This window comes from Manacus vitellinus, unplaced genomic scaffold (assembly GCF_001715985.3).
Source record: "Manacus vitellinus isolate BGI_N305 unplaced genomic scaffold, ASM171598v3 scaffold_7_pilon, whole genome shotgun sequence".
In the NCBI taxonomy this organism is placed as follows: Eukaryota; Metazoa; Chordata; class Aves; order Passeriformes; family Pipridae; genus Manacus; species Manacus vitellinus.
This window is the reverse complement of record NW_021940813.1, coordinates 10,688,282-10,809,572: the sequence shown is the minus strand read 5'-3', so window position 1 is coordinate 10,809,572 and position 121,291 is coordinate 10,688,282. Positions and strand designations below refer to the sequence as shown.

Sequence of the window (121,291 nt, the reverse complement as noted above, 5' to 3'; positions counted from 1 at the left end):
TAGCCCTAATTCTGTAGTTCTGTACATGTTGGAGAAACCAAGATGGGTTGCTGACTACAGCCAGGCTCTACAGCCAGAGGGAAGGACACTTATGCTAGACATTCATGCTATGCCCCAGTGTAAATAAGCCAAACACAAGAAAAGTGTTGCTGACAGCTGCTTTGTGATTTTTCTTGTCACAAAGATCTTGTGCTGCATGGGGCTGACTCTCCAGAGGAGTCCTGTCATTGGAGCTTCCTGGTTTTTGTTGGTATAGCTCCATGTTCCCATAGTCCTCACCTTCTCATTTTGGTATTTGGGAGAGGGGACTGAATTGTCCAGCCTCTCCCTCTTATCTGCTTCCCTATCTCTTCTTTCCCTCTTCCCCCAAACTGTATTTCCGAAGAGAAATAACTGGATGCTGCTTTGTGCTGTTGAAAACTGGTTTTGGTTTCTGGCCTGATGTCGTCCTAGAAAGAGATCATGCCTTGAAAGCAAAATCATGTTAGTGAAACACTGATAGAACATCATAGTCAGTACAAGGGGGCAAAACTTGAAAGTTATAAAGTATGGGGGAATTGAGTAGGGATGTGATAATGCAATGTTGGTTGGGGGGATATCAAGCTGATGGTCAGTATGCACAGATCTAATAACTGTTCAGCATTTGTACTGTCAGGGGTTCAGAACTGACACAAAAGGAAAACCATCAGGCAGACAATAGCAAATTCTTGTCAAAGGGTCCTTTTGAGTTGTACTCAACATTCAGATTGTGGGCACTGTGGATTAAGTGTTGAGATCACACCATGTCCCCGCATTTTCTCCGTCAACACCCTGCCCTTTTGGCAGCCCCTTTGAGACTCATAGTGACTTCTGATACGAAGACTCAGTTGCACCAACATTGCTTAAATACCTTCTCAAACCTGTGCTGGTAACAGTCTTGTACTGGGTATTGTCTATAATCAGAGATCTACTCATATCCAGGGAGTCATTCATGTGTAAGTGGGAACTTTTGTACTGGGAGGTATGTGGTCCTCCTGGTTCCATGGCATCATTTCCCTCTCCTTCCTCTGCTGATGGATGTCAAAAACTATGGATTATATGTGGGACAAGTGGGCAAGTGAAAAGAAACAAATACTTCTTTCCTGTTTTGCACCAAGCAGAGATGAGAATGTCCTCCTGGAGCTTCCTGGTAAAGAGGGACAGGAATAAGAGCTCAGGGAGTTTTGTTTGCAGGACACCAGCCAGGCCGTAGAGGGGATTGAGGAGTGCGGATTTCAGGATCTTCAGACTCTGTGTCTTCTAGATAGAGTGGGCTTTCCCTTTGTATCCATGTGACATCTAGGACAACTTCTGTACAGATACTCACGTGGAAAAAACATTCAGTCTGCAAACTGATAACTGCCATCACGCACATTTTGTGACGTACATATGTCTTTCTTCTCTCTGCTTGTGCAGCATTTTATCAGGATGGTTGGGGGCTGAGATAAGAACTTGTAAGTCCACAAAAAAGTAACTCAGACACATAAATTGTTATTGAGAGCATGAGCATAATGCTGCCTCTCCCTGGATCCTTATACTTTTCATAATAGTCCAGCTCTGGAGAAAGCAAGAGCTCCTCAGAGCTCCTCTGTCACACTCAGCTCAGAGAATTCACCCTGAAATGACTACTTGATTGAACTGGGAAAATTTGCCACATGGAGAAAGGATTATCAAGAGTACATCAGACACTGAGAAACCCATATAAATCAATAAATGTTATTTTTATTCCCCACTAACCTAAAGTGCCAAAGAGATACGTTTCCACTAAGCTTATAGTAGTACTTGACTTGGAAGCGTAGGATCGTCTCTTAAAATGTATTGTGCATCAGCAAAGACTGAAATATCTTGCCTGGAAAAAACATATCTAGCTTTTAGAGCAGGACTGTTCTGTAGGTTGTGCTGATTATTGCTTTGTGCTGCATGACTGTGATTTTTGGCACACAGTGTCACATACCAAATTCCCAAAATAAAATGCTACATGATATTCTAAGAGTTCTTAGGAAACTTTAAAGAGGGATTTGTCTGCTGAGTGGGTACCTCTTCTGGTGAAGCCAAATCATGCAGTGGGAATGGTATAAAAGGAGAAAACTTTAGTCAGCAGATAATTAGTCTTCTCTAAATAAGTGCAAGGAGGAAAAAAAAAGAAAACCTTCCATCAGTCTTGTGTTGGTAGAAGTTGTCAGCAGTCCTGCTTTGATTGTAAAGGGTTTACAGCTTTATGTTTCAATAGCTAAAACATCTGTTCAGCGACATTGTGAAATCCTCATGTTCAGAACCCCTGATAAGGGGGACTGCTGAGCAATTGGCTCAGAGGCTCTCCAGGCAGCGAGGGCTGTACGTACAGTGGTCACCGCTTGCCTTCCCTTCTCCTGGTGAGAGGAAAACATAGGAGACAGCTACAATTTTACACGTGATTTTCCTTTGAGAAGGAGAGAGCAGGAAGTGCCTAGGAAATGGTTCATGACAGAAACATGGAGTTTTAAATAGGAGAGAGGAGGAGGAGGAGGAGGAGAGCTCATGGGCACATTTTGCGAACAGTTGAAACACTGACACCACAGCAGCAGGGGAAAACCAGACTTCTGCGACAGCAAACACACCCCAAGCTATCCTGATGGAAGGAGAGACGGCACCAGAGGCCAGAAGAGGAGCCAGCAAAGCCACACGGATCGCCCTCGGTGTCTTTGTGAGTAGCACTGTCGTGCTTGGCACCGCGCTTTTCTTGGGTAAGTGAAAATGTTGGAACTAACCTGAACCCAACCCTCCCCAGCTTGTCTGCCTGGTGCCAGTGTCTGTGCTTCACAACATGTTTTGGGGAAAATCTTGATCTCCTCTTCCCCCATTTTTTATTGTCTATCCTGAAGGGGATATGTGTCAGGAAAGGAGTTCTTCTTGTGGGAATGCCAGAGCTGGAAGATGCGATGTGAGCTCATGTAACTTTCTGAATGCTGAATTTGTATTCTAGCCAGAATTGGGTTCTTTGACAGAATGACCAGAAATGGGTAAGATTATGCATATCAGTAATGCTGATTATGAATTCACAGGTTGTGGCCAATGTGGAGCAATATTCTCTGTTTCCTGAAATTTAATCTGTAGTGCACACATTTTATGGAATCTTTTGGGTTTTCCTACATTTGGTTTTCATTTAGGGCTTGACTAAAATTCCTGTAGAAAGCTTCAAATAGTACATATGTGTGCACATTTTTTAGATCTTTCTGTTCTTCTATGATGAATTGCAAAGCTGCCTTTGCAAAAATCATAAAGAGTGCATCTGGGATGAAATTAAAATGTTTTGATCAGATTTATAAGCTGTAACTAGAGGCTATAGAGAAGGAATTAGTTTTTCCTCTCCTGGATTTGGAAAATGTAGATTGGTTTTGTTGCAATATCAAATGAAAGCATATGCCTACACTTCTGAAATGATATGAAGAAGTATAAATGTACCCAGAAACTCCAAGCAAAGAAGAAGAAGTGTTTTATCCTGTAAGAACTTGCAGAGATGGATCTTCTTTTGGACTAATTCAGCCCAACATGTCATTTCTTTAGACCAACACAGATTCCCCTAGGCTGGAGGAAACCTTGCCTCTAAGTGTATCTTTTGCTTCCCTCCATTCCTTTATGATCTTGTTTGAACGGTCTCCTTCGTTTATAATCACAACACAGAGGATGAAGCCAAATTTTCCATAGAATACTTAATGCTCCAGGCTCACACTTGGTTGATGTTTGTCTGCTCTAGAGCAAATTCTGCAACATTTGCATGCAAGTGACTTCTGTGTGAGTGATCCCAGTCAATTAACTAAACTCTTTATAAATGTGAGCAGGATTGAATCTTCAACTTAGTGCAAAATACTTTTTCTAGATGGAAAAAAAAAACCCCAAAATATTTTCCACTTTGAGACTGCAACATAAACACCAGGGAGTAATAATGGAGAGACCTTATTTCTTTTTCTTTGCACTAGATTGTTCTTTTATTGCTTTTAAAAAGCAATAGACATTTACCACCATAGCTTCTCAGATAAGTGCTTTATCCACAGACTAAGTGTGAAAATCCAAGCAAATATATTAATTCTTACAATCAGCTTTCCAAGTGAGCTGTGGTGTGTTCCATAGCCAGGGATTCAGTGTCAAAATTTTCATTGGCATATCTGCTAAGAAAATAAAAATGCTGGCCTTGGGTCAACCAAAATGTTTTTAGTACTTTTTTGGAAATTGTCTGAAATTTTCAACCAAAAAGAATAAAGGAAAAAAAGTTAAATTGTTTTGGTCTAACATTTTATCAATTAGGTGTTCCCATGTTTCATTGTGACACTGTGTTTTGTTTGTAAGTTTAACTCTTTTTTAGTTTTATTAGATTGAAGAAAAGGAGATCATTATTTCTTGTCATTTCAGGCACCTCAAGATGTTCTTTTTTCTTCAGTTCTCACTTAGTCTTCAAAACTTGCTGTTTCTGGTACACCTGAAATCAATTTTCCAACCTGAGGAGTGAAACATAGCATTCTCCTGCTTCTCTTGTTTCTTCTTCTCAGAGTTCCTACATCTCTAAGAAGAATATGGGAGAATCATTATTTTTATTTACTGTTCCTTGCTCATATGGGCTGTGACTTCACTGTGATTTCAGTGGGGAGCTACCAGGGGAATCACTTGGCATCCCGAGGGTCCTGCCTGCTGTGCTCTTGTCAGTGGTGTGGGCTATGGCAGGGAGGAGCCACCTCCTTGGAAACTGGGGCCAGAGCAAAGGGAAGACAATCACTCTTTAGTTCCCTTGGGTGAGAAGTCAGGCAGCTTTGGAGTTCAATTTGATAGCCTCTCTTCCTGACTCGGTAGCCCTTTGGGCTTCTCAGATTATGGGATTATTCACTTTATTTGTGTCTGCACGTTTGTATGCCTTTTCCTCTTTTAGATTTTTTTTGAAACTAAATACTGTTGTATTTGCTTAAGAATCTGGAAACAGGCTTATAAAGCAAGAAGATGGCTCACTGAGAGTTATAACCAAAACTATAGGTAATAATGTAATGTTTAATTCTCTTAGCAATAAAAAGACAAGAGAATAAAACCAGGCAAAGTTTTTTCAATCAAAATTAGCTGATAATTAAAAGGGAAATGTTACTGCCAAAGATTTTTTTTTAAATTTGTTCTAGTGGTAAAGTTGTAAGTGGAACAAAATCAGCTGAAATGGTATTTTGCTTTTGTTTATAAGTATCGAATCCATAAGGGCTGCTTCAGATTAAGAATGAAACGAGGTCTGGGATTTCCCCTCCTTTCTCTGCTTTGTTAAGACAAAATGTCTAGCAAACTTTCAAGACCTGGATGGATTCTAGAAGGCTAAATTCAGAGTGAGGAAAACAGTGAGTTGAGTGGAGTGCAACACTTAGCTAATAGGGACATTATTTGTAGTTCATTATTTGTAATGTCTCAAAATCATGTTCTGGAGATCTCAATTTCTCTATTTTTTACTGTTCTTCGATATTCCATCTACAATGTTTGTATGCCTCAAAATCTTGTGTATTTCTTGGCTAATTTACAAAGGTGGTTAAGGTATTGTGTTTCACTGAGCCAGTGCAAGCTTTGGTAAAGCTGTCCAGAATAGTTTTACTTTCTAAGCTTCTAAGAAAGTTTGATTGAAATCCAACCATTTCTGTCATTAAAGCTGTGAGGTTGGAAGAGGTGAAACAGCTTTATATTCAATTCTAGCTTTAGGGTTTTTTATAATAAAATTTTTCTGGGCTGAAATACCATTTCACATTTTCCTGTCACTTTTGAACAATATATAACTACAGCAGAAATTGCTCTATAACTGTCAGCACTGCTAAAGTTACAGAACCATAATATATTCCACTGTTGTTTTTTTTTTTGTTTGGCGTTTTTTGCTTTTTTGTTTTTGCCATGGACTGTTATCAAGATAATGGATATAATGAGACATTTCTTTGTGTCTACTGAGCACACCTAGTGAGTCCTATTTCACCTACCCCTTGAGATTCTCCCTTCCTAATCCCAAGTATCAATTATCTGCATATTTGCTGCCTGACAGCAGTGTCTGAGATTAGCAATTCCTGTGCTTAAGTTTCAGTGGCAGTTGTAACACACATTTTTAAAAGATGAGCAAAATTAACTGACAATTTCACAGTTCTTCTCGGCAAGGTTTTTGGAAGCAAATGCTATTACAGTACTTTTGGGAGACTGTTCAGACAGAAACTGGGCTGTGCTTTACAAACCATGACTATCCTTGTGCCCATTACTATCTGCTTTATTCCAGGCTGGAATAAGGAGACCCTGAACACCTCCCATCGGTGCTGGGTTGTGCTGGGCAGTGCAGAGCTGCTGCAGGGCAGTGTGAGCCCCACAGCTTGGAGGAGCTGTGGAAGCCCTGCAGAGGGTGGCCAGTGAGCTCTGTGTTGCATAGCCAGCTGCAAAAGGTGCAACTTTGTCTAGTGGAAGGTGGCTCTGCCCCATGGCAGGGGGGTTGGAACTACAGGACCTTTAAGGTCCCTTCCAACCCAAACCATTCAATGACTCTTGTGTTTCTAGGGTCTCTGGAGGAGGATAACAACAATGATTGTTGTATTGTGTGGTGTTCACTCTCAGTGAGTAGGGCTGAAGTGATGCTGCTCCAGGCACTATGCAAACTTTGGGATACACACTTGTTCTGTGCTGCCTGTGAGCAAAGAGAGAGGAAGGAGAAAGTAGGCCCAGGAAGGGAAAATTATTAATATTACTTAATATACATTCTAAGTGCTCTAAATCAATGTAGACACAGATGCATTGGGACCAGAGGTTGCGTTGCCATTTGAATGACTGAGTACACAACATTTGGCTGCAATCGTCAAAATTCATTGCAAATGATCTCATTATGGTTTTCCATTTTGCAGTTAGCCAAGGTCTTATAAAGTTTCATCCGAAGCAACAGTACTGTTTGACTGCAGAATGCATTGAAGCTGGTAAGCAGCAATTTTATCCTCTCAATTATATCATGATTATAGTATGTTAATGAGATATTTATGCCATTTAATTTTTTCACCCATTATACATTTTACTCAGAAAGCTTAATTAATGAGAGGGAAAGAACAACAACCTCAAACTTTTTTAAAAGCCACTGTCAAAGTTGCTTCATTTCTGTTTATTTTGTACAATTAAAATTCATACTTTAATTTGGTCTAATGCTAGTCTCACCAGGTTGACTCAAAGTTTCCCATAGGGTTTACATTTCTTTCTTTTAATAGGAAACAAAATGTTGAGTGACTGGACCTTCAGGTGTATTTTTTTGCTTCCTTTCTGGTAGTCAGAAAACTAGTGAGTTGTTAAGCACAGACATGCTTTTGGGCCAGATCTGGCACGCACTTTGTATGGTTTTAAATGAAAACAGGGTAGATTCAAATTAGTTACACAGAAGAAATTTTTATGATGAGGGTGATGAAACACTGGCACAGGTTGCCCAGAGAAGTTGTGGCCACCCCATTCCTAGAAGTGTTCAAGGACAGGTGGGATGGGGCTCTGAGTAGCCTGATCTAATTGAAGATGTCCCTGATCATTGCAAGGGGTTGGACTAGGTGACCTTTAAGTGTTCCTTCCAACTGAACTATTCTATGATTTGATGATTAGGTACTCAAAAGCTACTGTCTCTGGCTTGTCAGACTGATTTCTCTCTTACCAGTTTGGCCTGCAAGAGAAACTGGTGGGGATGCAGTCACAGAATGGAGCTAAAAATACCACAATTGTCTTTTCCAATGTATGGTAGATTAGAACTGTATTTGTTTTCTTGTACAGTTATTCAGCTAAAGGTAAACAGTGCATAATTTCTGGAATGCTAATCACAATCTACTTAATATGTTTTGCTACTAAATTCCTCAGGCAATTAATTCTATCATGGCAACAATGAGGAAAGCCTGTCTTCAGGTGTCTGGCTACAGCAGTTCATGTTCCTGTAGTGCTAAATTCAGTCATCATTGCTGTACGGCACTCAAGAAGTTTCATTGTAGATATTTTTTCTTTTGTTGTTGTTGTTGTTGTTGTTGTTATTGTCTGTTTCTCATTAATCATAATTTCTGGACTGTAGCCCTTTGTAATTTTCTACTTAGGAAAAAGTGTTCCACAAAATCTGTGGTGTCTTTTTTTACAGCTGCTGCCATCCTGAGCAAGATAAATCAATCCGTAGATCCGTGTGAGAACTTCTATAGATTTGCATGTGATGGTTGGATATATAATAACCCTATTCCTGAAGATATGACAAACTATGGTGTTTACCCTTGGCTGCGACACAATGTGGACCTCAAACTAAAGGGTAAATATGTCGTTTCTGAAAGTATCTGATTGGCTTGTCATTGTAGCTTGTTAATTGGCTGTTTTTGAAATGACCAAAAGTCTGCACACTTCTGATCATTGGATCACATCCAACAGCCCAACTTGATGTTCTCTTTTAAGTGTATTTTTGTCGTTTTTATTGAAAATCATGTTGAGAGATAGTGAATCATAACAAATGGAAGTTGGGAGGAAGAATAGAATTGCTGGAAACTTTACCAGTGAAGAATGGAGAGGTAAAGGATACTCATTATACCAAAAGGAAAGATAACAGCATTTAACTCTTTCCCTCTTGCAGTAAATGGTTAGACCAGAGAGCAGAAGCACAGCACACACGTTTAAGAATGTCCCAGAATCAGACAGTTGCCAGTCTGGTACAGCAGTCTAACAGTGGCCAACAGCAGGAAATAATATAATAAGGCAAAACCAGAGTGATATTTTCCAGTATACTCACCTAGCTCTTGGCAGAGGCAATTCACAGACTTCCGGAGATGGAGGTTAGCTGAGTGTTGGGTTTCCTTCAGGTTGCCATTCAGGCTGCCATTGGAGTACCTGAGCTATCATCAGTGAAACAAAAGGCTGCTTAAGAATGTGTTTCTGGAGGAAAAAATAGCCCCAAGGTGGAAACGTGTAGGAAGAGAGGTATTTTAATCTTCGTGTGACTTGAGTTTGTGCTGTACTCTGTGCTCCAGCCACCTCATCAGGAAGCCCCGCAGACCAACTGGGAAGAAAGGATGGTGATTATTCTTAGGTAGGAAAACCCAGCCAGATTCTTACAGTCTTTGCTAAAAGTGAATCATACGAAGGAAGGGAGATGTGCAAGATTTAATATTGTTGTTGGTGTGCGTGAGCATTGTGCACCTAGGGAACATTATTGACCTCTTAGTTGGCATCAGAGCCTGCCCTGAGCTCACCACAGAACAGAGGTCAGTTTTAGGATGTTATGCTTAAATATAGGATTTCTTTTTCTTTAGATTTTATACATGTGTGTAAGCATCAAAGCCCTTCTCCACTTGCTTTCTTCAGTCATATCATATTCAATTTTCACATTGTTAAATATTTTAAAAGCTGCATTTGATTTCAGAATATGGGTTTGGGTTGTTAGGGTAGGATATGATCTCAAGATTTCTGTTTAAAGTCTGCTGAAGATGTCACAACCAAAGGGAAAGAAATATTGCCAGAGCCTGTTTTAAGTTATGCTTTGCATTCTAATTGTTCTACTGCCAGAATTGGGCTGTATTAGATAACTGCACATCCTGCATGAACCACAGCCACAAAAAGCCCGTCCTAATTGAATATAGAGTAGCAAACTGTGACTGTCATCCTTAATTTCCTCTTTTACAGAACCTAATCAAGGACATCATGCTAAGCCACATTTTTATTTGATTTTTTTTCTGCAGTCCCTTTAGAAGTTGTTAATCCATAGGTAGAAAAACACAAGACCAAGAAAGAAACATCCAAATGCCAAGTATTTGCTTAATGGAAACTTTATATCAAAAAAAGAGTGTATAACTATTTTAATAGGAGGCCTAAACTGCTCCTTAGCATGAAACAGAGACAAAGATATTGAAATGTTGGTTGGTGTGCAGCAGGTTTTTTTAATACAACATTTGCCATCTTCTCCTTAACTTAATAAACTTTTCAAAACATATTCCTTGTAATTAAAAAAGGAAAAGGGAAAAAAAGTGTTGGATATCAGTGTTGGCAGCTGAAATTACAAGGCATAATTTCAGCCTCTAGGTATATTTGTGTTTTCACTTGAGTTATTTCAATAAATTAGCTCAACACTGAGTTATTAATTTGTGTATGACCACAGTCTTGCTAGAAAAAGTTCTAGCAAGAGGAATAACTCTTGCATAGAGAAACAGTTATATGGCTGACCAGACCCTGGAAGCCAATTTAATCTTTCCTTCTTTGAGAACTCTTAGTGGAACTTTGTACTTCATCGTAAATGTCCCTGTTTGACACTCAGTACATTAAAAAAACCCCAGTCTTTAAAGAGCTGATTATTACGCAAGTTCTATGTTGTGAAATATTTATCATATTAAAGAAAACAATTAATCTTGAAGTGATAACATGGCTCTACCAGAAAGCCACATTTTTCATATTTGATATTCTTTGATGGTGTGATATAGATGGAAGCATTTATTCAGGCTATATATTAAAAAATGATGTTACTTATAATAAATTATTTGAACATCTAATCTGTTTTCTGGTCCCCGAATGTTCCTAAGCCTGTTCCTGTTCCTGAGAAAGGGAGTTTGGGCAAAGACCTGTGGCCTTGGTTACACAAGCATATCTTAAATATTCTTGAAGCTTAATATTTTTTTGGTACAGAAGATCTTCCAGTTGATAATGGGTATCATGTGTAAGAATTAATTTTGTCTTACCAAAAAAAGGTAGGTGTAGCTGTATAACATCCTGAACCTTGCATTAGGTATTACTGGGTTTGAGAACAAAGAATTTTTTTTTCTATTCCTTTTGGGGTTTTGGGTTTTTTTTTTTTTTTGAGGTTACAGACACAGAAGAGCATATGACTTTGCAGATGTCAGCTTCAAAAAAGTGTAGAACATTTTCTGCATCGGTGTAGCGGGTTTGTGTAGTTAAATAAGGTCTGTGGTGCTCTAATAGGGAATTCCAAAGAGTGGAATGGCAATGGGTCAATGGAAAATAGCTAAGAACTACTGGGTTGTAGATTTTTTGCCTGCATAACTTTAGCTGATTGAAGGAACAGGATTAGAAACATTTGTTTCAGGGTTTCTCTAGATCTGTAAAACTTAATATGATAGTTAAAAATATTTTTTTAAAGATTTGGATTTATAATGGGCTAAGAATATATATATATATAGTGCTCCCATGACTTTCTCTAGCTTAGAATGGATTCAAACTAAAACCATATCATCATTTCCCCTTTAATTTCTTTTCCATGCTTTGTTTGAGGGTCACTTGGATTTCTTTTTCTGCTCTCAGAGGAATCCACAAACCACATGTGTAACTTACTTTGATCTCCTGGCTATACAAAATGAATAAAATCCTATCCTGGCAAATATTAGCAAAAAACAAAGTGTTAGATCTTTCCTTGGACATGACCTATAGGAGGATTTCATGTTTTGTGGAGGAAGGTAGAGAAGATAATTTTAGATAGATAGAAATATGTCTAAAGCAGAGAGTTATGGTTATGGTTATGACCCAAATCCAGGTCATGGATATGTAATATTTGGGTTAGAATTTCTTGGTTCCTTGTAGAACTGTCCTGGAGAGGACTGGGGTACTCTTGGAGTCCTTCAAAATGGAAAAAATGGTTTGTCTGTGGCATGTGCTGTATGAATGAGAGTGATCTCAAACTGCAACAGTTTCAGTGAGGTCAAGATTACAGTGTCTCTGTGAGTTAATAAATGTTTCTTCACTTACCATAATATTTTCTGCAAAGCTATTTGTGTTCTTGATGAATTTTTCTGTTTTGATTTGCTGATCTCAATTAAGATTTTCGAGAGTGCTGTTGTCTTACTGTTGAAATGGGGGTGGCTTTCTGTGGATAACTCAGAGCTGGAAATCTGAGGCAAGTAAATAAGTACCTATTACCTATGGTGAATGTTGGTTATGAAGCAAATGCTTTCTTTTCCTTTCTCTGAAGTCTGCAGAACAGCTGGATTATTTTTTTTTTCTACAAGTGACCATGCAGGAAGCAATAAATTAAAAAAAACACAACAACAGTACATAACAACACAAACATTCCTAAATCTCAACGATGCAAAGAAGCTGATTTAAATTAGGTGAATCGTTTATTAACATGTCTTATGTTAATAAGACCTTTTATATTTAGTTTATGTCTGTGGAAACCAGTTTACAAATTAAGTCTCCATACTGTTCCTGGCCCAATGACACACCTACCTCAGACTGATTTGCTGTGCTAAGTTTTGTAGCGTGATTGTTTTCTGAAAGTCTGTTTAAAATGAGGAATTACTATCATGACAAAGAGAAAGAAATGGAAGCCTTTTAGCAGGACATGATGTGTGGGTTTTTTAAAAAAGTGAGACAGACAGAAAACAAAATAACTTGGCAGTGTAGACAACTTTTCCCAATAAAATCTGCAATGGTTTTCTTTGGAAAATGAATTCTTTATAAGTAAAACCATTAAGGTAAGAATATCTCAGTTTGGAAATTTATACTGTTTATCTGTAGGGTGGTCCTTTCAGACTAATCCCAGAAGTTGGTGTTGAGAAGTTGCTGTTGAGTGGATGCTGTCCTACACAGAGGACCTTGTGCCACAGGGCTCTTTTAGGGCTGTTTTCTCTTCTCCCACAGTCCAACTGGTGCTCAGTTGGACCCACTGGGATAACTCGGATGTGTCCCATGGAATCTGTAATGTAGCTGCTGGCACTCATCCTCAGATTTCTGTATTAGCTGACCCATCTTTTGTGATTTGTTTACTTCAAAGGTAGCTAGTTGAAAGGTGTCCTGAGTAAGGCAGAATACCAGCAGTAATTAAAATAAAAGCTTCAGAGGATATTTATGGCTTTGTCTCCAGTATCTTGTTGGATAGCTGCTCCTGGATAACAAGATAGCAGCAAACAGCAACAGCATTTAATGCTGTTTTACTTGGATTTTTCTGCTATAAATGCATCTCTTTTCAATCGCACAGACATTTTTTTTTCAGTGGTTCAGATCTTTCCTACAATGGCCTATTCATCTGAATGTGAGAAAAAACATAAGTGGCACAAGTGGCACAAGTCAGGTAAATCTCTCTGGGCAAGAAGTTATAGCTGTTTGGTAAAATGAAGTACCTAAATCAAAGGTGGAGGAGCCAGGACTTTTCCAGGCTTTGTGGTTGCTCAAGATGAAAGTTGTATTTGTAATGGGTGATTTTGGGAAACCATGAATACAGAAAGGAGATAATTTTGGTTCCTGAATGAGGTTTTAAGGCAGCATAGTAACTGAGCCACAGGATTCCCACAGCACCTCCCTGACTGGGACGCTAGAATGGCATCCTCCTCTGAGCCCCGGCCTACAACCAGAGTGGGGCACACTGCTCACTGCTGTTCCAAGTGTGGCACAATATTTCCCCTTTATTTACAGTGAACTTCTGTTTTGGATGATATGTTCATATCTGTAGATACTGAATTTCAAAATTGTTTGATGACTGTATTAGGACTGGTAATTTTACAGAATGAGGATTCATACTTTGGAAGACACAGCAGTCCGTGACATGCGATTCCCTTTTTCTGACAAAAAAAAAAAGTACGTTTCTGACAAAAAGCAAGTACATGTTGAAAGTATTACTATAATGAAGTAAATGTAACGCTGCCATTTAGTATGGAGCTCCACCTATATTGTAACAACTGGGAAACTTGCTATCTTCTGGTTTAAATGTGGTTTAAACTCTTCTACCTAATATTATAATGACATGTATTATCCCCTACAGCATAACACTGGGGGGCTAGAGGGGCATGGCAGGGAAAAGGGCAATACTACTCAAAAGAGTAAGATCTATTATTGAAATCAGATTTATGAACAGAGGCTCTTGAATCCCCATAAGATGATTTTTGGTTTAGTTAGTTTGTGTGCAGCTATGTTGACTTTTGGAGGAACTCACATGATGGGCTTATCTTTTGATATACAAAACTCAGAGAATTTACAAAATGCTGAAACTGTAAACAAACAACATTTCCGTTTAGGAAATGTGCTGTATATTAGGGCACTGAACAGCATTAGGAAACATTTATGCAAGCACAGCTGTGTCAATGCCATTTCTGTGAGAACTTCCATATTGCTAAAATGGATATTCAAGAAGAGAACTGGGGAATTTCTTTTCAAGGGTGAACCCTAAAATGTCAGTATATTGATTGGGTTTATTTGTGTAAATACAGCATCTTTTCATGAAATTGGTATTTGGGAACAGTTGTTTGATTTACTTTATTTATGTTCCTTGGAAATTAGAACCTATATGTATTGATTAATTACTAGATCTTCATGAATTCTTGTGGAAATGCATATTAATTATGTCCTCATTAATGCAAAATTAATTCATAATGATTAAATATTCCATCCGAATGTCGGAAGAATTAATAATGATGGGCTGGTTGTTTTCAAGAGTCTCTGCTCTATCCATGGTGAGACAGACGCTGCCATCAAGAAATAGGCTGAGGAACATTAATTGTATCAAATACAAAACATATTGCCCTGAATTGATAAGGGAAATGTGTTGATGATTATTAAAGGCTTTTAAACCCCCCCCCCTCAAAACAAACAAACATAAAACCCCCCGAAACAAACCAACCAAACAACCCTCTCCCTCCAGATCATGAAGTGGGTGGGGGAGATGCAGTTTATCAAAACAAGGCAGGCCTAGATTAAGGCATCAGCTCCACAAAGACCATTCTGATGAATAAGCTCATGGAACTGCAGAATACATTGTGAGTTTTATTAAAGAAAAAAAATTAATGGTTGGAAAAATATGGAAACTATTATATTTTAGGTATATCTCGGGCTATGTAAGCCAACACAAGGCCTTCCAAAAGGGACTATTAGCCCCATTCATTGACATCCTGGATGCTTCTGCCGTGGCAAGAGGTGGGAACATACAATACAGCAGGTGGTAGGGCAATCTAAGTGGTGTCTAGTACTCTGCATTATTTCATATTCCTGTGTGAACAGGGAGGTTGCCATTACAAAAGTTGCTTTGAGTGATTATTTCAAGTCCTTATGTACTCCAGTAAGATAATTCTGGTGACTAGTATTTGCAATGGGGAACTGAGATAAAAAAGGTAAGAAAGTAATAGAAAGCTGGTTAAGAAGAGAATGGAAAAGACATGAAAGTGAAAATAATACATGCTTTGGTAAAATGTAAAAGCTACATTATAAGCACCAGAAAGGTGTATTGACTTGCTATTTTATTTATTTTAGACTCAAAGTGAAAAGCTTTAATTAGGCAAGGATGATTTTAAGCATATGGAGAAAGACTTTTGCAAGTCTTTAATGCGAGTTTGGTTTTCCATATAGATATATATATTTAGCAAACAGTAGAGAAATCTGGACTATAATGCATCAGAAACTCAAAAAAGGTATTTATAACATGCAGTGAAATAATTTTTTACTGCATTAGACTTGGACTGCTTCCCTTCCTGTCCTCTGAAACTGAGGATTGTTTACACCCAGCAAGGAAAAAAAGGGAAGAAGAACCTTAATGTCAGTAAGGTGTCAGTACTTTTAACAATTATTTAACTACAGTCATGAGAAAATTTTTCATTGCTTATTTTTTTGGTTGCGAGAGAGTGAAAATTGTATCTTTAAAAAGTGTGTTTTCATATTTTGGAATTCTGGAAACAAACTTTTGTTTGAAAACCAATCATTTGCAGCTCACTTCTTGTAAAGGGTCAGGCAGGGAAGAGGACTTGTCAGACTTTGGATAAGACACCTGAAATAACAAGAAGCACTACAGACCAATTAGTAGAACTAGTAGTTTACAAAAGTTAATAAATTTAAATTAGCTCATATTTTAGGGAAGCCTCAAAATCCAAATATTGCTATCAATTGTTAATAGAGGAAATGAATTGTTTTGTACACTAAAGTTGCATATCAGGACAAATTCTCAGAAGAACTTTTGTTTTAAAGGTATAAAGGAATTTATTGAGGCTTTGAAATTATGCATTTGAAGTTGGGTTACACCAGTGTCAGAAGAGAACTGTAAGTAGGCTTCTGCACGTCCACTGGGGTTTGTCTCTGTGGTATTTTCCAGCAGATGAGATCTTGCTTTGCTCTTCTTCCAAGGCTTCCAGATGCAAAGCAGCTCTGAAATGGAAGCTGGACAGGTGCATTTGTGTGGGAGTTTGATCTGTGCTAATAAACCTGCCAGGAGGGGTAAAGTTGTACAGAAACATTGTGTTGCATCTTACAGCAGGAGATGTGCATGTCTTTTTCAGGAGAGTGCTCTGTGAGAACAGATTTAACTCTGAAGATAATCTTGGCTTGACAATACTTGTTTTGTTCACAAAAAGTATGTACAGCTTGGAAATGTCAGTGAAGTCTGTCACTTCCTTTTAGAATATATATATGTGTATGTGTATATATATGCATGTATGTATATATATATAAAATACATTATATATATATATATTCTTCACTCTCCCTTCTATACTCCTCTTCAGCTATCAGGTTTCCAAACTGATGAGAATAAAAATACATGTATCAGATTCTCTTCTTTGACTATTTTGTGACCTGAACTGTTGCAGTCTTTAAAATTCATATTTTCATGTAGCAAAACAGGAATGTTACCATTGGTTGAGTGATCTCAACAGTCTTGTGTATAATTTTGGATGCTGTGGCCAGTGCTTTTATTTTGGGGTTGAACATTGTGTCCCTTGTAGACACTATGAAACTTACCACTGCCAGCTCTCCTTCACTTCATTTTGGGTTCTGAAAAAAGGAATTGGAAACCAGATACTCTAAATGAACGTCAGCTGACCCCAAACCATTCTGAAATCATCACTCTTGGAACGTGTAAGATCATGTTACTTAATTAAGACTATACGTTTATCTAACTGTGATTTCCGTAACAGCAGCGTGGTTCTAAAGTTTTTGTGTGTGCCCTTTGGCATCCTAGCCAAATCTTTGCTCTGTGAACTGTACTGAACTTGACTTTTTAAATCTAGTGTGCTGAGAGTTTGAAGAAAGGGCGATACCTCCACGACACTGTTGGAATCCTTAGATAACCCTTGTGGCGCAGTGCAGTTGGCTGCTTGGGTTTCAGGCATTGCAGTTGCTTACCAGGAACTCTTTTGCCATAGCTCTTAAGTGTGAAGAAAATATGGGAATTAAAGGTTAGACATTCTTAATGAGGACTAGATTAATCATAATTATGTTATAGTTCAGGGACATCACGGAATTACATTCTGCACACAGGTGGTGTGCATTTGATTTGATTGCCAAACTCAAACCAAGGTTCGAGTAGGTTTTTCTTGACTTTTAGGTGGTAACTCCTCACAGAATACCCTTAAAACAACCTGTTGCTGGCATCAGAGGATCTTCTGCAAATTTCCAAATGATAACTTGGGTTTAGTTTCTTCACAGAGGTAGCATGTGATAGTGCTAACGTAGGGAGCAAACAAAGCTTCTCAGTGATAGCTGGAGATGGTTGAACAGCTCTTTCTTCACATCAGTTTAGAAGCCCAATCCCTATAGCTGTAGAGCTGCATAGGGGGGAAGGTGAAGAACAGAATCTTTATTGCTCAAGAATTGAAAGATAAATTCATTGTCATCAGGTATTTGCAAATAAACTCCCTTTCCACAAGCAGAGTTCCTGCATTTTGGTCTGAGAAACTGAAGCTCATAAATATCCAATATGGAACAAATATCTGGCTACTAGTTACTGCTACCAAAGGGAGAGCATGCTGTTGTGTGAGGCTGTGATAGAGCCTTACTGGGGATGCAGCTCATGAAAGCATCTTCTGACTGTGGCACACTGAATGAATAGGTCCTTGGGCTGCTTTCTGAGTCTGATCCCGAAAAGAATGCGTTATGTTTCAGTTTTAGTACTGAGCATCATCTGGGCAATACTGAGCAACTCCCACTGTCACTGACATTAAAGGGAGTGAAGGGCATTCACCATCTCCAAAAGATCAAGCTCCTTGACTGTCTGGATCAAGTTCAGCAAGTTTTATACTCATAAAGGAGCACCATTGCTATCAGTAGGAGTCTGGCATGAATTAGATAAAGAGGAATCTGGCTCACTTTATCTGCAGCAATGGATAGTGGCTGTGTCTCCTTGATTCCTCATGTCTAAGAGTGCTTTGAGATCTGTATCCTAAATATGTAGAGTGCAATTCCAGGAGCAACTATTAGATTATTTCCCATGACCTTTCTTGTGTCACAGACAATTACATTACCCATGTAATGCAGCTCAATAGCTTGCAGTGGGATAAAACATAATTCACTTTGGAATAAATTTTATCTTCCAAAAAAGGTTCAAGTCTTGAAAATGTTAGGGGGCAGAGAAGCCACTGTCTCCTCTGCTTGCTGGTTCCAGTGGTTAGTCACTGTTACTGCTGAATTTGTCCTCATCTTCCAACAGCCGGTGCTTTCACACTGTGATTCCATCACCCTTTCACATCTTTTGTGAGAAAAATCATGTTTCCTCATTGCATGTTTGTGGTTTTTTTTTAAATCCCTCTCTTCTATTTCTCGAGCCAAAGAAAAAAACCAATTGTTTTGATATTTTTCTGCCCTCTGTCCAGTTGTTCAACATTGTTTTTAAATACAGGCAGCTGAAGGGCAGAGAGTGTTCCAGTCTGTCTCACCAGCCTGTACAACAATAAGATCATCTCCTCACTTTGGTACTTCTCTGGTTTTGCAGTCCAAGACTGCTGTCTGTTCTAGAATTACCCTGGGAGTTCATGCTGAATTATTTGTCTGCTTCTAGCTTTTCACTCTTCCAGGGTTACAACCTTCCAGGAAATGGGATGTCCCCTGGGGGTTCTTGTATAATTTTTGTTTTATAAAGTCCAAGCATATTCCCAGTGGGATGTTTGCACATGCAGTTGTTTTTCTTCAAGATACAAAGCATTATAATATATTTCAGACCATTGTCAGATCCACTGTGCAAACACTTCAGTTTGCATTTTCCACATAGAGTAAATGTTTGTAAAAGGATAAGGACAGAAATTAGTGGAAAAAAATGCTACTATCTTTACTAGCATGACGTATTCTCCATATCTTGGGTTGGAAAGTGCAGAGAAAACTTGTACTTTCTCTCTAGAATAGGAAGTAAGCTTCATGAATCCCATAGTGCAGGGGATTGCAACTCAACTATATATGCAGAAAACTACTCAGGATTGCAACTCAACTATATGTGTAGAAAACTATCTGATAGCACAAAGAATATATACAATCTGCTGATCAGGACACTGATAAATTGAATCAATATTTCTAATTGGAATAAATGGCATGCACATTTCTTTTCTCTGCAAATCTGGCTTTACAATCCCTTTTTTGTGCACTCCATGTCAGAAGAGAGAAAGGTACAGGATTTCTTGGTGCCATAAATAAAATACGATGGTTGAAAAGTGAAGCTATGCAAGACAGTGGGCTGGAAAATCAACGAGGGCTGGAAATGGAAAGTAAGATTAAAGGTAACACTTGGCCACAAGATTATCCTTAGCAGCTTCAGAATAGTATGCAGTTAAATAAACACTCACGCAAAGCTTACTTTGTAATGTGCCTTGCTCTCACTTTTAACAGCAGATGATTGCTGTTTACTGGAGGGTAGTGAACCACAGGAAGTTGGCCTTTTTTAGCCCTCTTGCCCTGGAAAAGAACTATGTGAAGGCAACTCAATATAAACTCTCTTCCTTCCCTTCTCAGCTCCCCACCCCCAGCTGTGGCTTTTTTCCTTGACTATGTATCTGAGCATCTCCAGTTCAGACAAGTGAGGATCACTCCCAGCTATGGAGTGGGTTTGTTTGCTGGTGGTGCTGAGCCTTTGTGTTTTGTAGAATAGCCAGGGAGCACAATGATTCAAACCTGCCTGACCTGGGGTGCCAGAAGTACCACAACTTTGATTGCAATGGGAACATCCCCACCCTCAGCCCCTTGGTAGAAGAAACCAAATGATGAAGCGATTTGCAGTCTCAGAAAGTTTAGGATATCATGAACACCTTTAAACAGTTTCTAACTGTTCAAGTGGTACTTGCTTAATGAGATGAGTTATGTTGTTACAGTGCTGTGGAGTGGAATTGCCAATAGGTTTTGACACTTGCCATAACTAAGTTTTATGTGAAGGGAAATATAAATCTTGCATCTGGGCATCCTGTGCATATGGAAACGTGGACAATGAGGTGCTGAGATCAGTGCCACAGGCCAAGATCTTTTTTTATTGCCAAGAGAATGACTTTGGAAATAATTTAAAAGTGAAGAGAGTAAAAGATGTGAGTGAAGAAGAGCTGCTTTGTTAGAAAAGCCACTGAAACATGTACTTGATGTTTGGCCAAAGAAACATGATCCAAACTTTATGTTTGGTGGCCTAAGCTATGCTGGTTCACTTTGCTTTTTCTGGTGATTTTTGGTTATGATATTCTGCTTTGCAGTTGTGACAGGCTAGTTTTGTAATTCAGTAGCAGCAATAAATTGTTAAATTTTAGTTGACGTTAATAACAATTCTATGCCTTTTCAGGTGGTTGCAAATCAGCTTGGATGGTGGGGGTTTTTTAACCTCTGCAGCCAAATTGCCTAGCACTGTAACATTTAATAGGGAACTGACAGATGGGCTCTTATATAAGGGTGGTTTTTGATATTGTTGGAGTGATGTGTATTTCCTAGTCTGATCAAAACCATTTATTCCTAAAAATTCTTATCTAAAGATAAATGTTTGATATCCTAAAATGGAAGGTTGCTTTAGGGAATTAGAACTTTTAATTAGAAACAAGAAAACTGAGTTTAAAAAAATTGAAAGAAAGAAAGCTGCAAGAAGAACAAACTCAATGTCCTTCTCAGTGTTAAGTGAGCTGCTTTGGTCAAAATGTTAGTAGCACCCATCTCCTTAACTAGGCCAAAGTTTAAGAAAACTGTGCTTTAAGAAAAGCCTAGTAGACTGAACTTCTCAGTGGATTCATATGAATACACACAATTCCTTAGTGAGGGGTGAGAGTAGCAGTTTGGAAAGGCAAAGTAGGGAACTAAGCAGCAGGTCTGTGGGTAACTTATGTAACTGAACATTTGATCTCTTGTGGTCTTTCTCTTCCTATACCTTGAAAGATCTTATAGGTTTTGCTTACGTTTTGGTGTCCAAACAGAAAATATCTGAAGCTATTACTGTCTTTCAAGGTGATAAAATCCTCCCAGACAGCTACAGTTCAGTTGATTTTTTTCAGAGGGCCCGAATTTGCTGTCTCTGTGTCCCCGACTGGCATTTCCCTTAGTATAGCCAGAAATCTATGTCATGTGCCAAGAGATGGAACACTGTTCAGAGAGTGCCTTTCCACGCTGGGGAGACTGAGGGATGGCTCTGAGGCAGGTTTGATCAACCTGTGGAGGTCCTCGGAGAGCAGAAGCTCTGAGCTGCAGCCTCCAAAACGCTGCCCTGTAGAAGCACAGAGTGCATCGACCCACACGATCAGATTTGCTCAGTGCAGGAGTGGGTTTGTCAGAGCCTGCAGCTATGGCCAGGCTACTCACATACCCAATATTACCAATATAAAGAGAGCCTGATGTGTCTACATTGATTTCAATCACAGTAGTGACTTTCTTTCCATGAATAAGCAACCTGGAGACAGACTAATTGATTACACATATTTTTGATCAATATGTTTTGCTTCTTACCTTTTCTTGCTATTCATGTCTAAGAGTTTAAATACTCAAGGACACATAAAATCCATATGTATTTGTGAGCTAAATAAGAAGCAAATTTCTAAATCTTGTATTTGGATTTTATACTAGCTAATGTAGAAATCACGTGGATGTGAGCAGTGCTCCATGTTTGAGCTTCTAAACCTTTCCGAAAACTTGAGATTAGGGCTGAGAAACCTTTATAGCCTAAAGAGCGCTCATGGATCACATCCCCTATTTCAGTATCCACAGGATTCAGCCATCTTATTAAGTCTTTCATGTTTGATAACTGGATTTTTTGTTATTGGAACCAAGAATTGTCTTCATAAAAGAACTCTGAGCAATTGGCAACATCTACCCCACCTCACTCTCTGCAATAGTACAGTGAGTGTTACTGCTTCATTCTGTCACATAATGAGATGATGGGAAAACACCAGGTCTGATTTTAACACAATTTGATGCAGGTGTATTTCTAGAGTTGATTTTATTTTATTGACTCTCATCCTCTTTATCTCTCCTGATCTTTACCTGGGCTTTAGCCATTGGATTTTGTTAGCTTCAAAATTTCATGTTTGTACAGCTCACTGGCAAGGATAGAAATTATTGTAATGGCTTTAATAGGAGGGTATTTTTTCATTCTTAGTTTTATCTAGGCTTCATGTATCATTTCTTTTAAAATGCCATTTTTAAAACATCTGATTATTCTACTAAGAATTGTGCACGCTGAAGATATGTGTCAGTGATTGGCATTATATTGTATTTAACAAGCTGAAAAATATTAGCAATTTGAGGATTTGAAATCAAAAGTATTGGGGATCCTGTCCAGAAGTATTTTTAGGGAAAATCTTATCCATAACTAAAAGGGAATTATCTCATTAAATCTCTTAAGGGTTCAAGAAAATGAGTTGGGCATTGTTTGTTTTGGCTCGATTCTTTTTTTCTTTTTTAATGCCTCTGCATTTAGCCATAGTTATGTGTATCTGCAGCTGCATCATGGCTGATGTACAACTTGGATGAAACAGTTTGATGCAGCTAAGAGGGGACTGCTGAGATTCAGATGGACTTTTCATGCTCTTTTCCTTTCATTACATAATGTGAGGAATGTGAAGAATGTAAGGAGATGACAGCTTAAAAAAAGCTGAACACCAAGGATGTTTACACCTATAGTGTGATATGAGTGTGTATATGGTGCAGCTTTACAAGCAATGGTTGGACACTTGGTCTTCTGTGTCATTACCAAGACTGTGCGTTTGACAGACAACGAGGCAGTTCTCTGCTGCTTTCTTTCAGCAGCAGCAGAGCCGGCAAAAGTGAACACCAGTGGTCTTGCTCCTGGGATTCTTTAACTTTCTCTGTTAGATCCTGATTTCATAATGTACCAGCACCAGAAACCGAGCCACTTGAAAGAATTCCTGACTCCCTACCTTGTGTGATTGTTCCCACTTACCTCATGATTCCCTGTCCCCTCAGTTTGCTGAGGGTGGCTGGTTGTGAGGACAGATAATAAGCAGCATCTGTTGCCTGGCTTTAAATCAGTCCTCTTAAAAGTAAATAAATTAAAAAATCCTTCTCTGTTGGGGTTTGAAAAAGTTGTAATTATGTCTGTGCTACTGCTTAAAAAATATATGAGGAACCTCATCCTTAATTAAACAAATGCCATGATTAAAGCAAATGCTGAAACAAGCAAACAGTTTATACATTTTCCAATGTATTGAAAAACATATTTATTTGTTTTTTCAGCATTGCTTGAGAAACCCATCAGCAAAAGACGAGACAGTGAAGCTGTACAGAAGGCCAAGGTCCTTTACGCATCCTGCATGAATGAGAGTAAGTGGCTTGATTTGAGAGGGACATGTGTCCCTTCCAGTGCAGCATATTCAATGATTCTAAGATATATGACTTCCCTATGTTTATAAAGGCAGGGGTTTTATCTCTCTGCTGAGCTCTGTGCAGATGCATGGATTTTGCTGATATGGATTCAACTGAATGCAGAGGGTCTTTTACACATTTCTGAAGCTGAGGTACACCCAGGCACAAGAAATCAGTTTTAGAGAGACCTCTAACTGTCAGGGAACTGTGAATAGATATTTATCTGTGCAAAAGAATGCTAAAATTGTGTCCTAGGGTTGTGGGGTTAGTGCCTGGGGTCAGTAAATCAGAGGAGCTTCTGAGGAAATTCTCATACTGATATTTTCAACAGCCTGTGGCTCAGCACCTTCTATATTTCTCTAAATCTGTTTAATCAAAACACTTTCCCAAGACTGGATATAGACAGCCCTGGACTCTTTGAGTTATCTGCTTTAAGTCAAGCAAGTTAGGATGGGAAGCCCTATAGCCCTGTTTGCAGTGCTTTTCCTCAGCTTGTAAATGCTGCTGTCAGATGATGTACACTAGTCTGGGACACATCACTGCCCTTATGTAGCTACACAGGTGGAAGATGAATTAGAAGTGCCCTTTGTCCTTCTGGACAAAGGTTCCTTCTGAACCTTCTGTGTGCAGTTTTGCTCACTGCAATATGAGAAAGATATTAAGCTCTAAGAGAGTGTCCAAAGGAGGACAGCCAAGATGGTGAAGGGCCTTGAGTGGAAGCTGAACAAGGAGTGGCTGAGGACACTTGGTCCATTCAGCCTGGAGGAGACTGAGGGGAGACTGCACTGCAGTTACAACTTCCTCGTGAGGGGAAGAGGAGGGGCAGGCACTAATCTCTCCTTTGTGGTGACCACTGGTAGGACCCAAGGGAATGGCCTGAATTTGTGACAAGGGAGGTTTAGACTGGATATTTAAAAAAGGTTCTTCACCCAGAGGGTGGCTGGGCGGTGGAACAGACTCCCCAGGGAAGTGGTCACAGCACCAAGGGTAACAGAATTCAAGAAGCGTTTGGAGGATACTCTCAGGCACATGGTGTGACTCTTGGGGGTGGTCCTGTGTAGGGCTAGGAGCTGGACTCAGTGACCCTTCTAGGTCCCTTCCAACTCGGCATATTCTGTGATTCTGTTATTCCCTGGACAGTTTTCTTCCAGCACGGCCCAAGACTGGCTGCCAGCAATTGAGACAGCCTGCCCTGCAGCCTTGGTGCCAAGATACTGCCCCTCTAGCTTTGATTATGTACAATAACCAGCCTCTCCTTGGCCCCACAGAAACAGCGAAGTTTCTGTGCTAGTTTCTAAATCAGGGGGGGTTTTTTACATTTACTTAATTCCAGCCTTTGCCTTTTTTGAAAGGTACTGATTTGCCCCTATTATTCTTAATATACATAAACTGGGTTGGACTCCTGTGCTGCTGTGCTCACAGGCAGAGCAGAGGCTTTGGGTTTCAGCTATTGTGTTTTGTCTTGCCTAGAAATCAATTGATGCCATTAAATCTTTGTCTTGTGTGGCTGCTGCTGCTTTTGAATTATCTGGAATGTAATTGTTGTCACACTTTGGCATTTCAGATAAAATCGAAAAAGCTGATGTGAAGCCCCTCTTAAGTATCCTGAGGCACTCACCTTTCCGCTGGCCTGTGTTGGAATCCAATATTGGACCTGAAGGACTGTGGTCAGAAAGGAGATTTAGTTTACTCCAAGCCTTGGCGACTCTTCGTGGCCAATACAGTAACTCTGTCTTCATCCGTTTGTATGTGGCTGCTGATGACAAAATCTCCAATCGGTATATCCTGAAGGTACTATATAGCATATCTAATAGGTTTCTTTGCATGGTATTTTATGGTCTTCTTTTTTAAAACATGTTTACATGCCAAATGTTTACACTTGATTATTATTGTTATCTGCTGATGCACAGATGTTCATAGGTGCCAATTTATGGGAATGTAGAAGCCACTAGCAACCACATGCTACTGAAAAATATCTCCTACATATTGCTTTCTTCTTTCCAATGCCAGGAAAAAAATACAAATAATGTTCCCAGTAGACCAGTGTCCAGGGTCTATGTGCATGAGAATAAGAGGTCAATATCTAGTTCTGGGTGCTGCTTATGACTCATTAGTTGCATGAAGAATGGGAGCTTTTTGTCTGTGAAGATGAAGAATGGTGCATCAATAGCAGACATTCTGAACTTGAGCTATTTTTCTTAAGATGGAAACACATAATCTGTATCTTATATAGCAGCTTGTGACACAGATGTATCCGAAGCACTTTTAGACCTGAAATACAGAATTTACCTTTTTTCCTGAAATGCTATTACATTTAGACCAAAGCATTACCATTTTATTAACAGTGTGTAGCATTGCCCAACAGTTTAGTGAGAAAAAGATCCAAGAAATGTTGCCTCCCTGTAGTCTGACAAAACTCCAGAGAAAATTGTATTACTGTGAGATGTCACCATGGCAAGTCTGAGTACCTGGCCAAATGCATTGCTGTTTAGGAGTTACAGATGAGTAGCCAGAGTAGACCAGCCCTCCACTGCTATAAGAAAATAGGTTATGAAGGCAAGAGAGAAGGAGCAAATAAGAAAGTTATGATGCCATTCATCACAGCAAAGTAGGATCTATGGCCTTTTATTTTGCTGGCATGTGGGCTGGCTGTAGGAATGTAGCCAAGAATACATTGTATCTAGAGATCAAACAACAGTTAATTGTGTTGGTGCTGGAGTGGATGTCAATTCTGAGTCAGTTCTTCAAAATGTCTTCTGACTGAGGCATTTAACCGGTATAAAGTAGAAGGGTAACTTTTCCCCATCTCTGGGATATTTTCCTGGATAGTCAACAGCAGACCAACAGTTTGCTGTAAATAAGATGTCATTCTGCTAAGATACTTTTAAGATCCTGTCAGGTTTTCTTTGGCTTGAGACTTGTTTAAATGAACTGAAGCAGTAGAATCAGAGAGATGTTTAGTTGGGTATCTCCTGTCATAATATTTCAGTCCAAGTCACCTGTTAGCAAAGGGCTGGGCAGGGATATCCTTACTGCTGGTCTCTTGAAAATGAATTATAACTATCAGTACCTTTCCTTGGTATGCTTAGTGGTACCTAAGAATTAGGTATCTGAATAACTGAAGCACTACATGCTATGAATAACGTACTATCCCATAGGGTATTGTTGTTAATTTTATTAAGATCTTGATCTACAGATTGCATCGGCCAGTATTCTTCCTTGTCTGTGTTTTAACAAATTCCCAGGGGTGTAGATGTACCATGGAGTATTTCAATCTGCTTGTGAGAATAACTTCATTGCAAAATTCTTTTTGTTCAGTATTGCAAAATCATCAATGGATCATAAAAAATTAAAAACTCCAAATAAAACTTTGTTCAGCATTCAACATGATTTTTTTTGAGGGCTACAGAAATTGGTTAACTTTTCTGTTTCTTTCTCATATTTCTGCTCTCTTGGTTTTTATGTGTTGTCAGGTCTAAGTCTTAAGCCTAGGAAATTTGGATAGGAATTTATTGTACCAGTCACATAACTGAAACAGACCAAATAGTCTGAAGTTAACTATTGCCAAGACACACGTACAAAAAGCATATTATTTTTGCTCCAATATGCTGAGAAAAGAAGGTGATACTGTTTTTCAAAAAGAACCAGATTTGCACTGAGCATCACAGTTACTCTCCTTTTTGAGGAAGATTTGTTTTATTTGTTTATGATGTATTTTAAAGATTGTGAACATCAGCTAGTAGAGGAAAAGATTACATTTATTCATCCATTTTAGATTCTAAGATTTTATAAATGTGCAAAATGTGAAATATAAGTGGTTTAACCTAAATAATTTAGATTTAAAAAGACACATGAAATTGTATGAATCAATGCAATCTCTCTTTACTAGACTTATCTTTTAAAAACAATTACAGCATCAAACCAATAATTTTAGAACATCAAAACTGTTGTTTCTGCTCCAATCAGTATCTTATTCAGAGTTTGGAAGCTGGTTGAATGAAGTTTTCAGCTTTGGCTTCCACACTCTAGCCTAACTTCACTGCACTGAAAAGTTCTGGGAAATCTCAGTTCCTAGTATCAATTCTAAAATATGTGCTGTATTGTGAGTTTTGCCTGGTTAGGAATTTGAAACCATATGTATATATTCTCATGTAGATATTTCACTCAACACTAAGTGCAGATCTCAAACTTTGAGGTCTGGTTTAGAAATTACCTTGAGACCCTAATTCCAATATTAGGGTGACTGTAGACTATCAAATTTGATCCATGTTTAGATCAAAAAGGTAAGTGAAAGTCAAAGATCCACCTGGACCTACCAGACACCTTTAGGTAATGTACTGGAGAGATAACAATATCCTGGGCATGCATGCAATCCTGGCTGGTATCCAGTTGTTTCATATCTGTTCAAAAAGCTAAATACAGCACCCAGTGCTGGTCTGGGGTGAAGCTCAAAAGTGTAATCTCAGTTTCAGTCAAGAAAGGCTAACAGTGCCTTCTGGATACACAACAACTAACATGCTCCAGCACCTCATGGACATTTGGTCCATACACTAGGCTAGTGTGTCCCAAAGCTGACTCTTGTGCCCCTGAAATGTGCACAAGATGAATGGTCATCAGCACCAACTGTTTGATTCTGTAGGCCCAGTCCTATTGCATTACCTAATACTAATGGAGCCATAAACACCTACATCACATAGGTAATTCTTTTCTGGAGGTGGCTTAGGTATTGCAGGGGGCATCTGAGGCTCCCCAGATCACAGTAATCTGATTTAGTTAATATCTGTCAGCACAGCATAAGATTTTTCTGTTGTTTAGAGATCCTGTGGAGCTCAGTCTGCTGCAGTGCGTTGTGTATGTATATTTGCACACATCTACCATAACTGTCAGAGAAACTCTTCCAAGGTTGCTTATTAGTCTACCTTTGATTTCTGATGAATTTAGCTATTAAATGTTGATTCTTGTTATTTTTAACAGCTTGACCAAGCAAGCCTCTCTCTGGCATCTAGAGAGGATTACCTAGAAAACACCACAGAAGCCAAATCTGTAAGTACTATCAAATGGAAATTAGAGTGACCCTTTTTCCCCTCAGCTTTTTTCATTGTTGCTTTTGTTTTGTTGAGCTCCAAACTGAGAAAGGGCCATGCATTGTATGGATTTGGATTTTTCAGGGTATCTTCTGTCAGAAAACACCACCGCTACCACAAACACATCTGCAAAGTTTCCTAAACGAAGATTTTTGTAAGATTTGGGGTCCCCCTACTTTTCTTCCCGCTTGGAAGGGGCCTCTGGAGTTCATCTTGTCCAACTCCTCTGCTGAAGCAGAATTTACCTCTGGAATATACTACTAGTGACTGGCCTCCAACTAGGCTTTGTGCTCCTGATCCCAACCCTCTGGACCTGGTCACTCAGCTCATTTTCAATCCACCTCACTGTGCACTCCCCTACCCTGTACTTTTTAACCTTGGTGATCAACCACAACTGCTGTCCCCTCATCCACCAGGATATTAATGTAATTGTAGAAAATTATCAGCCTGGTTAAGTTTGATTTCCCCTTCATAAATCCATGCTCACTACCTGTGATCACCTTATCTTTCATGTGTTTGGAAATAGTTTCCAGGAGGGTTTTCTACATTACCTTCCCAGTAATTGATATGAGGCTGACCAGTCTGTAGTTCCATGGGTCTTCTGGTTTGCATTCCTTGGAGATAGGGGTGATGCTTGGTCTCTTCCACCCTTTTGGAACCTCTCCCAATAGTTGTGACCTTCCAAATACTGTCCAGAGTGAAGTTGCAGTGGTATCAACCAGCTTCCTCAGGACTCATGAGTACAATCTTTCAGATCCCCTGGATCTACTTATGTCCACTTTGTTCCCTAATCTGGTCCTCTTCCACTGAGTATAGGTCCTCCTTGCTCCAGACTTCCCCTCTGGACTCAGGGGCCTGGGATTCCTGAAAGTCAGTCTTATCAGTAAAGACTAGAGCAAAGTTGGCATTGAGTATCTTGGCCTTTTCAGTGTAATTTGTTACCCTGCTTCATTTAGTAGTAGATCCACATTCTCCCTCCTCTTCTTTTTCCTGTTATAGGGTTTTTTCCTATTGGTCTTCACATTCCTTACCAGATTGAACTGCAGGTTGGCCTTGGCTTTCCTAGCCGTATCCCTGCAAGATTTGTCAGCAACTCCTGGGTATACAGCTTAGTTTCTTGCAGCATTTCTGTGGACAGCAGTTGTGAAATAATGATGTTTATCAAAGGCTTTAATGTATCAGTACTTGGCTATGACAACAACACCTTTTTCTGCTCATTCAGTGAAGACATGTGGGCAAGTATCTGTCATGTGCAGCCCAAAACTCAAAGAGAACAACCTCTGGGGTTATCTGGGGGACAAGTCATTGCTGCTGATTTTTTACAGCTTTACTTCCCTTTTGAGTTCCCTGAGAGGTTAGTAAGTTTTTTAGTTACCTCTATCAGACTAGATGATGCCATGATACAAAGAATGGTAACTGCTAAAAGATTAAAGGTGGAAATGTGTTGGGATATATTTTTGCTGATGTTGGACTGTGAACTGCTAGGAGTTGATGAGGAGCAATCTGATCTCTCCAAAATCTCTGAAAGATTATACTGTGGGGGAGGCAGCACAGAAATCACTACAGTATCATTACATCCAGTGTATTTTGCTAACATCTGTGTACACAGAGATTAAAATGTGGTTTGTTAGGATATCCTGGGGAGAGCAAAGAAAAACACTGTAGCAGACACATGTGTTGTAGTGTGTGGCAGGAACAGAGGAGAGAGCTCATTGGAGCATCCCTTTATCTTCCTGTCTTCTCAGGCACTAAGCTTGCACTTGTATACAAGTGCTTCTACTGTCCTGTAGTGATTACTGTATGAGTTGGCCTAAAATACTGGTGTACAGTCATACACATTGTCTAATCCATTTGTAATAGCTGAAAGTGTTAGTCTAATCCAGAAGTGTCATTTGCATTTCCTGAGATTTGTACTCCCTGAACCACAGCAGGTATCTCTGTCTGTCATACAAAGTATTTTTACAGTGTTATTTCTCCTTTTTAACTTGCTGACAGCAGACATTCAAGGTAAAGAAAGCACAACCTTGGTTGCTAAAGCATGAAAGTATTATACTCCTTGCTATAGCTGGGCATTTCTGGTTTACTGCTACAGCTCTGCTCAAGAGTAAATCCAGTAGTCACATCATTCTTTTTGTTTCTTTACAGTACCGAGATGCCTTTTTGCAGTTCATGGTTGATACAGCAGTGCTTCTGGGTGCAAATGCTTCACGAGCTGAATCTGATATGAAATCAGTTCTAAAACTGGAAGTTAAAATAGCAGAGGTTGGTAATCTAATGCAATCCTTTTTCAAAATGAAATTCATTATATCAACAGAGGTAGCAATAGTGCCTTTTAGAAGCTGAAAGAAAGGAGCAGATCCTGATGAAGAAAGGATTAATAATATTTCTCCCTTAATTGATTGTTAAATTCATTGTTTTATTCTCCGGGGGAAAAACCTTAGTCAAATACCTTTGGTCTCTTAAATTGTAATGTGAACCAGGCTCACTAGAGATAAGCCTGGGGGTGGCATGGCAATGTTTAAGGAACAGTTTGCTAGCGAGGTCCTTCGGTCTGCCATCTCAGTGGAAGTAGGGGATGGAGATCCATGTGGCAACAAAGATGCAGGGATTGTTGATGTGTTAGAAACTCTGGAAGCTCAGCTGGTCCCATAGGAATCAGGGCTTCTTCCCCTGAAAAGGTGATGGGATCAATATCCCGGCTGAAGTGCATCTACAGCAATGCACTGGTACCCATTGTGCAGCTGGAAAACTGTGATATAGCTGTCATGGAAATGAGGTGGGTTGACTGGAAGTTAGCTAATGTGATGCCCATCTACAAGAAGGGCCACAAGGAGGATCTGAGAAACTACAAGCCTGTGAGTCTGGCCTCGGTGCTCTAAAATGTTATTGCACAGATCATCACTGTTGCCATCATGCAGCACATACAGGATAACCAGATGACCAGGCCCAGTCACCATGGGTTTATGAAAGACAGGTCCTGCTTGACTAACCTGATCTCCTATGACAAAGTGACCCACCTAGATGTTGTGGGAAAGGCTGTGGATGTTGTCTACCTAAAGTTTAGTAAAACCTCTGACACTGTTTCCCGCAGCATTCTCCAGGAGGAACTGGCTGCTCAGGCACACTCTTCGCTGGGTTATAAAACTGGCTGGATGACTGGGCCCAGAGAGTGGTGGGGAATGGAGTTACATCCAGCTGGTGGCCAGTCACAGGCGATGTTCCCCAGAACTCAGTATTTGGGCCAGTCGTGTTTAATATCTTTATTAATGATCTGGATGAGGGAATTGAGTCAGTTTGCAGAGTGCACCAAGTCAGGCAGCTCTGTTGGTCTACTGGAGGGTAGTAAGGCTCCACAGAGGGATCTTGACAGACCTGATTGATGGGCCAAGGCCTATTGTACGAGGTTTAACAAGGCCAAGTGCCAGGTCCTGCACTTGGGTCACAACAACCCCACACAACACTCCAGGCTTGGAGAAGAGTGGCTTGGAAGCTGCCTGGTGGAAAAGGACCTTGGGGTGCTGGATGAACATGACCCAGATGGTCAAGAAGGCCAATGGCATCCTGACTTGTATCAGAAATAGTGTGGCCAGCAGGACTAGTGCAGTGATGGTCCCCCTTTACCTGGCACTGGTGAGGCTGCACCTCAAATCCTGTGTTCAGGTTTGGGCTCCTCACTACAAGAAAAACATTGAGATGCTCTGGAGCACAAGTCTTATGAGGAGCAGCTGAGGGATCTGGGGTTGTTTAGCATGGAGAAAAGGAGGCTCAGGGGTGACCTTATCATTCTCTATAACTATCTGGAAGGAGGTTGTAGTGAGGTGGGGGTCTGTATCTTCTTCCAAGTAACAAGCAACAGGACAAGTGGAAATTGCCTCAAGTTGTGTCAGGGTCAATTTAGATTGGGTATTAGGAAAAATTTCTTCACCAAAAGGATTGTCAAGCACTGGAATAGCCTGCCTAGGTAAGTGATTGAGTCTCGATCCTTGGAGGTATTTAAAAGACATGTAGATGTGGCACTTGAGGATGTGGTTTAGTGGTGGACTTGGCAGTGATGGATTTAATGGTTGGACTCAATGACCTTACATGTCTTTTCCAACCTAAGAGATTCTATGATACTGTAATTGTGAAGCTGGGTAGAATTTGAATCCCTGCTGTGCATCCATGTTGCGAATATATTACCCTGTTGTTCAAGAAGCAGATTGGGCTGATTCTCTGTAGAACAGTCTAAAAGCAGTGCAAGACTGAGGTGGGATATTGGAGGTGGTAGTGAGAGGGTAGTGTTTACAGTAGCACCACCCTTAGCTCCTGAGGTGCTTTCATGGAGTACTCAGGGAGAGTAGATGAGAAACTCCATGAGTTTTAATTTAAGGGGACCAACTGAATTTGGTAAAGCTAAGTGTATTTAAATCTAGTACTTGGTTCTGGCATTTACTTGGAGACATTTTTGCCCCCTTGTGGAGTTTAATTTATGCATTAGGCTTGTTACTGTTTGAAGGTGCATTTTTATTTCTGTGTATCCCTCCTTCAGTATGGCTACTACAGGAATCCCGTCCCTGGAAGCTGCAACTCCACGATCATTTCAACTTCTAAAGCTAGAGAGAAGAGTTAGCCTCAGTGCTGGGAAAACACCAAAGTTTAGGGCTACAAACTGGTTTGCATAACTGCCAGCTGAGCTGAGAGGCTATTCCCTTTGAAATGGTGGTCTCTCATTAACAGAGAAGCCTATTGCACAGGACAGGTGATGCAACAGATGACTTTTATCTGGGTTCTGCCGTTGCAGTCTACAGGAGGAAAGGCAGTGATGCTTCTTAATGGTGTGTTTGTACAGAAGTGAGGGCCATCCGCAACAGTAGTAAGTCAGTGTTTCCATTTTTTCTGCTGAAAGGGATGAAATTTGCCAAACCTCTAAATAAAGCCCAATATTCAGCTTCAGTTACTTAGCGTGGATGGACTAATGAGCAAATACTTCATTGTGACCCAGTAGACTTGAAAAACAGTAAACATTTCTTCCTTTTATCATTGATGTGATTAGAAGATGCATTGCTAGCTCTGGTAGCTCTAATGCTTTACTTAACGAATGTCTTACAGAGAGTACAAAGTATGTAGGTGAAGTTGCCATATAAGATGACACAGATCATGTAAAAATCCTCAGGATTGTTAATGCACATTGTTATGTGACAAACCATGCTTGCTCATGGTTTCCTTTAGTATGAATAATCCTCCTCGTGTCTGTCCAGATATTAGGTGTGAGTCCAGGGATACGAGTTATTACATAATCCCTAATGAGCACAATGATTGTATATATGTAAACATTTTACTGATTCAAAGGAGGTCGTCCTGTTTGTCACTTAAGGTTTTACTGTATCCTGTATTCCCCTGCGTTTGTTCTAAGTAAACATATATAATGGAGAACTTGTATGCAGCAAGAATACTTTGAATATAAGAAAGTGGCATGCTTTAAGAGAACTTGTTATGTACAAGGATGATTTTTATTAGGATTGAATGACTGGAGAAGGAGAGAAAGTTCTGAGAGGAAGAGAGTAAATGGGTTCAAGAAGAGTTTAAAGATTTTTCAGATAAATCAAATTTGCAGAAAGGGACAAGAAAGTAGTTTTTTATTTTCCTGTGTGGCTTGAGCAATAGTAAAACCGCAGACACTTACTGGAGAATTTTGGTTGGAGAACTGCCAGCTGTCTGGTTAGTCTGGCGTCAATCTCTGTCCTCTTTAAACTGCACAGCATACAGCTTGTTGCATAGGATTTACCTTAGAGTGGGGCTGGAATTGCCATCAGGAAGTTTTATTTCTCTTTAGCACTGAGAAAAATTAGACCCATGTCTTGTACTTGATTTGTTTTTCTATTATGTACCATAGGGCCACGTTGGAGTCTGAATGTCCCTCTTGTTAGTTATAAAAGGACTTGCTTTATATTTAGGATTTCCTTTGCTGTGACACTACAGAGGAACTTGAGGTCTGGCTCCTCTGGTCACCCAGATGGAAGGCCTGGTTGGGGAATGCTTTAATTTGTGTCTGGCCTATGTACCTGGGTTCCTGCTATGGAAATCAGGATGGTGGGGTGAAATGAGGAGAAACTTGTATGCATCTGGCTCTTCCCTCAGGTAGAGTAAGGCTACAGCAAGATCATGTTCAAATCCAAGACATGAGCTGTACTTCCAGTATGCCTATCTCAGGTTCAGCCTTTTAAAGAAGACATGTACCTCACTAAATTCCCCAGTAATGAGTTAAACTTAAAATGAACTAAGTTCCATTTCTTCCAGTTAAATTTCATTCCCAGAAAGGGAAGTTAATGCCCTAAATTCTTGGGAAACAAGTGGTGAGATATTTCTGCACTGGGGTTATGATGGATAGTAATGACATAAGAGCAGGTCCCTGTAAGATAATCCTTGTTTTGATGGTTTTGTGTTTTTTTTCTCTTTCCCAGATCATGATTCCATATGAAAATCGAACAAGTGAGGTGATGTACAATAAAATGAACATATCGGAGCTTAGTGCCATGATTCCACAGGTTGGTTGGGGATAATTGCAAAATTATTCTTTTAATATCTGACCTACGTAATTAAAATTGCCTTTAGTGTGCAGAGAAGCATGTTAAAGGAATATCATTAGGAATGTGTGTGCTCATTTACAATATATGTTCTTTTAAATACAGTTATGACTTTACTGAGATTGAAAACACATGTAATAACAAAGTGCAATACTTTCTACATTTTTAATAAGTAAAGCTTTGAAACAATTAGTTTTAAAGGTGCAACTTAGTTAATAAATCATCTCTCTTCATAATCTGATTTAACTAGCCTTCTCTTTGTCATTGCAGTTTGACTGGCTGGGATACATCAAGAAGGTGATTGACACCAAACTCTATCCTGAGCTTAAAGATATAGGTCCTTCAGAAAATGTGATTGTCCGTGTTCCCCAGTACTTCAAAGATTTATTCAGGATACTAGAAAATGAAAGGAAAAAGTAAGGATCCTATGATGATTTCACCCACACTTGTAAGGTTACATGAAATGCTGGGCTTTTCCTGTATTTTTCAGGAGTTTCAGATATACTTGGAATCAAGTCTCTAGTAAAATGGTCTGTTTGGTTTTGTCTGAACAAGGATATAGATACTACCTTGTGTGTAGCAGGAGAATTTGTAGTTTCAACACCTTTCATCTTCTATGGAAAACTCAGGTTGCAGTAAAGCTGCATTTTCCAGATGCGTTCAGCATCTCCTACTTTTATAGGGTCTTTTATCTTGTGAAATGATTTACATCTGTAGAACATGGTTGTAGAATGCAGGTATCTCAGATTAAACATATTAGATGTACTTTGCACGGGGAAGCAAGACAGCTTTGAGCAGTGATGAAAAAGCAACACCCCATTTGAAACATCATTACTGATGACATCTAAGGGATTTCTGTGATAATTTGTTCTCTGCTGAGGTGTGTTGCTGAACTTTTAAAAAAATATTGTTAAACTGCTGTCTCCAAATATCAATCTTTGCTGATTGTACAATATCACAACTAAAAGTATGCTTCAGAAAAAAAAAAACAAACACCAAAAAACATAATTCAGAAGAGTTATTCTTATATTGTTGCTCTATGTCTCTAGTGATGGAATGCTTACACCAATTCATGGTACCTGTAAAAATAGCACACACATCAAACAATAAGAAAAATAAAAATTACTGACCTGCCTACAGATCATCAAATATCCTTTCTTTATAAAATTCAGACAAATACCGTTAGTGTGCCACCAATCTTAATCTACTGAAGAAAGTCTTTTAAATTATTTGGGCTGTCCATGCTTTCTGTCTCAAAGTTAGTTACACCAGTGGGGATAAAGCAGTGATTTAGAGGATGCACATCTAGCAAGACAGCAGAGAATTAGTTATTCCCAGTATACAGATAGAGTTACATGCAAATATATTCTGTAACTACGGAGTAAATACTTGGAGACTTTTTTCCAGTAATTTCTTATTCGGGGAAAATCTGAGTATTCAAGAGAAGTTAAGCCATCCTGTGTGTCATGGCAGAAGGAAGCTGTAGTAATGGCTAGAAATAATGGCAACATCTGTCTTCAGCAAAGCTGGAGACCAGCTTTCTGGCCCCACAGGTTGGGAGAAGGGGATTGGGCAAAAGTAATCTCTCATTCCAGTATATTCTCACTGCATATGTTGTAGCTGATAATGGCTCAGGCATTTTCTGTCCACTCTTACCTTAAGCAATTTGCATCCTAAAGTGTTAGAAATGGCAAATAGTGCTTAAACTCAACCCAAGCAGGCTTCAAATTCTTGTGTGTAAAATAATGCATCCCAACAACCCTTGCATGATAACAAAGATCATATTTATCTATTAGGTGATAATGTTCATTACTTCAAATGTCAGAATGTGCTCCAGAAGTAACCTTGTTATCTGGCCTGAGAAAATTAGGAAGTTATCTTAATGTGAACTCCTAACAATGAGGTCAGGGTGAACTCTGAAAGCTTAACAAGGATATTTTCTTTTAGGTAATCTCATTTGTCATTCTCCATATGATATTTTAAAGGTTAAGTAAATGTAAACACCTATGAATTTTATTTGTTATTGCAAATATCTATACCAATCAAATTCCTAGTAAATCCTCAGATTTGCTTCAGTGTTTAGAATGTGAATTCAATTCTCATCATTTCAGGAGATGCAGTGTCATTATGAAACACAGGTACTTTCACAAAGTTCATATTCTTTTCAGTTACAAATCTATCCCTAAACTATACTTTTATTCCAATGCCTTGTGTGTCCTATTCCCAGATGAGCATCCTGCTAGCATGGGTACAATTCAAAATGTCACAAAAAGATGGGTCATGCCCCAGTGATCTGGTAAAGTACTCCATGAAGTTTGTTTCAAGTGGAGGGAAGAATGAGTGAAAATTGTCTGATTACAGAGGCAATTATCTGTGTTGGAGGTGGCAAGTCATATGGACTCAAAATCATTGTATTAAAAATTTGTCCCTCAGAGAACCTGCTGAGCAATCTTGAATCATGAAATCATTCATATGGCAATATTATTAGAAGGTAGTACATTGGCACGGTGTAGAGTGAATTTAGCAGAATTTTACTTGACTGCATATAACCAAATTACTGTGTGGAGCTTGAAATTGGTGCAGCAGTGTGGTTCAGGGGTCTGTGTGAAGTTCCCAAGCCAGGGCACTGCTGCAACTCCAGTCAAGGAGCACAGCTCTCCATAACAAGCTGCCCAAGAAGCTGAGCAACTAGCCTGCAGGAGTTTCCATCAGCTCTGGGATAGCTATCCTAAGTCATGTCACGTGTTCAGTGCTGAAGTAAGTCACACTTTCCTCATAAGAAGTCTTCAGGGATTCCTTCAATTTTTTGGGGTACTGACTAATTTTTAGTGGGGTTTATCTCTGTTACAGGAGGAAGAGGTGTATGTATGTGGCTGTGATATAAATGAGCCACAGCAGAGCTCTGGTACAGCTGTGCCGTGTGAGGGGGGAGATAGAACTGTGCTGGCACCAGTTAGGAGCCCCTTATATCCCTCCCCTGTTATCTGTGTGCTGGTGCTTTATGTGAGCCATAAATAGGACACTGTAAATTGCATCCTTTTTGGAGATGTTTGCAGCTGCTGAAAGAAACAGCTTTATCATTCTTACAGATATCGGAATGGATAACTAGTTTCATAGGATCATAGAGTGGTTTGGGTTGGAAGGGACCTTACAGATCATCTGGTATCAACCCTCTTGCTGAGGACAGGGACATCTTGCACTAGACCAGGTTGCTCAAAACCCCATTGTTATGACCCACCCTTAAGGGGAAGGCCAGCCTGGCCTTGAACACATCCAGGAATGGGGTACCCACAACTTCTCTGGACAACTTGTTCAGTGCCTCATCCCCCTCACAGTCAAGAATTTCCTCCTATTATCAGATAAATCTATTCTTTTTCAGTTTTAAGCCTTGTCCCATCACTACATGCCCTTGTGAAAAGTCCCTTTCCCGCTTGCTTGTAGCCCCTTTTTCCTTTGTCTTAACTTACCCTATCTTTGCAGCCTGATACTGTTAATTGACAAGTACTTCAATTCCTTTAACATATGAGGAATTTTCTTTAGAGAGGGATGGAGGCACTAGATCTCCTTTCTGGTCCAGCCTCTGAATAAAATTAGAGAGAGAAGTTAAAATAATTTAACTTGAACTAGTGCCTCTAGCAATAAGGCAGAAGTTTTTCAGTACTTATAATTTGATTAGTGACTCAATTCTAAATACAATTTTCAAACAGATCTAAAATTTGTGAAAGGAATCTTTTTCTTAAAATGTCAATTAATTTGCCCATCTATCTCATATTAAATCTGTCCTCTTTAATTGCTACCATGGCTGTTGATTAAAATATTGCAAACTCACAGAATTTTACATGAGTAACCTACTTTATTCCCAGACAGGACAGAGAGTACTTTAGTAAATATTCATAAGCACTGTTACAAATTTAACTGTCCCAACAAACAAGTTCCCTACCACTTCCTTTGGGAGTGTATGTCACAATAATGGTCATATTGGTTAAGAGTGAGCCTACACTTTCTGTAACAGCCATTTGGAAGTTAAAATAGAGGGCTATGTACTGTACTCTTCTGAAAGGTTATAACAACAAATGCTCTGGTCTCATTGAAAAATCAGAGAGGATTTTTATGTTTTATTTTTGTGTCGGATTTTGCTCCATGTGTAGAGGTTAACTTATCTGAGCCTCAGTGAACTTATTTGTGTAACTGGGATGGAAATCACCCTAAGATAAGCACAGAAAGCATTTCATAAACAAAAAGTGTCAGTTTTTAAACCAACTGGAGATTAACATGATTTGAAGTTTTTATAGTCAGCCTAAAAGGTAAAATAATCATCCCCAAAACTGATAAACAAATTCAGATAAATTACTCTTTTATATAGTTCTAAAAAAACAAACTAAAGAACGCTACCCCTCACACATGTAACAACAACAAACCCCATCAACCTTTCCCCCTGTTGCCCACACAGCAAATAAACATAACTCTGCACTTTGAAGTGAAACCTTCCTGTTTTATGCGTTGTATTCATCAGTGGATCCTAGTGTGATTACATTCAGGAATTATTAGTCTCATCAGACAGCTTGGCTTTAGGATGTGTCAGCCTTTTCCTTCTCAAGTTAAAACAAACCTCAATTAATTGTGAGATATTTACTGCAACTGTCAGCTGCTTTCATTACTTATGTCTGGTACAAACATTTCTGAATTCTTGTTGATATTTTTGTCTTTCAATAAGTCACCTTTTTGAGACCCATCCTTTACAAATTTCAGTCTTTTATTCACTACCAATCTGGGAGAGGTTCCCCAACTCAAATGTAAGGACAAACAGCACTGTATGAGAACAAGAAGCACACAGAAGAGAGAATTGATTTTTTGGTTGCAATTAAGTACCAAACTGTAATACATAATTGGTTTATGATAGTGATCTGTTTAGATGAGTTTTTTTACCTAAGACTTTTGATCAAAATTAAATCTTTAAACCTTTTAATCTATAGGACTTGCATATATCCTGTTTCAGATACACACAGCAGTTGATGCAGGAGAATGGATGCTCTTCAGCTCTGTTGAAATATCTGAGGCAGATAGTTGTGAGGTTTACAGAGTTTAAGTAATTTACAAAAACAATGAGATCTGAGTGTTTTTAAGGTGCTTCACTTGCCATTGAGTGAGAAAATTCCACACTGTCACAAATTTGTTAAGGGGAAATTCTGTACTTTCTGGTATTTCACAGTTTGAAATGAATTTTTAATGACCCAAAGCATTATCTCAAAATGGTTTGATCGTCTAAGCAGAGCTAACTATTTTGCCTTTTGCAACACATACTGTCTTATAAATGTACATTATTCATGCTAAAAAGCTTTTTCAGATCTGTTTTATGATTATTGTGGGCATTTAGGTGCACTATATGATATATCTGTATACTAAAAGAGGGAATATGCCCATAGTGAGAAATGCAATAATGCATCTTGAGCTGAAGGCTTTGTGTGGGTGGACTGGAGCTTGGTTAGAGGGAGAACTGAAGTTATGTCTCAGGAAAATACAACATGCCCACGAAGTGTGTTTATTATGTCATGTTATGATTCAGAGGAGGGAAACGTATGGGATGTGTCTGTCAATGAAGCTAATGGAGTGACAATGTAGCAACAGCTACATTGCCCCACACCTGTGGCAATGAGAGATTGCAGAAATGGGATTTTTAGAGGTGGGGGTGTTGTTCAGACAGTCCATAACAGCATCTTTGGTTGCAAAGAAGCAATTTTCCTACCTATGGAAAAGTCTATGGCCTGCCCAAAATGTTATGTATATCCCAGTGTAGAGTAAATGATGTTTGGATATCCATAGCTTTAAAGCAATGACTATCCTTGAAAAAAACATGTTATGTAAAAGAGAAGATGAGAATAATATGTGTAGGCCATTACTGGATTTGTTTTGAGACTGTTTAGAGTTGAATTGCATATTTCAGAATGCACCTTTACCTCATACAGCCACTGCTGAACAGGGGAAGAGATAAGTCTAGACTAGATAAATCCTCCAGTCAGGTGCTTGAAGTTTTAGAGAAGGGGCACGGATGTCAGATCTCCTGGGAATTTTAAACAAGCTCTTCGTGGCTCTCTCAGCCTCAATTCAGGAGATTTTTGTTACTGAGACTTCTCCCTTTTGGTATTTCAATTATCCATCTGACAAAATAAGAATGGTAATACTTTAATAACTCTGAGAGGAGTGGAAATTTTAAAGCATATTGATAACTTCTAATGAAAGATACAAATATGAGATAATGATAGTGTATATGGGATGGACTGTTATCTACTCTGTTACCACTTATGTGCCCTACTAATGAGGAGAGATAACATTCACTTTGATCTACAAAAGAAAAATCGGTTATCTCTGGATAGAACTTTTATGCAACTATTATTATAACACAGTTCTTGTCACTTCTAAGGAAAATGAAAGCTGCCTTTTTTGGAAAAGACATTACCTGAAAATGACATAAAAGGTGATAGACTTGTTATAAATAACCCCTAGAACATGGTTATCATGGTGCAATTACATAATAACTGGTTGCAATCATACAGATTCTCCTGTGTAATTGGGCTTTATCGATTTGGTCATTAATCACTAACTTCCAAGGTGAAATTTCCACCAATGAGGTGAAATGTTTGTAGAGGTATTTCTCTGAGTGCTATGTGGTACATCATATGTGTTTAGATGCCTGATAAAAATATTTCTGATTTAACAGGACTCTTGCCAACTACGTGGTGTGGAGGATGGTTTATTCAAGGTTATTTAATCTCAGCAGACGTTTCCTGTATCGGTGGCTAGAATTTTCTCGGGTAAGTTAATGCTTTCATAGCATTTAAAATGGTATTAGTGTTGACACTATTGGTTACCCTTATACTTGCTTATATTTTTGTAAAACACAAAATGTTTTCTGTGCTGGATGAATTTCTTGAATTTACTTTTTTTTGTTGAAGACTAACTCTGAAACAATTGACATACATATTTTTGTATATGGCACTAAAAGAAATGTCTTTTAGAGTAAGTTAAACAATTTTTGGGACCTACTCTTTAAAAATCTTAGTCTTCTTTTGCAGAAACTTGAAAGCTGGAACATTTTTGACTTAGGTCATGTGGGCTGTGACCTATGCTATTCCTGCAGGCCAAAACCATTTGGCCAAAACCTAAACTTTTTGAAAAACTTACTGTTTGTCCATGTGTGAATATAGCTGTCGTAAAACAGAAATCTTAAGATTTCAGGTTTTTTAAGCTTGCTCAAACCTCTCTCATACTCTAATACCAACTTTACATGAGCTCTAGCACATCCATATATGAGCCATTTCCACAAAGAAGGTGATCAGGTGTCTTCCAGCTTGGGGATGAGGAAGAACCAGAAGACTGCCACAAGCTATGAGAGCAGAACTAATTATCTATTAAGTAATGTGGGCATTTATGTAAAACACGTGTATTTGCCTGAGTGAACCCTGAATAGAAAGCCAGTTTGGTAATCCTGTGGGCAGTGTGAGGGCTCTTTAAGTAAACTAAAAATGAAACTGAAACTGATTGGTGCTTTGTCTCCTTTCCAAGCCACTTTAGATGGTGAACTCTGTTTGCTATTATGAAAATTAGCTGTTTGGTGACATCATGATAATAGGAGGCTGGCGTGATGCTGGCAGTGATGTGGTACAGGAGGTGTGGGTGTTCTGTCCTCCCCGGTGAGGCATGAAAGTGACTAATTGAAGCAGCTGTAATGTCTTTCCTTGGATAGTACTGGAACTGTTCTGAGCTGATCACATACCTAAAAATAAACTCCAAGAGATTTTTGATAGAAATTGCACAGGAAAGGCAGTCCCTTATACTTCTGAAATCATATTCAAATCAGTCTTGTTAAAGGTGCTGTTTCCTTCATGTAAAATGAAACTGGCTGTCAGAACCACAGTGACATGTTTGTAAGTGTGTCCCTTCCTGGGACATTCCTTGCTAGTCAGGTAAGATAGATTGATGCTGGCCATCAGCCAGTCTGCAGCATAATACTGAGTTACATTGAATTATATAATGGCCAGAAAAATTCCTGAAAGGAAATGTTAAGCTTTGAACACTGTGCATTTTAATATGGTGACTAGCTACTGTCACTTCTATGGGTATTTTCTCCAGAAGTTTAGGGAGAAATTTAATTCAAATTGATTCAATGGTTATTAATAATCTCATCAAGGCTGTCACAGAATCATAGAATGGTTAAGGTTGGAAAGGACCACAGCTGGTCATCTGGTTCAATCTCCCTGCTTAAGCAGGGCCATCCTATAACACATGGTAGAGGATTGCATCCAGACACTTCTTGAATATCTCTAGTGAGGAAGACTCCACAATCTCTCTGGGCAACCTGTTCCGGTGCATGGTCATCCACACGGTAAAGAAGTTCTTCCTCAAATTCAGGTGGAACTTCCAGTGTATCAGTTTCTGCCTGTTACCTCTCATCCTATTTCTTAACACCTCCAAGAAGAGCCTGACTGCATCCTCTTAACACCCTCCCTTCAGATACTTACAAATATTGATGAGGTCCCCTCAGTCATTTCTTCTTGAGGCTGAGCAGGTCCAGCTTCCTCAGCCTTTCTTCATAAGAGAGATGTTCCATTCCTTTATTCATATTTATCTCCCTCCACTGGACCTGCTCCAGGAGCTCCTCTTGTACTGAGGAGCCCAGAACTGGACAAAACACTCCAGGTGTGGCCTCACCAGGGCTGAGCAGAGGGGCAGGATCACCTCCCTCAGCCTGCTGGCACTGCTTTTCCTAATGCAGCCCAGGATACCTTTGGCCTTCTTGTGCACAAGGGCACTGCTGGCTCATGGACAGGTTGTTGTCCCCCAGGACACCCAGGTTCTTCTCCACAGAGAATGCTGCTTTCCAGCAGGTGAGCTCCCAGCCTGTACTGGTGCCTGGGGTTATTCTTCCCCAGGTGCAGCACTCTTCATTTACCCTTGAATTTCAAACTGTTCTTTGCCCATTTCTCCAGCCTGTCAAGGCTCTTCTGAAGGGCTGCACAACCCTCTGGGGTATTGGCCACTCCTCCCAGTTTTGTGTCATCAGTGAATTTAATGAGAAGGCATCTGCCCCTTCATCCAAGTCATTGATGAATAAATTAAACAATTCTGGCCTCATAAATGGTTGCGAAAGCTTACAGCACCCTAAGGGCAGTGAGTCAGCAGCTCATTCCCATTATCTCCCCCTGGGACCTGGAGATGGAGATTTTGTTAAGTGCAGTAAACAGCAGTAGCTAATAGTTAAATAGCTAAATTTAAGTGGAGTAAACAGCTCAGTGGAACAGACTTCACAGGTCAGCAGAAATAACATGAGAAATGGAGTCCAAGGCAAAGGCCTTGTTGAATAGATTTGTCCAGTCAGAGTATGGAAAACTAAAGACATTTTAGGATCATAAGAAGGACCCACCAACCTCTTGCCAGTTAAGTGAATGAAAGATTGAATGGCTATTGAAAAGACATGACCATGAGATGAATCAGTGACCCTTAAAGGAAAGGATATATTTTATACGTGCATTGTTTCATTAATTCAGTCAGCCTCACCTATCATAAGCATAGTATTTTTTTTTCGCCAGGTTTTAGTTTTCTATTAGTGGCTTTTACAACTTATATGTAGAAATTGTGGCATCAAGACCTTAAAATCTTTGCAAAGAGAGGGAAAAGACACGATGAAACTTCAAAAAAGCTTTGGATTGAGAAATAGGACAAACCTGCTGACTCCAGAGAAAGTGCTTTGAGAACTACGTCAGCAACTATCAGCAGCTCCTCTGCAGTGGTGCTTTGAGACCTAGTAAATGTGCAGAGGCACCTGGGGAAGAGATTGGTTAATTGTGTTGTGAAGCATTGAATTGACTGGGAGGGCTTGAAACCTGCTATTTATAGTCACTGTTACTACCTGGAGTACTGTGTTTTAGAGTGGTACATTAATATTAGGAGGACCATTTGAGGGAGTTCTTGTTGGCTGTTGTAACATAAATATCAATAAACCAGCTGTGAGATATAATCTATTTTTATTGGTCTCACAGCCTGTGCTGCCTTTATGTCCTCTTTACAGTCAAGCCTCCCTCAAAATGATGATAATTATTATGTTGTAATAATAGTATGTCACAGTCTAAAAGCCAGCTCTGTCTCCTGGCTCTTTCAATGGCTGCTTTTGGAAGGAATTTCAAGCTCTGATGACTAATGCCATAACTCCCCTTCTTCCCCCTGCATCAGGAAAAAGCTCCATTGTGGGTTTACTGTGACCCCAGAGGGAAATTTTCTTCTTTCTTTTTTTCTTATCTCTTTTTCAAGTGTTGTGCTATTTATGAGGGTTGAAGAATTTGGAAAAGGAGTTGATTTTCAAATTTGGCTCTGTTTAGAAAATAATATCATCTTATATATTGGTTTGGCTAATATTTTTTTTATAGAGGCAGTGTACTCTCTGTCATTGAAAATCTATTACTGCACATACACTATTAATAAAAATCATTTGAAAATGCAATGCACTAGTGTATTTAAGTGAGTCATTGATTAAGTTTAATTACAGACAATATGATAGGGAAAATCAATCTCTGAACAACCAAAATATCTCACCTTCGGTGGCCGAGGGTTAAGCTGCTTTGGAATTTTCCAATGAAATCTTTTCCTGTTGAAAAAAAAAAAAAAAACAAATCCAAACCCTTCAGTTTTGCTGGATATCTAATCTTGTGCTCAAAGGAGGAAAATAATGGGGGAAAAAAGAGGCTCAGGAACTGCAAAATCAGTGCTTAAGAAGCTTGTATAATCTGTGAGAGGCCAAAATCCATATCCTGTGTGATCTGCTCTGATGTTGACTGTACTCTCCTTTCACACAGCTGACAGGTGTTTACTACTAGACTGGAATTTTGCTTGTTCTCTGTGGAAAAGCATAGGTTCCTTAAGTGGAAAAGGAACACTTTGAACCTTGAAAACAACAAAAGTTTCTTAAATCAATGCTGCTTATTGCTTACATGACCCATCTTGTATTTTGTTGTGTGTAGGGTTTTTTACAGGATCTACCTTCACAAACAAACGTAATGTAACTGAGTAAGCATCCACAGTAACAACATTCTTCCTGTGAGAAACAGAAACCAAGACAGCAAAATGTTCTTGAGTTCTATTGTGCTTTATTCATTGGTGTGCTGACCAGTCTTGACTACGCCTCTTTTGAAGCTCATGTGTGGTGGTGTAGGGACATCATCAGACCTGAAAGTGTGTGTTTAATGACCATTCCTTTAGTAAAATATACAGGCTGTTCTACCAACATTTTTCTACCGCAATATGGAATGATATTTAATTTTTTTTGTGGTGAGGGGGACAGACATATATTCAATGTTCTTGATGACTCAAACCTTGTTTTTTCCTGAAAATACTCTGTTTGGGAAAGGAACTGAAAACAACTATTTTACACAAATTGTGGTGAAAGCATTTGGACAGGTAAATGACAAAAAGGTGTGCATGTGTACCTACTGATGCTAGACATCATTAGTTCAAGGCAGTGAGGGCTCTGAAAGAAGTGTTTCATAAGGACTAACCTAATTTTCATGAGGAAAATATCCTTAGGCTTCTCACCTAGACAGTGAAGAGAGAACCTTTTCCAGGAGATAGAGCAGGGATTTTCTATAGGAAAGCGTCTCTCTACTTGACACAGAAAGAATACCAAGATTAGTCTAAATTTAGCACTTGGGAATGTCTTCCTATAACTAACCCTCTAAGCCTAGCCTCTGTAAGTCATTACCATTGTACTGTTCCTAGGTTTAAAATCTTACAGCTATTTTGGGGTGTTCAAAAGATTTGCCTTAGCACTTGATGAAAGTAGAAATAACTGTAATGTATCATTATTTTTTCCTTTTGGTAGCTATTTGACAAATATGCTTTAGACTATACTGTATGTGAGTGCAGACTTCTTAAACTGTGTGATGTTATGGCCCCTGCCAACAGGTGATCCATGGAACCACAACTTTGCTGCCTCAGTGGGATAAATGTGTGGACCTTGTTGAAAACGCACTCCCCTACGTTGTGGGTAAGATGTTTGTGAATGCCCATTTTCAAGAAGACAAGAAAGAGATGGTGAGTCCTCTGCAATGTCTGCCTAGAAACTTTCAGTTAGTGGCTTCCTCCTCACAAATTGCCTCTGATGTTAGATCAAAGTTTAAAAAGAGATAAGATTCCTAAAAATGCTTTGATTGAATTAAAAATAAAAAGGAGAAGGAGAAAATGAGAAAGTGGAACAAATTTGATGACATGTTAACTTTTTGCCCATGTGGGTACTGCCCATTCTTTCCATCTGCATCCCTTCAGACAAATATGTAACCACATCAAAACCAGGCTGAACACTGTTAAATGGTGTAAATAATGACAGCCAGGCTGTTCAGGAATGAAGTGAGGGGCATCGATGAAAAATGGTTTAGTATAGCTAGAGTAACTCATTATGGTAAAGCTTTTACTGACTAATTAAAAAACTGGTCAAGATTGCTCTGCTTCAGGGCTACTCTTTGAAAGCTGTGACTGTGCTACACCTGTACTCTAAGCAAGAAACATGTAAATGATGTCTGGCCCAATTACGGGAAGCTTAAAGCCACACGGTGAGAGTGAATCAAATCTGTTTTGCTGAATGGTGAAAGGAAGTCTTCTTCCACACTGTTGAGTCCAGAGGATTGTTAGTCTTCATTCTAAACTTCAAAGATAGCTCCTTTATCCCTTCTTTTAATAATACATTCAAATTAATTACCCTTCACAATAGTTTCTGACTAATTTTCAGTTCATGTTTTTCTTATGAGGTTTTCCAGTATCTGCTTTTACTGCCATTGATTTTCCAACAATAATCAGTTTTAGTTTAACTAATTTAGTCGTTGAACTTAGCTCTCCATGCAGGAGAGGCACAACCATTTAAGAAACATGTAAAATAGCATCATGTGCTGGGAGCAAGAGCTCTGTGATAGCCCCACACTGCCCTGGCTAAGTAGCCTAAGTTTATCTGTTTGACTTTATCTACTTTGACTGCTTTGTCAGGGAAGGATTCCATTTTAGACAGCATACACTTGTTTGGCTCATCCAAATCTTTGTCATCTGTTTTCCTCTCAGGTTCTGCATTTCTTTTGCTACTTGCCTTCATCTGGAGTTTCCTCTCTGAGATCCAGCTTTTCAATCCTCTGCTTCTTGATACTTGTAATGTGCTATTTGGCCATTTAATGACAAAAATATGTCAGGGATATACAGTATGATATCTGCACAGGATAAGTGGGAAGAGTAGGAGTGTAAGAAATGTACACTTTATGGAGGGGGTGGAAACTTTTTCATCTTTGTATATGTGAGGGAAAATTCTGAGAAGCAGATAGAGAAGAGAATGGTTTTCTGTTGAAATATGACCTAATTACAATGCTTCTTAGCATGTACATTCCTTTTAGACCAAAGCTTTGAAAAATTATCAAGTCTAAGTTCACAGTGGCATCCACAGAGAGAAGTGCATATAAAATTCATAGTGTAGGTCACAACATTCAGCCTTAAAGTGAACTGCCCATGGAGATAAAATTAGATACAGGTGAAATTCATTGCATTCCATTTAGAAATGTGCTTTTCAAGTTAATAGTTTGTGGTGTTATCATTTTCATTTCACTGGTTTTCAGCTCTATTTCTCTTTCTTAAGGAAGCATGTGAGTAAAGCACTCTTATTTGTATAGGTTTTATTTTTTTCTTTTTTTTTTTTTTCTTTTTTTTTCTTTCCTGGCTCATGGCATGTATCTGTCTATGATAAGTAAATCCTGAGTTATGGATAATATGGATCCTTCTCCCCCCATGTTTTGTGATTAATGTTTCATACCTTAGATACTTCTCTCCTTTGATCAAGAAAGACATTATTTGTGTCTAAATATAGCACTGTTTCTAAGTCAGAGAGCCTGCAGTGTTTCTTACAGATACGCCTGAGCAGTTTCAGTAATAACTTTGATAGCAGGAATAGGTTTCTCCCCCTGCCCCCTGCAGCTACAGCTGCTGCATAAAGCCTAAGTATACACCAGTGCCCAGCTGCAGAGCTTGAGTTTGAACTTGTAACCTCCAAATACAGGGAGTTCACCTCATTAGTGCACTAAGTTAATTGAGTCAGTGCTCTGTCATCAAGATCTTCAAGTTGCCCTATTCCCTGGGATGCAGTTTACTGTGAATGTTGACTCTTTAGTCATATTTAATGCTAGACCTGCTCCAGTTATACCATATTGCCACTAAAAATAAGAAAATGTTTTTTGAAAAGGGTAGGAAAAGATGAATAATCAAAGGAATTTTGCTGTGTTTTGTCTGACTGCACCACAGATAAAGGACAGTTCCAGATTAAAATATACATCTGACACATAAATGACAATTTAGCTAAAGGTAATGTTACTTTCCAGGGTTTAGTCCCTGCTTTTAATGACATTTCTGAACTACTAGATTTATAGAATAAAATTATAAAAATCTCTGCTACTTTCATTATTTTTAAATGTAACAGAACTGGTAACACAAAGCTCCAATAAGTCTTCATCTAATGGTTATCTGTCATGTCTTATGCTATTGCAGCTCTGGTTTGATTTGTGCTAAAGGACTCAGGCAACAGCTTGATCCCCCTAACTGCCTCACTCTCATGGTATTCTCAGTGGCTGTCTGTCATGAGGGTCATCTGTTGATATAAATAGAGGCAGCTGGTTGTGTACACCTTTCTGGACTTCCAGACAGATGCATAGGCATGAGGGCTCTTTACACTCATATAATTAATCTCTTAGCCATTAGAATTATTGTTTTTTGTCATTTCAGGGTTTTCTTAGTGTGTGTTCTCACTAAACAGTTCTATTATTATTTCTTTTACTTGCTTGTGATATGTTTGTGGCTTTGTAGAGGTGTCTGAAGAAGCAGCCAAGCTAAAATAGTTGCAGGTTTTCCTAGCTTTGCACGGATGTAAGCTGTCACTGGTGGTTCAAGACCACAGAAGGAGTTAAGTGTTGGGAGCCAGGGCCTCTATCCCTGCAGTAAGTTAATGGTAGGAATACTTCACAAACGCAGCTAAATACAGGCTAAATATTTGGATACTTCTTTGCATTTGGATCATGGCACTGTCAGTCCAAATTCAGTTCTTTGACAGTATTTATAAGGCATATCTTAGTCTGACATAAACCAAACAAGGCTACAGATGTTCTCTCTGCGGAAAAGGCTTTATTTGTGCAAATGCCTTGCAGTTGGCTCCTTCTGCATGGGCCAGTGATCTAGAACCTAAGGGTCAGAAATCTCCCCCAATGACTACAAATCTCTAAGTATTTTTAATGATTTCAAGGTGGATATTCTCACAAATGTGACATGAAAGGATCAGCAATGAACTAGTTGTGGGGTACTCCTTAAGGGAAAGAACATGGAAAAAACTTACTTTCAGAAGAAGTGTCTGAGAACTGGAGAAAACAGAGATTAGGCTTCAAGAAAGGACAGCAGATGGCATCTGATTTGAAATCATTTGTGGTCTAACCAAATCTGTTGCTCCTATGTACACCAAATCTTTTCTTATAATGATTCTGACATGACATATTTTATTGGAGAGGGATTTATTAAATGTTTTGCAGATGGAGGAGTTGACGGAAGGAATTCGCTGGGCTTTTATTGACATGTTGGAAAAAGAAAATGACTGGATGGACTCTGAAACAAAAAGAAAAGCTCATGAGAAGGTAACAAATATAAATGTTGAATGAGTAAAATCCAGTTACAGTAAAGATCTGACTTGAGCGACAACAGAATGTCATGGACTGTGCTTGCAGTTCCAGTTAATTACTCATCATTTTGTTTGTGAAGGCACATGTGCCACATTTGTTTTGCTAGAAGCTGAGCTGTCTGAGCTCCTGCTTCTCTGAGGAAGTTTTTTTTCCTACCTTGTTCTTCTTACCTTGCCTCCATATTTCCCCATCTGGCTCTGGCTGATGCAGACTATGAGCTTGTTTCAGATTTACCTGTACGGTGGCTTTTCTTGACAAGGTCTTCATCTTGAGTGGGATATCAGGGACACAACAATCTACAAACAGAAAACAGTGTCTAAAACATCTGGGGCAGCTGAGGGTGTTTGCTGTGGAGATAGAGGATCCAGCCTAGAAGGGGATATGAGAATAGTCCAGGTTTCATACTTTCTCCAGTGCCTACCTTGAAAGCCATCTTTTAAGAGTGTAATGGCCATCACAGCTAAACATTCATTTCCCAATAGAATAATGCCAGTTACGAAGTGCTATGATCAAGGATGGCATTACTGGTCCCCATTGCTTTCAGATAGGGGGACAATAGGATGCAGGAGGTAAAGGTAAAGGCAGGAGGATGTATTCAAAGCTTCCTTTTCACTCTCTTCCCACATTTACAGCACGTGATGTGTGGAAAAAAAGGTTGTCCAAATGCAGAGCTCTGTCCCTAGAGCAGCAACTGGAAGAAGAATATAAAAAGCCAAGTGGAGGGCATTGTGTAAGTCTGTGTCCTTGTTTGTTGAGGCAATGGGATATCAGTGAATTAGTAAGAGCCCTCTTTGAAAAAATTGACATGCAAGGGCAGCTGAACTGTTCGTGCTTACTGTGCTTGAATGAAAATAGCAGTGTTTTGATTAAAAAGCAAACACGGCCTTCAAAGCTTTTTAGAAATTCTAATGAAAAGGTTATTGAGACATTTTATCATTGGAAAGATTTAGATTTCATATACAGCCATTTACATTTTATACAGCAGTGCTCTTCATATATGTGCAAATGAAATAGAGCTGCATAAATGCACCAATAAACTCTACACCAAGAGAATAATAGTAAAATGCCATTTATTTCCTACTATCCTGATGGTAAATGGACTGCAGTTATAACTTCTTACTGGCTGTTATGCTTGGTTTTTTTACTAGAAATACCCTTAGAAATATAATGATCTGTAATTTAGATATTTGTTAAAATTGGTGCAAAATAAGAGCAGGAAGATTTTCTAATAATTTCCTTGATAAGGATATTTCTATATAACAATCTGCTTAATGATTTTGTTCAACATTTGCTACCTGCCTTTCATTAGGGAAACAACACAAACATTGCCACAAACTAATGAACTCCCTAAAAAAGCTCTCCCTTTCCCATTTTAAGGAGGGTTTTCATCAGAAGGTAGGTTAGGTTTTGGGTCAGTAGAGATGCTGACACACATTTTGGAAGCTTATGGTACTTTACTCCCAATTTAGGCATCTCCCTGAAGTTTCTGAAGTTGGTGGGGTGAGTCTGGGCTGAATAATGTAGGACAAATTAAATTCAAGAAGTGCAGCAAAAATAATACTACAAGCCATACTACTAGCAAATGAATAGCAAATGCTTTAAATCCATTCTCACTGACTTGAACAACCATTTTATAGTTTACTGACCTAGGAACCAGGTCAAGCTTGTAATATACAAGTATTATGTAAGGTCTTAGATGTTGTAGCAACAATTATGTGGTAGCATGTACAACTATAAATTTAATTTCAGATTCACAGAAACAGCTACTTGTTTGGAAGAAAAGAGTCTAGAGAGACATTTTGGTAGATTTCCAGACACAGAGTGTGTGCATATTTATTAAATATTATTTATTGCTAATGATAGATACTGGAACGCTTGGATGAGCATGTTTCTAATTCAAGAAATAGATTACTACATGTATGGTCACATAATTCACTAGGGAACTCTAAAGTTTATAGTACAACAGACACTTCAAAATCTGTTACACTGTTCTAATTAAATCTCATGAGCCCAGCACTTTATGCTTACTTTTTTATTATTTAAGCTTTAATAAAGCGGCACAGACAACATGAATTCTGTGGCAGAGATTGGTTGACTAAAAAACCCCCCAGTATTACTTTATTATACAGATCTGTAAAAGTGATGTTTCTTTATTGATAAATGTCATCCACATGCTGGATTCTGCACTGAGTATTGAGTAACAGCAGGCACCAAGTGTAAGTTGGGAGGGGAAAGGCTGGAGAGCAGATCTGCAGAAAGGAATCTTGTGGTGCTGGTCAGCAGCAGGCTCGATGTGAGTCAACAGTGTGTGCCCTGGCAGCCAAGAGGGCAAACCCCATCCTGGGGTGCATCAAACACAGCACGACCAGAGGGGATCATCCCACTGTGTTCAGCACTGGTGCAGCCTCACCTGGGGCAACGAGACTGGTGAAAGAGCTGGAAGGAATGTCCTGTGAGGAACGTCTAGGGAGTTTGGGGTGTTCTGGTTTGGAGAGAAGGAGGCTGAGACACCACTTCATTGCTCTTTACAGCTTCCTGAGATGGGGAAGTGGAGAGGGAGGTGCTGATGTCATCTTCTTGGGATCCAGTGACAAGATGTGTGGGAACAGTTCAGAGTTGCATTATCAGGAGAAGTGTAGACTGGACATTAGGAAGCATTTCTTTACCTAGAGAGTGGTCGAAAACTGGAACAGGCTTCTTGGAGAGGTGGTCAATGTCTCAAGCCAGTGAGTGTGTGTGAGGCATTTGGACAATGCCCTTAACAATGTGCTTTAACTTTTGGTCAGCCTTGAAGTGGTCAGGCTGTTGGTCTAGATGTTCCTTGTAGGTCTCTTCTGACTCAAATGTTCTATATCCTATTATATTCTATTAAGTAAAGAAAGGAAGTTATTAGTTAGGTAAACAATGTCTTGGTCTTTCATGATTTCATCAGTAACTGTTACATTATCCCTTATAACAATGCCAATTAGAGCTCCTGCCCTAAATGCTGTGGCAGAACCGTATGTTGCGTGGAAATGACCATAATTCATATATTTTGCTTTTCCTCTGTATTTTTAATCTCATTGCATTCTTGAAATGTTCGAGTGCTCTGAAAAGAAAAGAACTGCAGAAACCTGGTAGTGATTTTGTTTACTGGGCCTGCTGCATGTGACCTATTTAATTTGTCTTTAGCTGTTTCTTTAACTAAAGGCATATTTGGATCATTAACAATTTTTTTACTCATTTCCTGAAAGAAGAGTAAAGTCAATGCAGGATTTAGGTGTCTGTATAGTGATCATAGAGAGCCTTGTGGTGATTGTATCTTTAGAGGGCAACACTGTAATGTAAATGACACGTCAGTTTTGAAAGATAATTAATTGCAAATCCTCTCTGTGATTCGGATACTCACTGGTTTGTGTTTTCTCCTTCCTGTTTTCTGACTGATGCCCACCTTTCTTTTGCACTTGGCTGAGGCCAGGTTTGTATACCTGTCTCTCAGCCTGATGCCTTGCAATCAAAGGAACCATCGACCTCCAAAGGACTTACAAAAGACCCTCTGGTAGAATCGATTCTTGAATTTGGCTTTAGGCAGCTTGTCAGCTCAGTCTAATCGCCAAGATGTTTCTCTGTGACTGTCTTTGTGTCTGTCCTGTTGTTTTAAGTTACTCAGAGAGGACACTACTAATTTGATGAGTCAAACCATGTTAAAAGAATCAAATCTGCTACTCCAAGAGACATAGGGAACAATTGTCTTGCAGCCTTGATTTCTGAGAATCATCCCTTTAGCCCTTGTATACTTCGGAGTTAAGGTTTTACACTCCCTTTGTAACAAAACAATATAATGAGATAACATCTAATAATTTACCTCTATCCTTCTTCCGTTCCTTCCTTTCTGTAATTGAAACATGAATTTAATCCAGAGCATCTGAAGGCCAATCTTACAAAAAAGGTTTTTATCACGGTTAGGTGACTCTGCCTTTACATGCAGTTCTCACCTAGCTCTCTGGATGGAGCTCACGCTGCTTCTAAAGGAGCTCGAGTCGGAGAGAAGCGTTTGGCTCTTCACTGTGATGTTTTCTGTCCTGTCCTTCCTCCTCTGCTCTATTCAACCCTTGCTTTATTGTACTGTATTTGACTATCATCTCAAATTTGCTTGAAGTGTGCCTGTTAACCTCCCGAATTTTCAATGGAGTTCTCTGATAAACAAACAAACAAACCAACAAAAAAAACCCTGAAAGCTTCCTCTTCTCACCCTTTTAATGTCTCACTTTTGTAAGGGTCATTAAATTTTACCCTCATTTGAGGAACAGAGACATTATTCAACTGAGTGCAGCTCCAAGGGTGGGTCTGGCAACAGTCTTTGAGTATGTGGTCTGTGAGTTACCAAAGCTGAGCAGAGAGATCCCTGGTCAGCTGCCCAGGCACCTGGTGAGCTCTGTGCCACCTTACAGCCTCTGAGAAGGATAGCAGATGAGAGGTGTGGGGAGAGAGAAGGGATAGCCATTTGTTTCCCTTACAATGAAGGTGCAGATTGCAGCCAGCTACAGCAGCCAAACAGTACTGACAGCTGTGTTTGGGCATGGTGGGCCACAGGGAAAAGGGAGAATCCACAACTGAAACTCCATTGACATAACTTGTGTGATGAGGGCTCACATCTTTAAAATGATAATTTATTGCTGCTTCTCTTCAAAGGATAATTCAGTGGAAGATCATCCCTCAGATGTTAAATTATTCCCACTCCTGGGCAGGAACCATTATTTTATTAATCACTCTTTTTCCTTCCTGAAATGCCCTTTGTGCTTGAGTTTAACTGGGGGCTTGAAAAAGACTTGTACACAAAAGCCTTTTTTCTGAAAGGTTGTGGTTCTCTCGTAAAATATTCTGTTAGGATATGGTAAGAGAATAACTTCCTATTAGGAAGTTGTTGCTTTTTTTTTTTTTTGCTTTGCAGTACTATTTTTAAAACATGGATGATAAACCAAAAAAGCTTGTTTTTCCTGTAGTAAGATTTTTCTGTAATATTATTAACCTCCTTAGGTCATGGAGCACAAATCCCAAGGTCACTGTGCAACCATATTTTCCCTACTGAACTTGCGTGCTGCTTTGCTTTATTTCTCTCTAAGGAAGTTGTATATGCGACATTTGTTTTCTTCACATCTCTCTGAGTCAAGAGGAGCACAGGAAAATACATGGACAGTACTCAGCTATAGGTGGCTCTCTCGGGCAGTGTTTGGTGCCTTTGTTTAGCCTACAGGGTTTGTTCTGCTGCTTCAGAGAGCTATAGCAAACCTCCCTAAATAACACAGTGTAATTTAGGCCAATAGCCCTTAGGAAATCAAGAGCCATCTGTACAAGCCCCGATTTAACAAAGTATAGGTAGTTTACAGGAGGTAGGTGTCCATGGGTTCTCCCACTGAAGCCATTCGTTTCTCAGCTGGAACTTACTGGCCGTATCCAGCCCTGCAGTTTATTATCTGAGTCCCTGCCATCTTTCCCAGTTCTCTGTGGTCTCTCGTTCTTCACATTTGGGTGATTTCACTGCCATACTGCTCAGACCAGAGGTCCAATGTCTGCTTCGGACAGTGGCCAAGCATTAGCAGATGTTTAGAGATAAATGTAAGGACAGGGCAAGCATAAAGGGACATGTTCCTGCTATCCCTTCCTGGCCTCTGACAATCTGCAGCTCAGTTGTTTCCTGAGCCAGAAGTGGTCTCTTTGTATTTATTCATATTTTCCTGCTGTGAGTTTTTCTAATGACTTTTTGAACCCACAACAACTTTTATCATCTGCAACTTCCCAAAGCAATGAGTTCCACTGCCTCACTGTGCTCTGTGTGAGAAAGCATCTCTTTTGCTGGTCTGGAAAATGTCACCTTTTCCTCCCGTGTTCTTGTAGTGGGGAAACCAGAGAATCTTCATTGACTGTTCTATGCTTGTTCTCACTTTTGCTCCTGTATAACCTTGGCACAAGAAATACATGCTGGGAGAATGGAGCCTCCTGCTTTTCTTCACAAAGCCTGTCCAGGGCATGCACTAGATACAGTTCTGAAAAATAACATTTCATTAAGACCTGAGGCATGCCCAGACAAAAAGGCCAGGCACCACAGCTTCAAGAGCTGAAATTAATCTTGCTCAATGCCATGCTAATTTTTCAAAAAGATGACAAATCATCCAATCTTGAGAGTGGTCACTGGGTACTCTGCAAAAATTAAAAATGCCTTTTGTTTCTTGTGGGGTTTGTGGACTCATCCTATGAAAAATAATGTGAAAATATGACAGAGGACCAGCCCTGAGACTCAGTGCCTCCCTTATTTCAAGTAGGCTTTTTCAGGAATGAAGGCCAGCACTTCTTAGAGAACTTCACAAAGTGTAAGACTGCTTCAGAGCACTTACAGAAGCTGCCAGACACACTTCAGAAGAACTAAGAAAAGAGGGAGAAATTTCCAAAGGCTCTAACTGCATTTAGACACTTCATTCCTATTCAAAAGCCAATAGGGCTGACTGCTGACTTCCAAATTTACTGGTTTTACTAGAAAGTTTGATTCACATATTCTTGAAACAACCTTGTCATTTCTAAACTGGAAAGTGTACTTTAGTTGAGTGCTAATGGAATCTTGGCCACACTTTTCCTTTGTGGAAGCAAGCGTTCTGAAATTACAGAATCACAGAATCAACTAGGTTTGAAAAGACCTCTGAGGTAATCTCTGTCTGTATTCAAAAATTTAAGGTTCTGCTTGTAGTTGCATTGCGAGGAGCAATGAGCAAGTCTCCTCATAAGGTTGAAATATATCGGAGTTCAGAAAAGGCAGAGTCACTACTTACCTAGTTTGGAATTTGGTCAGGATTTTTAGGCTACCACTCCTGTACCATCACTGAGATAGCTGTTTGGAAAATGCCAGTTTTTAGAGTGATATTTTTTCACCTGAAAGATACAGAGAAGGTAGGGTACTTTCCTTCTAGAGCAGAAGTGTTCAGTATTTTTCTCTGAATAAATATAGGTCTTTGCTTTCCATCAGATTAACATTGCCTTTTTTTTTTAAGTCAAATATTTATTTCTCACCACAAACTTTAATTTTTGAAGAATAATCTCTCACATCCTGAATTTAATTTAACCTTCTCAGGAGGACTGGGCTTTCCTGTTCAGTAACAACAGGAGATGTTCTTCTCCATTGGCCAGAGTTGAAACTAATAGCCATGGCATGTTTGCTTATCTCTTATCTCTGGGGTTAGATTGCTGCTGTCAGCTTCTCCCTTGTTATCTGGCTGCTGCTACTGCTCACTCAGTTGTGCAGGGATGTCAGTTCCATTAATAACCTGAGCACCGTGCAAACTGATAGTGGAAAACAGGTGAAGGGAGAGGAAATTGTATTTAACCCTGATCTCACAGCTGTCATTTTTCAGACTCTGCCATGACTCCATAGGGCCAGAATGGGTGTGTGACATCAAAACACTTGTGACAAATCTCATGCTTGAAATAGAAGAAGGGAGAGAGATGGACAGACACACCTGCAGATGCTCAGGGACCAGAGTGAATCTGAAGCTTTTGTGGCAGAAATGCAACATGAAAGCATTGATATGCTGAAAGACAGATTCATTCTTCCAGAGGGCAAGAGATTCTCCACCACCCCTAGAAGTCTCAGACAGTTTCAGCTTTAACTTTCGTTATCTTCTTTTGTTTTGATAAGTAAACCTGTCTCCCGTAGAGGTACAATTACAAAGACAATGTAGTTCCCCAGCTCAGCAGTAACAGATATTGAGATATGGGAGACCCATTCTCTGTATGGAGAAGTCTACAAGGGCACGTTCAGGTTTTTAATTAGCATTCTCTGTCCATTTCCGATAAACGTGCATTTCCTGGCTGTGGTGATCTCCATGTCCTGTATATTGCTACCTGAGCCAGTTTGAGTAGTGTTAAAAGGAGTCTCTGCCTTGTCTGGTCCCAGCTGTATCTAGACTGAAGCTGAAGCTCTCTTGTGAAATGAGAAATGAAAAGGGAATTTTTCATGTGCTTTTCGTTATTAAAAAAAAAATAATTGCCCTGCAAGCTTTGCTTAACCTTGAAAATATTAAATGAATATGAACTGATGCAAGCAGAGGCTAAGGTCAGAAGTTGTCACTTTCTGGAACAGGTTATTCAAAGTTTTGCACAGAACTGAACAAGAAACACTGTGGTAAATCATATCCCATACAGTTGTGATGAGGAGAGAGCTTCCTTGCCCTTTCCCGGTCCCTGGGGCTGCCCCTCTCTCAGTGTTTGGTGCACTCTTCATCACACTGGGGGTTTTGGGTCCCTGGGGACTTTCATTTTACCAGTGCTGTGGGTTTTGTTAAGCTTGCTGCTTGCCCAGAGCTAATACAAAAACAGCAGAAAAGATTTTTGCAGCAAGGTGGATGTTTTTCTAGCAAGAGGTGGCATGAAAGTGGGAGTCTGGGTCAACTCATGAGGTGCTTTGGGGGTGAGCAGTGAAACAAATCCAGGAAGGAGTTTCTATTAAAAATGCAACATAATAATTTCTGCAGCTCACCAACATAATAAAGTCCATCCAAAGGTGTCTTTTTTTTTTGTGCTATTGCAAATCCTTAGGATTCTGGTGCAAAATTTATTCAGTAAGAATATCTCAGGTAATTTCAAAGCACAAAGAGAATTTTCAGTTGGAGGAGTATTTGGCTAATGCTTTTTTGTTTTAAGACACAGTTGTATTAAAAAATATAGAGTATTTCCTGAAAATAAAGACATGACAAGGTACGGCTTTTTAAAGTGCCAAGTGTGTGTCCAGGCTTAGCTCTGGTGCACAAGCTGTTAGAGCCCTGTCAAAGGCAGTTTAGCAGCATATACCATGAGATATATATATACCAGCAGGATGCTAATGGTAGTCTGTGCCTTCAGACCACAACACTTCTTCTGGCTTGTTTGACGTGCAGCTGGAGGAGCTCCTAGCTGTCCACACATAGGCATGTCCTAAGTGATCCACAGGTGTGCAGAGGGGAATCCAGTGCAGAAATCCCCATGCTGGAGCAGACTTGTCACTGCTGGTGTGGTGCCATGATGCCATAGCTGAGTCGTTTGCATATCTGGACATCATCCTTTTTTTCTGGACCATGAGCATCATTTCAGCTCCACTGAGAATCCAAAGACCCTTAAAACTGACCAAGGTGCTTTGGACAGGAAGGGTGTTATAAGGTGTTAAACACATCCTTTGCCAGGAACTTGGTTGTTGTGGTCTGCAGTATAAGTGCTCTTATGTATTGTATAATCAAAGATGAAGATATTTTATGTGTTTCTTTTATACCACAAAGAAAGGTATTTAATTTACAGACTTATGATTCTGTTAATGAAAGACAGAATTTATGTCTGTTATATATAATATTCTGTACAAAATAATGGAATCATCATAATTGTCATACAGAGGTTACAAATGGAAAATGGCATTGAAATATAATGGGCAAAGGACTTCTTTTTCCTACCAAAATTAAAGCAAAGCTGGCAGCAGAATGGGTTTGGAACCAAGATGGTAGGAGAAAATAGGAGTAGGTCTATTAATTGTACTGCTGCATTGAACTGAGGAGTTAACGCTTGTGAAAATATCACAGTCAATTAGTATATTTATATCAGTAAAACCAAAATAAATATACTAATTTCCCACTTTCTGTGACTTGGTCCAGTTCTATTGCTAAAAAAAAAAAAGAAAAGATAATCTAATGTGGGATTAGTTTAAACTGAAAAGTTAATTAGTTAATTCCAGTGAAACTATCATCACAGTGCTCGAACCAGTGACTGAGTCTTTGTATTCCAGAGAGCCAGAAGCGAAAGGGATTTAGGACAGGAAAGAGTGTCACTGAGGTACATTGTTGTTTTTTCTGGCTCTTCTGTCCATGGTAGTCCTACTAAACTTTTAAGTGCTTGTATCTTTATGCTTAGTAATAGCAATATTGCCTTGCTAGATAGTAGCTATTATGACTGAACATATAATCCCAGTGAACAGTTTGCTTAGGAATTGCTGTGTCCCTTTTCCTCTCAGTTTCCTAGTATTATAATGTATTGTATGGTATTTTAAGAGTATTAGATAGTATTTTCTTGTCAGTAAGTTTTCTCTGAGTGAGGCTTTGGTTTCAAAACGTGATTCAGAGGAGGAGGTAACTAGTGTATCACATAAGTCTTCTCCCCTTTCCCACATCGTGTGTCCCCAGAAAATTTCTTGTGCAATTCCAGCACTTGCTGGGTCTTTCCATGCAGTAGTGAGTAATTCAGCTCACTGATCTGGTGGAAAATTGGCTGGGGAAATATTTGGTTAGATTCCTGCTGTGGTAGTGAATTTCACAGAAAGCAGTCTCACAGAAAGATGTGGCAAGGAGCTGAGGCAGCCTTTGGAGACTGTGGGTGCAAGCAGCATGAGCAGAAGTATGGACAGAGATGAGAGGAACAGGGAAGAAGAGTGAGGACTAGCGCATTTTTTCATTTGGCAGCACAAAGCTGTTAAATAGACTCATCTGGTTTTGAAACTACAATGTGTATTTAACTGAAAGCAATTTTATGTGTATGTGATGGGTGTCATTACTCACTTAAGTCACTAGATTTATTTTTTTTCCCCTGGCCTCAAGCTATTACAAGAATGGAATGAGAACTGTATTTTCTGTCTTCATAATCAATTATTTTAGAGCATTCAAAACAATTATTGTAATACATAGGGGATGGTTATGGTGCAGTGTGAGGTGGTGGTATGTGAATTATTATTAAATGAAACACTAGCTCCTGAAGTCTACTCAGTTTCTATTATTTTATTATTGTGACATGCAAATAAAAGAGGACAGTTAAAGCCAAGGTTTAAAAATAAATAGTTTAATGATTATCTATATTCTGGAGTATGGATTACAGACAGTTCACTGCAGATCAAGTACTGTTAAAAATTGCCATTTCAGGCCAAGTGTTCATGTTTGAATTGACACTTCACTTTTGATTGTATTTGACAATGTGCAAATCCCTGAGATTTCATGTGGCCCCACAAAGGAAATACTATGCATCATTAAGGTGAGCCCAGTCTATCTCTCACTCAAATCAGTGGGTCACTTCTTACTGACATCCGTAGGACTGGGCTTTAGCCCTGTGTTGGAACTTTTCTGTGTTTTGCCAAGATCCATAACTCCATTTTCATAGTTTTTCTATACATAAGACCTAGTTAGATGCAGTGATATTTATGCAGCAGTTTTACCAGATGGCTCTTGAATTATCTGCTTTCAATGAAAAATGAAATGACCAGACACGTACATAAAGGCTGAATTAATCTTTGTAATTAAATGGAACATTACTTTGCCGTGAATGATTTTAGCTTTCAGAATGTATTTCATGCTAATTTTTCAGTGAACTGTAATTGTATTAATTTTTTATATATTTAGAAGCTTGAAAATGATCTTCACAAAGTTATTTTGAGTCAAGTTGATATACAGAAGATCTGTGTCAGACTCATAAAACTTTGTCAGGGGTGAGATATGTGTTGTGTTTTTTTTTCTTTACAGTAAGTACAATATGTCAGTACTTAGTGTTGCTAGCATATAAAATATCCAGATCATACTCTGAGTGGCAAAAAAGGCTCTCAAATGGCTCGCAAACTTGGTTGTCAAGTGAGAATTTGAATAGAATGGAAACTAGGATGCTTTGGAGCATTGAAATACCTGTGCATTCCCACATTGGCAAGTTGTTAAGTCAAGAGTGAAAGGTCTTTTATTATATTGTCTCAGTAGTAAACTGAATAGCAGCGCTCTCATTGTGACAGAAAGACACACTGATGATAAAATCTCAGCTCTGTTGAAGTCAGTGGGGAAACTTCCATGCGTAATGAGAGGTGGAGGGAGTAATCTCATTCTGGGTCCTCTGCCTCGGAGCCTGCTCTCTCTGGCTGCTGGGCTGGAAAACAGTTATCATGACTTACTCTAAAGTGAGCTGCTTCTCTGTGTCACCCCCTGTGAGAGCCTCTTGCTGTCAGTGACAGAAGAGTACTGCAGTGATGAGTTTTCTTAATTTACTCAACAGCCCAACATAGGCTGAGCACTTAACAATAGCTGGGGGAAGTACCCCATCACTCTTTTTCTTCCTGTACACGTGGCTATTTAATATGCAAATTAGAAAAAGGAATTAAATGAGCCTTTAAACCATAAAACTGTGCATGGTGTGTTTATGGTGGATTCATGTGCAATTGCCACATGGCTGGTTCCTGTACATTTGTCACATTTCATTTGAGTTCCCTGTATGCATATGGATGCCTCTGGGAATGCTGGTCCCTTAAACATACTTTTAATCTTATCAAGGGGAAAATACTGACATCATTATCAAAGAGCAAGCCAATTGTAGAAGAGATTTCCACTTCCTTGTGCTGTATAAATAAGGAGTCTTCAAACTGCTGTTAAATATTACACAAGTGAACAGAGAAGATAGACACAGAAACAAGACTTCCAACATGCAAATTCAGAAACCTGCTCCCAGTATGATACTTTCTACCTTGTCAGTTGTGTAAATAAATTGGGCTGTGTGTGGGGCTCAGCTGAACAGGTTTGCACCTGATGCAAAGCTCCTAGGAGAAATCCCAATTGGAGGGATTATCGAGGACTTCAGAGGGCTTCCTGTGTCCTCTCATAGGTTTTGCTTTGGCCATAGGAAACATTTTCCCCAACCAAGAGCCACACATCCTTCACTATCAGCATCACCTTTGTCTTATCTGCTCAGATCTCTAAACCACAAATATTGTGATAAGAACTTTTAAGTAACAAATGCAATAAAATAACATTTCCCCCTTATCTATCTATCTATATTACAAAATACAGGCAGCTTTAGACATTGATAAAGCATCAAAGTACAGGAAGCAGCATTACCTTTTGAGTTTACTTTCAAAAATCTCTCCAAGACAAACTCTGTTATTTACTAGGGTTTTATATAGCCTTTATAAAAGAATACCTCATAGTATAGTAGTGCCCAACTATTTTATTCTCTTGTTTAGAAATCTCAATTTCATGTCACAAAGCAAAAGTATGTGTCACCTGACAAGTGTGCCCAGCTCTCCTGAGGCAGTCTGGCTGAAGAACTCTTCCCATCTTCCTTTCCTAATGCAGCAGGGCCATGAAAAGAGTAAAGGGTTTAAGTGTCAATAAAGTAAAATTTAAAAAAAGTTAATTATATGGTTACTTGTGAGATTATGTGATTATATTTGATCTTTAGTTCAACCTATGTCAGACCAGCTATTAAGGAGCCTGGAGGCATCATCTTCACCCTTAGAGATGCTTGGTTAAAGAGTGAGGTCTAAAAGGGCCAAAACTTGGCAGTCCCAAGCTGCTGCCCTCAGGGGGCTGCTGTGGTAGAAGAGAGTGAGAGGGATGTGGCAGATATTCCACAAAGATCCCAAAATGTCCATGTGGTGGAGATGGACATTACTTTGGTAACAACCAGACAATTAGCACCATGTGTTTAAGGGCAGAGCCCATCTCTCAGCAAAGAAGCACTGCCAGATCTAGGCTGGCTTTATACTCTTTGCATTTACAGCCAGTGAGGCATGAATTTATTTGCTTCTATTTGGAAGACAGTATACGAATTAAGAGCGCTTTTAAAGGATGTAATCTAGCTCTAAACAAAAAATGTTCTTTTATATGCCAAAACAGGATCAAAAATTTTTGATCGACATTGTGCTGACTAAATCGTTAATAAAATGCTGACACAGTTAATCTTTACATTTGATTTAAAACCACTGTTGATTTTTTAAATGTTGCACTATAAATTGTTTTTAAAGGGTTTATTCTTCATCATATAAGTCAATTTTTAAATTAAATCTGTTTAATTCAAATCTTAAGGTGTTCAATTAAGTAGATTCAACACAAAGGTTAATGTGATTCAGACAGGTACTCTGGAACTCATGCAGAACATGAGATTCACCAAACTCATTTAAGCAGCTGACTTAGCAGAAATTAAAATTTATGAGTTTTGCTCTTTCCTTTTTCAAGGATAGTTTTAACTGGAATTAATACATGGAAAATGGTAAAGAAAATTTTGTGGTTCCTTGCAAAGTTCAGTCAGTTGGACCCGACACCACCACTAGGAAAAAAATTAGACACTCCTGATTGCTTACAAACTTGCAGATGAATAAAAAGCTCCCTCCCCAGCTTTTTATTCTCCCTCCTCCCCACAGCATTTAAAATATCTTGAAAGACTGCTAAACCTTCTGGAAAACTGAGAAAACATTCTGTTGAGAGGTTATTTGGCTCATTTCATATTTCCCCGTTCAGCATTTTTCTTCCATTGCTTTCTTTATCACTAGAGCAATTTGCATGACAATGGGATCTTTCTTGCTTAAGAGATCATCTGCTCCTGCTGCTAATTTCCTACCTGAAGTTGTTGTGTCTGTTTGTGACATCTTAATTATCTCAACCACAATTAATTGTGATGTCACAAATGGAGGATTATGACCGGATTGGAAATGAGATTGAAAAATTGAAGGAGTTTGAAGCAAAGAGGCCTTTCTTCTTGAAAAATAAAAGAGGAGACAGAATTATTTTGGTTAAATGGGGGGAGTCCTCCATCAGGTTCCTTCTTACAGTAGTGGAACAGCCATTTCGAATTCTGGCTGTCATAGGAGGCCCTGTTGTATTGAGATACTATGGAGGGGCAGAAGGGAGAAGGGATATAATTGTGCAGGAAGGGGAATCTTCCTTTGAGTAGTCACCCTCTGAAGAGGGAAATGGAAGTTGGTGGACCCCAGAGGGGTCCAGGCTCTGCTCATGAGAACAGAATGCAGGGTTGGTACATCTGCAGTTAATTTAGAGGCAAATTAATTTATTGCATTTCATATCTTGCAATATTCATTTGAGTTTTGACATCTGAGTTTGAAGAACAAATGTCTAGAAGAGTGCTGTTTGAGGGGTGGAAGAAATTCCAAAGACTTATGGGGAAAATACATTCAGCATCCTGAAAACATACAAAATGAAAGCTTAGTGCTACCCTAGTCCATCATAGCTTTAATTTATTTTACAGATTGTCACATTTCACATCTTGGTATGTAGTCTTATCTTTTTGTATCCTTTTGCTTTTCTTCTGGAAAATTCTGTTTCCACATAGATTCTGGGTGTAAGGGTGGCCTGCTGGTGTTTTTGTGAGAAGAATGCTCAGGCTGTTTATACATTCACACCATGATTTACAAAGTGTAATACTCATCTACAGCTACTATCACTTCACACTGGAGTGTTTACACAGGCTGTGCATAAATACTGGGACCAAGTCATGATTAAAAGAGTTAAAAAAAGCAAAGTTAATGAAAAGTGAAGTGTCTTATTTTAACACCCTTACTAACATTAGGGAAAGGGCAAAAACTGGAGAACAAAACAAAAATTAGTCCTGTAGTTTTAGGAAAGCACAATGTCCTTCAGAAGAGTGTGTGCCCATCTTCAGATGCAAATAGAAGTGGCCCTCAGTAGAAATACACCAGTCTGCATTTGCTGGGACCAAGGTTCATTCACATCTGTGTATCAAATTTGTTTTAAGCGTTGAATGTGTACCAGCTACTGTGCCATAGCAAAATGGACCATTTTCTGTCGTCCTTCGGAAAACATTGTAAAAACAGACATTTGACCATCTGATTAACACAAAAACTGGTAGGGAAAGTCAGCTGTTGAGATTTTGCACTCAAACACATAGCTGTAACTACGCAAAAGCTCTGCAGGCAACAACAGACCCACTGTGATAATCTAACGACAGAATCTGGACCCTCTGCCTTGTGATGCTGAGCTCATTTGTGGCACCAATTTTACCTTGTAGGCAAGTTGATTTGAAGTTAAATTAAGATGCCTCTAGGGAAGTATAATAATGCAAAATGGAAACAGAGCAGGGGGAAAAAAAAGCTGTATGTTGATAAGTGGTTCTATCTGTCAACACTTTTTTTCTCATTTTCTTTTTCAAAGGCAAAAGCAGTTATGGCGAAAGTTGGTTACCCTGAGTTTATAATGAATGACACATATATTAATGAAGACATCAAAACAGTAAGTGTCAGACTTGCAGCTTTCTTCATTTACATATTGCAGCTATTCTTTGCTCTGTTTCACTGCTGTCTAAAATCAAAGCTTGTCTTTTGTTTGGCATGCACCTGGAGTTTTGCTTGCCTGGTTATTTTTATGTTATTTTTTAATTAAGTGTGCTAGCTTTCATATCTAAATTGTCAATGCTGGCATGCCTAAATGAGATCATGAGGCTTGTGGGGAGTAAAATGCACCTGGGTGCAAAGAACCTTCCTGATAAAAAGCATTTTAAAGGTTAAACATACACTGTAATTGGTATTTAGTTATAAAAATGAAACAAACCAAAAGCATTTCTTCTCAAAATAATGGTTTTCAAAAACACAACAAGCATTTTACCTCAGAATATCACACTTTATGATGCCCTATATAGGCTCTCCAGGCTATGAATTTTATTTATGATTGTTGCTTATAATTTTGTCGAGATGTCCTAACCAATGTATGGGCCTATTGTGCTGGCTGCTGGGCAAAGATACTATGTGGGGACTCCTTCCTGACCTGTTCAGCCTAAGTAAGGCAGGAAGACAAATTATTATTATTATTATTGTTGTTGTTGTTGTTGTTGTTATCATCATCATCATCAGTGACAACAATAACAATATGTTACCATTTTCCAACTGTGGCACGCATGTGATGAATTGTATTACTGGAAGTCACAGGCAAAATAGAACCCTAAATTCAATCCTGAGCCAGTAAAACAAAGAGACATGGTCATCTTTGCCAGAACACATGAACAAACACTAAACAGAGACCTAGTTTATTGAGAAAACTTTAAAGAACCAACTCTACCAGCCTAGTCCTTTTTTGTGGGAAGTACAGGGTGAGATGGTGCTGTGAAGACAGTGTAATGAGACAAAGCATTCGCCCAGATAAGTGGCAATGTCTGGTGAAAAATACTTATTAATCGTGGTTGCAAAACCATAGTTTACATCTGAAATACAACTTCCTCTCAAATCCTAGGATTGCTTTAAGCTGGTGACAGGGATATCATCTGGGTTTATGAACTATTAACATCCCTTTTGCCTGCATGGTTATTTGTATGTGTATGTGTAATTGCTATTGGATTTGGAAATTTATAGAAGCACAGAGCCCTATGGCTGTATATATTTAATGTGAGAAACAGTAAGAAAGCAGTGGCAGAACCCTCAGAGGGCACAGAGTATGAAGTAATTGTTATAAAATGTAAAGCAAACTGAGAAAGGGGACTTTGTGACATTGTTAGAAGTGGTTTTAAAATGCACTTTTAAAAATAAAAGTAAGCCTACTTCCTCCTGGAAAAGAGAAGTTCCATCTGCAATCCATTGTTAGGTGCTTATGATTTCTTCAACACCTCTCTGCACAGGAAAGAGCCTTTCCAGCGTTCCAGACCCTTGTGTACATCTGTTCCACTTCTGTGTTTTAACTAAGATCATAAAATATCTATTCTTCCTACCAAAATGTGAAAATTCCAATTGCTTCCATAATTACTGAAAAATTAGGTGATTATCTTGTAAAAAATAGAAGTTATGCTTTTTATGACAGCTTTTGCTTCTTTGGATATGCTTTTAAAATGTCTGTGCTTTATCCATACAGCTGAAGTTTACAGAAAGTGACTTTTTTGGCAATGTGTTGCAAACTCGCAAATACGTAGCCCAATCTGATTTCTACTGGCTTAGAAAAGAAGTTCCAAAAACAGAGTGAGTAGACAAAAGGCAAATTTACATACTCTTCTAACAATGTTTTAATTTATATTATCTAATTTATAGGACAAATACTATTATATATTAATTTTAATAGAATTATATACATGGCAACATATTATGATACAAAAAGCCTATGGGCAAACCCCCGTGTTATTCAGAAACTCCTGGGGGACGTGTTTTGTTGGTTTTTTTTAATTCTAGGTATCCCTGTTTGAATGTACAGTAGTCATATTCTTGCAGCTTAAACTTAATTTAATGAAAAAAGGGGTAATTGAATTGCAATTAAAAATGGATTATGTCTCTTGGTCACAGTTAGAGTTTGAAATGGTACAGCAGGGATTTATGAAATAAATTTTGTAAGAATGTTATTATAAGAATGTTATTATTAGTAATATAAATCAGCATTGTTAGTTACCTGCTGTTGATAGCAATGGTACAGAATGAAACATAATTTAATTTACATATGTTATTTTTATTTATTTGTAAACACAAGAGTGCAGATTGTGTCACAAACTGTCATAAAATACATGAGAGAATCAGTCTCTTTTTTTACTGGTGGGTAATCAAATCCTTAAAATGCAAATTAAAACCTAAGCAGAACCTAATTAGTGTAATCATGATACTTAAAAATGACTCTGTCTACACACAGACTTTGAAATTGGTGCTGCTGCTGAGCTCCTGTGCTGGTATTTCCTTAGGACTCCAGAAAATCCTACTGAAACTGAGCCACACCTTGTTCTGAAGGTGGCTCTGTGTTGTCCATCAGGAAGGTAGAGGATGTTAGCAGGACATGCCAGTTAGAGTGCTGTAATTTGGCCCCATATATTGAAGGGACTATTTATACCTTAATTTTAATTTTGAATTTTACCTTCTCGTCACAGCTTTCTCTGACATTGCACTGGTTAATCCCAGGGCATCATTTTAGGGATTTTCCTGGATGTCAGGACTAGATCATGACAGTATATTCTCTTCAGAGCAAGAGTTCCATGAGAGCAGTGAAATAACACTTGCCCCTGTATGGCAATTGTGATCAGCAACCTCCTCCTCGTGATCAGCATTGGGGCAGCACTAATACAGACTGTGTAGATTCTTGGCATGGTGGGAAAACTCCCCTGTAAGGAAATTAACTGGTAGGTAGTCCCTGACTCAAGGACTGCACTATGAGAACTGTGGCATGAGTATGCTTAAAAAATGAAGGGTTTATCCGATTGCCCACTACCAAGATGGAACACTTTCTCATGTTTGTCTTTACCATTTTATTTCCAGGACCATGTAATAGCCAGCCCCCTCATCACCTTTGTTGAGCTTTTCTTGTCATCCATCAGGGCACATTCTGGCCTGGGCGTGGCAGTTTGATTTTTGGTCTCTTTCCTTTGTTAGCACACCTATGTACTCTGCCTTCTGTAGGACTGGAGGTAATGCCACCTGAGCCCTGGTGGGGAGGAATAATTAGGGTTCCTGCTGGGAGATTATTCTGTCTCTGCAACTACTCAGTGATAGAAAAGGGCCCTGAAAGTGGTGCCATTCTGTCTGCTGAGGGGTAGCGAGGCACAAGAGTCACTGCTGCCTCCAGTAAATTTTTTTAAATTTGTTAAAATAAACCAATGACTCCCACTCACCAGTCTGAGGCATGGCCTCAAAAGTATCAGCCACTTTTTAGCCATTTGCCACTTTTAAACTATCATACTCTACTGCTTTCTGTTGCTTTTACATATCTTATTTTCTTTCTGTTTCTCCCTTCCTCTCTTTCTTTCTTTCTTTCTCTCTCTCTCTCTCTCTTTTTCTTTGTTTGATTTTGTTTTTCTAAACTTTTACATTTAATAGAACACCACAGATCTTTTGGTGAAGCTTGGTGCTGTGTTAATAGATAATTACCCTTGGGATTTTGTTTCTGTTTAGTTCATTTCTTCTTTTCCCTAGTTTAGTAGCTTTTAGCACAGCATTTATATTTAGAGATAAATACTGCAATATTGTCAAAGTTGTGAACTGAAAGAAATAAGAAAATGAGTGTTTAAGGAAATAAGTTACCAGATAATAAAGTAATTACACTCAAAAAGTAAAACACAATATTCTTTTAGCAGATGGTCCCTGTTTCTCAACAATATTATTTCAAACTTCAATGACTTTCCTCAGCACTGTCAACTAACAGAAAATCAAAATGAGGGTTCACACAAAGCACCAGGGAAACCCCATGAGGGGATGGACAGAGGAGCTGGGGGATACAAGATAAAGGAATTTGATAAAACAAGGGGGAATGTGGGTATCAAAGTAGAAATTAATTATTTTGGAAATTCAACAGGTTTTTAATCTAAAAAGAGGAAAAAAACCAACAACCTAGCAGGAGTAATTATCAAAATTCTTTGTTTTCTGTTCTGCTCCCTCCATCCCTAGCAGTTATCTGCCTGACAGGAAAAAGAAGCATGTAGGAAGTCAGATGAGGCATTGCTCAGGGTGTGGGTGGGGGAGCTACTGGTACCAAAGAGCTGTGACAAGGTACTGGGGTGCTGAAGTTGCCTGTTCTGCATATCCTGGGAGCCAGGTTCCCCTTGGGCATCACAGTTGCAGGAGGTGTAACTTGCTGTCCTCAACACCCACTTTGGATGCAGCTGCCATCGTCACAGCTGGCTGGGGAGATGGCTGTCATCTTCACAGCTGGCTCTACTGAACAGGAAAAAAAGTGCTCAGGTATCAGCAGAGAGACGAACAAAAGGGATTTGTGCAGGTGCTGAGGAATATGGTGCACAAACCAGCACTGGTTACACTGAGAGGGTGGATGGAGGAGGTGAGGCTGGAAGGGGGCAGTGTGGGAGGATGAGGACCAGGTGTGAAGGCAATGATTATAACCCAGGTGAGAAATAGCTAGAGCAGAGGGAAATGAAAGACAGTATAGAGGGAAGTGATTGTCATATGGAAGGGAGAAATAAAGGAGATTCAGAGTTTTAGTTGCATTTGCTTATCCATCCATGGAGCCATACACATTCATACATATATGTATATGTATATACAAACACACACCTGATGCACCTTTTTATCAGTGATTGAATCTGTCCTTCTTAACACTGATATCATACTTGTAAATAACAAAGCATCGGAGGACTTCTTGGGCATACCACTTCATTATTATTCATCTCTCTCCTTTGAAGTGAGGGCATAATCTAAGATTTTTAGACCTGGACAAATCATTCATTTTTCACTCAGCTTTCAGTGCTGGGGATGTAGACATCTGGTATCCCTATCAGAAGACACAAAGAAGTTGTGCTATGAGAGGATTCCTGAGTCTTCTCCAGGACCTATTCCTATTTTTCTTGGCCACACACTGTTGTTGGTAAACCCTGACTCTTGGTTTGATACAAAGGAGGGCAGCTCTGAGAGGGGCTGTGTTGGATGCTGTTAAGGACAGTGTAAAAGCTCCTTCTGCAAAAAGGGAAAAGCAGCCATGAAAAACACTGAGTAGGCTGTTGTCTGTTAGAGAGACACTGCTGGAGAGCTCAGAAATTGTGTGGGTGGGACCTGCCCTGGAGAGGAGAGGCTGGAAAGGAGTCTCTCCTGGAGCCTTGTCCTGGTCTTTGAACCTTGTTTTAAACAGTGAAGTGGCACTGAAGGCTGGGCCCAGCTTTACCATCCCAGTTTCTTGCCCAGCCCTAAGGGAGACAGATGGCAGCCTGGCCTGGGATGCTAATCTTCTGTTTCTACATGAGAAAATGTATAAAACAGATTAACAATGAGAACAGGAAATACACTTTTGAAAGTCACCTTGAAGGTTGCCTCCCATTTAGAAGGTTTTTTTTTAATAGTACTTTCTTGGGAAAACATTTTCCATCATCCAGCAACTCTGTACAGCTTTTCACTGCTAACCAGCTTAAGCGTTGTACTTTCACAAATTCATTTTCTTTATTTATGATTTTTTTTTTTTAATTTCTTACTTCAGATGTTGAACAGCAAACTGAGTGATTTCTTCTAATTCAAAAAGTTGAGAAAACAAATTGCAACTTACCTTTGTGCTTTACAGAAAATTAAATAGTTTAATAAGCTTTTTCCTGTAATGTAAATGTTCCCAGTTGCCTCTCTTCGTGATTGTTAATGTACCACTCTATACTCTTAAATCAGAAAGGAAAATATCATGGAGAAAACTGTAGCCTAAAGAAACCCAAACTAAGAGAGTATCTGCCTCACTTGCTATTTCAGTGTAGGTTTCAGATTATATTTCTACAAGAGAAGTCTCAAAATTGTTGAGTCTGCAGCATTAGGTTTTGACCACTACAGTAGTTAATAGGTAATGCTACAGGACATCATTCAAAGCTGTTCCTTTCTCACATGCTTATAGCAAATGAAAGCAACAAACAATTCTAGACTTTTTAATTTGTTTACTTTGTAATTAATAAGAGCTTGGAATGTGTTATGCCTGTCTCTTTTTTCTATCCTTCTGTTAGTAGATAAACTGCACTGAAATTCTAACCAGACCTAGAGTAAATGCCCAGGCAACCTGACACCAAACAGAAATGAGAGAGATACTTCTAAAATTGCTTCACCTTAAAATTTAACAGCAACAGCTATTTATTACATACCTTCATATGGAAATTTGGTGTGTTATTAGTTAAGGTCTGTCACTGAAGGCTCAGTCTTTTCAAGCAGCTCAGTGAAAGAGGATAATAGATGAGAAGTGAAGTTCTTCTGCTAGTCTGAATGGAAGCATTCTTGGTTATTTCTACTCTTTTATGGAAAATACTTCCTAAATCTTTCTGAGAGTGGCTCGTAATGGTACAACAAAATGCTGGAATGGAAATATGCTCCTTTCAAAGTGTTAGATATGAAATTAAGCTCTATACTCTGCTTGCAACTAGAGAACTCTTGTTCTTTCTGTATGGCTCCTAAGTCTCTTTTTCCTCACTGCTTAAAAAGACAAGAACTTCATACAGGGTCATTTTTGAGGCCTTGTTATGAAAGAGTAACTTAGGAAGAACTTAGTTCAGTTTTACAATGAGAAAATCAAGGCTGCTTTTGGTCTTTGGCTCATACTAAGCTCAGGAAACAGGATGGGCTCTGTTAATGCTGTGGTAGATCATGAAGAAAGAAGCTGTCTCGGGATGGGGATGCTGTGATATGTCTTAGTAGGTAGTCTACAAGCTCCAAGTCTGTGAATTTACAGGTATGAAAGTATGGCCAGAGGATGGTGTGATGTCCTCCCTCAGTAACTGTGGACCAAATGTCAACAGCATTCACCATTGTTCTTGGGCAAATTGAGGTGTTCCTGTGGTGACAAGTACATGTGTCACTAGCTCCTCACTCAATAAAACCTCCTGTTAGAGAGGTGTCACTTGTCAATGAAAAGCTCTTTGACCACTGCTTGTGGTGGTTCCTGCTTTCAACTAGCTGTGGTAAGCCCCCAGGGCTGCAGGAGCAGAGAGGATGGGGAGAAAAGCAAAGCACATTAGTGTGTTTTGAAGTATCTGTTATCTGTCTCAGGCCCTTGATTCTCTAACTGGAAATGAAAGGCTAAGAAGAATTTGCAAAAAGGGAGGATTTGCTGTTCCAGAAGCCTTTTTCATGCTTAAAAGTTGCTGTTTGTGAGAACGGAAAGGCTATTGTAGGTAGAACAAGCCAACAGGGTGAGGTGGAAGTCAGAACACTATGTGTCTTTGATCAAACTTACAGTAACATGTAAATTAAAGTGTTGAGTGTTTCAGATGGATCCTTTTCAGATTGTTTCTCTCCTTGTCAGAAACGGGGCAGTCCCCCAGACCTACTGCAAAGCCTGGAGAACAGGTCCCAAAGCATATGTGGCAGGCTTGCATCCTTCAGAACAGTTCAGCTAGTTGCTGCTTTGAATAAACATGACATTGAAATGTAGTTGATTAAACCTCCTAATTTTTTTTCTTTATCCCCTCATCATACACATTCTTTCTTCAATTTTCCATTATCTAATTACATTACCTCTAACATTTAATCTCCTTATTATGGAAAAAAACAGAAAACACACCAGAAAACAACCTCCCCCTTCTCCTCCCATTCACAGTCTCCTAATAAGCAAACCAGGGAGAGTTATCTGTGGCAATTAGAGCCTATAATGTGATGGATGGTTAAGATATGTACATGATAGCATTGTTGTTGCCTTCATCGATTAGTTTTTCTATTTGATGCATTGTAAAATAAGCTGCTCAGCTTGAAGAATAAGAGAAGCAGTTAAATTTATTGATAAAACACAAAATGCTGCCATTTTAAAACTCTTCCCTTTGTTACATGGTTTACGTGAGGACATTAGTTGTCAGAAAAAGAGTCAGGATCTACAGATGACTCATTTATTTGATAGTGCTATTTTAAAACACAGATTTTGTACATGAGTGTTACTGCTATCACACATTTTCCATGTTCTTGTAGATCTTCCTTCATCTTACTCCTTGTTTTGCAGCTCCTATCTCTTCTCTTTGAAAGAAATTTTCCAAAGCAAGTATATTGCATTCATGTAGCTTTACAAAACTTTGGAGTAATGCATTGCTAAAGACATCAGGATGTTCCTGTTTGGAGATTTACTGGACTCACTTCTAATTTATTATGAATTAACCACTAATTCTCATCATCTTTATTACTTTTATCTCAGTTCTTCCTTACAAAATCATAAGGTGAAATCTTGGGCTCACTAAACTCAGGCTTTCATCTGAGGTGATTTGGATCTTGCTGAAGTCAGTTGAGATTTTCCAGTCTGTGGTTGAAGCCACTGTCAATATATATGAGCTTAAGCTAAAGAGATTCTTAAATCCTATTTGCCATTCATAGAATCATAGAATATTCTGAGTTGGAAGGGACCCACAAGGATCATTGAAGTCCAATACTATTCAAATCTAGGTTTTCCTCCAGTATGTATGAGAAATCAAACTACGGGAAGAAATGCTTTGCATTAGGTTTATTTGTTTAGGAGCACACTGATGGCCATGTTCATTGTGTAGGGTACAGAACACGAAACTGTTTATTTTGAATTTACATTCCCAGAAAGTACCAGCTTGTATTGCTGGCATAAACCTAATTGTTCAAGTAGTTGTTCAGCAAAGCCTCTAAAACCACTACACTTGTTTCAAAATGCTCTCTAATTTCAACAGGGAGTTTCTCCACACATGATTAAAATCCACCCAAGAGAGTTTTCACAGCTGCTGTCAGTGTAGCAGCCTCTGCTGCCTGAACTTCAGTTCATCAGCACGGCAGACCTCTCAAGCACAATGGTCACCTAGAAATTAAACAAATTAGGTAATAGAAAGCTTAAGAATCACTCCAGTTGAGCATTTATTGACTGTATGCACTTAAAGTCAGTGAACAGTAGATTTCCATGTTCTAGAAAGTGTAGGTAGCATGTGTTGAAATGGAGGAATACTTAAGCTTTAATGTATTCTAGATCCTTAATATTTTTAATTCCTTCTACTGAGTTCAATTTTTATCTTTACTCCTTTTATTTATAGACATGAGTAAGTGTACTGACAGATATATTCTTTTGCTCTTACTACAGGTGGTTTACAAGCCCAACTACTGTAAATGCTTTTTATAGTGCATCTACCAACCAGATCAGTGAGTATTTGATTTCTGAGCCTAATTATAAAGTGCCTGTTTGGGATTGTATGTATCAAGCGTCAGATAATAGCTGTACCATTTTTGTTGTTTGTGACTGAAAATTAAAAGTTCAAACGTGGTAATTCAGCTGTGAGACTTAAGTGAGAGGATAGTTCTGTAAAACTTAGGGCTCTCACAGATTTGAACTCCTGTTGCTCAATGTCAGCTGAGTTGCAGTGACTATGTGTGTGTGCTCTGTCCATTGCAAATGATAGCTTAAATCACTTTTGTCAAGGCTTAGATTTTCTGTCTTCCATTTTCTGTAACAAAAACATGTGTACACATACCTCCATAAATATGCAGTGATAGCAATTCTGACCTCTAGTATTGATAGATATTTAGCAATAAATGACTAGAGGAGACTGTGATATAGACCAGAAAACCTAAGAAGAGGTGTCCAGTGGATTTGTTCAATATATGCAAGCACAAAGAGTGGTATCTGTAGCTAACTTAAAATTCTTACCTTTATAGTTTGATGAAATTATTTTGTGTGTACATTACTATCTTATTCTAATTTTAGTTACTGGTTGTTTTAGATAGCATAAATTCAGGTGTGGAAACATGTAAGGTAAAAGAGTTGAGTTCTTAAAATATGTGTATGGATTTGGATGTTCATTTCTGTTTGGTTTAATGTGACTTTGCATTGCGAATTTCTAATTGGCTTTAAAATTCTATACCAGTATTTCAGTGTACAATAGAGTCACCTTTACCCTGGCACTTCTCTTTGCTCTTATTAGCTTTGGATGTTGAATCAGCCTTCTTGTTCTATACCATCAGGGTCTGGAAGCTGGCTGCCATCTTCTCTGTGATCTTGGTCCCCAGAGACAGGACTATCAAAAATTGCTGGGTGACTCCCCCTTTTTCTCCTGGATCTCTTTTGGTAGCAGAGAAGTAGTTTTTGAAAGGCACAAAATTAATATATCACACTGAAGAAGTTACAGCAGGGGACTGACAATCTGAATCTGCTGGTATCTGCTTCTACCAATTTTTGTAAACAATGTTGCCTTCAGACCACTCACTTGAATTCTTTCGTGTCTAAGTGACCTCATTTGTATAGTGTGTATAATAATTAGGCAGCTCTTTTGATTAAAATTATTTCTAGGTTTAGATAGCTCTGCCTTAATTAGAGGCCTGCCATCATTAAGCAGTCACATTTTTGCTGATCATCTGAGGGAGCACTTGAGGCTCCCCGGAGCCGGTCACAGCTCTGAGGTGCCCGTGAAGCACGACAGCTGCTCTTCCTGAGGAACTCAGCACCAGACACCACTGATGCTGGAGATGCATCCTGTGAGTGGAGAGGAAGCCCTGTCAGCACGAAATGAGAACCATCACTGTTACAGCTTCTTTAACATTGTATTCTTTCAAGTTGCAGCAGTGCTCCGCTCTCAGCTTCTCTGCCATGGCACATTAGAGAAAACTGTAATGAGCGGCTGGGGTCACTGAGAATTTCACACTCACTGTGTCTAACAGTGTCACGAGGCAGAGAGTTTTCAAATGTAACCCATCACTCGTGGGTGTAGAGGCAATTGTATTTTCTGTCGTAACTGCTGACCTTCTTGTTTTGCTAGCACATGACCTGGAAGCTTGGACAGTGCTATTCACAGCCCTTTTACGACTGTTTCAAAGAGGAAAAGGATTAATGTGGCTCTTTTTGAGCAAAACCCTCTCCTACCAGAGAGAGAGGTCCAAATGTAATCGTACCCTAAAAATGATGTGCAACAGGAGGGAAGAGTCATAGAAAGGCACAGCACAGTCTTTCACTGCTGGCTGGTGTGTTTTTATTGGGGAAGAGGCCCTGTGAGATGTGGGAGGAACATTCTCAGGTCCGAAGTTGCTGTTAAATATTTGACACATCACTACTGTGTTTCCATTAATGCTACTGGGAAAGAATGGCTCTGCTGGAGAATGAAGTTTGCAAGCCTATGCATACTCGTATTGCCTGATATATTTGCTGGGTAAATCTCACTGGGCAAATCTCACATTCAGCAGTTCCTACCTTACTGCTTTGCAGCTGTGTTTTCAGTACTAATCCATACAAAGTTCAGAGGGACTGGTCACATGCTACAAAAGCTGTAGCATTTTAAAGGCCTAGTTAAACAACAGAAAAAAAAAGTTCTATTAACCAGAATAATTTGAGAATAAGAATTAAGCATGAGCTCTACCAAATGAAATTTACAGTTGTCATATAGCAAGCCCACAAAGATTTTGAGGACCAACTTTTTAAGAGCATAAGAACTAATAGTAGAACCTTCTTTCAAATACACTGAAAGAGGAAAGTTTCTAAGACATAAAAGTAAGATAATTCATTGCATTGGAAGAGTTTGGGAACTTCTAATCCTGGAGCTTTTTCTTATGAGAGGTAAGTCCCAGAAAGTGTTTAAAATCTAGTGTCAATGGAAGGCACTGTAGAAGAAATTCATACAATGAACTGTGACAAATATAAGGACCAGATAATATTCTCCCAGGTATTTCAAAGGAACTTAGACATGACATTGATGAACAACCTGCTTTGATGATAGCTTATCACTTATGGTGGCCTCAGCACAGGAAGAATAGGTATGGCAAGTGTCAAATCCTTTTTTTTTTAAAAAAAAAGGATTCATGGGGATCTGCATAAAAAGTCATTTTCTACCCCTATATGAAGGAATCTGGTCGTGACTACAACATGATTGAATAGACAGAATGAATAAGCATGTGATATAAGGGTGAAGAGTGAATGTGACTATGTGAGTTGCTTTTTGCTTTTTCTTTTAGAAAAAAATCATGCTTTCTTAGTCTACTAGAGTTTTTTTTGAAATTCAGAATCCAAGTAAGTATGCTTGATATACTATGTTTATTTCCATAGAACACTTTTGATGAAGTTCTTTCCCAGTGCTATTACCTGGATGTTGTCATGGGACAACAAAGAAAGTCCTTTCATAAATTAACAGCTGGATTTTAGTGTGTTCAAGGCTCATCTATTTTTGCTTTTTGTAAGTGAGTTTTCTAAGAGGAATTTGAGAAATAAGAATTTTAAAATACATAATAGAATTTGATTATGGAAAACAGTGTTTCTACATTGACTGGAAAACACTTGGTTCCAAAAGTTGATTCTAAAAATTAAGACCATTTAGTTTGAAAATGGAAATGTACTGTGTGATAATGTCAGCATAATCACAGCAACTCCCAACTTGTTTAGTCACTGAAGGCTTTGTGAAAGGGTTTAGAGGAAAAACAATATCAGTGCCTTAACCCATGGATTCTGAAAAGGAGCAATTATCAGGTACCTGCAGAGGTGGAGAGGAATGCGGAGGTCCTGATCACTTCTGAACTTTAGGCAGATGCTTCTGCTTTCAGAGCTCAGAGCACAGGAAGGTCTCTGACACACTCCTGATGGAAGGATCACAAATTCTTCTGTCTCTGTAGTCTGTATCACTGACATAAGCATTAAAAAATCACCACAATCTCCATACAAGTCCATTTGATCTTCATGTACATGCAATCTGTTAGCGTTCTTAATTTGACCACTTGGCTACTCAATTATTGGAAGAAAAGGTCTTTTTTCACTAAAAGTGAAAATTAATAGAAAATAGAAACTAGATTATTTGGGAAAATATTTAGATTTGTGAGAATACAGCAAACCTTATGTATGCAGTACATGTACTGAATTTTGCTGCACTTTAGTGGACGCAGCCTTATGTTTGCTATCGCTTTATTTAATTTTCATTACTAAATTGTTGATAGCTTGAATGACCAAAAATTCTGTGAATATCTCCAAAGAATAAATAAGGAAAAATAAGTATCTGTATCTAGGTAAGATGTCCTGCAAAGAGCAGAGTTTAAAAATATGGTACATATAATTTATCTTATTACAAGTTTAGTCCTACTGTTCTCTTTACATGAGTTCTGTTTATTTATTTCCTCTTTTTCCATAATTCAAAGTGACTTAGATTAATTACTATGCATGTTTCTAATGGTTGTTAATAACTTTTCAATCCTAGTTTGGATAATTTTTCAATTTTCTATTCATTTGCTCACCAATTTCTACTCAATTATAGGTACTTAATAGGGACAACAGGTATGTGTCATTGCTTTTAGAGTCTCAAATTGTATCTAAGTACACTTCATATAATCTAAGCAGCATGAATACTATCTTTTTAATTATCATAATTGGAACACCAAAAGCACATTCCTAAAGGATTAGTTTATTTTAATGTACTCTAGAGCAGTCAACAAATATGTGCTGAAAATAGACATAAGTGATGATCAAAGTATGCTAGCATACTTCTGTTCAAGAAAAGGTTTTATTTCATTACAGCACTAAAATATTGCCCCTTGAATATGTTAGGGATAGAAGGGAACTGTTCATCAGACATTTGGTGTGTTTAATTTTTTTTCCCATACTTATGCTTCTAGAATATATAAGAAATTGTAACATTTACTGGTTGTGAACAATAATGAAAAAGGAGATTTACAGTGAACTGAGACAAATATAAGCAACATATGAGGTGTAAGTTTGAATAGATGTATTGGATAATTAACTAATGTTGATATTATCTCTGTAAGTTTATATCCATACTCCTTCTAAGTCATTTGTGCTGGTACTGCAGTTCTCTAGTGAAAGTCAAGAGGCCTCTTTAGAGAGTTGCTTCATTACATGTTACAGGAAGGAGATATAATCTACAACAGAATTTAAAAATTGCATTCAAATTAGCATCCATAGAGAAAACCAGAGATGAGAGCTCATATTAGCCAGTAAGTATCATCTTTACAGGAAGCATTAGGCAGATATTGATGCTGGCAGCTTGCTGATGCTGTGAGTTGCAAGGGAGAACTCTTATCTTGCCAGGAGGCAGGGGAGTGTTGGCAAACAGCACACAGTGCCGTGGCCAGGGGAGGACAAGGGGCCTGCACACAGAGGCACTTTCTCTTCCCTTAAGAACCACACTAATTGGAAGGTTATTGATGAAGTAGTTTCAAGTGTGCCGTTAGTTTCCAGGAGGTTAATGAACATAACGGATTTGAACTGAACACTTTCCGAGCCCTGTTATTAAGTAAGCTTTAAATGTTCTTAAGTGAGCCCTCATTTTCAATTTTCCCTATTTACTAATGACCACTATTCTCTTTTATTTAATTATGGTCACAGGTGAGATGACACATGATCCTTAAATCCATTCTTTATTTTTTCATCCTGAAATTCTTATCTATGAATGTATAAAATAGAAGAACTTTTTCTTTTTCCTATTTCACCCCTCTCCTAGGGAATCTAGTCAGGTTTTTTCCCTCAGAAAATAAAGATTAAAATTTCTTGAAAAAAACAGATGTTCTCACAAGTTTTCTAGTCTCTTAGCACAGAGTATTCATTGGCCTCTCACAAACTACCTCATGTTTCTCCTCATGTTTGCCCCACTGAGTTTGGGAAATACTGGGTTCTCTCTTTTTCATGAGCAGCAAAAAGCCTCTTGTAAGGTGAAGTAGAAACTGAACCAAGAATTAAACCAGAGGCTGCTGAGTCCTTTGCTTTAAGATCATCACTTCCCTTCACCTCTTTAATGAATTTATTCACTACTCTTCATAAAGCTAAGCTTTGTATTCATGCATGGCATGGAACAGTTACTGTGCCTTACACAATTGATATTTTCTATTCTTACACAATTTTTGTTTACTATTCTCCTTGTCCACAGGACAAAACTTGAAATTAAGTGTAGGATTTGAGTCCATGTCACCTACATATAGATGCTCAAAGCTGTCTGTGATGCTCGATAGTGTCTGATATGTTTTCTCATGTGTGTTGTATCTGAGAGAGAACTTGCAGGAGACCCTTGCCATCAAGACTGACAGCTAGAGGCCAAACAGGATATGCAAAGCCATCACTGGGATGAGATTCAGTTGTCCAAATACAAGTCTGTGGAACCATTTTAAACAAATGTATCCTGCCCTTTGTGCTGTTTTTAGATAACTAACCAGCTCCCTAGCTGTCTTCACCTTTATTTCCGTATGTGAATTCAATATCCTTTGTTTACTGACCAGCAGTTAGTCTTCTGCTTGTATCTTATCCCTTTAAAATTCTACATTTCCTTCAGTGATACTTGAAAAAACAAATTACAGCTTTTAAACACATCTGAGAATTGCCAGTACAACAATTGGCAGAGTACCCTGTATATCACACAGTTTAGCACAGCTGTCTGCCCTATCTGTTACTTACATGTGGGATTCACTAAACTGTCAGAAGTTGCTTTAAACAAACCGATCTAATTATTGGAAATTGTAAAGACACTAACTTGGAATAAGGTTTTACTAGATCTTGCCTTGCTCGGTTAAAAACATCTTGCAATATAACTGCATAATGTAACTGAACTATAGCATTTGAATTCATATTTAGATTTGAACTCCAAATTTCCTCATGATATGGCAAGTCATCTCATGTGTTTTTAGTTACATCATCCATTATTAGTCTGCATTGTTTCAGTGAACTGTCAGATCAAATGTGATTGCATGTGAACTAACAGTATTACACTAAGTTTAAAGTTATTCATCTGCAAAATGCGTATAATAATACCACAAAGGTACTCATTATATTCATTAATGGCAGTAAAGCCCCTGTAAAATTGGAAAAAGAAAAGCTTCAAGATTTAAATACATTCTAACAAGCTTTATAGCACCTTGCTGCGGGGAGATGCTGAAAATGATACAATGGATAAAATGAAGCTAGAAACCTTCAATTACATTAAAAGTAGTCTGTGCAGGTAGAGCACTGTCAGAGCTACAAGATCAGCATAATTTCAGAGTGAAATATTTGCAGTAAGCCAGAATGTACTCCACTGCTTGAAGTGCCCCTGCATTCCAGAGCAGTAAGATGAGTAAGAGGAAAGTTCAACAGAGTCACTGTTCAAGGGTCCAGACACAGGGCTTTGGAAAGCTAAACCTCCCTGGAGATTAATCTGGCAAGGGATGTGAAGGGCAACAAGAAACATTTCCAGAAGTGTAGCTGTAGCAGCAGAAAGTCTATGGAAAATGTAGTCTCAGTGCTGAATGAGAGCAGAGAACCTGGTAACAAAGGAGATTGACCCTCAGTGGAGGAGGAGTAGATTAGGGAATATTTAAACAGAGTGGGCATACACAAGCCCATGGACTCTGATAGGGTGCACCTATGAGCTGACTGATGTTGTTGTGATGCCACTCTTGGTAATCTTTGAAAGGCTATGGTGATTAGGAAAGATTCCTGAGAACTGGAAGGAAGCAAATGTCACTCCTATCTTCAAGAAGGAAGATCTAGGGAATTACAAGCTAGTAAGCTTCACATCAATCTCTGTGTACATGATAAAGTAAATCCTAGATGCAGTTTTCTTGACCAGCTTTCTACAATGAGATTACTAGTTCAGTGGATGTGGAGAGAGATGTGAATGTGATTCATTCTTTAGCAGGAATATCAGCATTGTCTCCCCTAACATTCTCAAATTCAAGCTGCTGAACAGTGAGCTACTCAAGTGGATAGTCATGTGGACTGAAAACTGCTTGAACTGATGGGCTTAAAGGGCTGTGATCAGAACACCTGGGCTCTAAAGTGTTGTGATCAGTGGCACAAAGTCCATCTAGCCTGGCTGTGCCACCTTGCCACAGGTAAGATGCATGGATGTAGGGCACCAGTGCTGTTCTATGACAGACGGAACTCAGCCATTAGTGTAGGCTCTGAGCCTGCACTAGCAATATAGTGGGCAAAGAGAGAGACTTTCAGCCTCTGTCTCTCTTCTGGGGCTGTGTAGAGGGAGAAAGGTGCACTACAGGCTAAATTTATGGTGAAATGTTAGCTCAAAGTACATTCCCAGTGCCTGTACCCATTCCTTAAGATGTGAAATTATCTGAAGTCTGTCTGTCTTACTCCTTCAGATCAGTTTTTAGCTTGCTTGAACTCCAGTGGCATATAAATAATCCCCTTAGTATTTATTGCAAATGCAGCCTAGTATGAGCTCTCTGAATTTTGTCATTAATTCTTTTAGGTGCAATATGCCAAGCAAAAAAGAAACAGACTTCACAAAGGAATTGCTTAAATTGAGGAATTCAAGCCAGCACAAAATAAGAAACTGTCAGGTGATCTATCTCCTATTAAAATTTCAAGGACTTTCTGAGTCTAGGACATTGTTATCCTTGCTCCCTCCAAGGATGATGCAGTTGATGCTTGCCTGAGGGAGACATTGCATAAAAAGGGATGCCATGTGTTGCCAATTCCAAATTTGTTCTTTCTAGTTTTGTGATAGTGGACAAGACTGTCCCTCATTTAGTGCTACTAACCTCTGGAGAACAAAACCCCTTTGCTATAACAGCTGCCAAAGAATTAGTTTCAAATCTAGATAATTATTTTTCTTAAAAAAACCCTAAAACCTCTCGGGAGTAATATATTTCAGTTTCCTGAACTTTTCTGGGATGTGTATTAAATTATACTGGCTTCTCATTCTGCTTTGGCCTGAAAATAATTCCTAAGCTTCCTTTAGTGCAATCAAACTGCAGAGGTGTTTCACATAGATACCTAGAAACAGGAGCCACTCCTTTAACCAGTATTTTGCTCAGTGATGTCTTACCGAAAATGGATCCTGACTCTGAGTAAAATAATTATCAATCTATTATATGGATTCAGTGTTGGAGCTTCTTAGCATTCATTCACATGACTTATTCAGTGAAAACTTTGTCTCGTGGCTTAATTCGCAGCTGATCATATTTCGTAGCTGGATGAGCCTGAGTGAAGGTTTACGCCTTCTGTAAATAATGTATGTTACCTCTGCTGCAGACAAGTGCAAATTCAATATTCAGTTCTATACCTGGACAAAATAATTGCAGCTCCTTAAAAGATCTTGATAGCCTCTTGGTGTGGTGACAGGCACACAGGATTGTGTGATCATTAAACGTGATTTGTGGAGTGATCGTGCTGCCTTGGTTCATACCATTTTCGGTGTGGGCTCATTTGTTCATTTTGGCCATGATTCCTCTCATCTGCTGTTGTGGGGAAATGACCATTTGAATCATTCAGAGTTAGCAGAACCTAATAATTCCAAAACCTTTTCTGAGGTTCAGCGTTTGGAAGGAACCAGTTCAGATTAACTTTCCAGCTCTTAACACCAGCTCTTAACTTAGTGCACTAACAAGCAATTTTCATCAGGTCGAATGGATGTACCATTGCTGTGAGATGTTTAAAAACATGCAGAGTAAATACTCTTCTCTGTGCACTGGGAGGCAAGGAGAGTCAGACCAGGAAAACTTCGTACTTGACGTTGGTAACTTGTGTTTAAAGGTGATAGAAAAGCAAATGATAATATGCTTGAAACAACAAAGTAGCATCTGGAGAAGTAAAAGACCCAAATAACATTCAGAAAATAAGTCTGAAACACACGCTTTTTGTAAGCTGATTGCAAATAGGTAATCATGGAAGCCACAGAGGAGCAACAGAAAAAAGCAGATGGGCAGGCCTGGAGTACATGTCACTCGCCACATCATTTGACATGAATTACACTCAGCATACTGTTCTATTTGTTTGTTTGTTTTTAATTTTTTTTTTTTATTTGAAAGTATGTTTTTTAAAGACTTTGTAAGGAAAAGACAAAGATCGTGCCTGACACTTTATCACAGATATAAAGAAATCCATGAGCTACCTATCAAAAAAAGATTGAATAGGGTAAGAATGGAATGAATATGGTTTTTGTTTTGACCTGAGTGTTCAGGTGACTTACTGAAGAGAGACCCGTAGGCTGAACAAGCAGGTCTTGGGAAAATAAATGAATCACCTGAGGAAATCTGTTCTTCCTCAACAAGGTGATATCCGTGTGGGGTAACCTTCAAAGTAGGTGTATGCCTGTGCTTAACAGATGAGAGTTTGTAACCCAAGACAGTAAATTCCACATTTGTGACTGGAAGGGTAGCACTGTTCACCATGTTATAAAAACTTTGACTGCTTTATTTAGCAGTTCTTTGAGGTGTTAAACTTTTACTATGTGCAGCTCCACTGTCTTCAGTACCCTGGCAATGAAATATTACCCTGGAATTAAAAATAGACATGCGACTTCGAATTTGAGGAACAATTTTTATTCCTATATAATTAGTCTACCAGAAGTAGCCAAGTAATTCCTGTAGCTAGACTGACCCTATAGCCTTAATAATCTACAGCTCTCCTTTACCAAAGTACCTAATTATGTTAATTTACCTTTGATTTTCATAGACTAAATAAAATTAGGCTTGCATTTTATCACTTTCATGTTTTTGCTGCACTGAAGCCTCACTAAGCTAACACTATTTGAATTCTTGTTGCATTTTATCTATATATTGTTTGTTGATCTGTTACCACATCTGAGTATTCTTCACAAGAAACACTAGGTGTTTTTTTCACAGGAACACATGACTTACTCACACAGACAATGTATGCAGCTATGAATTAAAATAAAGTTCTTTCAGTGCAGAATCTTATTGCCATTGTGGTCCTGGAGGAAGGAGGATCTCTGCTGCCTCTCAAAGATTCACCTTCTGAAACTGAACAAATGAGGTCATTTGTTGGGCACTGTGACAGTTATTCAGCTGTACTGAATTGACCTCACTATACATATTTTTTTTTCTTGCTGTTACAGGGTTCCCAGCAGGAGAACTACAAAAACCTTTCTTTTGGGGAACAGAGTATCCTAGGTAAGTTCTGCACCAGGGACCCTCATACACGTGAGAATGAGGAATAACAGGGAAAAGTATTGCAGATACACATGGACAAAGAAGAGGGCATGGAGAAGAAGGCTACTCTTGCTGTAGGGCTAGCTTGGCACTTGGGTTGTATGTTCTCAGCTGCTGTGTCCTGCTTTTACCATTGAAAGAACTGACTTTGAGAAGTGCTACTTTGTGTGATAACTTTTCTTACCCTTGGGAGCCATATGTGTTGCAGTCAGTTGTCTTAAACTGATGACTGATTTCTCACAGGAATTGCTAATTAAGTGCACCCAAGTGGAAGTGTTTCAATGCTGCAGCATGAAGATGCAGCAGTGTGCACATGGCAGGTATTAAAAAGAATTGTAAATCAGGTAACTAACACTTCCTGAACAGACGTGAATACCCTGAGAAGCCAATTATTATCAGTTTATTGTTCACTTTCTGCTAATATCTAAAATTGACACTGAGCCTTCATTTGTGCCTGTTGAGGTGCATAAGAATATCTCCATGTGCATAAGTGATTGCCTGAGCTGGCCCATGTGCTACTGTAGCTGAGGAAGAGTAATTATAGGTCACACACATTTAATTTTGAAAAATCACTACTTTTGTGCAGTTCAATAACTTTCTATTTTAGGGCAGGATAAGACCATGAAAAGTTTCTATTGGCAGTTTCTGAAAGTTATTTTGGAGTTATATAAAGGCAGTTACTGGTCAAACATATCCTTAATAAACCTTTGTTAAAAAAATCAAACTTTTTGAAGAGTTTGGGTTTGCCGTCTTGCAATCTGGATTGTGTCCTTGTAAACAGAAAATTTAGCAATATATGTAGAAAGACACGTTCAATTTAGGAACAAAATAATTTGCATTCAAAGAGAATTCTTATGAGCCAGCTGACTTTCTAAGTGGTAATTGGGGATAGAAGAAAGTCCTTTCTTGTTAAGGTGAGCCCTTTTTCTGTTATGGTTATTGCAGGCCTATTTCCAGCTTTGCTTTCTGAAGAGATTTCTCTGTACTCTGACCTTCTGCCATAGTGATAAAATTGTGGTTCTTTCGAAGTATTATACTTTGCTCATTTCTCATCTTTAAAGGTTACCTTAGCTTAAATTGGTTTTGCTTGAGTACATATCAAAATGCAATTTAGTAAACAAATGTAGCTGGTTTATATCAGACAACAGATTGCTTTTGTCCTTGAAATATTCTGGATGTTTTCTGTCTGTTTAGAGGAAAGAGTACATGGCCGTGGAACAGAAAAACCATCAAAAAGTCATCAGCACTTGCTAGAAAACTGACTTAGAAAATATTTAACATTTAGTGGCATTTTAGTGTCCAGTTCCAGCATAACCACCAAAAACCAGTTAGATCTATTTGCATAAAGGGAAGCTTAGTTATCACTTTTACATCTCAGTACATGAAATAACATATCATTCAAATGCCATCATTCATAGTTATGAGCCTTCACTGTCAGATACATTGAAATAGAGAGTTCAAATTTCCTGACCTGGTAGCTTCCTTACAGTTCTCTGAGCCTACTCAGTCCCAGAAAGTTAATACAGTGTCTGCTGGGCTGCACCTAATTCCCTCCATCTCAGTCCAACTGTGCCCAGAAGCAAAAAGCATGAACAGTGCTGGGAAAATTGCTGGCAAAAAGTGTTGTTGAGATGGACAAAATGCTGAAGGGGGTTCCCAGAAGCAAAGGCCAAAATTCACCCCAAACTTCACCCCATCTTTTGGAGGAATGGAAAGATGTAGGAGTGCCAGAACACCAGCCTGTTCTTTGTCCCTGCCACTCATGGTGACTGAGAACTTTAGAGGAAAAACAAGATGTATTTAGTAATAGGGCTTGGTTCTTGATCTCATTATGGGTTTTGTGCCATTATATTTGTACTTCTTCAGCTGCAAAAGATCCCATATAACCACTTCACTTCAGATGTGGAAAACAAGTCTAACATAGTGCATTTATTATGGGTAATTATCACTGTGTGCTACACAAAATAACAAATTTGTTGCACAAAAGGATGATATTTCCATTGCTGAAACACATACTTTTAACCAGCATTTTTTAGAGAAGGTTTGTAATAGCACTTGGGGGAAAAAAACAGTAGGAAGATTTTATCACATGCTTGAAAGTACCTTTCATGAAAGAAAAAAATAAAGTGAAGAATTGTCATGGGAGCAGAGGGAATTAAATGATATAATACTTTTTGGGCATGTCTGAGATGAGCAACTAGTGTACTATGGATCATTAGGTCCAGTAATAACACGTTATTTCAAAACCCTCCGCCTTTCTCCTATTTCAATACAATGTGTTAGAAATACTATAAGCCACTTTGAAGTATAGCATGTCAATAACTGAAATAATTAAAATCATAAAAACCAACTTAACAAATGAAAGATGCATTTAGTACATCACCTACACACATGATATCCACTGCATTTGGTGTTAAAAAGCCTGAACTTTTCCCACTTTCATCCCTATCTCTCTCAGATGCATTTTTATTTGGATATAACAAGGAAAATATAATTAATTGCCAATCAGGAATACAAAATATTTCTTTCTATTCTGTTTTTCCAGTACATTAAATCTGGGTATCATGCCCTGTTCCAGGACAGGTGCAAGGAAATTGTATGACCTTTATTTTTAAAACTGAGTGGAGATCTCTTTAGTGCTCTACAAAGTATAGTCTTTGTTGCATGCCAGGGAAGAATGATTGGAGCCAACAGGATGGAAACCCACTGCCGCTTTTGATCTCTTCTTTTTCATGGTTGTGCTGACAGAATAGTTACACCTATAAATTTATCCTGTTCTCAATCAGAATATGCACAATGCAGTCAGCTGAAGGAGATATTTTGGAGCTCATATGATGCTAATAAGGGATTTGGTTAGAAGAGTGAAACATCACAATGCTTTCAGAGTTTTAGATTAAATGTTGCTTTTAAACAAGAAGGAGTTTAATGTGAAGACTTTCAACAACTTTAAGTAAAAATTGTGCAGGTGTGATTTTCCTTTCATACACCTTTTAAATAAATAATGATCTTTCCTGAGGTCTTTTGTCCTTTGATGTTCATGAGTGTGGACACTTTCTGAGAAAACGTTTTCTGTATGTTACAGGTCATTAAGTTATGGTGCCATTGGAGTAATTGTTGGCCACGAGTTTACCCATGGATTTGATAGCAATGGTGAGTGTTTAACTGTATGTTGATAACTTATTTTTTACAGAACTGACAGATTAGAAAGCTGACTTCTAGGTGCTTTAGTTTTTTTATTATTTGGGGATTTTTTAACAGTGCTGAGTTGTGTGAAAAAATTATAAAGTTATATTTATTAGATTTATCTACATAGAATCTTGCTTGTCTGAACTGGATTTTGTTTGGTAAGAAATGCAAAAATTTTGATTCTTTCTGTTTGTCTTGAATGGAAACTAAATCAGCAACAGATTCAGAAAGTCCTGATGGGGGGAAGTGGGAAGGGCAAAAGGATAACTTCCGATTCATAAAAATTACTTCCAAGAAAACTTTTCATTTCAGTTTTGACATTTTTCAGAAGACAATATGAAACTTTTAAAATACAATACTGGAACAAGAGTGGTACAAAAAAGGTGTTGCAAAATATTAAAATTAAAGAAAAAAAAAAGAGGAGAGAGAGGGGGGAAAAAAGAAGAATGGTCTGAAAATGTCAATCCAATTGTCCTGACAAACTGGATGGAGTGGGGCATTACCACTATCTAGCTTTGGCTATCTCAGTAAAGTGCTTTTAAAAATTAGGCTCCTGAGAGAAAGAGGGTGGGGAGGGGTGGCACAGAGGGAGAGAAACATGAACCTCCTCTGGCGAGAAATTTTGAGTTGGCTTATGTTGTGCTACACTGAACACCTTTAACTAAAGAAAACAAACAAATAAACAAAAACAACTCCCCAAATACAAACAAACAACTCCCCCCAAAAACAAAAATAAAACCTTGTATCCTGGTATCCTGTTGGCACTGGTCTACAACATTTTGTGTCAGCAAACTCTCCAGAATGAAGACATTTTTCTTCATAAACTCCCACCTCCTGAGTAGGTAAGTATCTAATCTCCATCTTGTCTCCTGCCAATCAGAAAGGAACCTAAGATTTGATTCCCTGAGCAGACCCCAACTTTTTGCCAGGTGCTTACTTTCCAAATATAGAAATAAATACATCTCTAGGGAATTTGTCATCTTGAACAAGAGAGCACATAGGGAAAAAGAAAAGAAATAAAAAGATGAAAGAAAGCATCTTCAGTACTTGGTATCATGTCTATCGTTGCTCCTTACCTCTCTTCATCCACATGGGCAGCTAAACCTGCTTTCAAAGAAGTCCAAACATGTCTTGTGTCTGACTGACTGAAGTCATGATGGAGATTAGATACTCTTCTGCAAATGATGGGAGCAGGGATCTGACACTGCAACTTCCATGAGCCAGTACTATAACCATCAGCCTGGGGAACGGGATGTATGTATTCTCCTTGTTTCCATGAATAGGGTTCAAATGTCCTGGTTTTGCTCCAAAATAAAAAATGGAAACTTTAGAAGTTTCCATGAAATGGGTTGTTTTTCTGATCAAGTGTAAAATTAATTAATAATAAATTAGTTATCACATTTACAGAATCAAGGACATATGGGCTGAGGATGAAAAATACTCACAATTAGACTTAGGAGAAAGCTCAAATGCCTCTTACACTATGTAATTATAAAATGTACTATAGAACTCATTAGTCATTGCTATCTTTTTCTGCAAATGGAAATGATGACAATAAATAGAATGCCAGCTTTTCACTGCTCTACTTGAGTGGGGTCAAGATTTTGCTCACTGATCCTATCCATTTTGTACACACATTTGCATGAAGACATTCACCTCTCATTTCTGTGCAGGTGATAGATTTCTAAACTGGAAAAGTTTTCTCCTGCAAAAACATTTGTTTTCTTTCTTTCCTTTTTGAGGTCGGAAATATGACAAAAATGGAAACTTAGACCCTTGGTGGACAACTAACTCTGAAGAAAAATTTAAAGAGAAAACAAAGTGCATGATTGATCAATACAACAATTACTACTGGAAGCGAGCTGGCTTATATGTATGTAAACCATCAGTGACTGAAAACAGTCATACATTAGGAGTTTTGGTTGCTGTGCCTTTTTTTTTTTTTAAGTTCTCTTTTTATAAATCCCAGTGTATTGGGATATTAGGCTCTCAACTTCATTTCTCACAACAAATGATTTTTTGAAGTGAATAATTATGTTAAAAATTGTCTGTCAGGTTTGATTAGTCCAGTCAAATACCACTATCCACATCCAGGTGACAGGGTTAAACTACTTCTCCCCATCACATTGTTTTGGATTCAGAGGAAGAGGATGAAGCCGCTCAGCAGGGCTGGTCTAATTATTGTGAGCATGTTAAATGTCTTCTGAAAATGAGGTCCGTAATGAAAACTGAGCAGTCACTCTTTTTAGAAAGAATATAATAGCATGTTTTATAGATTTCTTTAACACTTCTGCCTGTTATTTATTGTGGTTATAAAATGGATGCATAAACCCTACTTTATTTCAGATTGAACTCTGGCAATTTCTTCCATGCATGCACACAGACCCCATTTGTATGTCTAATCAAAGGAGTATGATAGCAGTAGCTCATAGAAAAGGATTGAGAAAGAAAGTGCAAGTGAATGGTTTCTGTTTGATTCTTTATCAGAGCTATGGGCTTCCCTGAAAATGTACACATTATATATATATATATATATATGTACAAAATGAAGATAAATAGGATAAATCCCAGACTTTCAGAAATGAATAGCTGAAATTCCAGTAATGTTGGCTGGGACATGATTTTAATCTTAAGTTTCAGGAAAAAATACATACTGAAATCCCCACTCAATTCTATCACCTCTATTTACATTTTAGAAATACTGTTTCATCTTTGCCTTTTAAGAATAGAGAGGTCACATGGAATGCTCAGCAATAATTTTAACACTTTTCCCAGGCTTCTTCTGTTAGTCTCAGAGACAATGAAGCCATGTTGTGGTCCAGTCTGAAGTCCAGCAAGTCAGACTTGAAGTATTTCCTATAAACTAATTTACAAATAAAAATTCTCAGGCTCATTCCTGAATATATGTAGGACAAAAACTGTCAATACAAAAGTGCCACTTAAAGAAGGTCATTAAAACCTTCCCCAGGGATGTGGCTGAGCCCTTTCCGTGCCTCTGCCACTGGCTTAGCCATCCCCTTCTCCTGCACTGTCTCTTGAGGTGAGGTAGGTCTGAATTTCTTCTCCAGTGTAGCTACTGCCTTTGAAGTCCATGAATGGGCTTACTAGAGAGATCCTGTTACCCACAACCTTGTCATCCCATTTCCACAGGATAACCAAAAGCACTTTTTAGATGATAGAAAAATCTTCATATTTTCTGCCATATTTTATAGCTTTTGTATGAAGAGCTATGCAAGCAAAGATCTTTTTTTTATTTTTGCCTCTCACTTACATCAATAGTCTGCAGGTCTTTTACCTCTGTATGAATATTTTTCATGGATCAAGAAACCTATTTACTCTTCTTCCGTCTCTTCTGATTTACAATAAAAATGTCTGCAGAAGAGAAGTGTAATGAAAGAAAAAGTGGATATAGAAATAGCTTCAGAATGCAATAATCACACAAAGTCATCTCATCAAATAAAGGGCTTATCGTGGTCCCTGAGCCCTGTCACAAACTGCACAGACTAGTCTCAAATACTTGATCCAGAGATGCCTGAGGTCAGCAGAAAGACTTCTTCCACTTATTAAAATGACCTGTGACCCAAGTGCCACTGTGAGGTTACTCTCATCTTACACTCCAAATCAGTCTCCTTCACAAGCCCACTGCAAGGAAAGGCCAAAAAAGAAGGCAGCTGCTGTGTTTGAAAGTTCCCTGGTGTCCCAGCACCTTTTCTCCTAAAAGCTTCTCTTTCACCTCCATCTCCAGCCTCCTGAGGGGAGGGGAGAGCTGACAGGAAAGGGTTAAGGCTTTTCCTCTAATGCTCCCCTTTCTCCCTTATTGCACTCTTGGGTGTAACATTGTACCCAAGGCATCAAGCCACTTCTTTTGAGGCCAATCTGGGTGCTCATCTGCACTGAGTGGTGGGGCACAGGTACGTAGCTGTGTCCTGGATCTTTTTACCTTTTCTGCTCTGTTTACCCCCCTTTTAGCATCCTGGAACTAAGGTGAGCCCACTATACTGATCCCTGTGGCATGGGAAAGCCTATAGCTGCAGGCCAGCATTGACCTTCATAGCTCTGCTCAAAACTCTGCTCAATTATCTTGCTTATTCAAGGCATAATAGAGAGCAAAACTGCTTAATTACAATTACAGTTGGTAACACTAAGACCTTAGTAGGTTGGGTGAGCAGAGGTAAGCTGATCTAGCAGAAATTAGGATTTGTTCACAGTGGTATTGCACTTGGTAGTGCCAGGAGGCTGGATTTCTCACAAAGTTTATGTAGTGCTGCTTCTTGAAATATATCCTTGTTGCTATTACTCTTGCTCTTGGAATCAATACCAGAGAGAAGCAAAAGGAATCTTCTTCGTAGATATTTTTAGAGCACTGAATATACTATCAATATTAATTCTGTCTCTGACAGTTATTTTTAATTATGCTTATGTTATGACTTAAAAGTTATTTTAGTATCCCAATATTATATGAAGAGTTATGTAGAGAAATAAATATAACCATTTAGATAAAAGTTTAAAAAAGAGACTACTGGATCTCACATGTAACCAGATAAAAACAGTCCTCGGGGGGAAAATTACTGATGCTAAGATCAAAGATCAGGGACTGGATTCTTGAGTGCATTTTATCTACTATATTTTGTGCTACATAGATCTAGGACCAGAGCCAGGATAACTTATCACAGAAAATTTTTTACTGACAGTTTTCCCATTGAAACCCCATTTTCTTAACCAAAGTTATGATTGTTGAAATTGGCTGAGGTCATTCTCTCCTTGTTTTACTTTTTCCCATTCTTGAAGCTGATCAAGAAGGAAGTTCAGAAACGGGTCAAATGACTGATGTTCTTTCATTCTGTCAGGTGAAAGGGAAGAGGACTTTGGCAGAAAACATTGCAGATAATGGAGGTTTGAGAGAAGCTTTCAGGGTAAGCAGTCAAAAAATATCTGAAGCATAGTAGTACGAAAAAAAGCTGTGGTTATCTTCATGTTGCTGAAAGGCACTTAGTATCTCTTTCTTATCAGGCATACAGGAAATGGATTACAGAAAAGAGGGGAGGAGAAGAAGAGCCTTTACTGCCAGGCCTTGAGTTCACACACAACCAGCTTTTCTTTCTGAGTTATGCCCACGTGAGTAGCACAAATGTTTTACAAGTCCCCATTTATTAACCTGCACAATGTGCAGTGCAGAGATGAGCCTGCTTTGTTTCAACAATCCACATGATCCAAACCCAGACTTTTCAGAATATAAGCAGAGACTTTTCACGGGACTATTATTTCTTTTCTCTTTTTCTCTTTGTCCTCATCTATCCATTGTACCAGAACTGCTGAAATTATTTTTGTGTTTGCACAGTGTTGTTACAGCAGCTTTCTTTATTCTTGCTACTTCCCTCCACTAAGGGTCTTCTTGTGAGTATTGAGTCCTTACCCTCCTTCAGTTTTCCCAGTTTTCAACTTCCCAGATTTCTGGTGCTTGCAATACACAGCAGTTTCTAACTGCTTCCACCACAGATTCCTGTTGAAAATGTACCACCACTATTTGTTACTGTTAATGTTGTTCAATGAAACTAAGGAGCAGTGAAGAGAGTCTTAGTTTATTTTTTCCCATCTATACACTAAAAATGTTGTAACAAAACTTTGATAAGGAGTGTGAATTTTTTAGAAAAAATGTAGAACAGGAGAGGATCAGAAATTATTTATTTGGTTAAACAAGTTGGGACAAACTCCCTATATGAGAAGTAAAAGTTAGACTATAAAACTTTGCGCACCAGTTGAAGGAATGAAATCATCCCAAACTGAAGAAACAGCACCCAATGCAACCAGTCCTGGATGAAAATCATTTCTCTGCTGAGAGTCAGTGTAGCAGCCTATGGGCCTGTGGCAATTTCAGTTTGACAACACTGAGCAGAGAAAGGATTCCACTTTGGTAGTTTATGCTGAATTAAGTTTCATACTGTGTGGATTTTTCTCCAAGAAATTTTCGAAGCTATAGGATTATTACAGGACCACTGCAGCAATTACGTGTCTGGTGGACCCTCATAGGGGAGGCACATGCACAGTGAGAGCAGGGTATTCAAGGTACCCTTGAGCTCAGCCTATTTCCACAGAGCTCCAGAAACTGAATAGACTTATTCAAACTGTCAGGGCTGTCCAGACAAAATTGCACTGAAGTCCACTGAAATCCTATGGGCTATCTGGCTTAAAGGATTTTGTCGATAGGAACATTCAATGCAGGGAGTTGGGTAAGGCAGGGGCAGCTTAAATGAGATTTTTTCATGCAATGGATACAGCATAAGAGGGATTATTCAGCTGTGCAAATATTCTGTCTACCCTGTTTTGTAGTTAGTTACAATTGGGTTAAGTATCTTATCAGAATTAGTGAATTAGGGAACACTGATGGAAATGTGGAAAATACGTAATTTCAAAAGAAACTGACATTTCAGCATGGAATAAATATGTCAGGTAATATATCTTCAAGTCTAGAGATGATAAGCATCATTTTATGTACCTTTTATAAAAATGACATAGCTTTGAGACCAAGAAGAATGCTTGGTAATTATTAAGGTGTGAGATGCTGCAGCATAAGCTGAAAAGCAAGCTACCATTATAGAGAACTTCAAAAAAAGAATTAGTAAAGTGGCTGTGATTAGATGATGGGATAGAGTGGGTAGAGAAAAACAGTGGGTGGATCCATTAGAGGATTTGAAAAACAAGAGAATATACCAACAGAAAACCGCAGGTTAGCAAAGGTGAGACAAAGCAGGAATTTATGGTGTCTTTCCCTTTAATGCATTCTGTCAGTAATAGGCATCTTAAGAACACTGACATTACATTCTGCTTTACTTACAAAGTCATCTCAGATAATGTGCCTGTTTCTTTTTTTTATATTTTATTAGGTAAGATGCAACTCCTTTAGACCAGAATCTGCGAGGGAGCAAATATATACTGGAGCTCACAGCCCTCCACAGTTCAGGTAGTGCAAATAATGTATTTCCTCAGTATACATACAGAATCAATCACTGCAGAACAGAAGTGCTGAAATTTAGCGTTTTAAGAGGGGGGTAAGAGCAAGCACAAAATTGGACTGTGCCGTTGGTTTAGATTGAAATTGAACTGGTTTTATTAGCTTATCTTTCACTGTTACAAATGCTCTTCTGTAAAATTGAGGAGCTTGCATCTACCTTCAAAAGCATTTGAACCAGAATGCAGCCTGATCCCTGTGATGTTCTGTAGTCATGGCCTGAGTATGTAAAATGCCTCATCTATCACTTTCTTTCCCTAAGCAATTCTAGTTTAGAAAACAGCGAATATTAGGAGCGTCCTTGATTTAATCTGCCTGAGTTCATTAAAAGCTTCTAAGTGACTACCTTGAATTATATTGATAATGCAAAGCAAAACATGCCCTATAAATTTGGTTTGAGACTATACTCTTCCATTGACCTTCAAGTGACACTTTGCTTGAAGGAACTGTGATAGTCCAGAGTAACTGTGCCTTTCCCCAAAAGGCCTCCCACAGGCTCCCCTAACCACAGACACTCATGAACTCCAAGGAGAGGTTGGAAGGGGGAAATTTTAAAGATTACATAGGAGTTAGGAAGCCAGAGTTTATTTCTCAGCCTCTTCACAGAGTTTGTATGACCAAGAACAAGTTGTTTCTGTTGGGATTCATGTCAGTCGTATTTACTTAACTAAGAATTGTATGTTTGCCCTCAGTCAAGTGCTACATCACCTCTTTATTTGGAGGAAGGATGTTAACTCCACAAGCTGATTCTGATTCATAGTGGAAGTGTCTCCAATACAGTACTCTCTCTCTCTGTCTCTCTCTCTCTATGTATATATATACATATATATAATCTTTCATCAGGTAATAAATTTAAATTACTTAGACTCTGCAAGTACATCTTTCTATTGATTACCAAGGGAGCTCAGGGTAACCTGTTCAGGGAAAGGTGCCTCTACTATAAATCAGTGGGATGAAATCCAGACAGCCCACTCTGATTTCACAGTTAATGTGTGGCAATATCAAACCATGGGTAGAAAAGTGGCATGCATGCACACATAAAGATATTTCACTAGATAGATTCTGGTTTTATTTCTTTTTAATTGGCAGATTTTCAGTATTAACATGTGTCTTAGATATTTTTGGAGGCCAATTTCACTTTGAAATCCCTGATATGGCAGGCAGAATTCCCACCAACTTCAACAGCAGTTCTGCATGACCAGCTCTTGCTGTTCCAGTCCCTGAATATGTATCTGCAATATTTTTACAGTAAAACCGTATATCTTGTTTGAAGCCTAACCTCATTTTGTAATCCTCCCTATAAAACTGACTTTTAGACATTTTTGTACCAGATGACTGCAAATTTTCTTACTCATAGAAAGTCTAATCAATGTAATAAGAATGTTTTCTACCATGCTGTGCTATGCTGAGAAGCTGATTGTCTGCAATATAGAAAAATGCCTTCTCAGTGCATAACAAAGACAATAGAAAGGCATACAATTAATAGCTCAGTAGATACTTTTCCTCTCTTAACTCTCTTTAATACCATTGCAATTTTCAGACTAGTAAGTTCCAGGATGTTTAAAGGCATAGGAAAAAGCAGCCAACAACACAATCTTAATCTAGCAATGGTAAAATAATAATTTCTGAGAGCATTGAATAATGAAGACATGAAAGCAGGAGCCATGATTGCGTACAAAGAGGAAGCTCTTCCCCTATGCCTGCAGGTGCAAGCCTGTGATGCAGACACATTGTCTATCTTGTGTGAGGCAGAGATGTGCTGTGCTTTCAGTACCACATCACCTGTGGTGGAAGCAAGAGAGCATGGGAAGCTGGTCAGGTCAGAAGGCTCAGAAATTGCATTTCCAAAATAGCTGAGGAGCTGAGTCTGACGGGTGTGAGGCTGAGCTGCCCAATAAGAGGGTCTAACTGCCCCCTCCAGCTGTGAAGTCCCAATGTGTGTGTGTGTCCATGGTGGGCAGAGTGCATTGTTATGGGAAGCTGGCTGACATGATCCAAATGAAACCACTGCCAGCGCAACCTCAGTGTGTGCTTACATGCACATGCCTGTTGGACTGCAGCATCTGGCAGGTGCTGGAAGAAGGATTTCAATGTGCAAGGCTACTGCTGATCTCCCACCCTTGCTGCCAAGGGTTAGATTAGAAAATTGTTCTAGAGGACATAGTATTACAAAACGCATTTGTTTTTCACTGAGTTTCTAGAAAAGCAAGATGCTTCTCAAAGCACCACACAAAATAAGATTGTCTTCCTATTAGCTTTAACTGGCAGTGCTTCTCCTGAACTTTTTGGTTTCATTTGTGGAAAAATTATATGAAAGCCTGAAAATTCAACCTGAAGTGAACACACTGAAACACTTGCAGACCTGTAGTGTTTAACAGAAGGCAAGCTGCATGGTCACCCCTTTTCTCTTTGCAGAGTTATTGGAGCCATGAGCAACTTTGAAGAGTTCCGTAAAGCTTTCAATTGCCCAAGGAATACGACGATGAACCGAGGAGCAGAATCCTGCCGGCTGTGGTAGATGTTCCTTCCAGGTCTTCTGTCAACAGGAGTCTGCAATGTGAACTGCTGAGCTCAAGACCACTGCTAGAGTTTCAGAATAATGTTCTGAAATCTGGAGAGGTGTTACTTCAAATGCATCTTCCTTATCCATGTTGATGACCAGCATGGATCTAATCATCCCTGTTTAGAACCTAGAAACATTCCAAATAGAAGAGGTTTCCTTTAATGATAATAATAAAAAGTAACTCATTTTATCCATAAAACTACTCCTGCTCATCTGCAGTTGCATTGCTTTTGATGGATAACTGCCATTATCAATTCTAATTCCTGATTTATAGTTGAGCAAGAGGTAAATGCTAAAATTCAGTTTTAATCTACTGCTCTGCAGGGGTGCTGTGCAGAATGCTCCTACACAAAATTTATTCTTTCCGGATGAAGAAATTCATGAGACCTGCTATAAAGTCAAATCTGATCCACTGAGTGATACAACATTTTCATAACTTAAACTGTCACAGCCCAGCATGCCATAAACGATGTTGTGTGATGTAAAGACACAAGACTTTATATAAATTCAGTTTAATATGTCAGATTAGTGCCTCAGGTTTTGGAACAGTTTCAAGATGAGGTAGTAGTATCCATCTGCTACAACTAAAACACAAAGGATACTTGTCAGATTGTGGCCTCCTCTAATTTTAGAACAGCTTATGATAAAAATCAATGTATGATGAAAATCAAAGGCTTGCAGAGGGAATTCCCAACACCATGATACTCATAAATATTGCAGCATGTATTCCTGTTCACACTGTGGGTAGTTTTTTTCCCAGGGGTGGTTTTTACCTTGTGCTGAAGATAGCTTTAGCTACATCTATTTTTTAAGCCTGAAATACTATACCACTTGTAAGTTATGGGTATTTTAGTGTTGGGTCTTACAGAGGATTGTAAGTAGAGTGCATCTTTGCCCTCATGTTCTGGATGGAGCAGGATGATTTGTGATTTTAAAGAAAGAAGAATATGCGACAGAAAAACAGATTACCAGCAGCATTTGACTTGTCTGGATAAAAAGAGCAATTTAGGAATAGAGGACTTATAAATACACTAAAAATGCAGGCCAGTTGAGTCTTTAATTTGATTTCTAACAATATTCATGAAAGGACATTTTATTGAAGAGAAAAACTTTAACATATAACTGTTACTGGGGGACACACACACAAAACAACTCTTTTCTAACAGAAAGATACTTATTTAAGTGATATATATTTATACCTTGTACATTAATTCATTTTTACATGGTGGAATTTCTTTAGATTTAATTACTGCAAATCCATATAGGTCTCTGTGTATATGCACTTTTATATATATATATACAAAAAATATAAATTCTTTTATATGCCTAAAGTTTATTTTATCAGTATAGAAATGTTAGTAAGATTAACTTTTTTTACAAGGAGTTGTCAAATATTGTTGGATAAAGAATTGGATGGTCACAGGGTAGTGATCAATTGGAGGGTAGTGATCAATGGCTCAGAGTCCTGATGGAAATCACTGAAAAGTGATGTCCCTCAGGGGTCCATATTTGGACCAGTGTTATTTAATAGCTTAATTAATGACATAGACAAAGGGATCAAATGCACCTGCAGCAAGTTTGCAGATGACACCAAACTGAGTGGTGTGGTTGCCACACTTGAAGGATGGGATGTCATCCAGAGGGACCTGAACAAGCTCAGGAAGTGGGCCCATGGAGATCTTGTGAAGTTTAACAAGTGCAAGGTGCTGCACCTGGATTGGGGCAGCCCCCATTATCAATACAAGAGGATGAACAGATCAGGAGCAGCCCTGTCGAGAAGGACTTGGTGCTGCTGGTGGGTGACAGGCTGGACATGACCTGGCCATGTGCATTTGCAGCCCAGAAAGCCAGTTGTATCCTGGGCTGCATCCAAAGGACTGTTGCCAGCAGGTTGGGGGAGGGGATTCTGTCCCTCTATTCCACTCTGGTGAGATCCCACCTGGAGAATTACATCCAGCTCTGGAGTCCCCAGCACAGGAAGGACATCGACCTGTCGGAGCGAGTCCAGAGGAGGCCACCAATATGACTGGAGGGCTGGAGCACCTCTGCTATGAGGAAAGGCTGAGGGAATAGGGATTGTTCAGCCTGGAGAAGAGAAAGCCTTGGGGTGACCTATTTGCAGCTTTCCAGTCCCTGAAGGGAGCCTACAAGAAGGCTAGAGACATACTATTTACAAGGGACATTTAGTGACAGGAGAAGGGGGAATAGTCTCAAACTGAAAGAAAGCAATTTTGTATTAGATATTAGGAGGAAGTTCTTTGCTGTGGGGGTGGTAAGACACTGAAACAGGAAGTCCAGAGAAGTTGTGGATGCTGCATCCCTGGGAATGTTCAAGGTCATGTTGGATGGGGCTCTGAGCAACCTGGTCTAGTGGAAGGTAGTGGGTTGGAATTAGATGAACTTTAAGGCCTTTTACAACACAAACCATTCTATGATTTTATGATCGTCCATCAGTCAAGGTGGAGGAAGGTTTACGGAAGCTAGGTAACTGAAGCAAATGGGATTATTTTCTTATGTTTCTTTAGAAAGAAGTGGGACATAATGGAAACATAATTTATGGAAAAAGACAGGATTTCAAACTACCTTCTAGTGTGAAAGAAGCAGACATTCCTAAACTCAAGGCTCTATTGACCCTTTTTGGAAACAAAATATTAGGGTTTGGAACCAGAACATTCTTTTATCAATTTTCCCGGAAAAAGTCAAAGTTTTCTTAAGAGGAAAAGCATTTTTGCTTCCTTCATGCTAGCTCTGTTCCTGAGTTCCATGGATTACAATTTATCATTTGAATTGCCACTTTTTCTAGAGGTAGTTTTCACATAAATTGTGATGGCAGTATTTTCATAGACCTTTTCCTCGAACGAGCAGGTATTGGTCTTCAGCAAAGGGATACTGTTTGCCTGGTAATGGGAAAGTTCTTTAGCAAATTGAGTGCTGTAGTGACTTCATTTCTGTGCTCATATGAGCACTGACACAACTTGATGTTGATTGCTTTGGATCAACAGCACAAAGTTCAGGGTCAACATCCTGGCCCCATTAAAGGTAGTACCAATACGGTTGTTGTCCTCAGAAAAGTCAGGACATCAACTCAAACACTTATCTAAATTTGCTAAATTATTGGACTATGCAAAGATGGTTTCACAACAGTTGACTTTAAATTTTCTAATTTTATCTCTCAAATCAGAGATGCATTTGCAAAAACTCTTCTCTCATGGTTATTTTCCAGTGAGGCAGATTCTGTCTTTTGTTGTTTATAGTGTTGTTTTTCTGTATTGGATAGCGATTTCTTCTAAATGTCTGACATTTCTTGCCTTAAATGTCACTCTTCCTGCTCCTTGCTAGGCTCAGGTCTTTCATGTTTAATACCAAGGATTTTTGAACTGTGGTATGTGTATTCCCAACAGCAAAGTAATCACTGCAAACTCTTTCATCCTTGCTAGGATATCTCCTGTAGGAGGCAGGGGGCAGGTTCTGGGCTGGGGGGATATAGGAAGCTGAAGGGTTTGAGGGAAAGGCACTAGAAGAGAAGAAGAAAGCACATGACCAGATTTTGTACCCTGATTTTAGCAGTTGAGATGGCACCTACACACTGCCAGGAAAGTCAGAAGTCCCTGCTGCTGATGGTACATTCATTGGTAGTATCCTAGTTTGGGGAATCCTTGCTGTTGACTGAGGTTTTCAGTGCCTTGAGCTTAGGTCTTGCATATGTCCACACAAGGATCCTGGTCTGCCTCACCTGCCTGCTTTTTACTTCAAACCAAACAGCTGATTATGCAATTTACAGTTCACTTTGTAGTAAGATACTTTCATATCATTTGCAAAGCAAAGCGGAAGGTAATTAAACGTGATAAAACTTTTATCACCAAGGACAGCCAAGACATTAGTGATGGTTTGTGAGGGCTCTTCCCATTTTCTCTCTTTTATTGGACTACTTGGCTATGCTTTGTTTTCCTGTTGTGCCTCCTGGGTCTATGCTAGCGGTGCCTTGCTGTGTTGCACTCAGGTTCACTTATTATATCTATGCAAAAGGATCCTTCATCATACATATATTTTTTCTAGAGCTTTTAAATTGTTACTTTTTTCAATTGCCAGTAATATTGTGAAATGCTTCTTCCTGTTAGCTCAGTAATCTTCCATTTCAGTGACCAGGAGGGGAAGGATCACCTATGAACAAAACATTTTTATCTGTGTAAATCTGAAGAGATATTTTTCTACTGTGTAGACATAAAGAAACAACCTCCACTCCTGCCCCATGTCCCCTTCTTCAGGTCCTAGAAATATGGAAACATTCTATTCTAGTTTAGTCTAGTCTATTCCTTCTTTTTCTGCATTAATCCTGAAATGCAAAACCACCGCCTTATACACTGTGAGTATTTCTGCTGATCCTATTGTGAAGGAATTAGCTTTACACGAGTAGCTCTTTGAAAAGGCAGCTGTGCTATTCACCCATGTAAACTGCTTAGGTACATAAACAATGTCCAAGCTGGGTCTGGATGCTGAAGGACAAAAAATTCAGGTGCATTATAAAACTCTGCCTCATGCCCTGTGCAGAGGGACTTCACCATTCTTTAGGTTGAAATGCTATCATGACTCTAATTGGTTGAATTATTTATGAAATAATCAGACAGGTTTGCATATAAGTTTTTATTGTTATATGCATTGTTATGTCAACTTTTCATTGAGTATTATACGGAGAATTATACAAAGTTAAAAGGCCTTTTCTGTTTAATTCTTTTGAATCTGGATTTTTATTTGATAGTCAGCCTATTGTACATTTTAATTTTTCTTTTTGCATACTGTATTGATTGACCATTTTAAAGACAATTATGTTAGCCAATAAAAGCTGAAGTGATGAAGAATTTTCCTATGCTCACAGTATGGCAAGAGCTGTTTGGCTTGGCACTGTCCAACTCTACAATGTTACTTCTGTAATATATAGTCTTAATGAAATGTAATAAAGAGCATAATGATGTGGCCCCAGGTTCTCCAGGCTACTATTACTGCTTGACAGGCTGAGAAGGACCTCCTCTCTTAGAGAGTTGCATAGTCATCCTCAGCCAGTGTTTATTAAGCTCCACTTGCCCTCATTACCCTGCTGGAGGCAATTAAAATGAACATACAATGAGCTGCTGCGGACAGGACTGCATGCTGAAAAAATTGCAGAAGGCCAGAACGCCTTCCCCAAGTCCATGCCTGTCTCAGCCCGTTCTTTGCTTTTCAGTTGCTATTAAGCATTTTCTGGAAGTGTTTTTGATAGGATAGCCCTTGTGCCATGCCTGAGTTTGAACTTCAGCTCAGTGCACCCTGTACTTCATGAGCCTGACCGGGCACTTGTCAAGGGCTGTTTGGGCACAGGGATTGGGCCAAGGCCTTATACATGACCAACTTGGCTTTTCTGGGCTAAGTGCCCCATTCTTGAGCTCTGTCCAGTTTCCTGACACTGCTTGGGTGGCCATAAGCAGTGGTACTGGCTCACTTCAAGACAGCATACAGCCTATGAACATCAAGGAACATTTGTGCCTGGTGGGCACAGTGGCTGATGCTGGCCTTGCTGCATCTCTAGAATGATGCTCAGTGGTGACACAGCCTCTCTACGCAGCTCTTGGGTTTGGGGTGGCAGGGAGATTTTGTCTTCAAAAGCCTGCATCAGTTCTGTCACCTACTGTACCATGCAGCCTTACAGCATTTCAATGGGCAAAAACAAAGGTTTCTGTGGAGGAGGATGAATGAACAAAGCAAAGGTTGGGGTCGGAGAATGAAACCAGCCTCAGCACAAGGAAAATGTCTTGCTTAACTCTCATGGGTTTATCAGCATCTTGGAAAGATACTTTAACAATGTCTATAGCTTGCCCTGAGGAATTCAGAGTTTAACTGCTGCAGCAAAAGCCTGCTTCACTAATCAGACAATTTAATCCCATTTAAAGTGTAATATATATTAATAAAAAAGAAAAGAAATTAAAGATACCCGTGGGATTCCTCAGCACTGCATTATATTTTATTAAATATAACATCAAAGTTGGAAGTTACTGAGAATCAAGATAATGTGTTACGCTAAATTGTGATCAAAGAAAGAGATATAATGATATAATTTTAATCATCCATAAGCACCAAAGCTGAAACAGCTCTCTGTACCAGGTTAAACACATACACAGATGCATACAGTAACTGCAAACTTAAATGCACATTTTTCAAAATGTCTCTGAAAGTTTTATCACATCCATATTTACTGTCCAAACTGGTGAAAAAGTGACCTGCTTAACAAAGCTTGGGGAAAGCCTTCAAAAGGAATTTAAAACGTTTTCTACCACAAAGTTTATTTAACATACCAGCGCTGCTGTAAATAATGATTGGTTTGGTTGTTTTATACGGATGATGCATAGTCCTCTTCTGAAATGTGAGCAGCAGATATTTCATTATAGGAATCTGAAAAAAACATGATGTCACATCCTCTTCAACACCAGGAAAGTATTTGGGTAAAACCAGGAAAAAAAATTATGTTCTCAAATACAACAATTAGGGAAACGCGAGCATATGCCATGATATGCAACAAGAAATAAAAAGTTCTTATAGAAAAGGCAGTTGCCAAACTGGGCTAGGGGAATGGTTTACAAACTTGACAAATAATTTCTGCTGGGAGGAAAGCCTGAGGGCAGGAGACCTGTTTGCCTTCGTAACTTGTTGGGGAGTGTGTCTGTGTTATAGCTCAGTCCTTTAGTGGGGCTCAGCGCTGTGCATCCTCAGAGGTCACCCCAATGAGCCATGGGGCTTGAGGGGCTATTTACTTTCTCTTGGGCACCCAGGAAGGTTGTGTCTGCAATTCTGCCACTGATTTCTAGTTTTGTGCATCTTTTTTGTTCTTTTCACCAAAGCACGCATATCATATGAATCAACTAATCTCCATACCATGGCATTTTAACTGACAAAAGTGGTGCTTTTATAGGTCCATCTTGCAAAACAATGCAGTGCTGCTGCATCACAAAAACACCTGTGTCTTTTGTGGAATAGGGCTGCTCTTTATCAGACAACACATATGCTTTCATGTCATTCTGCTAGAACGGGGCATCAGTGGTTTGCACCGGAGAGAAGAGAGTAAAATATGGAGTGACCTCTGAACAGAATGATAAATAGAAATTAGAAACTCTTTAGTGTTGTAAATCAGTAAAAGATTTTATAAAACATTAGTACAACTACTGCTATAAAAGATTTTATGTGTATATATATATATATATGTATACACACACATATATATGTATATATATGGGCACAGCATGGGAAGTCCGTGCTATGTGCGTGTATGTAAAAATATCAGAAATATGAATTATTTTTAAACAAATAGAGTTTCAGGGTAAAATTCTGACCTCAGTGAGTTCATTGAGTGATAAATATCTGTGGGGCCAGCATTTTACTCCATCTGGATAACTGCACATAGAGTTTATTGACTTATAACTACTTGGAACACATATTTTCTTCTAGACAGAAAAAAATTTCTAGCCTCTGATGTTTTCAAAATCTGCCCTGTTCTCGGTCATTTGCACAGGACTGACTCTGTTTGCTCTTGTTTAGCAGATATTGCATTTTCATATTTTTAAACATTTTAAGGTTGCTTTATCACCGTTTCAGAATTGCAGAGCTACTTTTTCAACTTGACTTCTCCAGATACGGTCCTATTAATCATTAAACTCAGTGTTTCCTACTGAACTGAGTGTGGGCTTATTTATGACACTGAAGTGTTTTTGTTTGGTTTTGTCTCCATGATGAGACAGAAAAGTTTTGTGTTACTGGAGTTGGTGCCCGTGACAGGGACAGTGCTGCTGGGGTGTGTGGTGGCTGAGGAGGAGATGGGTGGTTTATCACAAGCACATAAAGCTGCTTGCCAAGAAGGCAGTGTGTACTTGCCCTGTGCACCTTGCACTACATCCAAGACATTAAAATGGTACCACTTAGCAAAACAAAGAAATCTTCTGTCCCAACCAAGAAATTAAAGTTAATTTCTCAGGAAAATCAAGAAGGTGGGAAAACTCAAGCCATCCTGATGACTGAGGCCAGTAATGAAAGCACCTGCATCTTGCTTGTGCAAACTCGAGCAGCGTTATAGCTGTGGGCATCTGCAGAACTGCCTCTCCCTGCGAGTGTGTCTTTCCCTTTGTTTTGAGATGATTCTCAAAAAAAAAAATCTCAAAAAAGCATCTCAGCTGGATGGGCTGAGTGAGGAACAAAACCCCTCACTATGGGGAGTGCAGCACAGTAGGAGGGCTTGGTAGGAAACAGGGCACCCCCATGCTACCCAGAGAGGAATCATAGAATCACTTAGGCTGGAAAAGATGGTTAATCTAGTGCTGCCAAGTCCACCACTAAACCGTGTTCTAAATGCTATCTCTACATGTCTTTTAAATACCTTCAGCGATGGTGACTCAACCACTTTCCTGACGGAATCAGCAGCAGCTCCAGCACCACTTCTCACTTTATCAATGGGTACAATGCTTCCTCCTCACTGTGTCAGGTATAACCCCATTCATTAAACCTTCTGCTTCCTTAGGGAAGCCTGCCTGTGCAAAAACAAATGAAATGGGGAAGAGGAAGGGGCTCGGCTCAGAAAGGTTTGCTTAAGCAGCTGGGCACACTTTGGTTTGCGTGAGCACTGACACAGGCAATGGCACAAGGACTGGTGTGCCACCTCCCCATCTGCCAGGGTTCATGCATTCCCTCTCCCTCTCTGTGCATGTATGTAAAATGCATGTGTGCAGCACAAATGTGTGCAATGCCTGTGTGCGGTGTGTGTACACACAGTGTGCACGTGCAGTGCATGTGCACGGTGTGCTCTGCCCACCAGCTTCTCCTCATCACTTCTCCCTCACAAATCACAGCCAGGCAGCAGTGAGAAGCAAGCAGCATGGTCCTTTCCCAAGCCACCCCAGACGGGCTAATTCCCTGGAAGGCACAGCTTGCAGCAGCAGCAGCACTACCTCAACCCAGCGTCAGACAGGGGAAAGGTGTCAGGTCATGTTAGAGACAATATAAAAACATTTCTCCTCCCAGCCTGGGTTGAAATAAAATGTCATGGTCTGACTTCAGCTTAATAATTACTATTTCAGGTCTTCAATATAGGATAGAAGGGCAAAATATGGAACCTTTCTTTAGTGAACACTTTCATTCTTTCAGCTGGGTTTTCCTTTGTTCTGCCTCAGTTCAGTGACAGCCAGCAGCTCAGACCTGCTGGCACAGTAGGTCTTGCACAAACATGTGTTGAGACAATCACTGTGTCTGTATTCAGCGTGCTTATTCAGCTTTGTTTTAATAAATCCAGTAATAGACTTTCAGAGGCAATGAAGGGGAAAGAATAATTTGGAAACAAAGCTGTTGAAAAGAATACAATGCACACGCAGTAGAGAAGAGTGTGATTTTGGAGGTCTGTGCAGCTGTTTTATTTCTTTAGAGAATTTTGATCAACCTCATTACGCGGGGAAGCAAAGGGATTTTAAAACCAGTGTTGTGCTAATCAGTCAGTAGAGAAAACAAAGAGGCATTTTCCCTTTCTCTTATCCCTCACTTTTGTTTTCTCTCTTTCATGTGATTTTACAAGTGAAAGTGCTAGATTACCTAATTTTAATTAAAAAACTATTCATGCTGGGGTTTTGCTAGAGAAGCAATTTCAGTCTTTGTCCACTATATCATTTAATCAAAGATATCCTAAATGCTTTCAAGATTGCCATGGCTGCACCAATCTGATTGCCATCAGTGTAATGGCTTTCCCAGTGGATTGGAAAAAACCTGTAATTGGACATGAGCCCATCCTTTCAAGTGGGATTAGGAGCTCTGCTGCAGTCATCCCCTAAATTTCAGGGTCTGATGTTTTTGTCTTGCTCCTTGTGTATTTACTGCCACAAAGCAACCCTCCAGTGCCTTCTTTTGAGTTGAGCTATACAGGCACAGCCAGGAGAAGGAGCGTGGAGCTGCACTGCTGTGAGAGGTCACTTCTCTGTGTTATAGGGAGCAATTGGTGTCTGGTTAAACCTGGGCCTGACCCTACACCGTTCCTTATAAAAGAGAAATGTATGTGTGTGGTGGGAATTTGCTACCTGTCACTTCTAAGGGCTTTTAAATGGATTTATCCAACATCCTGCTCCTACCTACACACTCTCCCCAATGGCATGCAAATCAGGAACCTTAATCAAAGCATGAGGACCATTTTCCCTGCCTGAGGAGCCACCTTCTGCAGATCCCACCTGGAGACCTGGGGCTTTGCTCCTCTCCTGTCCTCCAGCCCTGCATCGTGCATCACCACACCAGCACCGCCTACTCACAAAGTACTTCCTGCAGACCATCCACAAGCAGGACCTTTCACCACAGTGAAAACCTGGCTTCCCTGTGGTGCACCAGAGGAGTGAGGAGCCTTCAGGAACACTCCTGTGAGCAACGGATCTCAGAAACCTTGAGAGATCACAGAATCACAGAATCAGCCAGGTTGGAAAAGACCTCCAAGATCATCAAGTTCAACCCTTGATCCAACACTACCATGGTTACTAGACCATGGCACTAAGTGCTACATCCAGTTTCCCCTCCAGGGATGGTGAATCCACCACCTCCCCAGGCAGCCATTCCAATGTCTGATTACTCTCTCTGTAAAAATTTTTTTCCTAATATTAAAAAAAAAATTAAACTGATAAGAACAGATACTACACTTGATCTTAGCCAAAAGGCCGAGAAGTGATGTGGCACTTTATGTGCTGCCTTGCTCTCTGCCTGCTTTTATAGATAAAAAAAGTATTTGGTGCCTTCTGTCCAGAATTCAGAACTGCCCCTGTACACACCATTTTTACTCTGCTCTGTGATAGATGGATAACTCTAGTTCAAAATTTAGTTTTGTCTTTTCTGTCAATAATAAGGGTTCCCTAACTATTTTTCCAGCCCTCCCACAGCATCAAAACTTTTCAGAACCTAACTTGTAGTGGACTGGTGTAAAGTTATTCAAGTGTTTACATTGCCAAAAGCAATGGAAGTCCCAAAGAGGAATGTTTAACTTGGCTGGGAGAAGACCTGCATTGCATGGAGATCACAGGCACGGTGTTCACCTTCTGCCAATCCCTGTACCACATCCAGGTCATGGGCAGAGGGTATGGCAGCACCAAAGTACCTAACTCCTGACAAACTGGCGGGACAGAGGAGTGCAAGAGGGAGATGGAGAGAGATGATTTCACACAGGAAGATATGGGCTTAAAAGATGGTTGATCTGGATTTGATGCCTGCTGTGAAAAACTTTCATTTTAAGGTATTTCTAGATTGGTTTGTTGGATTAGTGTTATATTAGGTGACAGCTCAGGAAACAAGGACAGATCAGGTGGAATTGAGGGTGACAGGTCCTTCTCTTAAGGTGATTGAGTGAAATGTCCTTGGTGTCAAGACTACAGTGGGGGAGGCTCCAAATGAAAGAACAGAAACACTGAATGTCTCCTCATCAAAGTTAAATTTCCCAGGAGTTCAGAGGGCACATGAAGAGTGCCCAAGATGTCCTTGGTTTTGATGCTGCAGAGGGTGGATATCACCAACAAATACAACTCCTTATAAGCAACCTTTAATCCTGGAAAGATTTTACTTTGAAATATGTGATTTTAAAAATAATTTTCAGATAATTATGGCAGGAATTGGCTAACTATGTTATGTAGTACAGGAACTGAAAGAGCCCTGCTCTCTGTGTCAAGATGACACACAGGGGGTATGATTATAGGTGTGGTAAAACAGAGAAGTGAAACTGTGATAGAAATCCTGAGTGTTTAAAAGCAGGAGTTTAAAAGCTGCTCTCACAAGCTGCACAAAAGGAGACAGGTACTGGGTGGAATTTGAGTCAAAATATGCAGCATGAATACATCTAGGAAGATCTAAAATGACCCCCTCATGAAAGCCTTTTCATTTCCCAGGCAAACCTTCCAGGCCTTGACTTAAGTGACTAGACACTCATTAAACAGGAGGGCATCAGCCAAAATACCATACGAAATGAGAAACAGAAGGCTGATTCTCAAGCTGATACGGGAAGAGGCTGCAGGAGCCAAAAAAAACATGTATGGTGAAAGAAATCAAGATGCTAACAGTTATATCATCCCAGAACAGCATTTCATAGGGGCAATGTACAACAGTGCAAGAGGTGATGTGTAAATGAACTACTTCAAAGCAATGCACTATTTGCCATTTTAAGTTGGAATACAGCTGGAAACCTGCTGCTTCAGATCCCTGCCATGGAAAGAGAAGTATGCCTGAAGGCAGGGACTAAAGGAGGAGTCAGGCTGGCTCTGGGCATTAATATACCAAGCAGCAGATGTTAATGTGTAACTAAGTGCTGGCTTTGTTTTAGTGGAAAATGAAGCGAAACTGGGACTCCTTCCTTACGTGTCACTGAAAAAAGTTCAAAACAAAAAGAGATAAAACATTTGCCATCAAAGACAAGAGGAGATAATTTTGGCAAATAGCTGATATGAATTCTAGTCTTAGCTCTGCAATGACAACCTCAGGATGGAAAGTCACTTGAAAAAAAAAGACAAGAGACCAGTCCTCTTTTTATAGTCACTGTTTTCTCTTTCTGCTATTTTCACACCTAATGTATTTAATGAAAAAATGTCACAAATTTCTCATAGCAAAGACAGTGAATGTGTTGAACCCTCTATGAACTACAGTGTTGTTCACACGAAATAAGAAGGTTAATGCCTGGCAGCAAACTAAAAGCTTTGAAGGAAAGATTGAGAACTCATACTGTCTTCTCCTAGGGTTTTTATGTTTATATATATAATATATAAATATATATTATATTATATATATGTGTGAAAACATTTTAGTCTTTCATTGTGAAGACTGTAACCCTTTTTTGCCAAAATTTTGTTTGCACCAAGATTCTCCTAGGAAGTCCTTAGAAAGCAAGGATTTGAAGGACACAGTGCTTTGTCCCTCGAGTGTGTGCTAAACCGTCGATTTTTTATTTTTCTCTTTTCTTTTTTTTCTCTTCTTTTTTTTTTCAGAGTTGTCTTTCATCTTTCCAAACAATGGTGTGCCATACTTGACAGAAGTGGTAGCACTCCCAATCATCTGAATTCATTCTAGGCAGCTTAATTAATAAAGTGCTTATCTTATGCCCCATGGGGAAAAAAAAAACAGTTTTCCAAGAGAAAATAGATATAATGTGCTGACAGAATATTAAAATACAATTGGTAATTAATGTGCATTGGGAATTAAAAATATAGAGCAAGAGTCAGAGTTTGGGAAAAGATTTGAGTTACACAGCAACAAAAGAGAACAATGAATTTTCTTTCTCTAATGTCTCTTATAAGATGAATTTTCTATGAGTTGTTTTCTTTCAGGATTTGAAATCTTCCATGGAGGGTTGACATCTGGAAATTGTCCCTTTCCATCTGGTTGCTGCTTCCAAGTCTTGAAAGATTTAGATGCATTTGGCTGGTTCCCTTGTGTGAATGGCTCCAGTGAGTTCTTCCTTAGAGTTTTTCTTCCTACCAGTGGGATGAATTTAACTAATTTACTGTAATATAAGAAAACATAGAGATACCAGAAGAGCAGCTGGAGTTTAAATTAGCAAGGGATGTGAAGGACAAGAAGAAGGGCTTCTATAACAGAATTTAAAAAGGAAAGCTAAAGAAATTGTGAGCCTGCTGTTAAATGCAGTAGAGATTGAGGGGCAAAGGATGTGGGAAAGGCAGAGGGAGTTGGTGCCTTTTTGCCTTTTATGCTGCTGAAGACTTGCCTTCAGACCTCTCACGCTCTTGAACCTGGTTGCAGAGTTTGTGAGAGTGCAGCAGGACCCAAAGGAGAGGAAGATGGAGTAAGGGAGTACTCGAGCAAATTGGACATATAGAAGCCAGATGGAGCAGATGGGATGTCTCTAGGAGCAGTAGACAAGTGGGCCAATGTCACCACGTGGCTGCTCTATAGCAGCTTTGGAAGGACACGACAAAGTTTATGGAGCAAGTCCTCTTAGAGGTCCCATCCAGGTGCTGGAATGTCAAAAAGGTGACTGCAAACAACCAGCGTGGAGTTACCAGCAGCATATTGTGCCTGATGGAACTGATTGCCTTCTGTGACAAGATTGATGACACAATGAGGAGAGAGCAGTGGATGTTGAGTATTTTGACATTGGCAAAGCATTTGGTGTGGTTTTCCATAGCCAATTTCCATATCCTTATAGCCAAATTGGTGAGACATGTTTGGTTAAGCAGACAATAAGGATTGAAGTGAATGGATAATTGCCTGGACTATGGGTCTTAAAGAATTTTAATCAATAGCACAATGTTGGTGATCACTAGTGATGGTCTTCAGGGATTGATAATTGGAACAAAACTGAAGTTAATCTTTAGCATTGTCAGTTGAAGAGCAATGATTTTTAAAATGACTTTGAGTAGGTAGTTTGTGTGACTATTTATTGTGAACTGACTGTAGTCAGTGGCTTGCTTACCAAAGCTTTATCTCAGATGTTTGCCTATCCAGTGTGACACCCAGCCTGTACTCAGTAACCTAAATGTATGGTGCTGATTCTCTTCTTTGGTGGAAGGCTCTGATTAGTACTACAAAACACATTTTTTTTAATTGCAGAATAAAATTAATTATGGGAATTAATTCTGGGAATTAATTTTCATTATAACAAGTAATATTCCAACATATTATTAGTTTTTATCTAGGAAATGGCTGGTAGCATCATGTCACAGGATAGTTTTCCCAGTTGTGACTTGCAAATTTTTTTTTTTGAGAGAGGGTGCTAATGCACTCTGGCCACTACCACATACCTCACGATTGGAAAGGACATAACTACCTGACTTCAGGATTTTCATTATTAAAATTGCTATTCTTAGCATTTTGAAAGGACTGTGTCAAATGGAATCCTAGAATCCTTCTCCACATTCCCATTTTTATCATCAAGCTCACAATACTGTTTCTGTCTCTGCTGACATATATTGATCCTGAGTTTTCACGACAGAGATAATGGCTTTGCTAATGGCACAGTAAGTATCACAATTTACATCAGCTATAAATCATCAAGCATCTCAAGAGCATATAATCTACCATGAATGAGGTGAGTCATAAATTGTGTCCCCGTTACATTTGTGCCAGTCCAGCAAACCTATATCACTTATCTCTCCCCAGCCTCCACATTTCAAAGTGCTACAGGGAAGAAAAAAAAAGACAACAGATAGCTCTAGAAATTGATTTCCAGACATGTAACAACACATCTAAGAAAGGTCAGCTAGTAAACTCCTTTGTGGGGTTGTTGGCAAAATAAAGTAAAATTGACACAAACTGAAAAAAAAGTATGACAGCAAATTCGTCTGTCTACCCCCTGGCTTTCAAATACACCTGCGGCCTCATCATTTAGGAGCAAAGAGATAAAGCTCAGAGAGCACCACACACATGGACAATGCATTAAACTGGACTTTTTGTCCTTCATCATGAGAAGGCGGTTTTGTCTTCAGAAGTGGTGTGGCACTTTCCCAGCCTGCTGTGGAGTAGTTCTTCATGGGCAGCCAAGGAGTTAATTTAAAATATGTTCTCTCTGCTCCCTGCCAGAAAGATGAGCCTTCCTGGCCAGAGCAGAGGGCAGAATGACCTGCTGCTGCAAGGGACAAAACTGCAGCGTCAATTTTACATAACTGCTTTAAAAAATTTAAGCTGTCATGCTTCAAGACACGAGGACTTGACTGAATGTAGGGAGCAACCCTTGGCCAGTTTTCCACTAATCTCTGTCCTGACTGCCTTCCTTTTTGTCTGTGTCTGACATTGACAAATGCAGTGGTTGTAAAAGCCTTCAGTAAAAGGAAAAGATTGAGGTAGGGAAGCAAATTAACACAAAGTTTAGCCTCAAGCTGTTCTCTGCTAGATGTTTTCCTGGCATTCTTTCTGCTGGGGCAGTGCTGCTTGGGGACTCAGGACTCTCTGTGATGTGCTCTGCCATGTGGGCTTTTAAATTAGTTGGTGTTTGGTCAGACTCTCCATTTTTCTCTACCATGAGCACTGGTGGTTGTGAACAGTGCACTTGTCAGGGTTTCAGTTCAGACTTTCCAAACCTGTGCCTAAACTGTGTAGTGTGTAGACCATATCTCATCAGTCACACTGGGCTCCTGTATGTTTTAGCTTGGGGTGAAACAGATCGGTCTCCTGGATGGTTTATCAGGTTTGTAAAAATGAATTGCACTCTTTTTATGGGTTTCTTTAGGGTCTTGGTGGAATTAGCAATGCAAGTCTAGTTTTGCTGATCATAGAATGGTTTGGGTTGGAAGGGACCTTAAAGATCATCCAGTTCCAACTCCCCTCCCCAGGGATGCTACCCATAGATCAGATTGCCCGGAGCAACAAGAAGTGAGTCTATACAACAAGCAGTTGCAGTGCTGCCTTTTAGTATAGCTTGAATGGCAATCTAGGTCCATGCAGAGTATTTTTAAATGCTGTGATATCACACTTAGGCAAGGAAAACCCAACAGATCACCACACTCATGCTGAAGAAAGGTTTTCAGCTAATTGTGGAGGATGCTAATTTCAATTAGCAGGCTATATTATGCAAACAGCTAACACTAACCTTGATATGAACTGAACTAAGATATTTTGAGAGGTAGGTGTTCAGAAATAGCAGTTGCATCCCTTGATAATTGCAAGTATCTCATATTATTTAGAAATATTTCTAATGAAAGTTGGTGCTGTTAGTATAGACTGTGCATATGCTAAAATTTGCACATAATAACACTGAGTTAAATTAAATTGTTGAATAATGAAACATTTGGCTAATTTTCTGCACTGTTGTTTGCTGAAGCCTAGCAAATCCATGAGAACCCCAAGTCACCCTGATTTTCTCAAAGTCATTGTAAGATCCTTTACAGTTCTGAGCAGAGAGGTGCAAGCTAGTGTATGGAATTTTCTTATTTTATGCAATGCAGAAAGTTAAGTAAAAATATTTTTCTGAAGACAACGGTAAGCACAAACCCTACTAAGTTCCCTTCACATTGGACCTCTGCAGTTGTTTCTCTGCTGTTGAAGACATTTCATAGGAGCTTTTTTTTTTTTTTTTTGTTACTTAAACTGTCCCTATATAAAGCCTGCTGTCAAGCACAGGTTTCTTGGAAACAGAACAATTGCTGGCCAGAATGCCTTAAATTCAAAACTATGTCATGACAGAATTTTCTGCCCTGCTCTATATGTTCCATTTTAGAGTAATAACTCATTTTCTTTTTAAGTGAATAATATATGAACTTTCATATTTGAATAGTCCCTCAAACTGTAAAATAAAGTACACTTTGAAATGTTTTATTCTTAAATAATACTATAATTAGTATATGTTTCATGACAAAGTTTCTCAAGAGTTTTTTCATTCCTTTGCCTAAGGAGTACTCAATCAAGTTCAGATGTTCTGGGTCTGGAACACGAGAACTACTCCGTGATAGGTCCATGATGCAGTGTGCTTGCAGTGCAATGGGAGAATTGTAGCTCTATAGAAAGCCACAGAACTGGTCTCTCCACAAAATGTTTTTCACCTATGAAACATTGTACAGAATTTTCTTCTTTCTTTTAAACGTCTGAGCATTTGGAAACAACTAAAGCTTTTTTTTTTATTTTTATTTTTCTTCAGTAAGATTGGTTTAGGTGGAGGCTATATTTCAAGAAAATATTTTCACAAAGAAAATACAAGAAGTTTCTATAGTAGTTGCCTCCTCTTTTCGTTTCATCTTCAAAGTCAAATAGTTTGCTTTGGACCTTTATCCACACACTGCTGAGATAAATAATAGATGCTGTACTATTTGTTAAATGCTATTTTTAAGTTCTTTCTATTTCAGCAATTCCTGCCCTTTTCTAATATTAAGAAATCTCTATGGTTGGTATCTAAAAATATTTTTCAGCTTAAGAGAAATGATCTTCACTTTCCTTCATTCATTTGTTCTTGGCAAAAGTTTATGGGTGCATTTCAGCTAAAAACAAATTAATACCAGGATTGGGACTCCCTTGACATCACTGCAGAGAGTGGTGGGTGGGAGAAGGAAAGAAAAGAAAGAAGTGATTGCCTCTCTATTTATAGAGTATTATCTGCACAGATGTCTGTCAATGACATAGATGCTACTTCAGAAATTACTTAAACAGCTGCATTCCAGGCAGAGGAGACAATTAACAAATGGATTTGGGTTGCAGAAACATTTAGTTTGGTGACAGATGTTTGGATACAATCTTACTTTTTATTTATGGAATAAATGCTCTTAATCTGATTCCCTCTTATTATTTGCCAGAAGAACATAAGTAATTATCTTTTAGGTGAACGTGTTTATATCACAATCTAAGAGTCAATAATTTATTATTTTACTCGGAGAAAAGAGATGCCTTTGAAGTACTATTTGACTAACCACAGACCTTGTCTCTGGGTAAAGGACAAGTACGATGTTTGATGAGGAAAGATACAAAATCTGAGACACAGGGGTTACTTTCCACAAAGAGGACAGACCTTCTCAGGGAGTGCTTTTGGAGAGTGGGTTGGTCCACCCCTTACAAATGTCCCTTAGAGGGATGTATACTCCATTTTTCATGTTTCCAAACCTAAAGTAAATTTCTTTCTGGAAATTCACTGGTAGGTTAACGAGTCCTAGATTGTTATATAAACATTTGCCTAGAAAATAATTCTTTACATAATAATAAACCACTGGATTTCCAAGGGGAACCTGGGACAAATTCAATATCCAGGATTATGCCCAGAGTCAGATTAGGTAACGTATTGGTGCCTTCTAGTCTTAAAATCTACACATACTCAACAATTCCCTGGATAACTTTCAGATTCTAATAATGAGTGTCACCATATACTGTTTAAATCAAGTTGTTTAGAAATACTCTGGATAAAGGTTTACATTGCTTGGTAGTTCCCTCTCATTCTATCATTGCATTACTTATTTTTGCAGTTATTCACTTGAAATATTTTTCCTTTTTTTTGACCAGCTCTCCTTAATATTCTACGTGGTTGTTACAGATCAGTTGGCATTAACACAGGGGTGGGGTGAAGGAGACAAGGCAAGGGGAACTGGAAAGGCATTTCAGGGAGTGTGGGGAGCAAGGCAAGTGCAATGGGAAGGAACTGGCTGCTGTGATTTGAAACATGTGGTATGTGTTAGCATGGAGAAAAATACATGCAGAGAGCTAATGGAGCTGGTGTAGTCTCTCAGAGGAGTTAATTTGAGTATGCTGGATATTTTAACTACCTTTTTTAAAGCCTGAAATAATTTGATTCTAATTTCTGAGCAGGGACTTGCAGCCCACACAGCAGTAAGTCTTGATAATTATTAATTATATGTTTTTCCTCTGTTGTCTATGACCTTGTTTGTAAAAGCTGTGTAGTAAGGCTAGAATATTAAGAGGTTTATGGGCTCTGGCATACCACCTAGCTGGAAAAGAAGAAAATATTTAAAGAGCAAATAGATAATATGAAGTATAACCTTGAATTTGCACCCTTTCAGAAGGCACTGAAATCTGGAGTGCACTCATCCAGCACACATGATCACTGAAAGAGCAAGTAGGTAATTTTCTGGTTTAGCTACAATTAAAATTTACACACACTCCCATCTTACAGCCTAATCTAAAATGGCAGCAGTCGGCAGAGGCACATGGCAAACTGCCCATGGAGGGAATTCTAGCTTGAAAATCTGCCTTAGCTTTATCCTAGCAGAGATCCAGATACCACTGCTTTGGCTCAAGCATTAGAGTGTATTACAGAAGGAAAGACTCAAATACGATGGGGAACCCAAATTAAATCTGAAGAGGAGAAGCTTTGGTGTAAAGGTTTTGTTTCTACTTCATCTCCATTACCTTGTAAGGAGCTGCATTACCCTCCTATTACAAGATCACCGTGTTCCTCTCCAAATGTACATATTAGTCTAACAATCCAGCCTTCTGTCAATGTGAACACTTTGGGTTTTATGTTGTACTTACTCAGAGAAATGCTGCTATCTGATCTTTCTCCAAGAAAGACTTCCTCCCAAAATTTTTTTCCCATTAGAAATAATGAAGCAACTTGACTAGCAATAGGAGAAAATTGTCATGGAAATACTGAAAGCAGTTTGCTTCCCAAAGTTACAAGGAAAAGTACCACTGGACCTGGATTTCAAGATGCTGAAAAGATACATATTGCTTTTGACTGGTCTGAAAAAATCAATTGGCCTTCAATCCTTGACATATGCAGAAGAAAACATTTCTTTATTAGCTCTGTCTTGCTTTTCTTCCACGGGTTTGGAACATGATGTCATTCTCTGCAGGGTAGCTCATACAGTAAGTGAATTATTGCACTGTTGTTGGGAATAGGCCCTGAAGAAGTTCAGGCACTATAAAATCAGTGTCTGCCCACACTTTACTTTTAACATTATTGCACAACACGAGCACAAAATAGCTCAAATTAAGTTAGAAATCTCAAACCTTTTTTCTCCTGCTCTTTTGACTAACAATGTAATGTGCTTCTCAGCTCTTTAAGTTGCAGAAAGTGGTCTCACTAGAGTAGCAAACTTCTGTGATAAAGATTTATGTACAATTATAACTAGTAAGAGAGGAAAAAGAAAAGCAATTTCATGAAAGCAGAGATGTCTGTTGCAAAAGGCAGATTGGCCGAGAAAGTTAGGAGAAGAATAGGACACCCTTTCTTGTCTGAATAATATTTAAACACATCTCTACTTGCAGTGTGATGACTTCTGTAAAGAGGTCACAGCTGACTCTCAGAGTTGCTTGAAAAATGGAAGAAATTACGAATTCTGCTGTCATCTTGTTTTGTCTTTGTTGTCTCCATATTTGCTTCATTTCTAACTTATGCCTTTTTGGTGAATCCATAGATGTATTCTCTCTGAGATGATGATCTGCCTTTCTGTGTGACTGGGCTCTCTAGCTGCCAGTGAATATGGAAGCAATATATAAGAAGACAACAGTGCTTTGGCTCCTCCTGGTGAGGACTAGAAACTGAAAACAGTTAGCAGGACCCCTGATATTCAGATTAAGGGCTGCCTAAAATTTCTGTCTGGGAAAGATTTGGAAGAGATTGCACCTGGGATATTAATTCTATTTCACAAATAAAGTAGCTAGCTAGTGTGATAAAATAAAGGTTGAATAAAAATAGGAAGAGGAGAGAGACCGCTACTGTGCCCACCTGCTGCCAGTCAACTGTGAGGCATCAACACTAGATACAGCTCCTGCAGCTTGTGAGTACACTGAAGGTAAAAGCAGAAGCACAGGTGGAAAATCTGGCACCAAGGAAAAGCAACAGAGTCTTGAAACTAACTTTGGTGTCACCAGTGGTTTGGCCCTCAGTCCTCAGGGGAACAACAATTATCAGTGGAGTCTGCCTGGATGGGCTTGAGAGAGCTGGAAGTCTCAGGGGGAGCCATTTTCCCGGCAGAAAACTCTGTCTGCAACAAAAAATCAGGTCTCATTTTGTATATTTCTGGGTCAGTTCCAATGGGGACTGCAATGCAGTTCCTGTACCCTTTATGGAGGTTTATAGGAACATAAACCACCTGAGGCATCAGGTCTGCTCTTTCACTGCCTTATTCTTAAGGCCAGCCCACATTCCTTTTCTTAATAACTGCTCATGTCTCAAGTGATTAAAATTTTCTTGTCTTCCTCTCAATTTAGTTAGATCATAATTTAGAAGCCCAGGTGCGACTTAGGAAAAAAAAAATTAATGCACTATTACTTTATTTGTACTCCCTGC

General features: G+C 39.0%; 1 protein-coding gene and 1 non-coding gene across 2 annotated transcripts; one reads left to right on the top strand and one right to left on the bottom strand.

Moving 5' to 3' along the window:
• Window positions 1-2,171: 2,171 nt before the first annotated feature.
• PHEX (phosphate regulating endopeptidase homolog X-linked) lies at window positions 2,172-100,880 on the top strand. The gene is made up of 22 exons (XM_008922343.3): window positions 2,172-2,741; window positions 6,882-6,950; window positions 8,129-8,290; window positions 23,362-23,448; window positions 25,055-25,281; window positions 28,465-28,533; window positions 30,720-30,836; window positions 35,015-35,098; window positions 35,408-35,553; window positions 41,853-41,946; window positions 47,087-47,215; window positions 50,722-50,823; window positions 66,777-66,854; window positions 68,460-68,563; window positions 76,062-76,120; window positions 86,749-86,803; window positions 89,925-89,992; window positions 91,771-91,901; window positions 94,876-94,941; window positions 95,039-95,143; window positions 96,910-96,986; window positions 99,450-100,880. The coding sequence occupies exons 1-22, from the start codon at window positions 2,630-2,632 to the stop codon at window positions 99,550-99,552; spliced, it is 2,244 nt and encodes a 747-aa protein (XP_008920591.2). The 5' UTR covers window positions 2,172-2,629; the 3' UTR covers window positions 99,553-100,880.
• Window positions 100,881-110,106: 9,226 nt separating this feature from the next.
• LOC112841335 lies at window positions 110,107-110,303 on the bottom strand. The gene has a single exon (XR_003212942.1). It is a non-coding gene; the product is annotated as a U2 spliceosomal RNA (small nuclear RNA).
• Window positions 110,304-121,291: the final 10,988 nt, after the last annotated feature.

Coding starts and splice junctions, on each gene's coding strand:
- PHEX (XM_008922343.3), top strand. CDS start 2,630: ATGGAAGGAGAGACGGCACCAGAGGCCAGAAGAGGAGCCAGCAAAGCC. Junction 28,534..30,719: donor ACACCACAGAAGCCAAATCT/GTAAGTACTATC, acceptor GTTTCTTTACAG/TACCGAGATGCCTTTTTGCA. Junction 95,144..96,909: donor TCTTTCTGAGTTATGCCCAC/GTGAGTAGCACA, acceptor ATATTTTATTAG/GTAAGATGCAACTCCTTTAG.